Source organism: Cyrtonyx montezumae, unplaced genomic scaffold (assembly GCF_038088225.1).
Source record: "Cyrtonyx montezumae isolate F1298 unplaced genomic scaffold, pur_monq_1.0 scaffold_10, whole genome shotgun sequence".
In the NCBI taxonomy this organism is placed as follows: domain Eukaryota; kingdom Metazoa; phylum Chordata; class Aves; order Galliformes; family Odontophoridae; genus Cyrtonyx; species Cyrtonyx montezumae.
This window is the reverse complement of record NW_027071826.1, coordinates 55,950,123-56,094,301: the sequence shown is the minus strand read 5'-3', so window position 1 is coordinate 56,094,301 and position 144,179 is coordinate 55,950,123. Positions and strand designations below refer to the sequence as shown.

General features: G+C 40.5%; 1 protein-coding gene across 5 annotated transcripts; it reads left to right on the top strand.

The window, feature by feature from the left end:
- Positions 1-41,533: 41,533 nt before the first annotated feature.
- MPPED2 (metallophosphoesterase domain containing 2) lies at positions 41,534-138,473 on the top strand. Of its 5 annotated transcripts, XR_010623387.1 has the most exons (8): positions 46,210-46,340; positions 49,567-49,808; positions 75,651-75,832; positions 95,169-95,394; positions 131,094-131,209; positions 132,613-132,713; positions 133,094-133,207; positions 136,926-137,013. XR_010623387.1 is itself a non-coding variant. In XM_065755437.1 (7 exons), exons 2-7 carry the CDS (start codon positions 49,681-49,683, stop codon positions 137,042-137,044), a joined length of 885 nt encoding a protein of 294 aa, XP_065611509.1. In that variant the 5' UTR covers positions 41,534-41,591; positions 49,567-49,680; the 3' UTR covers positions 137,045-138,473. The 5 variants fall into 5 exon arrangements, 4 of the variants coding, with proteins under 4 accessions (XP_065611509.1, XP_065611510.1, XP_065611508.1 ...); XM_065755437.1 differs by lacking the exons at positions 46,210-46,340; positions 132,613-132,713 and adding an exon at positions 41,534-41,591 and having other exon boundaries at positions 136,926-138,473; XM_065755438.1 differs by lacking the exons at positions 46,210-46,340; positions 132,613-132,713 and adding an exon at positions 45,512-45,527 and having other exon boundaries at positions 136,926-138,473.
- Positions 138,474-144,179: the final 5,706 nt, after the last annotated feature.

Below are 144,179 nucleotides of genomic sequence, written 5' to 3'. Positions count from 1 at the left end.
GAAAAAAGTTCTTCCTTGCTCTTTGTTTCCCAACAGGCACATGCCAGAAATGAGCTCCTGACAAAATAAGTATGAGATTAACGTGCAGTCTTGCAGGGAAATACAGTTTGGACAGGACCCAGGACTGCAATCCGTAAAAGTGAACTCAAAGAGAATGCTGTAGTTACTGTAATTTTTGACGTCAAAGACCTTTATATATGCAAGTAATTTAAAATCAGTGATGAAAATTGTCTAGAATTGTGGGAGCTTTTTTCAGCTTGTTAAAGTTTTGCATAAACGAAAACCACACGTGCACCCCCACGAAAGGCACACACTGTGTGTGTGAGTGTGAGCTAAGCCACGTGAGTTCGCCTGCTGATTATCCCTACCATCTTGTCACTGTCTGAAAAGTGATTGAGAACACATACATGGCCTGCAACTTTTATTGCTATGAGTAAATCTTCTAAAATCAGTGATGCCACACTAAAACAAGGTTTTGTTGTTGTTTTTTTTTTCATAAATTTTACAGTAGCACGTCCATTCTTGTTGGTAGAAGAAGGAAGTGACACTTTGGTTTCAAGGGTTAGCTGGGTTCCCTTTGGTCAATGAACCTTGGCTACAGCCCTGTGCTCCAAGGGCTGCTTGCTTCTGATGTTTTTCCTGCCATGCTTTCAATTCTGCTCTGTGACTCTTTTGATTAGAAAGATTATGTATGTATGTGTGCTAATAATTTTACCTAGAAATTAATAATAGCTGTGGAGATGCTTTTGGGAGTGATGATCATTTGAAAAACGTCAATTAACCAGTCAGGCTGAGAGCACTAGCTAAAAGCATTGGACTTTACAGGCCTTTGATTTCTTACATGTATTTTTGTTCTGTGACTACATTTTTCTGCATCTCACCCTGATTAATGTTTAATGAAATTTTCTCTAATTTCTATCTCTCTGCTTTTTGAATTCTGCGGTCTTGTTTTGTTATATTAAGTAAAGGTTTTATTCCAAATACAAATGTATGCTGAAAAGATAACACAATGAAGTGAATGTGCAATGTAAAGGAATGTAATTAATACAAGAACACTTGAAACAGTGTCCTCACATGAATGGGTTTTACTGTTGAGGTGGTTTATATTTTAGTTTTTGATACTATCCTAGTTCTCCTAAGGGGAAAACATTTTTTGTTCTTAGTCCAAAATTCGTCTCAAGAATAAGCATAATGAGCATCTGAGAGTTGACTGTGGGTGAAATGACATGACATGGCAATGACATTTTCATTAAAAAATATTTTAATGAGAACAGAAAACAGAAGGGGCAGAAAAACCCTGCAGGCTCTGATGGATTGTTAGCTGCACAAAAGTACAAATATTTACTTGGGAGTGTAGCAGTTGCATTTGCATCTTATTTCTACAAGAAAGTTAGGCACCTCTTTAAAGATGAATTTGTAATGGGGTATATGTAATGCAGAGTGTAAGGGTAAAGGGAGACATGATTGAGTTTGGTGTCACGAGCTGTTCCTGTTCCTCGTTCTGCTGGAACCAGGCCCTCAGGGCTGGCCATTTTAGCCATGACCTGTGATTCATGTCAGTGCCATTCCAAGGAACTGGGAAAATGCATCTTGAGAGGCAGCACACTGCATGTGCATCACCTTTTTGTTTGGAGCAGCACTGGCTTTGTCAATGAAATTAAAATAAAATCAAAATCAAAAAGGAGCAGTCAACATTAGCCCATCCCTCCTAGGTGGGTCCCATAGCATCTACAGCAATACCTTCCATTTCAGTTATCTTTATTTTGTAAACCAAAATTTGCTTGACTAGTACGAAAACAATTCAGATTGAATACGCTGGGGAGCATTAGTGGGATAAGTAATTAGATTAAATTAAAAAAAAAATCTGGTGATGTGCCCGTTTTTGAAGTGACGTTTGGTCTTAAGATACAAACCCTGTAAAAATATGCAGGGTGTATGATGGTTTTCAAAAATTAAAATTAAATTAAAAGAAAAATCCTGAGAATAATGCCATTTTCTTGCCAGTTTTGATAAGTGTGTACCAGTGAGTGAATCCCCACATCCTTACAGTTAGATTGGAAGTGGAGTCTGCAAAATTGACTCATTGAAGGCTCCTTAAGTGAAAGAAGAGGGGCAGTTGCCCAGTGCATGAGCAGGCAGCTACCCATGGTCCTGCCAACCTGGGCTGCTGAGCCCCTGTGACGGCTGTCTGCTAGGGCTGAGGCCTTGCAGCTGCCTGCAAAAAGCGCTCATGCTTTTGGATGCTTAGATGTCTCAAGTCAGAAAAGGGAAGGAAAAGAGAAAAATGTGTGACTATTTAACCCGCTCCTGATTGTTGGCTGCTATGTGTGTGCATGGATTTTTTTGTTTAAAATTGGTTAAGATGTTCTGTGAAACTTTGCAATGTTGTGTCAGCCAATAAGAGGCTGAAAGGGTAATTTAAATCAGCGAATAATTTTGGTGTATCTCAGAACACTTATGCGTTCAGTAATTCCCTTGAAAAACATTTCTAGTTTTTTTGTCAGTGCTTATATTGGTGTGAGGCCAGCACAGAAATAACTGAAAGGCCCTTATGTATAAAACCTGTAATATGTTATAGGATTTGGAAATGAGGGAAAGGTCTGGGCTCGTGTTTCAGTGATGTCATCTCAGAGCTCGGATGCCAAGTGGATGGGGGGGTGTGAACTGGAACAAGGCCGAGGAACCAGCCCTGCTCCCCATTTCCTCTCAGCCAGTATCATGGTGGGTCAAAGCCTTTTCCCACAGGTTTGGAAAGTCCTGCTGAAATCTCCTGGTGCCCTTGTTCCAGCCCTCTAGAATAACAAAGAATGAAGTGTCTTGTGTAGGAGGCTATTTAAACCAAAGTACGCATTCATATTTGGGTCAGATTCTAGTTCAGTGGGTAAGTATGATTTTCTTCATTAATATCCCTACAGTGCCCAGTAGAGAGGGATCTTGAAGTGCTGGTATCAAAAAAAACTGTGGGATCTGCTCACAAAGTTAGCAAACCACTTACTTAAGTGAGACCTTGCGTTCCTTCAAGCACACAGTTCCATAGCAATGTCTGCTTGTTATCTCAGCTTTACTTGTCACCTTTATGCTTTTTCCCTGTCAACACCCCTCGTGCTTATGCTGTAAGGTCTCTTAAAATGGAGACTTGCAAACTATGGCAGGCAAAAATTAGGACATGAATAATTTCACCCTGGAATATTTTTTACTTGTGCCTTTGGCTGAATATTTAATAATTAAATATCGTGGAAGAATAGCCTCATAAAATCCTGAGTGAGCAGTAGTATGTTGGCTACTTGTTTCAAAAGAAAGCCCTCACTGCATTTTAACTTTGGAGAGGGACAGAGGGAGCAGAAAAGCATAGCTAATTTTTCATGTAATTAGTCTGGCATTTTGTTCCATTGGTTTCCATGTTTTTTAAACTCAGAAATTTATTGTAATAAAAATTCATTAGGTAGACCAATTTCACAGCAGAAATAATGACCTGTTTTCTTCAGTCTCTGACCTCCGAAGTGGTGCCACAGGGAGGTTTTACCTTTTTAGACAAACCAAGCATTTCTCTGTGATAAAGTATCAACAAAGGGCTGAAATTCATGACTCCTAATTGTAGCAGGAGAGTTAAAGACAACTCATCTGCATCTTCTTGATAAATCCATGCCAGACTGCAGTAAATACATGTGGTGCATGGACAGCATCCTCCTATAGAGGAAATGGCAGCTATCCTGAACCATCCCAGGCGCTGAACTTCCCTAGTTTGAAGTGAAACTCATCAAACAAGCTTTAGGACAACGTGTCACAGCAGTGCTTAACTAACAGACAGGCAAAATGTAAAGCTTATAGCTACCATGAATGCAAAGAAAGCTAAATATACAGGGAGATCTGTATATTATGTAGAGTTTGGAGAGAGTTCACAGTACTGAAGAATTAGATCTTGATCCTTTTCCAGTCCTCAGGAGTTGTGCTTATGTAAGGAAAATCAGTTCATTGTTCCAACTTTGACATTTAAGCTGGCTCAGACTTCAGAACCCAAGGGCTAAATTTCAGGCACAGTAGCTGTTCAGGAGGCTAGTTAAAAGTACCTCTGTATGGGACTGTGTTTTTAGTGATTGTCTTTTTTTTTTACTGTTGCTTTCTGAGGCTGGAGTCGGTATTGCCTGTAGACATCATTCCACAAAGTCCTTGCTGTTGAGGAAATGGGGCTTTATTGCTATTATTTATTAAATAATCTTGTTCGGTAGCTCTTTATGCATGTTGACTGATTAAATTAGGTCTTGTTTAAATTAATGTCTCTAGAATTGAAATATTTTAATGACAACAGTTCCAGTAACATGAGTCAGCTGAGCTTTCCTTTGTGGTACAGTGAGTGTAACACTGAAGGCATTGCAGTGATGAGCTGCCAGCAGACAAGCTAAGTCTTTCGCTGGAAATCAGATCACAGTTGAGCACCCGAGCTGCCACTGGTGCATGCGTGTAGAAGAGAAGATGGCTGTTGGACTGATGATGCTTTCCAGAAGAATCTTTTGGTTGTACCAAAATGTTCAAGGAAGAAAGATGTTTAAACAACAAAAACCACAACCAAACCAAAACAAAAACCCTTTGGTATTGCAACTTAGGGCTCATCTGAGAACTGCAAAAGTGCACAGATTCAGACTAAGGTCAGTGTGGTTGGCTTGGAGGCTGTCTGAATACAACTGGAATACCAATTTTAAGTAAATTGATTTAGAAACCAATTCAGGCCTGTAAACCACATCAAGCTAAATCAATTTAAGATTCTCTTAAACTCTTTTAAGAGAGACTGCACCAGGAAGTTGCACAGATTTAGCTGGATCTGTTTCTAAACAGCCTGAGTTAAATCAGTGCTCATCCAATGTATAAGCCAGCCTGGAGATGCAGAAGTTAAAGGGTCCATGCCTTATTGTTGTTTACCCAATTAATTAGATCTGTGTACACAGGTTCTCTGTAAAGAACTATTTCGTTAGCAGGGTGCAACATGGAGTGGAAGGCATAATTTTATTTTAATTGAACTAGTATTTGGAAAAGGAGAGATCTGAGATCCTTTAAAAGGATGAAAAGACGGTGGATAATAATGAAATTGTATTTTGAGCTTTTTTCCATAAAATGAAGTAGTCATTCTACTGTTTGAAGTGCTATAATTATAAAGCAATTTGCCACTCTTAAATGGGAGGACTTTTATTTCATAAAATATTAACAAAATATAATATCGGTGCAATAGGTTAGGAACAGTCTTATTTTCTCCATAAAAAGTCAATTTGTAACCACTGCAGACTGTCTTTCTTAAGATGACTATATTAGAGTAACCGATCCTTTTATAGAAGTATCAAAATATAAGCACTAAAATAATCACAACAGATATCTCACCTTCCTATTCAGTAATCAAATATTTCTAATTCTCTGCCAGTTTAGCATGGGGGCTGGTGTTGTTGCTTTCCCTTGGGCCTGACATCTGCAGAAACATTTGCTTGAAAAAGTAAAATCATTTAAGATGAAACTCCATTCAAGAGAAGATTATAATCTTGACAGATTTGACCTATCTCTTAATAAGCCTAAAAAAGCACATTTCTATTATTTCTTTTAGTCTAGCAAGTAAGGAAAAATCACATTTTTCTACAGCAAAATGAAGGGAAGGAAAGTGAAGGGAGTATGTGTAATTATGGGATTTCAGTTCTGATCTGGGCAACTGGTTCTGTATCGTGGGATGAACAAAGGGTTGGAGATGGCAGAATTAACAGAGCCCTAATGGATTCATTCTTCCTCTTTGTAACTATTTTTAATTATCCAGATTTTTTTTTCTTTTTCTTATTTCTGTTGTGAGTGCTCCAGTATTCATCTACTCAAGCAGAGCATGATCAGCTCCTAGGGAAGTTGTTAATCATACTCATTTTGATAGTGCTTCAAAATCAGATAAGAATCGGATCTCTCTAAATTGTTGAGACAGAGATCACGGAGGAAGTTACTTGAGCTGAATGATAACCATCAGTTTTTTTTCTTAAAATAAAGGAGATCCTTCTCAGCCTTTGTGCTCATATTAGTCAGGTTGGAAGGCAGAGAAGGAGGAATGACACACGAGACACAGAAAAAAGCATTATTTTAGCATAGACAGAAAATAAAATATGAACCATAAAATGCAGACCATCTCGTTCTCCAGCTTTCCAGTCTGCCTGATCAGTCTCTTAAAATTTTGAGTTCAACAAACATTACTGCAATACATAATTGCTGCAGTGGATTTGATGAGAGAGATTTGTCTGCCTCTGCTCTGTTCAGTATGAGGTCCTGTCAGGGCTCAAGCTGGTGTGTTTGGCTGAAGCTGAATGGCCAGGAAATTGCTATTTTATTTTAGCAAGTTAGGTTTGTTGGCTTCAGTGCTAAAGGTAGTATGGGTCCTCTACCTGGCAAAACAGAGGTTGGAGTTTTGTCATGTTCTCTCTTGATGAGGTATGTTAATGTTACTCTTATTTGTTTTTTTTTTTTTAATATTTCATAGTAGTAATATGAAATGAGTCCTCTGCATAATAAACTCATTTGTATGTGTACCCTGGGAGAGCATTCACCAAACTCTTTTTTCAAGTCTTTTTCCAAGTCAGCTTGGCAAACTATGTTTGTAAACTTCTGTAGGCACTCTTAAAATTTCATCTGAATGATGTTGTCTGTTTAAAAAAAAAAAATAATAATAATAATAAAGAACAGCACCACTATGATCAATCTTGTATGTGTAACTGCATAATTTTTTTTTCCAAATGGAACAAAAATAATTTAAGGAAATCTGGAAATTTCAGCTTCCTGATCAAGCCTATCATAAAAATCCTTAGTATATTAGCCACACCAGTGCCAGGAGGTCCCATCTGAGTGTTCCTAATGTCAGCAAAGCTTCTGTGGGTATTAGGGCTCTAGTGGATATTCACTGGTGTAAAAGCTGGAGGCTGGGATCCCAACAGTATTGCTCACCAATGCTTTTGGCCCTTCCAAATTCAGTTTGCAGCCCAAACTCGATGATTAGCTAGCAATTGCTGAGAGGTGAATGTTTAGTCCGCTTGTCCAGGCTGCTGATTGGAAAATCTGTATCCAGAGATGTCATTCACAGTGTAAACCCATCTTGCATCTGTAATCGACAGGGTGGAAGCAATCTTGCTTATGTCTCTATGTATGTTCACAGCTGTCTGGCGATCAGGAGTGGTGGAAAAGATGGAAGAAACATTGCCTAAACTAGTTGCTTGTGGGTTGAAAAAGCAGCATGTTGCTATTTATCCCTGTCAACAGCAGGCCCTATTAACTATTTTTAATGAATCACCAGTGCTTTTACTTTTGCCGACAGCCATGACCTTCACCATTTAGAAACACATGGTCTCTCATAAACGATAGTCTATGACATATAAACTTGAGAAGGATTCTATCACGGCTCAAGCTACAATATCTATCACTAAAACAAACTGCTCATTCCAGCTCAAGAGACACTCATATATATCAGGGAGCCAGCCTTCCATATTTTGAAATTTACTGCCCTGCATTGGTGCTTCTTTTCCCTAGCTTTTTTTTTCTTTTTTTTCTTTCTTTCTTTTTTTAGCAGAGGCCATGCAACCTTGCTCACTTAATACTTTTGATAAACTTCTACTGACAAGGAACTTGATTAATGATGGTTAAAAGAATTGAATCAAGAGTAGGAAAGACAGGGCCAAAAAAGCAGACTGCTGGGCTGATGGAAACTAACGTCTCTACAGAAATATATGATGGACCCTCCTTTTTGCCATGCCAAGTAATTACTCGCACAGGCCTGTTGTAATAATTCCTATTACAGCCAAAACGGAAAAGTCAGTAACTCACAGCCCAGGGACAAGGTGAAGGCAAGGCCAGAGTAGCGTGGATCAATATTTCATTTACTCACTGAAGTTAGCTTCTATCCCTGTATCAAATTCTTTTACAGAAAGCCATGAAAGAAATGAGGTTTGCTGAAAAACACCAGTACAGGACCCTCATTTCCTTGGGGGTGCTCATAGAGTACACGGAGCAACACAACCTTTCAGCAAAACAATATGCACTCAAGGTCACTCATTACTTGCTACCGTCGGAAAATAAAGTGCTATTAGCTTGATATGAGTAATGTACATCAATCAACTGCAGCCCAGCAAAACTATGTTTTCAACGTGGTATTGCAGCTGAAAATGAATGAACCATGTTAATGCTTTCTGAACACTTTGACAACGGTGAAGAATTTTTCCTTTGGCATTATCATTTATTTCAGAGTCTCACTGCAATACATCTCTGTGAAATCAAGCCAGAGCACTTCTGTTGTTTGCTGTGCTTTGTTACAATTTAATTAATTCTTATTAAGCAAAAGCCGTTCCTAGATGAGGGTGCTTGGATGCTTTCTAGAAAGGTCCTGAGTGTGCCTTATAGGACTCAGATTAAGGACACTTTTACAGATGTAAAATAAATGATCCATTATGTTAGCAATATTTGCTTAGAATATACAGTATTGAAGTACATACACATGCTTCTGCTTTACTGCATGCAACTCTTCTGTAAAGGATTAAGTGCTGAGGAGAAGGAGGATTTGAATATCTCGCTCAAGAATTGCATGTTGTGTTTAAGGCTAATGCTATGTCCATCTGAAGGGTAAACAGTATATATACACTCCTGAAATAGCTGAAGTACCCCGTGATGTGTTTTTTTGCTGCTTTCTTTCACAGACTTTATTTCCCCTGTACATCTGGGGCTTCCAAAGGAGTATCTTGGGGAAAATGGTAAGCACGTGTGTTCTGGAGCTATAAACAGGAGTCTTTCCGAAGCACACTCACAGTGGTGTGGATATTGTGCAAGAAACACTTTTCTTTTTCTTGGTTTCTGTTAAAACATAAGCTTTCTTTTTGGAGCTTTCTTAGCTGTAAATATTTCCATTAAAATGGGAGACAAAGCTCTTTTGGTTGTGTGTGCTGGTAGGAATACAATCTTGCTTTCACTGGTTGCTTTTTAGAAAAACCATGTGGTGAATTGCTGATATATTTGTTGCAGATCTCCTCAAAACTTTCTCTTTGTCATCTGGAGTGCTATGTGTTTTGCTCGTTAGGCTATGTCCTTTGATTTTCTGTGCTATATTTCCCTTTGACTTATGTAGGGAATTAGTCTGTTTTCCGTTATTAAAGATCAGAATTCTCTACTAAAAGTTATGCCTGTCTTAAGGGGGTATGTTCCCAATAAGTGGTCAGATGTCATCCTGTTCAAAAATGAAGGTATTACTTAGAAGTGAAATAAACTACTACAGAACTGGGAAAATGGCTATGTAACAGTCAAAATTTCTTGCTATGGAATGTTCATCTTTTCCTTTTTTCCCCTTTATGTAGCACTGTCTGCCTTCAGCACTTTCAAAATCATTTACTGAATGAAACATTAAGCTTTTATTCAAAAATCTTATCCCAGAAACTTATGGGCCATACAAAAATAGTTGAAGTGTTTAGAATTATGCACTCTTACTGTCTTTTGTGGTGGGAAATATAAAGCAGTTTCCTTTTCTAGCACTCTATCCTGAGATCAGACACCCAAAGCAAAGCACTCACATCTGTAATGAGCACTGAGATCCTTCCAGCACCTGAACTCACTTAATCCATGTTAATTCCTTGCAGTGCTGTAATGTGCAAGTAAGCAAAACCCAGAAGTGATGGACCAAAGGGAAAATGAGGGACAGAAGGTCATATGCTAAGTCAAAAATGAGTGTGCTCTTTCACGTTTGACATTTTGAAAGTTTCTGCTAAGTTTACTGCTGTTCAGTAGAGTCTAGGGACATCCAATGAATTAATTTTATCTCTTCCGCATGAACGTGTCCTCTCCATTTGTTAATTACTTGGATAGTGCTGTTAAGTTTGCTGCAGTTGTGGTGTTCCGTGTTTTCATGTGAAACTTCTGGTGGTTCAGAAAACACAATCCCAGTTCCTTGCAGATTTCCATTCCAATAAATCAATTAAATCACTGGTAAACATGAGTTTGACAGTGCTAGGGACTTTTAAAAAAAATCTTTGAAGATGACGGTAAATAGTAGTGCAGAACACCTGGTTTTGCTTCCTATTGTTCTTCCTATCTGCTGTTTCAACTATGTCATGTAAAATAACGAAGATACTCCTTCCTCCTATATTTCATTGGTGTAAAGGATGTTTGATTTGTTTGATTGTTTCCAAACTAGCAGCCCAACTTCTTTCTTTTTCCCCTAATTTTTTTATTGTGTCACAATACCCTGATGGATCTTGGTGTAATGCAGAAGGAGGAGGCATTACTTTGTGTCGCTGAGCACTCAGCAGTAGCTCTCAGGACAAGCAAGCTGCATGCAGCAGAATTACTCTTCGAACCAATGTGAACCGAGATGAGATTGCATCCGTCATCCAGCGGTCTGCTGCTGCTCACAGTAGTGAACTGTTCGGTCTGGAGGTCAGCACTTTTGGATTCACAGTGCACTTAGTTAGATCAAGGTCTGATCTGAGGTTAAAATCAATATCACAAATTGCAGATAAAATGACAAAGAATATGTTTCCATCTGTGTTATATTTTAGGTACAGTAGTCTTAATGTATAAGTAGGTCAATTTCATTAAGGTGTAATTTCATTAAGGGACAATAACTGTAACTGGAATTTGGCCACTAAAGGATTTTTTTTTTGTCCACTGTGAGTGTAGAGACATGCATCGCTCCTGGATGCTGCTCACTTGGGTCATTTTATTTGAGAGCAAAGAAACCAATAAGCATAAAGTGTACTCTGAGAGTCTGAAGGAAATAAGTAAAAAGTGAAAAACAGTGAATAGATTCTTTATTTGAACTGTCACAAGAACATCCATCAAAGAAGTATAGTAAAACATTCAAGCACTTAAAAATAAATAACTATAATTTAAATCAACAAAAAAAGAGGTGCACTTTTTGGAAACAGGTCTTTAATATACCTGTACAGGTACTCATGCAGCCAAGTTTTTAGCAGTAGAGCCTTCAGACTCTCCAGGGACGTGGGATGAAGCTTAGAAATTGAGGAAGTTTCACTTCAGTCTGTGTCACGTGGCAAATCTGAACATAGTTAACCAGAAACGCCGCTGAGGTCACAGCACACAGAGATGAAGATGCTGTGTTTGTGTGTAGAAGGCTAAGGTAGAAGGCCTGTCCCCAGACAGGATGTGTGAAGGGTGGCACACAGGGAGGAAGGGGGAAGTAGTCTCAAAATCCTGATCAGTGAGGAGGGCCGTGAGATGGCTGTGAGAAGTGTATTTCCACGTGCCTGAAGCTGATGCTGAACTTTACGGTTGGATCCTGGGGAGGCAGAGGGCAGTGAACATTTTGCTCACAGAACCTGTGCATATTTTGCACGAACTAAAAAGCTTCTTTGGGGGTTTCAGCCCCACTGCCTGTTCCCCTAGGGGCACCACACAGCAGTCCCAGGCACAATTTATTGTTTTTCCAATGGTTGTGCAGTGTGAAGGGGAAGCACAGCCAAAGCTGTCTCCAAGCAAAGAGCTCATTCTGCTGTGGGGGCCCTAGGGAGCCCCAGCTTGCAACCACGGATCTGGTGGCACGTGGAGAGAAAGGAGAGAAAGATCATAACTGGGCAACAGCTGCTCTGTATGATTTGCTTCCCTGGTAACCTGGCAGTGCTCCAATCAGACATCTGAATAGGGGTTGAAGTGCTTGAGGCGTCCATTCCCTTGGAGTCTCCAGCCTTCCTTCTCCTCCCAGCTCCTGCTGGAGCTCTGCTGAACAGCGTTGGAGGCATCTTAAGGCTGAGTGGGTTCGGCAGAGTTCCTGTTGACAGTGGAGGGGGCAGATGTGGCTGCACCTTGGCGAGGTGCCTGCTGCGAGGTGCAGGAGAGCCAGGCTGTGGGCGAGTGGCTCTGCTGGCACTGGAGAGAGCCTGATCTTAGGGGAATGGAAAGCTGCGTGGGAAAGCCTCTGTGATTGTATCAGTGTTTGGTGATTCCTGTTTACATGCAGTGCTTTTCCATGAATTTCCACTCACATGGGAGGTTTGTAGGATTGTTTGCTCCTGCCTCTGGGTTACTTGGACGTCCTTCCCCAGCCCCCCCAGGTATTCTCCATGAGCAGCAATTTCTTGGCGGCTTTTCAGGACTCTCCAAGTTAATTACTGGCTCCTCTTGAAGTTCAAAATGCTGCTCTGTTTCTAAACCCTGATGCAAAAGTGCAGTTTTGTCCCTTGGATATTTATAGAAGTGAAGTTTTAAATGCGTGGTTTTAATCTTATTATACATTTTGTAAATTGCTTTGTTTTTTGTTTTTGTTGTTTTGAAGTCCGATTTCCTTCCTGCTGCCTTTTGTAACGTTTCTGCCTTGAGTATTCAGTTACTATGAAACTTCGGTGACTCATGTATTCCAGAATATTGCAAAAAGGAAGAAATAAATTTTCTACCTGTTCTGGAATGAGCAGATGCAACTTAAGCTAGGTGCCAGCTGCTCCCTAGCGAAGAAATGCTGATGTTTATTTTGTCAAGATAGAGAATAGAACAGTATAAAAACAAGAGGAATGCAAACAGCTACTTTGTGCTTACCAGTAAGTTTTCTTTCTATGCAGGCAGTAACGACAGCAGCCCAGACAGTTTCTTAAGGCTTTTCCTGCTCTTCTGTGCCCTCTATTTGATCATCTGCCAAGGCCTGTGAATAGTGCCAAATCAAACAGCACAGCATCTCTATAAGTCTGCTCTTGGAAGCTAAGGAATTCAGCAGTTGGAGTGCAATGCCAGATATAAAAGAAGCAATTATAGTGGACTGCCAGGAGTTTAGGTTGAATAACTTTAATATTTGTATAACAGATAATTTGAGGCTGCTTTTACTGACTGGACTTTTGCTTTCTATGTGCTTTTTTTCCACCAGAATCTTAATCGATGCAAATATAATCTTACCCAGATGCAAGAGAAATGTGTTTTCTTCTCTTTTTTTTTTTTTAAGGTTCTGAAGTTTTGTAAAAACTTTTAAGTCTGCTTCCATTAGCACTGGCAACTGAAGTTCATCCGTTGAACAGAACCTCTGCAGAAGGAACTGCAGCAGTTTTGGAGTACAGAAGACCACCTTCATCTCTGTAAGTATCTCAATTTTTTTCATGCCAATGCAGAATCTTTCCCATGATTTTGTTCTCTTTAACTAGCAACAGCGAAGAAATATTTGCTATTTCACAGCTCATACAGTAAAAAGGAAGAATTATGCAATGAAATGCAAGGCTTTGCACAGTGAAGAGTTAGTGGAGTAGTTATATTGTTTATAGTGAAACTGAACTTTGATTTCTTACACTGAACTGCACTGTGGGTACATACCAGTTCTGACCAAAGTAAAATTCATCTTAATGTGATTGACCATCCAAAATCTGTTAACCATGTTTAATCTTCATGAGCATGAGAAGGAGCTTGGCTTAAAAATTAATCTAGTGCATAGTCATCCTATCCTGTAGAGCAACAGAGTCCGCTGATACCAATTCAACACAAACAGCATGCTTAAATTCCACACAAAGGGACAGGGAAAATCTAATTAAACCTGGATGTTGATTACAGCATGACAAGATTAGCAAAGAAATGGGAAAATTTCATCTAGATTTTGCTACTTGTTCCTCGTAAAGATTCCTTTTTGACTTTATGTGTAATTGCAAAATACACATAAAATGAAATTTTAAAAGATGGTTAAGTAAAGGAAATAGTTTCATAAGAATTTCTTTTCAGGAATTATTAAGCTGTCATTGGCTATTTACGGAGTTTGATTTCAGGGTCCATGTAACAACACCTTGTTTGTAAAAACAAGAGTAGCTTAGTTTTAGGATGGAGTGGAATAGGCTGTTATTTTAGGAAGGGAACGACACTCAAAAATTGAAACTGAGTGACAGAAAACATTACATGAGACGTGTGGCACTAAGTGAAGTTAGTGGAAACGAATGTCTTTCAGTAAAAAATAGGACGTATTGATCTGAAAGAGAGCAGGACTGGAACTGTGCCTGCAAAACAGTTGTGTAAATGAAAAAATTAGAAGGTAATGCTAATTGTTATGCCAGATATCTTTCCATTTCTGACTCTGTAACATGTGATATTACCTGTTTTGTTGTAAACTTGAAATATTACCAAATACTGGGGAAAGATATTGATTTCATCGCTTGTGGAAGCGGTGCTCTCTCTCCACAGTTCGAAACACGAATCAAAAAGTTCCTCAAAGAACAGTTAGTGTGCTTTGACTGCTTTACCTCTCAAGATCTGTGAATTTATTTAGTTCATCTTTGTCACGGCGTTATCCGTGACAATGACCCAAGGGAAACCGAGACGGGAGAGAGAAAAGAAAGAGGAAAAAGAAAACCTGCACCGTCAGTGGCCTCCCTGCGCGCCGAGGGGTGGGAGAGGAAACAGAGGGAATAGATGGGTCTACAAAAAACAACGGCACGATCTGAGAAGGAACGGTAACTTTACTAAAACTAATAAAATTGAACAATTGAGAGAGAGACGAAGTTTCCAAATCAGAAGCTGTGAGCTTACGTTAAGGAGGAATTGCAGGGAAAGCACACGTGCTGAAGCTCCAAGGCAGCCCTGAGAGCAAGACCTGGCATCCCGTGCGGAGCTCCGCCCCTCTGCTGCTCCCAACAGCATTAACTCCTTCACTGCTGCATGATGCTCTGATGTGGAATACCGGCATCAAAACCACAAAACCACAACAAACTTGTAAAAATTATATATGGGTTTTCAAGAATTTATTTGCATCTCTTAGCCATCAAGGTCAATAAAAGACAAACTTTTTGATATTCTTTGATATTTAATATGTTCTGGATTGTACGGGAGGATGAATAATTTTTATTCTTGTGTCCTTGGTTTTTAAGCATATCTCTTCAATTCTTAGTGATGATGTCACTAAATTTGATCTTTTAACGCAGCAAAGCCACAAATACTGGTAAATAGCCACAACAACCAGTAAGTGGATGCCCCACCCCTGGTGACATTCCAGGTCAGGTTGCACAGGGAGGACTGTGATGGAGCTGTAGATCTCCCTGCTCACTGCAGGGGAGCTGGGCTAGATGACCTTTAAAGGTCTCTTCCAACTCAAATGATTCTATGATTCTTATTTCTCATAAAGAAGCAATAGCTTATTACTACTCACATAAACCAGACCTTCCACACTGAGACTATTACATTCATGACACTGTTTTTTGGGGGTAAAATAATTTCTTAGAATAGCTTTAATGAGATAAACCCCAATTATATCCTGGAACTTTTTTGGTTATTTTTATTGCTTCAGCCATTGGTACCTTGGAATACTTGGACTATTGTGATAAAGGGAAAAATAGTTGAAGTCTTCCACTTTTATGTGAAATTTATTGAAGTGACTTTTGATGATCTTTAACAAATACAAGTGGAAAATCTTTTTTTTTTCATACTTGGATTTTTCCCCTTGTTATTTTACCATGCAGACTCAAGCATTCACTACATTAGATCGATTAAGAACTTGTTTGCATAACTTTGCAGTGATGTGGGTGCCTGGCTGTGCACATGAGTTGCTTGCACTGGAAATGCTGATGAGAAATTATATTTTTACCTGCACTAGTTGAAACCAGGGATAACTTCAGTATGTAAAAAATCAGTCATTTTTCTTCCAGGGACTTAGCCCTCGATGGTAGTTACTATAGCTCTGTTATTTGTAGTCTCTGTTAGTCAAATTAATTTCCCAATTATTTCCAACTATTCTTTCAGAAATACTTCATGTATTTTATCACTTGTGGCTTTGCTGACACATAGGCACTATTTTTCTATGTTATCTCCTCTTCATCTTTAGTGAAAGGTTCAAGCAGAAGTAATGATTATCAACCAAGCAGGCATAGGTTCGAGCATATTTAGATATGCTGGTGACTCACATCCATTCAGTGTGGAATGGTTTGTGTCATCCTTGTAAACACTGGACTGATTATGTGTACTATGCCTGGGAGTTACTTAGCACCCTTTGGGAAGGCAGTCTCTTTCAGAGACAATACCATGTAGGCTGGAGTACGAATGCATTACGCAGCACAAAAGGCTCTGTCACAGGCTTGTGAGCCTGTCCTCGGGTTTCTGGGGAGCTTTACCCAAGCAGGGGTGGAGAAAAGGAGGAAGAACAAGTGTGGTTAGCTTCTGAGATCACTTAAGTGTGCAAAACATATTTAGTGCTCAAGATGCAGCTACTTGACTTAGGACTTAGAATTGATAGAATGAATTTTAACGTTTCATCTATTAAGGCCTCTTGAAGTGTAGAGGAAAAAATAACTTTGTAAGGAATCTTTATGCTTTATGTGCAAACTTACTACATTTTTTTACTCAGTACTTAACATTAAGGATAGGATTTTTCTTTTTTTTTTTAATTTAGTGATTTTATGGTTTAAGGAAACAAGCTTCCAGCTTTGTGTTTTCCTAGAAATTTACATGCACACATACAGATGTGCTGTCCATTAGATGACATTTCCTGGTGCCTTTTCCTAGAGAAGTAGAATTCTTTGAAGCAACATGCAGAAGGAAAATGATTCTGCTTGTCTTTGGAAAGCAACCTGTTGTAACTGCCCATTACATGTCTTACAAATCCATGCACTCAATAATTATTTTACAACAACAGTGGGCTGCAAGAGGAGCCTCTGAAATCAGTACTGTGACAGACAGTACTAGCACATGCTACTTTTACATGCATGCATTTTGCAATACACTGGTGCGGGGGCAGACCTGTGATATTTTATGATCTAAAATAATCTTTACAAAATGGCAAAAAAATGTTTCATTTAGTCGCAAATGAGGTAGGAACTGTTCTAGAGGAAAAAGAAAATAAAAGGTCGGTCTTTCTCATAGCAAGCAGTTCTAAGTAGGCAGCTGCTGAGAAATGAAAGTAGGCTGTATAATCCAGCACAGCTGGTACGTGTGGTGTGGCACAGGTGCTTAGTCTGCTTCCCACGTGTTGAAGAAACTGTTGGCTTGAAGGTGATTGCTGGTAAACAGTAATGTATTTGTAATTTTGCATAGTTAGGGTTTTTGGTGTTGCTGTCTCACTGAACAGTTTGTGTCTGTTTGCCAAAACCTGAAATGCAGTCTGAGCAATGTTTGTGAGTTTGGTGTTTCTTGTGAGTAGTCCACAATAAGCCTGCTGAGTGGAAATGCTGCTAGATCTTTCTCTGATGGATTTTTTTAAATGAAATATACATTTACATAAACATGTATTATGGACAAAGAGGGAAAAAAAAAACCAGAAATATGGGCCTGATTGTATGATCTCAACTGCATCAAAGGCCACAGGATTGTGTTTTGGTGTAGTAAGAGTTAATGTTGCAGGTTCTTGCATTCACCTTGAGCAATTATATGGTTTAAAGTTTATGCAGCAAATTATTAGGTTTGGCAATGACTCCGTCGTCAAGATTAGTTTTACACCAAATTGCTTTCAGATACCAAATGACAGGTTTTGTAATGAAAGGTTGCAATTATTTCTAATTTCTTCAGTAGTAGTCACAAATCACTGATGCTGATTCTGCCATTTGTACGTGGCTTTCTAAAATAATATCCTGGTTTGTCTGCTGAAGTACTCCTTTATTCTGTTCACAAAGTCGAATAAATCAGGTAAAGTTACAAGTGTGCAGGAGGAATTTTTAGAGAAAATTACTGCTGAATGGTCAGGGTGGATGTTCTGCTTTTTGTTGGAGCATTTGGTTCATGTTTTTGATTTTCCATTCCTTGTTGATTACATTTTCTACTTTTCCTCCTTCTGAACGGTTACAGCAAATTTCAGAAAGGGTAATTAGCCGTGAGACAGCATGGCATGGATGTGATTGTTCTGCTCCGTGTTGTGCAGGTAGCATGCTCAGCTCTGCCTCGCAGGTTTTTGCATTCTGCACTGCTCAGAATAGCATAAACGCTTTCAGACTTCCCAAGATTCTGAAATTATTCAGTGCACAGAGACTTATCACGTTGCCAGGCTCATAGAATCTCCTTGCTGTGGTCAGTTTCACACAAGTAACATGATGATTTATCCTTATGCTATCCTGACCCATATTAATGTTTTCTTTCCAAATAAAACAGCTTCTAATTGCCTAAGCTGTGTGTGAGCTATTCTCCACATGGGTACTACTGCAATTGCAAGTGTATAATGGCACTGTAATACTTAGAGTATGAAAAACACCCTGTAAAAGAAACGGGTCTATTTTCTGTCACGTTTCAGCACCTTGCTTCAGCAGCACTAATGCAACTTTCTCATTAATGCTTTTGGTTCTGGTGCACATATAACTGTGTTTTACCAAGGATATGCAAGCTGACATTGCCTGTTCTCTTGAAAAAGGAAGTTTCTGGCCCCAGCATGGTCTTTCAATCTGACAAGATGTTAACTTTAGGAAAATGACTATCAAGAGACAAATAAGAATGTATTCCAGTTTTCCTTAAAAGCCTTTTACTAAAAAATGTGCCAGTATCACCCTTTAAGAGTTACTGCAATTTAATTGAGTTGAGCTCCTCTAACTTTCCAACAGTTCTCAGATGAAGAATATTCTTCTCAGATGAACAATAGATAGAAAATAAGTGAGTGAGCAATACAAACACTGACTGTCCTCAGTCTGCCTGGGTTTTTGTGTGCTCAGTTTTTATATTTGCAGATATGGCTATTAGAGAAGGAGCATATTATATTTGAAATAAATAAATTATAAGTTCTTGATTATGACAACATGAAATGGCATGTTTTTCGAGCAGTAGTTTTTAGTTCATTTTATGCATACACTGTTTTCTCAACATTTCATAGCTATTCTAGGAGTGAGGGTGGGGCAAGGAGGGGCAAGTACAAATGCTTAAGTTAGAATAGTTGTGGATTAAAACCCAAAGATAAACATGCTGTCATTTCACTGAGATGCAGTTGTTCCTGAAAGTTTTGGGATTCTCAAAGGGGAGTAGATACTCTAAGATACTCGATTGCTTAGCATATGTGACCTTATCTTATAAGCAAGACGTCTGTGCTTTACCAGAGAAATTTAGTATCTGCAGTAGGATGCTGCTACTGTGGAATAATGATGTCAGAAAATCAGTCAGTACCCTAAAAATGTCAGTGGTAGGCTGTGGCCAAAAGACTAAAGCGAAACTTTTCTGAGATATAGCAATACCAGCAATGTGTGCTAAATATGGTAGAGTAAGCAATCTTCTGGCCATCTAGTGCAATACAGTCAATGTTAGGAATGCATTATAGAACCTAACTCTGCCTGATGGAAAGATAATCTCTTATGCTGCCTGGGAAGGGGTGATAACAAAGCTGTCTAACGGAATATTCTGGGAAGGCAGCAACCTTATTTCTTCAGTATATTCTATTTGCTACAGACTTGCAGTGGCATTCTCACTCTATGGCATCTTGATGCCATACAGCTAACATGAGACTTGACATTAAATGCAAAATGAGTAGGAAGACTTGAAACTACTTGCAGATGGAACATATCTTAATGTATAATCTTACTGACTCATTATTAGCAGGGCTTTAGCTAACATATTGGTCCCTTTGATGTTTTGATTTTTTTTTCCTTTTGCCCAGTTGTTTCTGCTTCCTAATTGCATTTAGATGTACTGTGCTCTTGTGTGACTTCTGTTGATAGACAAGATCGAGCATATTTTTAACTGTAGTGAAAAATGAATAATCTGGGTATTGCCTTACGAGTAAGACTTTAAGCTGACGAATGCTTGAAGTCCAGAGCTTTATTACTTTTGCATTACTTAATTTTGGTTATGGGCATTTGCAATTTTTCCTGCAGTTTGAAAGACATCCTCTAGTAAGCTAAGCTGCAGTAAATATGAGCAGTGTGTGAAATGGCTTTTGTACGCCAAAAGCTTTCTAAATTATAAAGCAATTATCAGAGAGGGAAGTCTCTTTTACGAAAACATAAGTTAGTATTTAAAATGAACCTCTGAAAGACTGCAGAATTTTTGATTACTCTTAATTTAATTCTCTTATTTAATTACATTACTTTCCAAATGTTACCACAATTTTTGTAAGATAATCTTTTTCATATAGAGTTGGGTCAGGCAGAAATACAGAGGTGTCAGACCAGAAGGAAGCTGGCTTGGTCTTTCCCCAACATCTTCTTTTGTGCAGTTTCATACATAAGGATGAACAGCTGTCATGGGGCAGAACTGTAGATATTGCAGAATTTTCTCTCTTAAACCTAGGTGGTTTCAAACACATTATTTTGCTTGAGAAGTTCAATGGTAAGAAGACTACATCTTTGTAATGAGATTTCCTTTTAACACCTTTATTCATCTCCAGAAATTGTAGTCCCAAAAGTAGCAGACTTCTTTTTTTTTTTTTTTTTAACTTAGGGAGAAAACAGTTTCCTGAAAGACATGCAGCCTGCAATTAACTTTCCTTCTTTGCTTCTTTTTTTGTGTGTGTGTGTATGTGTGTAAGAGTCAAACTGTAATGTACCTTTGACAGCCTGAGTCGTTTGATGGGGTCCTTCAAGGTAAAAGGGTCATGAAACATCACAGAAAAATGAGACTTCTTCAAAAACCCCAGCCCTTAGCTTTTGCTGTAATGCTGCTGCTTTTACTTCCTAAGAAGAAACACTACACTTCAAAATGAAAGACTTCTATTGTGTAGTAGTAAACTAGTATCAAATACAGAGCAGATATAAAATTTCTCATCAGTTCTGCTCTTTTTACGTCTGCACTGAGAAAGATAATTAGAATGAAGTCCATAAGGAAAATGAATTATTTTTTCTATACCATATTCTCTGATCCAATCTCTTTTTTTGAAATCAATTATATGAGATACTACTAGGAACTTCTGTTTAAGTATTGTTTAAAATACCAAGAGAATTTCCAAAGATGACCTTAATAGCACAATGTGAGGATCCACCGGATGCTCATTAAGCAGCACGTGGATCTCAAACACTGAACCTTGCAATAGGTTTAATGCTTGACTATATCTATATCATGAGGAGGAATGAAATCCTGATCCCACTGCTACCACTGGGGATTGGCTTCGTTGCTGAATTCCCAGACTCTCAACTAACCCCTAGCAGCTGGATTGTCACTTGCTTTTCAAGCTTGACATTGATAATAAGAAAAGTTCTTTTTTATAGAAGAAAATTATATGAAGAAAATCTCTATGACAACTATGGCAGCTTACCTGAGTGTGTTAAGATGGATACTGAAGAACTATTGATGATCATATAAAATACTTTTGCGCTTTAAATGGAAACTAAGGAGATGAGAAGTATAGTAATCTATCATTAGAAGAAAATGAAACTTCAGAAGAATTTATGACAAAGCCTGTATCTGTAGCCTTGTTATGAGCACTAATTAGGAAAGGCATAGTGGTGGTAATAACGGCAGTCAGCTGTGCAGCAGGGTGGGTGAGTGAACTGTCTAATCTGATTAGAAAACTAGCAGGTGCTCTGAGAACATCTGAAATGTTTATGGACTGAGGACCTCGACACTAAGGTGAACAGACACACTTAGTGATGACTGGACAGCAGATACTGTAGGGATTCCAAAGGCAAGGTGGATAAGCAGTGGTGTCTGAAACACAACTGTTGAACAATATGTCTTATGTAGGAAGGACAGAAATTAAAGAGACAAGTTACTTTCTGTGATACTGATTTTGTAAAATACTGATACGTAGTAAGTACATAAGAACAAGTTGGTCGAAGAAAACTTCTTATATCCATATGCTTCTTAAAGTGCAGATAAGAATGGCCCTAGCTTGAGCAGAATACAGGGCTTCAAACCAAAAGTTAAATGAAGGCATTGAAAACAATGCAACAGAAAGCTCTGGAGATTGATATAAAAATGGGATAAAACACACACAATGAATTTAACAAAAGTAAACTATACCATATCTCTCTTTCATGTGTTATATTATCCATGTATGGGATTTTTGTTTAAGCCTGTCTTCAGTAAACCATTTCCTATGGGTCCTCTGGGAAAAATCATGAAGACTGTGGTAGAGGGAAAGAAGAGGAAAATATGTAATGTGGCTGAAGAATTCTGTGAAAACGTGCTCTAAAAGTAGAAAATTTTGACTGGAGGTAGATTGAATGGAGTTATTTTAAAGGCCAGCCTTGGAATCATTGTTATATAATAACATAGGAATAAAAAGCAGGTACAATATAATTAAATTATCGCAAAGCCCAAAATTATGAAGTCATTATTCTTAAAATAAATGGAACTACATAAAGGAAGAATTTTTTGGCTGAGGATAATGGAAGGTGGAAGGCATTGAATGCTACAAAGGATGATGATATACTTTCAAAAACTAGTAAGAATTTCTTTTACAGATCCAAGCTAATCAATTGGAAATAACAGCAAAGAGAGCTCAAACATATTAGCATGTTACAGGATTAGGATGAGATACCACTGTGACACGGGTTGAAAAAAGCAATAGTTACATGCACCTGGAGAAGTGTTCCCAAAAGGGACAGCAAACTGCTAAGGTCACGTGTGTGACAATGCTACGTGTCATTTAAATTAGTGCATGCCGTTCTTGTCTCCGTGTCAGTATAGTTCCAGCTGGAAGAGGTGTAGGAAAAGGCTCCAAGGATTAGTGATGGGATGGAGAACCTCTCTGCAGAGAGCAGAATGGAATAGCTTTGTTTGTTTTGCCTACCAAAATAAAGCAGAAAAGTAGCTTGCTTGCTCTTCACAAAGTGTGTTGAAGAAGTAAACAACAAATACAACAGCTACTTCAGAGAAAAGAAAATACTGCAACAAGAGCAAATTGGTCACCTTAATATGCATACATTTGGGCTGGAAGTCAGATGATCTCTTAAGGACTGGAAGAAGGAGATGCCAGAAGTTCTGTCTGATGGTAGAAGTGGGAGAAAAGTGCCAAGGTACTTCTAAGATGAAGTATGATTAATTTAAAAACCAGATTCTATGATGAAGCAATGATGATAGCAGGCAATTAATTCTGATTTAGAAGGTTCCTTCCTCTCCTATGCTTGGGATTCATTATGTGACCTTCTCACATGGTGAACAGGATGGCATGGCACTGAGAAAGCACCAGCAATGTTGTTTTTGTCAGTCATAAAGGCAAGGGCATATCAGCTGAGATAATTAAGGCTGTTCTCTTGATGTCTTACTTGCTAGACTAACATACATATTCCTGCCTTCTATCTCTTAGCAGTCTTGCTGTATCAACAGAGGTCAGACAATACCTGGCCAGTTCCTGACTCGTCTGTACAGCACTGAAGGAGAAGTGAAATTCCACATTTTCTCCTCTAAGAGGAGATCTGAGTTCCCTACATCTGTTGAGGTTATGGAGGTTATGTAGTGGACAGGTAATGGCTGGAAGTACTCTTGGGCTTCCCCAGTCACTGGATGTTGGGGCATCCTTTTTGGGGAACATAGCTATGCAGTTCTGTAACTCCTGAGTCACGCTGGAGCTTGGATTGATGCAACAACCAGCTCCAGAAATAAAAAGCAGTTTCCAGTTCCTTTTTGTAGTTTTCTTCTAGTGAGCTTTGTTTCTGCACTACCACTGGGTGATAGTAAGCTGGTGAATAATTAATTCACTTTGTTGTTGCACATTAATAATCGGTGGCTGCATTCCTGTTCTGAAGTTTATGTGATTGAACAATGAAAGAAATCCCATTTATACATAAACTGGAAAAAAACTTAAGTGAATATTTTTTACGCAAGCAACAACTGATTTTAATTGCATTTAGTAAATTAGGAGTGTGTGTGATGTTGGTAGAATATTAACACAGCTTCAAGAAAAAAAATACACAGAAACAAGATGATGAAGATTAATCTGACTTTCTTAAAACGGAGAGAATGATGATAGTAATGGGAATTGGATCTATAAAGGCATTTGTGAGTGAGGCTGGATAGGTGTTAGATACTACCTTCAGAAACCCATGCAGCTTGATTGTTTACCAACATATCTTTGTAAGAAATCTTTCAAATGAGGAATCTATCTACCAGAAAGTCTTTTCATGTTTCTTTCTACAAAATTGTCATGAAGCTTTGACTCTAGATAAGGGAATTATAATGAAATAAAGGAAACATTGTTTAGTTGTCAAAACGAATTTGAAGTGTGACATGTGTGGGAAGAAAGAAACCACAGAAAATTGGATATTGGCTCCTTGAAATTTACGTATGTAATGTGATGACTGTGGATGTCTAAAAGAATCTCACTCTTCATGGCTGGTAGAATCAGCTGTTCTACTGACCTTCATGATTTTATGTTTTAAAGAAAAGTGTTATTAAGGAAACATCAATACCACAGGAAAGCTGAAGTACTTATTTGTAATCAACTTAAAATTCAGTGTTTCTGCTTTTCTCCAGCTTGATTATCTTGCTTGCTGCGAGTGGAATGGTAGATTTTAAATGATTGCAATAGAATACCCATGAAAAAAAACCAAACGATTTTTGCATCAGAAACAGAGTATTGGCTTTACTAAGATGACTAAGATTCAATTTTATATAAATATCAACAATTCACTTGTCATGCATGAGAATCAAAAATCAACTCTTTTGGTGTAAGTTTGACCAATGCTATTTCTTCCAGTCACTGCTCGGCAGCCTTCAGAAGGTTGAAGTATGTAATGGTCAGGTATAAAGGCATATACAGGAATGTATTCTCTCTTTCTCTCTCCTCCCGCGTCGATAGATCTATGTATGATATACACGAGGAGAGTCAAAAGATGAACGAGCATATTTTAAAACACAGATACAAATCTAAGGCATTGTGCTGATCTTCTGATAGCCATGCATTTGCATAATCACGATCACATCGACTTCAAAAGAAATGTATCAAATCCCAAAGTCAGCTTCGACAGCTATAGCTAAGGGAGCTATAGTAGTTGTTCGTTTTGGATGTGTCTCTATTACTAGAGTGTGCAATAATAAAGCACAGATGAGCTTCCGTAAGAGAGCTAGTTCTCCCACTGATATTGTACAATTGAGTATAGACCATCAGTCATTTTCTAAGTTCCCCTCAAATTCTCTAAAGCTTCTATAAAGTGGCCCAGGAAAGTGCATATACATACACTGATACAGCTGAGAATGTAAAGCAGGCGGATGAGGGGCTGTCTGTGTTATTGCTGCGCCCCGACAGAGATGATACTGTAAAGCAGGAGATATTATCTGATGCTTGCTCTTTTGACACTTAATGCTAAATGGAAACAGTTCATGCTTTATGCAGCTCTCTGTTGGCAAACACCCTGAATTTCAGAACCTGCTACAGTGGCTGTCACCAACTGCAATGCCCCTTTCTGTAATTTCACATTAAGTTCACGAGTGAATTAATGACAGAGACTTAGATGTTTCCTTCAGCTGGCTCTGTGCCTGACCTGGGAAACTGAGGCTGCCAGGCCCTCTTCAAGTGAGCGCTTATGTGAAATGAATATTGAAACTGTGTTTTGCACAGGCGGTTCAGCAAGTCGCAACTCAGTGAAATGAGTTATACTGAAACTATAACGTTTACTGAACGTTTGATATTTTGAGACTGGAAAGGAACCCAGGACAGTGCACATTACCAGAAGAGGAAGCCTGCACCCAGCGAAGGGAGCCTGCAGCTGCAGTGGGTGTGGGGCCGTGCTTCCCAGCTCGTGCCCTGCTGCTCCAGTGTGCCACAATAGAGTGAAATACAGAGAATGCGGAGGAAATAATATTCTGGGCTTCGTGAATTTAAATGTAAACAACCCTTTGCTACTATCAGCTTGTATCAGATGCTTTTTAACATGTAAGGCACTCCTGATGCTGTTGCTGGCATCATTATACAGCATTAGGAGGAGTCATATATTTCCTTCTGGCATCCATAGGATTTAGCAGTGCTTTCATTTGGTTTGGTTTTGTTTTGTCCCTGGTAGAACATCAATAATGTGCTGTGTTCTCATTGTCTAAAGCTGTTGTGCCCTGCCGAAAGGCGTTTGAAGCAGGCGCTGTTCTGAAACAGTATTTCTCTGATGCAGGCAGTCCGCCTATCGTGCGTGCGTAAATCTTACCTATTAAATTAATGAGAATGTGAGGAGCAAGAAATATTTTTGATCAGCAGTAACCAAACTCTGAGACCAAGGAGGAAAAAAAGATGTGCAAAAAGCTTCGACATACAGACGGGCATTGTTTGCAAAACGCCTGCTGCTTCCTTTATGTCTAACTGATCCGTGCCAGAAGCCCTCTTGAATTTCTACAAGAATAGAGCTTCAGATCATCTGCATTCAGTGCCAGAGTCATGGCCCTGGAACCGATAATTGCCTCTGACAGGATTTAATTACCTTCTCCCGGACCTCTCTCGTCTGACGGGGGACCACCCCCTGCCTCCGCGCCGCGCCGCAGCCAATGGGCGCCCGGCCCCGCGCGGTGACCTTGCCGAGCCGCAGCCCATTGGCGGCCGCGGCCCCTCCGCGCCCGGCGTGGCGAGGTGCCGCCCGGTGGCGGGAGGGGCGCCCGGTCCCCCCGGGCCGCTTCGGGTGGCGGTCGTGCTCGGCGCGGTGCGGTGCGTTGCGGAGTCGGGGAGACCTCTCGGAGAGCTCCGGGGCCGACCCAGCGGTTCAACCCCCGCTGACTGCTCTGGTTGCGCAGCGGGCTCCGCAGCTGGGGAGATGCTAGAAGGCGGAGGCGTGACTTTATCTTGATTTCAGACTGCTCCGAAGGGCACGCAGCTAAGTGTGCGGGGCGCTGGTGCAGCCCGAGACGCCTCGTGGCATCTGAGCTGCAGCACAGGAGCTCCTCCATCTTCTGAAGGCGGGGAACCCTTAGAGATCAAATGTGCAGTGAACCCAAGTGCGGGTCCCTCGGGAAGAGGAAGGGAAAAATACTCAGCCGACCTCTTTAAAGTAGAAGTTCTAGAGCGGATGAAACTGCTGTGTTTCTGATTGTCTCAAATAGGAGCTGAACTAAGCTCGTGTGCTAGTGCGCTCAGGGGCAATGAGCATTTGGTTTCGTTGGTGCCAGCCCAGACACTGCTTGGCACGTGGGGCAGGATGCTGCCTGGAGGAGTGAGGGTGACAACTTTGGGAACAGCCTGCTGCTGAGCATGGGATTGCTGTGAAGCTTCATTATTACCTACCTTAAACGTTAATCTAGAACATTAAAGGTTCTCTTCCAGTGGGCAAAAAGGATTGAATGTGAGATGAGGAGAGAACCTGGACATTATTATCTCTGATTTCTGTTCAAGTAAAGCTGGACCCCTTGTGTTTATGCATTAAAAAATAGAAGTAAAGTAAAACATGGTGGCAGCCCATGAAAGAGGCAACTGAGGAGCCAGACTGTATTTTGATTTTTCTTTTTCTGAAGAATTTGGTAGAAAACAAGTGAAACACCGCTTTTAAGAAAAGGTTGATACAGTTCTAATTTTTTAGACACTTGTAGTGCATGTGTAATACAGCATCACTTTTATAATTACTGCTGCCTAATTATGAGATAAGTCACTGCTACAGTACCCTTTAGTATTTGAGCTACAGATCTTCAGACTTCAGATTTGTCTTTCCAGGTGGTGGTGATGGTGGTGGTATACTAAAGATGAACTTCATCTATTCCATGTGATGTGGGTTGTTCAACAGGAAAATGCTTTTATTGGAAGAGCTGGGTTAAGGGCCCATCTGGAACTAATTGAATTCTCTAATGGCTCAACCTTCTATTTCTAGATGGAAAGAGAGGAGAAAGCAGGGAGGAAATTCAGGATAACAGTGTAGATCTCCAATGTGAATTTAAGAACATTCCCCACTGCTCCCTCCAGCCTCTTGCTCCTGCACTCTCGCTGTAATTTGCCACATCCTCAGCTTTGCACATACAGACATTTCTCTGTCTTTCTGTAAATAAGTCCATTTGAATACCTGCTCTTAGAAGTTGTCATCAAAAAAGTATGAGGGGAGCACTCAAATAATACACATGTGGGAAAAACAAATCATGCTATGGGAGGGAAAATGAGCGTGGGTCTATGAAGACAAGGTCTCCTTGAGCTGTTCTCACTTGAGCCAGTTGTCACTAAAAGCCTATATGCCGTGGAACTAGGACTTAGTCATAGACGTTGATGCTCAACAACCCTTCTTAGATTGCTGAACTATCCCTGTGTGCCTCCCAGGACTGCGTGTGAGGGCTCTGTCAATAACTGAAGTACTATAAATGTGCAAGGCTGCATGTTGCAGCCTGATTCAAAGTCCAGTGAAGATCCCAGATGGCTTTCCTTTATTGCAAATGGCTTTGGACAGAACCTGTGTGTAATATTTCCACATCAGAGGGTAAGAATTTCACCCATCATGTGGTACAAATCAGGCTGAGCTCATTAAAAAGTAAAAAAGAAAAAAGAAGAGTTGGAATAACTCTCTGCCGTTGCAGATATGTTTTTAAAGGACTTTTTCATATTGGAAATACGAGGCAGTACTCATCTGATATGTTGTATTTATAACCCACAAATTCACTAAGCTCACCGTTTTGTAAGCCTGTTTCATATTCAGACACAGCATTAAGCGATTTCTTTCTCAAATGCAGACTGCCCGTAAGAAAGCAAATGATGTCTGCTTGTCCAGAACAAAAAGTGTTACACTCAGTATGCTAATATATACTCTGAACTTTTCTGACTGTGTTGCTGGCTTGGTTTCAAAGCCCAGTGTAAGAGTCGCTACTGATGTGTATTTGCTGATGCGTTTTTAGCAGCGTAAAATAAGGTCTCTGCCCCAACCACCTTAAACGTTGTTAGTAAGCTATGAAGAAAAATATCTCCATGGAGAAAGTAGGTTTCCTTTTAGACAGCGAGAACCGAAATAATTTTTTTGTGACTTGTGTTGTACTATTAGCTTGCATCAGGCTGGCAAAATGTAGAAAAACATTACACTGTTTGTCAGAACAGCTGTGAACGCTGACGCTGTGAATTTTGTGTAGCCTCTGTTCCACAGCACCATAACCATGGCAAAAACGTTATGAAGCAGAGTATGGCTGCAGGAAATTAATGTAAAAAGTGTTGATTATAAAATAGTGGTGCGTGTCTTTGTGTATGTGTCTGGGGAGACGATAACTGCGCAGTTTACTTGTAACCCCATCTGCTTAAGTGCACCTCACAGTTGTTTGAAAAACCTTATAAAAAAAAAAGATAAAATCCTGCATGCAGAGAGCCTAAAAATGTGTCCAAATTGAGAAAATGTCTCCAATTGATTATTCAGCTGGCAAAATGGAAATTTCAAGTTGCACAGACAGCTAATTGTGGCCTGCCTATGGAATGACAGGTCTATAATTTTTAGTTTTGTGCACATTCAAAGCCAGTCACCTTGACACTTAACAGTCCATTATCAGCCGGCCACCGACCATATGATGATATTCAAAGAGTGACAGGTCTTTTCCATTAAAGAATGATAAAATGCACTATGCTTTATTTGGATAAAGCTGTCTTCACAGACAGAACAAGCCAGGTGCTTATCTGATCCTTGCGTGCAACAATGACATTGGGACACCTTTTACTCTATAGGGCTAACCCTTCTTATTTTTTTTGTCATTGTTCTTTTGGGATTGCAATGGGGGATGCTGGTATCCCTGGCATTGTTTTCTAGAAGAGCAGGTAAGCTGGTGTTCATATCTCTGGTTTATTTCAGTATGAAATAAGATAGATTGCAGGAAGAATTGGCCCTCAGATCATGCAACTATGTGATTCATAACCCAGGAAAAAATGATTTGTTGTTGCTTTTGTTGTTTATTTTGTTGTCAGTTTTGGTGTTGTTTTTCCATAAAATAGATGGTTGTGTTTCCAGCATGAATACAGAGCAAGTTCCGAAAACAAGTCCCACAGTACTTCTGATCAAAGAATAAAAATCAGCTGCCCACCATGAAGGAGGCTGAGAGCTAGCATTTGAATCAGAGTCAACCATGGAGCTGGATATAGGGATTCAGTGAATTTGGCTGTGCCTTCCTGGGGTGTGGTGAATCTGGTCGGGGCTCTCACAAGGCTGTGGCAGGAGTGCATGACAGAAGATGCCTCTCTTTGTGGGAAGAGCCTGGCTCAAAGAGGAGATGGCTGTTAGTGCTGAGGAGCTGGTCTTTCAGGTTAGGGCATCCCTGGCTGAGCGTATCTTCAATGCACCAGAGTATTCACAGAGGAGCATAAAGTGATATTGTATATTGAAAGATCAAGCTATGATGGACAGAGATTCTCCTCCTCGGGCCTTGCTGTGAAGGGAAGGAGGGGCAGGCCTTCCATCGCTGCAGACATTGTGAGTACAGCAGCCCAACTAGGGGTGGACCCCAGGCAGAGCTTTTAAGTGCTCATTTCTGTGCTGAATGGTTCTCGGGGAATTGCATTTACTTTTTTTTTTTTTTTCCTAAATGTGAGGTTTTAGTAACAACCTCTGAATTTACATTGAGAAAAATTATTTTAAAAAATATTTCTCAAGTTTTATCAAGAGTCACTGTTGTTTTTCCCAGCAGCAGTGCAGACTCACTGATCTGTTGTGTGTGGGAGCAAGTATATACAAGCAGCCATTCGGAGCAGTGAAAGAGAAAAGTGTAGCATGCTGTGTTTTGGGACGATCTTAACACAGTAACAGTCCTGTAAATTGCAAATTTGCAAATGAACTTCTCGAGCTATTTAGCTTAGTGATAGGAACCTTTGCCTCTGGAAAACACGATTTGCAAATTTGCAAAATGATGCACTGTTGCCATTTCAGATTGAGCGTTATTCCTCTGGTCCTTATTCATTTGGTAAGGAGTGAATATAAATGTACGTTTCAGGTTTTTTTTTTCCATAAGAAATGCAGTTCATTTGCAAAGGTACAGTCTCCTATGTATGCATATATGTATGTATATAATGTGTATGTACAGTGTATTTCACGTATTTATAGCTCTGGAGAAAAGGCTAATGAGGAGAGCATACCCTGAAGTGAACAGTCACAAGGTTTCATTTGTTCCCTGCATGCTGCAGTAATACTAATAACACTACACCTTTTACTCTACAGAATGGCTTGTACTTGGGGAATTGTTTCATCCAATTTTCTTGCAAATAATGAACAAGTTCCCTCAGGTTTATTGGCACTATCTTGTGCACACTTTTTTGGTGTAAATTATTTATTCTACTAATTTAACAGCAAACAGTCCTGGATGGTGAGCTTAGTGAGGCAATTTCATACATATTGGTTGTAGGTTAATTATTTAGGGATTGAGATATCTCTGGTAATGCCAAATAAGTACAGACCTAATCAGAGAAAGCAATTGGATGTGTCTAGGTTTTCCAAATCTCAGATCGTGCAACCATTATATGATGGTCATTAAGTTTGGCATGTTATTGCAAAAGAACACAAATGTGTTTTTGAGGTAGTCCATAAGTTAACCCTTAAAGTTCCTGTCATTTCCCCAGCAATCAATTCTGCAGCCAGCTATGCAGTGTGTGCAGATCCACAGACACTGTTATGCTGGAAATGGAGACGATTAAGGATGTTACCAGATATATGTCTCAAGGGATAGCTTAACTATTTGGGGGCTGCTGAAGTATGGATACAGAAAAATCAACAGACGAATCAAATTTGGAAATTAAAATAAACATCCTCCATTTTTTTGATACGTTTGTGCAGCTGCAGAAAGGAGATAGTTCACCTGTCAGAATTTTCCCAACTTTATAAAAATAAAAAATAGTGAGATTTAGATGCTAATAGTTTGAAAAACATACCTGTCCAGTGTCACTTTAATGAAAACGTGGTTTTTTAATTTGTTGAGGAAAACATTATTCTTAATTGATCTGAGCATTTTTTCTAACTGGCATAGACAGAATTGGGCAGTTCATTTGAGAGAACTGTAACCTCTGAGCAGAACCTGGGAACACAGAGAATGAAAAGCAGTGTGAGGAGAAGCTTTAAGGTATGCTTGGTGTTAAGAAAATGTTGATATTGAGGCATTTCCAGTCTGTCACTTTTATTTCTATAATATAATTAGTGCTCTCTGCTGCGTTGCACTTGACTTCTTAAATGACATTCAAACCAGGCCTCTGGAAGGGTTGAAAACTCTGATGCCCATGTTCCATAGCATTGGGCTTGGGTGAAGGGCTGGTCTGGCTTTGAAGGTCACCAAGGGAGTAATCTGCTCTGCAAAGCATTAGTTTTCAAAGGATTTGGACACAATCTCTCTCTTGAGTGTGAATTCATTTTAATGTTAAATTTAGAGTAAGCTCCTAAACTTGGCTTATAGTTAGAGCAGGTGGTGGGGAAGATTTTGTATCATCATTTTTTTCCTGAGGCAGTTAATTCTACAGCTTTAGGTCCAACTTCATAGAAGTGCTTGCTGTCTTTTGGATGAGCTTGACCTGGCTGATTAAGGGTCTGTTTTGCTGAAGAAAGAATGTCGTTTACTGCAAAACTTTAGGATTCACAGGCTTTCTAGTGTAGAGGACATGGTGGTGAGATCATAATAATTTTCCATTACAGAAAGGATTTATTGAAGCATTCTGCACTAGTTGGATTTTCTTTAGCATGAAAGCCTTCATGCCAGATGTACTGCACTGGTAAGAGAGACAAATAACCCAAGCCAGATCATTAACAAGCACGGAAAGATGGAGTCACTTAGCAGAAGATGGAAGGAAACCTCATTTGTTGCCACATAAGGGCATTCTGCTAGTAAAGATTTCAAGAGTACAGCTAAATATGTTTCCAATTTCCTATTTGCTTGATCTGAGATGCATCCTAACAATATTTTTCCCTATTTCACTAAGTTCAAATAAATACTGTCCTCTGATGAGGATGAAAAGTACAGATGTATCACCTGTCTCTTGGTTAGGAAGACTTGCTAATCTGGAGGGTTCTCCAGTTGCCTTGGGATTTTTGCATTTGTAAGGAGAGAGCTAATAAAACTCATGATGAGTGGAAGAATGTAGGAGAGCCTTCTTTGGACAGTATTTAGTGGTAGTGTTACTTCAGGGAAGCAAGGTGGGGACCAGGAGCCAGAATCTAATGCTAGTCTGTGCCTACCTTCTGAAAAGAGGTCTGGAAGTTGGAGGTTAAATTCTACCCAAGGTTCTGATGAAGTTATGGGCTGGAATAAATAGCTTAGGGATCGTTCAGCAACTTATATTTTATTGAAATATGGAAACTAAAAATTAAAAACATGAAAGGAAGACTGCAATAGTTATGAGATGTATGAGGAATCTTGGCAAAAGTTTAAATAAAACATATTCAGCTGTGTTATGAAAAGTATTTAATCCCATTTTAAATGCCATCAGTCATTGTTTGAAAAGGCAAAAAAAAAAAACAAACCCAAAACCTCCACAAAGAAACAAACAAACAAAACCAACAAAAACCAAACCCACTATAAAACAGCGTGGTTTGGTTTTCTAGCAAAATGAAGAAGGAAAACTATGTTTTGGGTAATGGTGAACTGCATTAAATATAGGGGTATGCTGCACTTCTGCTTAGGTGCGATCCCTGTGCTCTTAAGTCTGCCAGCTTAGAACCCTGAGAGTACATGTGGAAATGGAAACACGTAACCAGAGACTTCAGAGGTACATGGGGTGAAGACAGGAAGGGCTGGGAGGGAAATGTGGAGAATTCAGAACAATTGGGGATGTGCCAGTTCCTGTTATTTTAGAATCATGTTTTATTAAGACAATCTGCCAGTGACAAGTAGGAAAGGTAATTTTTTGATATTTTCTTGAACTATATGATGTAGTAGGCTGCAGGAAAAGAAAAAGCTCTTCATATTTTGCTTCTCTGGGACTTTTCATACAATACAACTATTTTTCCTACAGAGCTGAGAACATATTGAAGAACTGAGCTATGCAGTATAATTAATTAACATTGAGGAACAGTGCGTCTAGATCTGTGATCTTAGCCTGGCCAGTGAGTGAGAGCAACAAATATAAGACACAACTTTATAAAAGGAAAAGTTTTCTCAGTGTGACAAGCCACTTGTTCATTCAGTATGGGGAGGAAACATGGATACAACATACTTAGAGTTGTGGTGGATAGGTCTTTAAAGTTAGCCCAGTTTGATGAAAAAAAAATGAAGCATTTGTTTCTCTAACCTAGATGGGAATGCTCTAGCTGGTCCCATGTTTTACACATCTTTGTGCTCTGTGAAGAGCCACCTGAAAGAGCTTTACATGTGCAAACCATGCACTGGAAATGATCTTGCTTTTAATAGCAAGGAACTCAACAAACCCTAATTTCTCCTTTTTAAGAAAATGCAGGTTTATGAATTCTCCATTTTTCTTTTCTGCTTGTACATGTTAAATCATCAGTGTAGGATGCAGTTAAGTAAACAGATGATAAAAGCATTTTTGATAGATGTGATGCCATACCCAGATGAATATTTCGTAACAAAACACTGTGTCCCACTCTGTCAGCTTCCTTGTTTCTACTTTGTTGACCTGAGCTGAGAGGCGTGCTGTAATGCAACATGAGAACCAGTGCTGTATTCCTAGCAGCACACTTGTTCATCTGCTCACAGGTGGAGTTCCTCCTTCTCTTCACAACACTGAGTAGAATTTTTGCAGAGAGAATACTATAGATTGGCACAACAGGATGGACTTTCAATCTTTTTTCCTAGAAAAATACAGTGAAAATCTTCAGAAACGTAGCATAGCTTTTCTGCTAGGCTTTATGTGGTAGTTGCTTTTTATTTCTGTGGAGCAACAGTTCTTAAACACAGAGCAAACCAGACTGTGCCAAAGGTGTGACACTTTCTGTTGTGTTGTAAGCTTGCAGGGTGAATTCCCTGAAAGAATAGTACCCACACAAAATAACGAAGGTGGATGGTATATTTTTGTATGGCTTACCCAGATGGTTTAAAGACAACTGGTAAATGAGGAAAGGCTCACCTGTCACTGATGGTCAAGCTCACCCAGAACTCCACAGGGGAGGGACGTGCACTGTTGAACTGCTGGCTGTGATTCCCTTGATGTCTGTAGGGTGAGACATTGAAACTGTTGTGTGGAGTTTAACAAATATCACATATATATTCCTGAAGCTGCATGGCTTCTGGAGCATATGGCTTAAGTTCTCCAACAAGAGATCCTTCCCCAGTGGTGTTCAGCCCTTAAATGGGGTCTGGGAGAGGTGGAGCCAGACTCCACCACTTCTGCTCACACAGGTGCATTGCCTTTACCTGTGCTCCTGTGGCTGACTCAGTGTTCTCCTCTGGTGATCAATCAGTGGTTCAGGCTGTGATTCAACAGTTCGCATGCAAAACTGCTTCCCAGTTTAATTATTGAATGGCATGAGGATACAGCTCAGCCTATCTGCCTGAAAAAGGAGCACAGTACTGCTTTGGACAGAACCAAAAAGATCAGGGAAGCTTGAAATAAGAAAACCAGACAGATTCAGTGTTTTCTGGGTGTAATATAGCCTTTAAAACCCTATTGAGATAGTTACATTTTATCTTTCGGTGACATATCTTTCAATAAGTAAGTCCTCTCATTTTCACGTTGTTCTTCAGTATGAAATGTTAAGAGGAGAAGCCACTTGCCTGATTCACAGGTAGGTCAGCATTTGATGACCAAATTAAGATTGACCTTTCCTAAGTCATCCTCTTTGCTGTCATAGTTGCTGTCCCTTTCAAATTTCCTGTATTCTAATACTCCGTTATGAAGAAATAATAGAGTCTTTGGAGGCTATTTTCAAATCATCACCCACAATGAAGTATTTTGGTTTGTTTTGGACTGTTTCTTCCCCAGAAGTTTGCAGGTAGATGTTACAGATGTGGTGCCACATGGGAAAGATGGTTTTCCATGCTAATGTGAAATTCTGTCTTTTTTCTATTATTCTGAAAAAAAATCACCAACATTTTGGGCATGAGAAAATACCTTATAGAATATATGCAGACTATTTAAGTGTGTTTGGTAATCTAATTCTCAAGCCTAACATCCAGTTCATTTTCAGTGTGGCCTAACACTTCTAGTGTGACATTACTGAAAACATTCTGATTAAAGCCAGCTCTCTTATGCATACTTTACCTCTGTGACCTATGAGTAGCTTGAAACCATTTGAACTCCATCTAAATTGGATCCCCCTGGTTGTAAGTGTTACTGTATGTCAGTTCTGTGTCAGTTGGATGGAAATCTTGCTGCAGAAGATGAAAGTTCACAGCTCTGTATTAATCTACGGGGCACACTACATCTAATGCCTTCAGTTGTCTTGAAATGCAGCTTCTGATGACCTCTGACAGCTAACATGCAATACAGGATTTTCTAATATTCATTTTTAGTGTAGGTATTTTAAAAATATCTTCTGCACCACATAAATGCTAAGAGAGACAAAATTAAGAATAGTGACAAGCAGGTTATCAGGAACAGAGACTTCTGTTAATAAAACGTGTCTGGGCCCATTACTTCATAATTGTCTCGTTCTCAAAACAGAACATGCATCTCCTGGCTTCAGCGAAGGAAGCTGTGCACTGTTGAACTGCTGGCTGCAATTCCCCTGATATCTGTAGGGTGAGACATTGAAACTGTTGTATGGAGTTTAACAGATATCACATATATATTCCTGAAGCTGCATGGCTTCTGGAGCATACGGCATAAATCATTGTATGGCAGTGGAATTTAGCTTTAGCTCACAAATACAAACTACTAATTCATCACCAACTCCCATTTAAAAGAGAATCTGTACAGGTTTCTCCAGCCTGGTTGACGCTGTTGTCAGCATCCTCCATTACACTGAACACCTTCGCTCTCTCACTGTTACAGAGTCTTAAATTGCAAGAACACTATATTTGGGTTTGCTTTTCAAGTGACCTTTTTTTGTACAGAAGATTCCAAGCTAAAACAAAGTCTAATAGGTTCCAGTCCGTAAGTTTGCAACTTGATCTCATTTCTGTTAAAACTAATGTTAAAACCTATGTCTTTTTCAGCAGGAGCAGGATTTAAGTACTGTGCAAGCATCTGAAAGGAAGCTGATCTTGCATTCCTTGCAAACCCCAGATTGTCTCTGAAAACACTGAGGTTTGGTAGGCAGAAAGACATCTGAGGTTAAGTGCTGTTTGTGATGGGAAGATTATAACACTGGGAGGGATGCTTTTAAGGTGATAGGCATGAAGCAGATACAGCTTTCTCAAAGCCCCATCCCTGGAAGTGTTTGAGGCCAGGATGGATGGGGCCTGGGCAGCCTGATCTGGTTGGTAGGTGGCAACCAGCCTATGGCAGGAGGGTTGGAAGAACGTGGGCTTTGAGGCCCCTTCCAACCTAAGTCAGTGTATGATTCTATATATACTAGCTATCAGAACACTTCTAAGAGTGGTTTGAGTGCGTTTTTCTGTTGTTTCCACTTTTAAATCCAGACTTAGAAAATTCTGAGAGCCCCTTTTTCCTGTGAATCTCCTGCAGAAATAAATCTTCGATGGCAATCCTCTAGAACCTTAGGCCTCTTCTGCCAGTGGCTCCTGGCACCCGCTGGCTGATTGGAAGGTGGTGGCCTGAGGGCCTGCAGCAGCACTGCCACATAGTTCTCTGTAAGTGCATACATTCTAATATAAATATAACAGTACAGGCACTCTTGCAACACTGCAGCAACAACAAAATTTAAGAAAATAATAGCAGCAGCTTGCAGACTGGGAAACCTGTGACTTGTGGTCTTTAAGAACCCATTTTTGCTTTGTTAATTTGGCAACATTGAATGCAGGTAACTAGTGTTCTGACCCAACAAATACGGGGAAAAGAGCACACGAGTGAAAATCCATCAGATGAGTGAATGTTTCAAAATAACGAGTATATGAAGTTATTTAGATTTGGAACTGAAAGTATTAAAGTACAGACTGATAATGACAATCTCTTTATTTACTGTTATTTGACTCACATTCTTAATTATAGTAGAGAACCCACAACCAGAAGAATAATTCAGTCATTGGAGAACTTGTACACGTCATAAATTTTAGTTTTAAGCCTTCAAGTGTGCTAAGATGAGCTAAATTTGAAGGAATTTTAAGTGTTATTAAAAGAAAAACAGCAAGGCATGAGGTGGTATGGTTTAATAATCTCACTGCATGTGAAATAGCCGACTAAAGAATCGTGTATAAAGAAGTTATATCAATAACAAATGTCTAATCTCAAATATAAGGGTCTGATTTTGAAGCAGATCAAAACCTCTTCCAATTACACCAGTTTAGCAAGAGGTAAAGCCAAGGGCTTCCGTGGAATGAAGATGATTTTGTAGCTTCTGCTCTCTGCTCCAATTACACGAAGTACAACCTCAGCCCAAAGCTTGAGCAGAATTATATACTTGCCAATGTTTATTCTAGAGTTTTCCCTTCTCAAGGTTAACAACTTGTTCTAAATAGTCATTGTCTGACTATTAGTTTATTTTGCATCTTGGCAGAGACATCAGCTAATCTCAGGAAGTCATTTGTCCAGATTTGACTTAGAAACAACAGAGTTTTGTAGGTTTGGCCCCATACTGTGTCTGCCACAGGCCTTGTGGAAAGCTGTGGACTGAATCCTTGCTTTCTCCTTTGTCTTTAGCTTTGTTATTTTTGTAATTTCAATTTTGCCTTTCTTTTCACCCCTCTTTTCCAGAGGTGACGCCTCTCAATGAATGGACCATCACAACACTGAGGGTGCTGCAGATTGACACTGTGACTGCTTCTCTCAGCCATGGAGAGAGGCTATGGTGTGTGCAGATCTGAGAGCACAGGAGGAATCAATGGGAGTCTTGGACAGACAAAGAGGTACCCTGGTTACATTCTAAGTGAGATATATCAACTGATTTTCTAAACTTTTTTCTTTTGAAAGGCGTCTTTTTATCACAGTTGTGAATTTGCAGTAATGATATCACAAAAGATAGAATTATGTCTAGTAAGTCTGAGGGATAAGATATAAACCCTGACAGAAGTCTCTTTAAGTGTCTAGACTGGGTTAACAGTAACTGTCAGTGAAAGCGACTTTTAACACACAGATTTTGAGATCACCTCATGGGAAAGGATGATATCAAAACTTATGGAAATCATGCCTAGATTACTTCATAAACTTAAATGTATTACCAGAAAATCCTCTCCAGATTCCATTTACACTTTTTCTACTAAGCCTCCTATCTGTATATCCCGTAATAGAAGGGAGCCTTCTTGGTATTTATTAGCACAACTTTCTAATTAGGCTTATTGATAATTAATCTGGATATATCCATGTGCAGAAAGATCTCATTATCATTCCTTTAAAGTATGATATAGGGCCTTCAAGAGATGCTTGCTTATGGCTCTTTTCCATTTCGTGTTTTCTGCTGTGTGCATGCCATGATGAGATTGTAGGTGCAGTTCTGTTTTCAAATCAGAATACACTTTAAAGAATATAGTGCTTGTTAGCCCCAGCTGCATTAATATTGATGTTTGCCTTTGGCACATAAGAATGTTGTTACGGCTGTAATAAATATTTTGTCACAAAAATTTTCATTTACAATAGCACACTTTCTGTTGATCGAGACCCCTGAAATATTTGTTTTTTAATTTGTATTACTTTCTAATTCTTGTCCAACTCTACAAGCACTCTGCAGAGTGGGAAGAGGAATAGTATAGAGCTTGCAGTCTATCACATACATTCCCTTAGCATTAGATGTAACACTGGCATGAAAAATCAGAATTGGAGCCTTTGCTCCAATTTTTCCAGCTGTCTCTGTCTCCCTGTGATCTTTTTGTACAAATTTTCTGGCAAGTCTTTGAATACGTGAGCTTATAGCACTTTCTTAAGCATACAACTGTTTCTGTCTCAAAACATGGGTACAACTGAATTGAATCTTTATTGTTGGTTGATGGGTTGGTTGTTTTATTTTTTCTTCTCAGTAATTCAAGTGTTTACCCATCTTGCAAGTCCTTAAAACATTTGTTTGCTTCTGGTGTCCTCTGTCTCCCTGATGTTAATTTATGTTTGTCTGATTTATTTTCATTCAGAATTGTATGAATAAAACAATATCAGGATCTTTTCTCTGTCATCTTCAGGTCTTAATTTATAGAGTACTTCTACAGTTTCTGGAATTGTTAAATTTTGGGCAATAAATGCCATCTTACTTCTGATGTTACCTTTATTTTTCTTAGCAATGTTATTGCTTTAGAACAGTAATGTGCTTTTTATTTTAGTCTTTTTCTGTTGCCCCAAGGGATTTGAGCTATTACTAGGATTTGCACTGGCCACAGTACTGTTCTTGTTCTGCACATGGTTATGGGGAGGAAGGCAAGAATGCCAGTGCCAAACATGGTATTCTGTTGGAAGAGCTTGTGCTAACATTTGGGCTTGAACAATTTGGAGGAGACATGATGTCACCATCTCCATGAAGCGAATTTAAACAGGAATGTTTTATTGTATTTTGGGTATGCATTTCAAAAATAACAAAGAAAATAACTTCTTGTATGTTTCCTTAACTTCTGCATTCAGTCTCCAGTTTCCCTACGTTTCTTATGTCCTATAAGTATTTCTGTTTCATTATTTTTCAAGCAGAGTTTGATGACACTGATTTAGCACTTTCTTACAGTTCATTGCTTCAGTTTTCATCAAATTATACTTCTAGTTATACTAGACAACTTCATCATCAGTTTCCATATGCTTCAAAGACATGCAGGAACCAGATTGCCAACACTGAATTCAAATACTAGACACTGAATGGAATAGAAGATTTCCTTTCTTAGATGAAGGGTAAATGCATTGAATGAATAGTACCCACACAGTATAACAAAGAAGGATAGTATATTTTTGTATGGCTTCTCCAGATGGTATAAAGACACACAATAAATTAGGAAGGGCTCACCTGTCACTGAAGGTCAGAGCTCACCCAGAACTCCACACAGAAGGAATCCCGAACAAGAGATTCTTCCCCACTTATGGTCAGCCCTGAAATGGGGTCTGGGAGAGGTGGAGCCAGACTCCACCCCTTCTGCTCACACAGGTGAACTGCCTTCACCTGTGCTCCCGTGGCTGACTCAGTGCTCACCTCAGGTGATCAGTCAGTGGTTCAGGCCGTGATACAACAGTTCCCATACATTAGGATATATGAGACAAAGAGTGTAGAATTCCTCAGTTCTTACAATGTGGTTTCAGCCTATATGCATTCAAGATCTAGTTAATAACTGCTATGAAATACTGATTTTACAGTGTCAAATCAAGGGATAAAGATGAATGTTAAGCAGATATTTTACCCTAATATCTGACCCTTTTCTTCCCAGAAGAACACTAGGGAACAATGTGTGTGAACCCTGCATTACTTTAATAGCTTCTTATTCACTGCCACAGCTTGCTGACCATGTGAACACCAAACATCTCCTTGTCCCATGTCTGAACCTTCAGAATTAGAGAGCAAACCTATATGTTCCTGCACTTATGTCATTGCAATAACTGCCGTGCATCAAACAATATTTGCATCTTTATGTATGGACAAAACTGAAATCCCTGCCCCACCTCCTCCCCATCAGTTTCTGTCTCTGCAGAGAAAGTTCCAATCAAATATTTAATTTATTTTAATAGGAGAAAGGCAGCAGACAATCATTATTCTGTGACAAAGTTCTGGTCCATCAAATAGAAAAAGAACGCCCAGAGGACAGCCAGTGTATTTCTTTTAGTAGCCTTGCTTGATGCTCTACCAGCATTGTAATGATGTGTTCCTCTCTGTGCAGATTCTGACAGAAGGCTTCAGTTTTACATCCTGAGGAGAACTGTCCTTCCCAAAAAGCTGGTGTACCTGTGTGGAGAGGCCACAGATTCTTCCTGAGGATAGTGTGTTGGCTGGCATGCTTGACAAGTTAGTGTATGGGCACATATTTGTGAGAGGAAGAAGTCAGATAAAAGTCTGTAACAGTGGAGGCTGCAGAAATTAAAAGCCAAGAGGTAATATATATATTTTAAATGAATTTTTTGAGGTTTAATTAGCTGCTAGTTCATGTCCTAGCTTTCTCAAGGGAAAGGCACCTAAAAAGACCAGCTCATATCTTCAAAAATGGGTTTGTTTGTTTTTAAATCTAATACTACGTTTTTCTGTTGTATGCCAATCGTTGGCTACCAATGTGGTGGAAGAGTTGGAATGTGCTATTTACTCAGTGGGGCGTAAAGCCTAAACTAACATAGTGTTCTTGGTTGTCTTTTCTTCCATTTTTACTTTAATGAGTGGAACAAGCCTGTTAAGATACACGTTTGGGCAGGATTGCAGTGGCGTATATTGGAATATGATGAGTGTAGTGACTTAGTGTAGGTCGCCACCAGCAGTTGACCCCTGGATCCAACTCTACATTTTTAATGGTAGTGTAGTCTAGGACTGCTGCACATCAGCACGACCCAACCTCTGAAAGCTGAAACTGAGTTCTCTATGCAGTGCAAATGAGAACCCTTTTTACTGTGGTCTTAAATGGGCTAAAATCCACCTCCCTGATACTGTGTCTGAACTAAAAGATAGTGTGAAACAGTGGCCTTCCTTTTCCTGAAACTGAAACATTCTCTGTGCCAACCTCGATACTGTGTTGCTAGCTGCAACTTTGGACTGGGGAAACTGAACTGCCTTAAAACCCTTCTTGCCTTTTCAGAGGGAGGCATTATTATGAACAAATCTTTTTCCTCCTGGTTTGTGCCTTTCAACAATGGTTTGTGCCCTTCAACAATGGAAGCAAGAAAAAAAAAAGTGATTGAAGAGTGGGGGAGTTGTGGGAACACTCAAAATAGCGTTGTTGGTCATGTCACTGTGAGGTATGGCCTTGTAGTCAGATGATGGAATCTTCCTGAGATACCTTACTTTGAGAACAGCTTCAGGAGTCATGGAGCACAGTCAGGCACCACAAGATGTAGTATGTACTAGCCAGATAGGATCTGTGCCAGGACAATGCTTTAATCACAGATCAATGTCATGACACGCTGTTGCAAAATTTGTTTTGTTTTTGTTTTATTTTTTTTATCCCTTCTGCGTAAAAGATGACTCAAAAGTCTGTATTACAGAAGGAATGAGGAATATGCTATAAATGATGCACTTTCTTCCATTGCTTCACAAACAGGGAAGATTTGGGGAAGAGTTTTTGCAAACATGGCATGATAGATTTTGGAAAATCTCATGAGATTGTGTTAATTTATAACTTTTAACATCCATCAGGTGCATCTGTGTGTTTGGTGATACCTTCCATGGATTTGTAAAGCTGAAAGAGCAAAATCCAGAGCAAACTCTGAGCATGACTGAGGCGTCACGTGTCGTATACACCTCTAAGATTACAAATAGGAAGTATTAAAGTAAGCAGAAGCTGCTTATTCACTCTTTTGAGTTTCATCCAACTAGAAAAATCAGTCCTGTGGCACTCACAGTGAGCAGCTCAGCTACTTTTTGATCTTACAGCTGTATCTCTGAGATCTTCTTGTCAAACGTGTATTAGTAAGTCTGCATCCCAGGCAAAATAAGGACTTTTTCTTTGTCTGTACTCGCATATTTGCATTTTGAGCTGCTCTTTTTATTTGGAAAGTAATGGCAGTGAGATAGAACTCCTTTATTCTGAAAACCTTTTGATCAATCCAAGAAAGCTTTTCCTGCTGACAGCAACTCGAGGGCCAGTGTATTTCTAGAAGTAGGCACTTTGGAAAGTGCTGTTCTCAGACAGCCAGAAGACAAGGAGTTTGCTGAGAGTTCTGTTACAAGTTATCAGGGAGCTCTTTGCGCTTTCCCTCACCTAACCAGTACTTGCTCTCTGTCCTTTCTGCCGTGCTAGAAGTAGTGCTGAGGGCTCTAGATGTTCTGTGAAGCCTGATACAAGAAAATCTTTGCTTCTGTGACTGCAAAGGAGGCACTCAGCAGGCTCTGGGTCAAACCCGCTCACGTCCCGTTTTCTTTTAGTATATATTTACACGGCAGTGGTACCGATGAAGCTTTCCTATGCTGTGTCCTCCGCTGCTCGTCCTGCTCCTCGCAGTTGTGAGGTGAATCAGAAGGGGAGAGGCTGTGCCCAGGCACTGGCTGCGTGTCTCACTGCTCGCACAGGGCTGGGTGGGTGGCTGGGGGGAGTGCTACACTGAGGATTTTACGTTGATGTCAGTCAGTCAGCTAAAAATATGTGGCAGGCTATGGCCTCAGCCTCCATTGCAGGCAAAGCTTCCTCGGAGATGTTGCTTTGATTTGCGGACCATTTTGCCTGAAGCAGGATCGTTCCTTTGGTCTGCAGTGTTCTGTTAACAAGGGAAGCAGCAGTAATAAAAGATCAGGAAGGTCTAAAGTACAATTAGGAAAAAAAACCACCCATGCAGCTCAATTCTTTTCTCAGGTTGATTTTTCTTCTTGTCCCTCTGAACAGGACAACCCATCCTAGTGGATTTCTGTCTGACAATGCCTGGACCCTTCTCGTTGTTTTCCACAACAAAGAAAATCCCCTCTAGTTGGGAGGCATAGCTGAAGGTTGGCCTGAGCCAAAATTAGGTACTGAAGGTGCATAGGACATGGCGTGCTCTTAGAAGCCTGCTAGGAGCTCTCATTTTTCTCTCTGCTGCTTCGGATTGTTTTTTTTTTGTTGTTTTTTTTTTTTTCCTTTGCACTATGGAAGTATGGCTGGAAGTCCTCATTTGTTGTCTCGAAGTGGAGGAACAAGCACGTCTGCTTTTGCTTCTTTACTTTGACACCATTGTGGCTGTTGACACGAACGCTGTGGCTTTTTCTTTTTTCTTTTTAAACAAAAAGAAAGCCAAAAAGCCACAGCAACCGCTCTGATTCAGCCTCTTTCACCTCTCTGTAGAAAAGCCTCAGTTACCCTAAGACAACGTTGAGCCTAAAATGACACGTTGAGCCTAAAATGACAAGCCCACGCTGCCGTCTCTGTTTTCCTCCTGGCTGCTGAGGTTAGCTCATCTCCGGCAGAACACACCACTGCAGTGCTCTCGAGCCAGGAAAGGTGCGCAGCCTGTGGAAACCTTCGGGGGGGGGATTGTTTTTCTTTTTGTGTGTGTTTGTGTGTGTGAGAGAGAGGGGGGGAATTTGCGGTGGTGATGTTTTCTATCTCCCCGGGAGGAAGAAAAGAGCCGCATCGTCGCGCGGTGCCGGGGCTGCGGGCAGAGCTGCGGGCAGGGGCCGCCCTGCGGGTCTCGGCCCCGGCCTCACCGCCCTGACCCCGGCACGGAGCTGCCGCTCCCGGCGGCCTCCCGTCCCCTCCCGGCTCGGCGGAGGAGGCTTTGCCGCACTTGGGAAATGCAGCAGCGAATCCTCCCTCCCTCCGTGCCCGGGGGGGCGAAGTGCGAGGCAGCGGGAGGAGCTGTGCGTGCGGGGGTGTGTGTGTATGTGTGTGTGTGTATATGTGCGTGTGCAAGCAGCGCTCCGTGGCCGCCGCGTTTCCTGGTGCCTGCTCCCTGACCCCAGTGGCAGCTCCGCTCACTGCACCGCGCCCAGGCCGCCGCCGCCGCCGCCGGGCACCGCCGCGGGGTCGGGCGCAGGCTCTGCCCCGGCCGCGCCCCCGCCGCCCCATGGCGCGGCCCCGCCGCCCGCGCTGACGGCGTCCCCGGGCCGCAGCGGGCGCCGCCGAGGGGAGGAGGTGAGCAGGGGCCGGGCCGCGAGCGGGGGGCTCCGGCGGGCGGCAGCGGAGCACAAAGCGGCGGTCGGCGGGGCCGTGCCACGGGAGAGCGCGGGGTGGGGGGGGGCGGGAGGTAGCTCAGCGGCGCGGGGCCGGGCTCCCTCGCAACAATACGGCTCCGCCACCCTCTCCCTCCCGCCGTGACCGCGCCGGGCCGGGTCGGGGCCGTGCGATGCGGTGCGATGCGGAGCCGCCCGCGGCCCCGGCGCGGTCTGCGGCGGCGGCGCCGCCGAGCGAGCGAGCGCGCCCTGCTCTGCCCTGCCCTCCTCCCCCGGCCGTGCCCCCGCCGCCTTTCCTCCGCGCCGGGGGCAGCGCGGGGCGGCCGGGTAGGCCGGGGAGCGTCGTGCCGCGGCCGGAGGGCGAGGGGCGCGCCGCCAAAGTAGCGATGGCGACAGCGGCCGGCCGCCCCCGGGGCGCCGGAGTTCCCCGCTCGGGTACAGAGAGCGGCCGCCTCTCGCGGCGCGCCGCGGATCTCCGACCTCGGAGGCCTGAGGCGCTCGGGGAGCCGACCTCCCGGGGGGCGCGGGGGCACGCGGCTCCTCCCGCAGCCCGCGCCGTGCAGCCCGGCTCGCGGCCGCGCGGCGCAGGGGGCGCGCTGCAAAGTTGGCGCTCGGCGGCCCCAGCGCCGGCAGCCGGCGCCCGGGCGGGGGCAGGGCCGGGGGAGCGGGGCCGGGCCGGGCGAGCGGGGCGTGGCCTCCGGCACGCGCCGGGCGGCCGCCGGCCGGAGCCATTGGCCGTCCGCGGCCGTCAATCAGCGCGGGGGGGAGAAGGGGGGCGAGCCCGGCGCCCCGCGGGGCCGCGGCCGGGGCGGCCCGGGAGCCGGCGGCGGGCGGAGGTGGGCGGCCGGGGTCCGGCCGCGGGCTGCCGACGGCTTCGGCCCTCCCGTGTTCGGCGCGGGACGCGGCTCGAAGGAGAGCCCGGAGTCGCTCCGCTGAAGTGTGGCGGGCGCCGAGCCGTCGCCGGTGCGAGCGGTAACGAGCGGCGGGAGACGGAGGGAGGGAGAGGGAGGCGCGGGGCCGCGGTGCGGCGAGTGCGGGGCCGGAGCTGCGGAGGGGCCGAGAAGGGTAAGCCCGGCCCGGCCCGGCCCCGCTGTGCAGCGCGGTGCCGGCCGGTGGGACGGGTTCCACAATTCAAATCGTGGAGCGTCAGTGTTTTATTTGAGGGAAGCGCGTTTTTGTGCGCGCGCGTACGCAGAGCTTGTCCTCGTAATTCTCCGTTAAATGCAACACTGTGGTTTCGGTGACTTACCCGTGCTAGTTTTCTGCTACTTCAGCGGTACGTTCATTTGAAATAAGCCGTGCGTCGCTTCGTGTCAGAGCTCCGATGCGAAAAGGCTCCCGGCGGTTCGCAGCGCGGCGGTGCCCTGCTCCGCACAATGCGCGGCCGCGGCGGTGCGCACGGCGGCCCCGGGCAGCGCCGTGCGGGGCTGCTCGGCTGCACCTGCGGCAGCCAGCCGCCTGCCAACTGCCGAGCTGAGGTGCACGGAGGAGGGAGGTAACTAGTATTTTGTCCCTATCTCCTGCCAGAGATCTTCAGAGAGCGATTGCATTTAGAGAAAAAATGCGAGGGATTCAAAATTTCCTTAAAGGAACTAAATAAACAGAAAAGAAAAAGAAAACCGGCAGTTTAGCTCCAGATAGACGTTTTAAAGTTTAAGAGCGTTCAGTTCATTGTTGGCTGTTTTTCTCAGCGAGGTCTCCCCCTTAAAGAAGGTCCCAGTTGGGCGCTGCCAGTAGGTGAGTGCTGCTTCAGCCTGACGCTGGCTGCTAGGTTTAATTTCCTAAGGATGCTCCTCGGCTTTGCGTTAATTTAAACACAGGGGTTCATTCTCAAGATTAAAGGTTAGTACATTAGGAAGCAATTGTCGTTTCTATACTGAAACTCATTTTGAAAGTCAACTTTAAAGTATTTAATGCAGCTATTTAGGCATCCCCTTATCGTTTGTTGTATCAGTTCTAATTTTTCTGTAACGTTGACAAAGAACTTTATAAAAATGCTTATTGTCTTTATGTATAATTCCTTCTCATGAACAAATTGCTTTTTTTGTTAGTGAGAAAATGATAATATGAAATGTAATGCTCCGACCTTTCTTATGCTAGATTACCGCGCATTCTGTGGATTAGTTTTTCTAAAAGTCTGATCTTACTTTTTGTTGGTTTAGCGTGTTTTGTACGGTAGCTTTTAATTGCGAAAAAATAACATTAGACATGTAATTTTCACTCGACTTAATTTATGCAAACGCTGAAGTTCTTGCTGCGAAAAGCAAAACTTGTTTTTTTTTTCCTCGGGGCCTGGATGGCGAGCCTGCTTGTTAATGACAGTCGTTTCCCCAACAGAAAGATGTTTTCATTTGTATTTACTTTTCAGTGCAGGGCAATTAAGCAGTTCTGTGTTGCTGGCACTTCGTAGTTTGTATCTCAAAAGAATTACAGTTCTTGGAACCGGACTGCAATTTGAAGCAGGTGTTTCTTTTTTACTGTTATGCAAAGTAATGCTGAAATATAATTGTAAGGGAAATTAAGGAAACGGCTGCAAACTCGGGATGGTAACCATTATATTTTGATTTGTGAGCAGTTGTTGCTTTATCTTAAAGCATAGTAAGGACATGGTCTAATAAAACTCACCTTATTGATTTTTTTTACCCCTAAAACTCTTGTGCTTACCCTTAGGAGTGGGGGTTCATGCAAAGAGCAGAGCATAACCTCCACTGCTGAGGGGTACTGTCTCACTGATGACTCGGTTTAAATGGGAACTTTATGGCTTAGTTTCATCTGGCCTTTTTTCTTTTCTTCTGAGTGATGAGGGAGATGAGGAATAGAACCCAATTACTGGAATGAAGGTTGCCGAATATCTTAACCCAGCTAACATATGGAAGCCTCCATAGGCCTGAGGTTGTAAAATAATAAAATAAATGGCCTATAGCAGGCCATCTGCCATTTGCAGGGCGTTTTTATCGTACTTCATGCCAAACTGGAAATTAGTCTTTGCATTAAAAATATATTTTGAATACAAATAAAAGATTCCAAACGTTTAACGTTACACATGGCAAGCACATTTTGGCCTGGGAGCTAGGAGAAGTCAGGAATATCTCACTAGGAAAACACTGCTTAGTTTGATGATCGAGCATCAAAACTCTCCCTTTTCTTATCTCTGTTTAGTTTGCTAATTTGTACACCGGTGTATGTGTGTAGAAACCAAAGAGTGAGTCAGCTGCTATAGGGTGTCGGCGTTTCATTGAAGCACTGCAGCTCTGGTAGCGTGCCCCAGCTGGGGCTCTCCGGCAGTGCTTTTGGAGAGCTGCTCATCTTGAAAGTATTCTTCAGATGTCCGCTGAGCAATTGCACAAAGTCCTGAAAGCAGGCAGGCAGCTGGGGCATCCCGAGCTTATTGGTTCAAGAAGCCGAGGCTCAGATTTTGTGCGAGGGGGAACTCGGCAGAGGTAGGATTTGGGAAGTTTCTGGCTTTCCACTTGTGCTTGTGTCGTAGAGTGCTTCCAGCCTTAGTGCAGAAACATATTTAAGAGCACTTTGAAGATTTGAGAGATAAGGGCACACGTAGTGAGGAAAAATGTTTCTTTCATCTTAGGCAGAAATATTTATGCATGAAATTACACTTAAATCTGTCAGATAAATCATTACTGCCTGATGATGAATCCAGACCAGTTTCAGTGCTACTGGACTGTAATGGGGATATTTTGTTAGGCTTGTCTGGATATTAGCCTTCTTCCAGGCAGATACATACATTTTTTCTAAGGAATGCAAGGGTAGTTTTTTGCATTGTAACAGTAGAACTTTCTGCCTTGTGTCTGCTTCCCTACAGTCCCTCAGCTATCACTCGTTTTGTGAAGCCACAGCAGGGCTTTGAAACAGTGTGTGTCTGTGGAAAGCCTCTTGTCCTTCAGGAAACTGGTCCACTTGTTGGTTGCAATTAGATGTCACTTAAAGGTTTTGAATATGGAGTGCTTGACTGGAGCTTTCAATGCTGTTTGTTTTCCAGAAAATAAGGCCTCATCTTTAGCATTCATCCTTTGGACATGTGTGATGATGATGGTGTTAATGTGATGAGCACAACTGTGAATAGCAATGTGCAGGGAGTTGTACCACAGAAAGATCTTTGACTGGAAATCGGGAGAGGCGGGGGTGATGTGCCCGTCTGCTTCCATCTGCCCTGAGCTGAGCGTGTGCTGTTTCCTCACAGCTCGGGGCTGCTGCCGAGGAGCTGCTTGGCCTGGGGAGCTGCCAGGAACACGATGCCCTGCCCTGCTCTCGGCCTTGGGAAGCTGTGAATTGCTCATGTCCATAAGGAGGAAGGATGGCTCATGGAATTCCTTCACAAGGCAAAGTTACCATAACGGTGGATGAGTACAGCTCCAACCCGACGCAGGCCTTCACGCACTACAACATTAACCAGAGCAGGTTCCAGCCTCCACACGTGCATATGTAAGTATCACCAGCAGAGTGTGTGTGTGTGTCTGCCCAACTGAAAGCTGCTGCTGAAGGAGTGGGATGCAAACCAGAGGAATGGTTTAGTCACATTAGCTAGTAGGCCGAGTGTCTGTCGAGTTTGTCCCGCAGTGCGTGGAGGAGCAGCAGGCCATCTGCTGCAGTAAGCCCGCTGCCCTGAGCAGGAAGCTCTGCCCCGGGCCCGGTGATGGACACCTTTCTGCAGACCTGGCCCTGTGCTGCTTGTCCTGCTACCTGCCCGAGGGACCCGTGCCTTGAAAATCGAAGCTCCCTCCACCCCCCCAGCCCTCCCGCTCCGATGCGAAATAGGCCTAATTGGGACTAATTGTTCCTCCCCCCCAGCCCCGGTCACTGTATCCTTTGTCCTCCCTGTTGTGGGGAACGTGTGCCGCAAGCCGGCTCCATGCAACGCGAGCACAAAGCGGCAGGCTGCCGAGCGGCTGCTCCCGAGAAGTCCAAATACTGCTTGAATTAAAGCGGGCACGGCCTGAGCTGCAGCCCTGCCTCGGCAACGCGGCTGCCTTCTCAACCGAGTGTTGCCTTAACTCTCAATTTCCTTCCCATTGTTCAGGCAGGTTTGATCTTTATCAGTTAGTTCTGTTAAGGTTCTTTTTCTTTTAATGCCCATAGACTGAAAAGCACTTGAAACTAAAACAAAGGGAACATCTCTTGACCTGCTCTTTGCCATTGTGAGTAAGGATTTGGAGTGATGTCACTCTATTGAATCTGATAAGGATTTTGCATAAGAGTGAAAAAGTTGTAGGCTACTCCATTGCATTTTGTTATGTAGAAGCCGCCCGGAAGAGACACAATGTAAGAGTTCAGCACCTTCTAATAGGATTTCTTGTGGTTACGATCTTCTGTAAAGCAACTTTCCCGAGGAAGGATGCTGGAGCGGCTGTTGTGCTTGTGACCGTTGAAGTTTCCGTTAATTACTTCTGAATTATTTCTGCCACGATGCTGTGACTGCTTCAGGTGTATTTCTATCACTTATTCGCTGTTCAGATCTTTTGTCAGAAAATTTCTCTTGCAAGTTTTGCACTCCAGACTGCACTTCTGACTACCACTGAGCATGAATTCACAACAAACAATGGCGATTTAGAAGGCAGTTTTAGAGAACCCTTTTTTACCGACAGCTGATTTGGATGGGAGGTGATTTTAGGACTAGTAGTGTTCAGCTTTGTTTCAAATATGCACAAATAATTCCTTAATAACTTGTGTATCTCTTAAATGGTACTGACTCGACAGTTGTCCTAAGATATTTTACTTCTTTGGAGACATCGTGAAGTTGGCAGTAATACTGAAGCAGTGAAGTACCATGTAGTGACAATATTTTAAAAACAAATAACTGATGGACTCCAGCATTCTTAAATCCATTATTTTGGTTCTGAAAAAGGGTATGTCATCTGGAAAGGGAGATCAGAATTAAAAAAAAAAAAGGGAGACGAGTCTGAAAAAGTTACAACACTGCAGTGTAAGGGATGAGTTGGGACCGTAGGTCTTGATAGCAAGTGATAGGTTTTGGAAACCCTGTTGAGAAAAAAGCAATAGGATCACAGTAAGTGCTCAGAGTTGTGGTCAGAGAAAATTAAGAAGTGGAGATATGACAAAGGCTATGGGTAATTTCTTGGGGGGAAGGGGGGATTTAGAGCATGTTGTAACGTCAGAGGGGGACCATATTTCCTTATTTGCCATCCCAGTGTTTTATAATGGGAGCACTGTGCACGTTGTTTCTGAAATGATATCTTCATGCAAGAAGTCCTGAACAGAAAATTGGTAAAAGCTCCACTAACAAAGGAGCAGTGATTAATCTTTATGCCATTGTCTTTGATAGTGCTATTTTGCTGCAGCTGCCAGGGTTGTTTGATTTGGTTTTAGAGTTCTGCTTTTCTGTTTTGCTATCTGCAGACATTGTTATTTAAAGATGTTGTTTAAGGATGTTTTTTGTTGTTGCTTTTTTTAGTGAAAAGTTTAATATTAAAAAATTGCAGGGTGCTGAGAAATTTGCAAAGCAACACAGAAACTGAGTGCTATGATGTGTGTGAATAGCTAGGCAATCTGTTGCTACAGGGCCCTTCTGCATACCATAAATCAGTGTCTGGATGCAGTTTGAGGACGTTATTCTTTCCTAGAGGAACTAGTTTTTAAGAAGTTATTTCTTTGTGCACGTGCATCTTCACGTGTGGAGAGCTGGATTCTTGGCACATATTGAGCCTTTTCTGTTTCTAGTATTCATCAGGCCAGATCCTCATCTCACACGGAGTAAATTAAGAGCCTTTGGAATTTCACCAGCACAAAGATGATGTTTAAATAAGTACTTGAATTAGACTTCCTATTCCTTGAGGCTTTATCCTTTTCCTGTTTTTTTGTGCTTTTAACGTAGGAATGTTATGTGGTTTAATCAGCACAGATACAGTTCTTTTTAATTGTCTTTGTGTATTTTTACACCAGCACTTTTTAGTGCATCCATTTAAGTGTACCATCAGGTAAATAACTGCATCAAAACTCCCTTTGCCTGGGCTGACTGATAGCAGTTCTGTCAGTTACTTAGTTGTTTGTGTAGCATGAATTTTATGACTTTGTTCAATCTTTGTATTTTATTTCTCTATTAATTAATGTTTGAGCAGGTGGATACTTTGTGGGATTGTTTTGGATTAAGGGATAGCATATTGAATTGGATGCATTGAGGCAATGCCCTCACCTGTAGGTTTCACTAATTTTCTGAAGATGCTACTGAATGTTTGCATTTGAATGTTTTGTACAGTTTAGTATTTATCTTCCCTTACTTTTAATTGAGTACACTGCCTTAGTTTCCTGTTCTAAAGGGCAGCTGCAAAATAATGATGATGTGCATACATTTGCTTCTTAATGATGATTATTCTTCTGCAAATGGTAGCACTTTCTCATTTTTTGTTAGAAATTATGACTTCCAGAGGCAATTGCTTCTTGCTTCTTTGTAGTGCTGCCCCCTGTGTTCTGCAGCACTGTTGAGGGGACTTAAGGAGGCTGATCTGCGAACTGGGAGGGTTTAAAAAGCAGGGAGGTGCTCTTCCTAGTAATTAGGTATGAAAAGAAAACAAAGGGTAAGTTTGTTTAGATCCTTGATGTGTTCCCTGTGAGGCCATGGTTGTCAGTGGTGCCAACAGTACAAGTGAGCAGTGATAGGATGCATCCTCGAGACAGGATCGGCAGGTGGACAGGAGCTGGCAGCATGGGGATGTTGCACTTTGAGCTGCAGAAACAGCAACCCTGAAGTAGAGAGGGTAGAGGAAATTTCTTCCACGGGGAGCAGACAACAGTGGAAAGTGGAAATGATACAGACTTTGAAGATAGCTGAATTTATCAGGTGTGCTTGTTGTCTTTAACTTTCTACAGCTTTCCAGCAGCTGCCATAGTGGTCTTAAAAGCCATTTTAATTTAGTAGAAATCAGTGTGGCTTGGTTTTGTGGAACCTTCCCATCCCACTTTTTTTTTTCCCCTCCAACCAGTGGGGAGGAGCTGAGTGGAAAACAGAACAAATCCAAGTGGGAAATTGTTGGCTTAAGTTCAAATAGCAGGGAAAAACCTTCCTGATAGGTCTAACAGCCTCTCGCTTTCAGAGGAAGAATGAAAGAGAGAAATAAACCTGTGTTTGGTGGAGAATGCCTGTTTTGCTCGGCCTGGCAGCTGGTCGTGTGAGTCTTGTGAAGATCAAGTAGCTGCAGCCCGAGCTACTTCAGGCTGGTCCATTTAAGGAGTTCTAATTATGTTCATTAGCTTCCCTTAGCCCTCACCAAAACAGCTTGGTAGCTGGTTTTTAGAATTCTTGGAGTATACATCAAAACTTTGGTATGTTTTAAAGGCAGTACTAGGGAAGAAAGAGAGATAAGAGGTTTCAGTACCAGAGGAAGTCTTCTAAATGAGTTTATGCACACCTGGAGTTATACTGAATGATCTGCAACTATATAATTTTACTGCCTTTTCTATACTAGAGTAATTCCCCATGTGAACATCCTTATTTTAGAATAGAATATAAACATTGAGCTTTGTATTAGTAGAACTTTATTCAACTATACATATATGTGTATGAGTGTGTGTAAAAGTGGATATCTTATAATAGTAACATAAAAATGTGGCTGTATACTCAGAAGAAAAAACTTTTAACTCTGATGAAGCCTTAAATAGTGAAGACCCAAAGATCTCATTAGTCTGCTAACTTTGACTAGCAATGTGTTGTCCCTTCTCTCAGGGAAGCTGTTCTGCACATAATGGGTTTTATAAACCCTCAGTGAGATTAGTGCAACGTTCATGCATTTGATTTGCAGCGTTCTCAAATTGAGCTTCATCGAAGGTGTATATTCAGGGAGAAGGAGAAAGACTGGCAGTCATGGAATATGAACTCATTTAGAGGATGAGAATAGCAGGGTATGTACATTGAGGAATTTTGGCTGAGAGAGTACAGAGGTTCAGAGTAAGCTATCTAGCTGTACCTCGTGCATTGTCCCCGTTCTGGGCATGGCATTTCAGAGGGTACTGATGTGCTGAAAAATCACAGCAGTGGTGCCAGTTTTTTTCTGTCAATTAAATAACATTTCTTAGAAGAGCATCCGGAGCTTGTAAGCATCTTAGTTGCTTTCACTACTTCAGTAAATAAATAAAAATACCAGTACAACGCAAATCAACTAAGCTACATTAAGTGCTGATAATGAGAACAGGAGCACCTTGAACAGCAGCAGTTAAAAGTTGAGCCCTCATTCTGTCTCACAGTGATGTTTACTGAGGGCCTTGGCTCACCTTTGTGCAGTCTCCCATCCCTCTGCTCCCTCCGTGCCAAGGGTGACTGCTGAAGTGCAGCAGTTCAGCAATGCGGTGCATTAAACAAAACGAACCTGTTCTTCTACTCCCACGAAGCAGCCAGCAGCAGCCATTCAGCAGCTGCCTCCAGAGCAGCCCAGCTGCTCATGGGAGGGGGTATTCCAGCAGAAAGGAGTGGAGGACAGCTGTAGGTGAGAATCCTTGCAGCTATCTCAAAATCAAGAGTCTCCTCTCAAGAAGAGGGCCACAAACTGATGCTTTTTCTCATTCTTGTGCAATAGAACAAAGGAAGCTGAGCTGCAAAGATGCTAACTTCAACTGTCATTAAGAAAATATTTTACTGGAGCGTGTGCACGTCTCTCTGTAGGTCTAAATAATGGCAGATTTCTATTTATTTTAATGATCTTAAATAGTCTATTTTGCAAAACCTAAGCACGAAATATATTCTCAATTTACATCTCAGATGTAAAAGGAGAAGTTTTTTTAATGGGGGTACACTTTAATTATACCTAAAGCCTTCTGAGATGCTTGAGTGGAGCATGCTAGAAGTCAAACGTTTGTACAGTGGTGATATATGGCTCAGAGATTGCAGCTTTGTAATTAAAGCTCAAATTTAGTCCCCTTATATTATGTTTATTCAGTGTAGTCATATTGTGCTAATCTCTCTTGAAGAATTGATTAAGTTCCTGACCTTTCTTTTTGTCATTGTTAAAAGGAACAATGCCAACCTACCTTTAATGATATTTAGACAGCCCTGGAAGACTGATGCTCTGTAAGTGCCAATATTTAAAAATTTAGGACAGTTTTGAAATAATGTTTTGTCACCATTGCTCTGTTGATTACTGCATTTCCCTCTTATGTTCTAAGATGGAAGCCACAGCTGGTTTAATTTGGTGATGGAGCTGTGCTGGTGGGAACAGGCTGATCCACGCCTCTCGCAGACCCCTCAGTGTGTTTATCAGACATGATGTATCATGTGTGGCCTCGTGCAGTTAGCCCTAGTGGTCAGAGTGCAAGAACACAGCCTGTATGATCAGTCACTGAGAACATACCACTTCTTATTGGGACAGTAGGGATGTTGCAGAGGCAGCAGACCCTAGATTTTCTTCCACACTTGGAAGGTGAGTGTGTGATCTGGCCTGCAGAACAACTTCTTAAAAAAAAAATAAATTTCTAGACAAGGAGTTGATGCTTTCCAGAAGTTGCAGGCTCCACACTGGGAAACCCATCTTTTTTGGACTCAAGTTTTTCTGCTAGTGGCAGAACAAGGGCAGCCCTGCCTGCCTGCCAGAGAGGATGAGAGCTTGTTCCCTGTGATGCAGGGCTATTGCAAGCGCTCAAGGAAAGGACTGTGCCTGTTACACATTTTATTTACAATCCTTGCTTGACTGTCATGCTAGATAAATAAGAAAAAGGAAAGCCTCAGAAACAGTGTGGATTTAGAGGTCTGTGTTATATGCAGAATGACTACGTGCAGCTTGCGTGCTTCTGTTTGATGTAGAACTGTTTTTGAGTGCTGCTGGTGAACATCAATTTTGTCCTGAATGTTGCACAGACACTTTGGCATTTCCATTTCTGATGCTGAGCTTCCACAATTGGCTCTAATTGTGCGATCAGTTGCCTAGCATGGGTATCTGTAGAAAAAATTAGGAACAAAGTGACAGCACATCTCCTTCCCAAAAGCACTTGATGAATGTTAAGAACTCTGAAACTTTTTGGTGTATCTTGAGTGAATAGGCATGTTTAGGTATAGCAGAAGTTCACTGGTACAGGGGGATTTTTTTAATAAGTGCATCTCTTACAGTGAGCTGTGAAGTTATTTAATTGAAGAAATAATGAGAATTGGTGTATGGCCCATCTCTTCTCTGGTAGTTCACAAGGCCAGTAGGTAGCTAGCTCACCTGCCTACTCTCTGCTGTTAGAAGAATGCTTGCCCCTAGTTTTATAACAGGCATATTTTCTTGTTATGCATCATTGTGCTGAGGGGAGAGACGTGCAGGAAAATTGCAACTCTCTCCTGTTTTTACCTAAAGATTGCTTAATGATTGTACTGTGGTATATTGTAAGAAGCATTTTTGTCACAGATATTGGATTTCGTACTCTACTCCTTGCACACTGCTTGATATAGGCCTAGAAAGATTCCAGCAGATGCTGACAAGGAAAAACAAGGACTGGAGGCTTCCTCGCAGCAGTCCCCACTTACTGCACTGGGCATTAACTTCTATCAGCACATTAGAGGTAAAAGCACAGGACCATTAAGCTAGCACTGCCTTCCCAGGAGGGAGCAGATGGAGAGAGGCTGGGGGGAGGGAAGGAGTATGATAGAGGGACTTGATCTTATGTATCTGTAAGCCAGGAGACTGGCTATTTACCACGTTTACAATTTCTCTGGTATAAGCAATTGAGTGTAGTGACTGGGAGCATCAGGGTCAGCACATTACTCCTCAGTGTTTAGCTGTTGTATCAGTTTATGGGAAGGAAAAGGTACTAGTCCAGTCTATCTTCCCTCATGCTCACTTTATATAGTGAGCACAAAGGGAAAAGTCATTACTTTTTAATTACTCTAAGCTTCTTTGTTTCTTAAAGCACATTTGCTTTTGGTTAGAATTACCAAAGGGCTCTTTTTTTCCTCCCGTGAATGGTGAAGGAGTAGTTTTCAGGAAAATGAGAATTGTTAAAATTGTAATTTCATGTGGTCCAGCACATTTAAGCCCTGATTAGTGACACTCTTATTGCTTCCAGAAGGACAGGGCTGGTTTCTTAGAGTTACCAAATGAAGTGGCTTCTTCAGTCTTAAGCTACGATTCTTCATGGAATTTCTTTCCTCTGATTGTTCAAGATGTTCATGTAAGATTATGCTAATTAAAAGATATTAAAGCAAAAGGAAATTTTGTCTTAAGATTTGCTTGGTTTGTAAACTTCAAGTCAGCCTGGCATTTTCCTTTCCTTCCTGGTAGAAAGGAGAGGATAAATTAAAGCTAAATAAGTACAAAACTATTAACATTTTATGAAGAATTCAAGTATGATCTTTGAAATTACTTGAAAGTTGTTGAAATAAATGTTTTGCTTATATTTCTCCTGACATGTTTGATTTTTCAGTCAGCTTTTGTTTGCTGAACAGTAATGCTTGCAGCTTTGGGAGGGAGGCATGTTTATTATAGCAGAATAATACCAATTCTTTTTATTCTCTACCTTGAAACTAAAACTATTTCCATTTAGGACATACATTTTTGGTTACTAAGGGAGAATCATGGCTCATGCTACATCTTTGGATCTTTTTGATGGCATTTTAATTGTTTGTGGAAATTTCTTGTACAGTTTCACTGCTAGAACTGTTGTCAGTATAATGAGGCTGCACAGATCAAATACTGCAATACAGGTTTCAGACACCCTGATAACGATAATCCTCTAGGGGTGGTGTATGGTTTTTTGTTGGTGGCTTCTTTTGTTTTTGTTTTTGCACTGTGACCTTTGACATGGTGTATTGCAAGGCTGCTTTGTGTTGCAGCTTAGTAGGAGTGCCACTGTTGGTGGAAGGATCGTGCATCCTATTTGCCTTGGAACCTGGTTCATCCCAGCTGCAAAATGAAGACCTTTAGCTCCTGAGGTTTTCATAATTTGTTGTTTATCTGTTAGCACAAATGTTACGCCTTCAAGATAAAAGAGTATTTTTAAATGGTATGTTAAGTAAGTAGAGCCCTTGTTTTCTCTGAGCTAGAGAGGAAATCTTGACATGGCTTTTGAGGAAATTAATGATTTTTGTGTAGGAGCTTTTTTTCATTCATTTTATATATCATCAACTCAAGGCATGTTTTCTTCAAGAAAACCCTTGCATTCACTCAAGATAGGCAAGAGGAGTATTAATTTAAGTTTAAAGTTAACTTTGGATCACCTGGCTTCCTTGGTAGTCTGTACATACCATCAGTTAACACTTTGATATGCGTGAATCATTATTGTGAGTGAGTAGTTCTCTTCAAAGGTTTTGGAAGCATCGTACTACAGAATGGCAAGGATACTTTGTGATTCAATTTAAGCACTGTATTGTTAAAAGCTCTAAAGTGAAACACTGAGTTGGGTAAAAGTGTTTTTGGTTTATCAGTTCAGATGAAGTCATGGTCTGTAGAAGATTGGGTACGAGAAATGGTGATTTTCTGAATATCTAGTCCAAAAGAGACAATGCAGTTTTCAGGGTCCAGACACTCATCCAATAAAATACAAGAGGGATGTACTGGGGTGAGTAATGCAGTGGTGGTATTAGGAATCAGAATAAATGAAAAATGAGAAGTAGAGCACTGAGCCCAAATACCCAGAAATAAGCAGAGGTAAGATGTTGGTATAACGTGTGCTTCCTGGCACACCTTGCACCTGCAGCCCTACCTCATTTGTTAGGATTTTACCATCTGCATATGTTTTTAAAGGCAAACTTGCTCTGGCATGAAGCCTGGAAATAACATTATTGCTACAGTGTCAGTATCAGTCTGCCTTTTGGTTCCCTGTGTTTTATTATTTTCCTAACAAAGGCTTTCTTAGTTTTGGAGCTTCTAGTCTTATGCCTTGTAGTTGTTCACAGGGGAGTCTCGCAGTACTGACCGAACGGCCGTGTGTTAACACACTGAGGCAAGGTCACTTGAACCTGTCAGTGCTGTGCCCAGGGCCTAGCAGCTTTAAAGACTTTTTATTATTATTATTCTTTACAATTTTTTTTCTGTTGGGCTTCTTGTGCCTGTGAGAAGTGACAGACAGTGCGCTGGCAACAGATTTTTCTCCACGTATATACACAGAGCTATTGTAGTTACTGTTACAGCTTCCATCATAAGCTCCCCACAAATGACTGCTGTCCTGTTCCTGCAGGGAGCTGATGTGGAGCCATGAGGTAGATGTGTTGGCATCTGATCAGACTGCAGCTGCTTCAGAGAGCACCTGTTACAGTCGTGGTCTTTGTTGTGTGAACATCTTTATAGGAGCTAAAGCAGAGACCTCTGTCAGATGAGAGATTTTCTCATTGTTTAGGGTTGGATTAGCCAATAAGCTCTAAATGAAAATCAGATATCTTGCAGTATCTGTCCCTTGAGTCACCTGATCTTAAACAGTGTACTTTATAATTGTAGTGCGTGAGCAGCACTGACAAGTGCTTTCAAAGGATGCATGGATTTTCCCATTTTCCAAGCAGAAAAAGGCAGAGAATGGGAGTTAAACGTTGACTCACTGATAGCACTACTGAAATGTTGTATTTTAGCTGCAGTGGGTGGGCTCCTTGGGGCTGCCATCCTCAGCTGTCTGAACTGAGCGTGCTCCTGAAGGCCTGTCCTGCAGGAGGAAGAGCTGAACGCATCCTGAGAACATCTCCTGAATGGTCTTGCAAATTTAGGTAAACTAACCTAAGTGAAGATCAGCTCTAGTGTACTTGAATAGTTTGACTTGAAACAGTGACAGTCCAGAGACTTGGAGTAGGGCTGGCTGTATCAGAGAAAGTAAAACTTTCAGTGTCCTTCTTTACTTTGCAAAATGTGTCTGAGAGCAGCAGCTGTACCCAGAATATTCACACATAGAAGTTGCATTAGGCAGCACTTAAACCAGCCTTTTGAAAGGCTGATCTCCTTTCTGTGCAGTCATCTCACAAATGAAAAGACCTTTAAAAACAAGTGGGTATGGTATTAAACCAATGACTAGATATGGCACACCTAAAAAAAGGTTTTCTGTTTGTGTTCCTAATGCTACTGCCTGTGTTTTTGTATTAACATGGTGACCTGGCAGTTTAACCAAGTCAGGAGTTCAACTGTACAAAGCAAATAGAAACCTCATTCACTAACCCTCACATATCTTTTGGTAATTAGTAAAGGGGGCGTGTAATCACCTTAAGACTTGAAGCTGAAGTGAGATGTATTAGTAGGTAATTCCCTCACAGTGAGAATCTTACTTTGAGATGGGATGGGGAGACACCGATCCACACGTACTATTTAAATAGGTCTGCATTCTGCATTATAAATATGCACCGGATGCAGGGGAGAAAACCAGCACATTCTCTCAGGATGCTGTTAGGGCCATGCAGAATCTCATTAGGGACAACTTCAAAGATTGGTTCCTCATGTCCATAAAAAACAAGTGTAAATTATCTTCTGTGAGCCTGCTGTTAGCAGTTGCACTGTTACATTATGCATGATTCTAGACTGCACATAGTATGAACAAGCTGCACTATGCTCCATTAGTGTTTTTCATTTTTATGCTAAGCCTTGCAGTTTTGCTATTTATTGCTGTTATTTTGCCTAATACACTATTTGACTTAAAATCTCCTCTTACGTTAGCTGTTAGTAGTGACACAATGTCTGGAAAGGCCATTAAGGTTCTGCAGTGCTTATATTTTTACAGAGGGTTGCATGCAGATGGCTCTCTATGCTGACAGCTTTACCTGCTTTCTTGTTCTGCTCTCTGCACTTGGTAAGGAAGTGACTGCTCCTGACTTGGAGTGAATCTGGAAGGAGCAGAGCTTCCTGTGATGCTGTGCTGCAGCACTTGACCTAAATGTTAATGAAAATTAAGTGATGAAAGGTAGGGCTTCATAAATGTGCACTTCCACAAAGCTGAATGTTCTGTCGTATGCGTCCAAAAGGCAGTTTTGTTCTCACTGCGGGGAAAATATTTTGAAATAGTAAAATGCAACCTCTGTGTGTGAAATTTTTGTCACTAGCTTCAGTGAGATTGAGACTGGAGTTTAAGTCTTGGTTATCTTTGCAGAAATAGTAAGATGTTGTGGAATATGCTCTTAAACTGAGCTTCATTTCTAAAAAAGGGCACAACACTTTTTAATGTCCTGCTTCTGCCTTTTTTTTGTATAGCTTAAGCACCAAAGTTCAGTACAAGCAAAACAAGGCCAGTGCCAAGTAATACTAGCTGCAGTGATGCTTCCATGCTAGGGAAGCATTTGCTTGTGTCCTCTTTGCATGCTTAGTGGGTTCAGCACTTCACTCGCGTTGAACAAGTCAGCAGCCTGACTTACAGATGGGCACATGAACAGGGGCACAGGTGTTGGAAAGGAATGCCCCCTTGGAGCTGTGGGTGCTGTGTCTGAGCCCAGCCGACAGTGTCCTACCTAACACTGAGCTGAAGGGATGGGTTAGATGGCAAATGGTCTTTGTAATCTGGAGATGGGAAGGATGTTCTTTTTCTCCTAAATGAGGATTACAGGTTTTCAAGAGCTCCTACCTGTGGCTTCCCCAGAACAGCAGGGCCCTTAGTCTGAAGAGAAGCCAGAACTATTTTAGTGAAGCCCGCTCCTATAGTTCTAATGTTAATCATGTTAACAAAGCCACCTAATCGATGACACATTGTGCTGGTAATGAAGTTTATACTGTGACAGCAAGCACTAGATGGAGAACTGTGGAAGCAAAAGCCTTGCTCTTTCCTGAGCTTAGGGTTTTAGTTTTTTGTCTCATGTGTACCAGACTTTTTACTGTGATAAAAACTTTGAGAAAATAATTTTCTCTAACTTACATCACTTTCTAGTGCAGACTTATCTAATTTTTAACAGAATCATCAAAGACCAAGTTCTTTACTCTGGATGACTCCCAGCTGCTTCAGCTGCCTTTTAAAACCTAGGAGCCAAAAAAAGCACCTCCTTTGATTTATTTTTTTTCCCCCTACCAGGTGTATCAGAAGAAAATGCAGCTCTGCTCACTTTCTGTTATTAGTAAGTCAGGAAGGAATGAAAAGCACAGTGTTTATTTGATTCTGTATGTGTGTGCATATATGTTTCCATATTGTTGATGCTGACTGTTACCCAGGACGACTGCATGCAGTAATACCTCAGTAATTTTCAGGGATCTTGCTTCCCTGTGACTTTCTTTTGACTTTGTTTTTAAAGCCTGTGAAATCCCTCCGTGGTTCATTATCTCATGAGGGAGTGATCAGTTTCATTAGGAGTTGAAGACTGTCATGGGAGGAAGTCTTCATTTAACATCATTGTTTAGGTCTGACTTGTTGTCCGACAATAGCAGACAAGTGTCTGAAATGGCGATAAGATAAGAAGTGGCAGTGATAACCATGCTGTAGGGTTACTGGAAGGGCATGAAACAGCATCTGGCCATGGGACTTGAAGGTCTGACTCTTGGTTGTAGTGGTTGATTGAAATGTTCTCGTGGAGTTGGCAGTTAATGTGGCATTCATGTCAGCGTGTCCCCCGGGACGTAGGAAAACAACAACAAAAAGCAGAGGCTGTGAAGCTGAGCAGAGCATGGTCATTTTTCATATACAGTAATGCTGCTTGTTGATTCTCAAGTTCAGATTAATACATGAGACTGAGTAAAGACAGTTTAGTTCAAAGAAGGTAAAAAGGGAGTATAAATGGTTAGAGTGGAGAAGACTGGGAGTGTAATACGTGAAGTACAGCACAGTGAAGAAACCCCAGTTGGAGTTCTTGTTATCTCAGTATATTGAAGTTAATTGCTTTTCTTTTTTCATTCATTTTGTTTGCTTTTAATTGTTCTGTTTAGGAAGTCTGTTTCTCATCCAAACCTAATACTGTCTGTAACATAATGAATTGGCTAGCATTTGAACATGCAATGCATGATTCAACTGTGTCTGGAAATAGAGAAAATTCTCATTAGATCAAGGAGTTTCCTGTTTGCTTCTTGATAGGAAGAAAAAAACAACTGATTAACACTTGAGAAAATTGTTGTCAGTTTAACGTGTTGCTTCTGCTGAGGGGACCAGCTCTCAGCCCTTGTTCCTGCTGTGTGCACTTACTGCTGACTCTTTTGCCAGCGCACTGAGCTGAATTGGCTGATGGTGGGGTCACAGCTTCCAGGGCTAGACCCTGGCAATGCTTGTATCCATTAAGGTGTCAAAGCAGGAACAGGAGAACAGCTAGGTACAGGTCCAGATATGCTGAGCTGTCCTGTGAATGGGCTGTGATTCCCAAATGTGAAGTCTTCACTTGTGATACTGGCTTCAGATGGTTGTTAGAGCTGCACTGGGAGTAGGACTGGGAAGACTATTGTGCGAAGATGTGTGTAGTTATAGGAGAGGATATGACCAGCCAGCTGCTGTGGGGTCATGACATAGGTTCTGTATTTATGGGACAGAAAAAGACCTTTTTTTTTCCCTGTGCTAGTGACATGAAAAACAGCTCACAACTCACTTTTTAGATTGACTTTTAAAGAGGGCTAAGATCTGAGCTTGTGTGTTTTAGACTTCTTGCTTCAGAATAGCCTTCTTTACTGGGTCTGTGAAAGGGATGAATGGTAAAGGCAGTAACTCAATAGGTTTCCTGGCAGAAGTTGTCACCTCCTGTGATTCAGAGCTTGGTGTGGCACAAATGAAAGAGAAGTTCATGGTCTGGGAGCCTTCAGGGAGAATCCAGGATGAGGTAACACTTCGCTCTGTTTTGCTTAGTGGTGTGAAAATCACAGTGTAGTTCGTGCAGTCAACAGCACTTTCCTGAGCTTACTTCCAAATATAGAATAGACTGTATGTTATGCTACCTTCAGTGTGCAGCTTTGACATCTTGTTAAACTTGTGGCGGGCCATACTGAATGTCCCAAGGCTGAATTCCCTTTTGTAACATGCTGCAGTTGTCCCTGCACATACAAGCGTGTAGCCATCATGCTTGGATTGGAACTGTATTTTTGCCATCAGGCTCGGAACTGCGGAGTGAGTGGCATGTGCCACTCAGGGAACTTGCTAAATTCCTGTGAGGTTGGATTCCCTTCAAATGGTTGTCCAGTCTGAGCCAAGTAGTGCTGGGCAAACCCATATGCAGGGCTGTCTTGGGCCTAAAGATTCACCTGGCAGGCTGCCCCGCTAAGAAATAGTTAAACAGCAGGCTGTTCTCTGGACATGGCTGTTTAGCAAAGGCCAAGGGCAAAGGGACTTACTGGTTCATGTTTTGTGTACGTGCACTCGAGGGTGTGCACACAGGGAATGGCTTCATCTTTGACCTGCATGGCGTGGTTGCCAGCTGCTTTCACGAGCTGGTTGACAAAGATGTGCATGAGTGTGTAATTGGAGTTGTGTTTGTGGCTCTTCTGGTGGCACACTTAAAGGGGCATACAAGCGTGGGATCATAGCACCAAGCTATTACTGCTGTGAGAAATGGTCTTTGGGAGGTTGTGATGGTTCGGACGAGAAAATGTCATTTCTGAGGACAAGGAAGGATTAACCGAGGAACTGCAGGATGCTCTATTGGTTAAAAAAAAAAGTCATATAAAAAAGTTAACAAAAAGCCACCGTGATCCTTGTTACTTTGGAAATAAGGATGATGCAGAGGGAGAAAGTACTGGAGATGATTTCCATACAAAAGCCATTGCTACTTGCATGCTTCTGAGTGTGCTACCTTTTGGTTTCTGCAGCAGCCCTCAGATGAAGCCATGCTGGAGTCTCTTGACAAGAGCCAGTCTTGCCCCCCATTAAGGATGTAGTTAGTCTGAAGTATTAACAGCCAGCAGCAGGTGGGGGAGCTCAGCACTTTGTAGGTCAGAGTAAACCGGTGGAGTAGAACTAGATTGAATAATCAATTGCAGAAGGGATTTCTGGAGCAGGCTGAAGCATCTTGCCAGTTTTGCCCTTGGGGCAGTATTTGTTGCGAGTCCGACTGTAAGTCTGTTCTTGATTGCCAAAAAGTTTGGAGGGGAAAAGGAGGAGAAGGCTTGCAGGAAATTAGTCACTTCAGTCAAAGAACTAAGAATCTAAACTGCTGATTTTGTGTAATATATGTGACTGTTAAAAGTACTGATGTGAACAGAGTAGTTTCACTTAGCTCGCATTCCTGTACCATTACAGTCACGGTGAACTTTGACTTCAGTGACTTTCAGTAAGCATGAGCCCTTAGAGCTGTCCAACTGGAAATGTCAATGACAATGCTATAATACAGAAACACAAAGAAAACTTAAGGGGAAAGAAAAGGAGAAATGAATCCAGATGTAGTAGAGAAAGTGGTTAAAAGACAGCTGTTCCCAGATTTTAACACCTTCTTTTGCTTTTGTCTCCTTGAGCAATTTAGTTACAAAAACACCCATTTTTAGGCTGTTAGGGATGATAGAAAATTTCAGTTACCTTTTACAGAGTGTTTAGTATTGTTTTATTTATTTATTTTTGCTGAAAACTCATCGACTTTTTTAATTACTAATTTTTGTTTGCCATTTCCCGTAACTTTGCAAAGCTGTCATGGAATTCTGTCGTAGCCTGCGGCTAAAGGTATTTCTTCCAGCTCCATGATGATGAGGAAGAGAGCTAGTATTTCATTTGTATGCTGAGGACGAACTACTGTGGATGGGTGGGTGGGTACAATTTTATTGTTGTTCATAGTTCAAGCAAAAATTGGTTTGATTGTGTAATAAAAAAACCACCAAACAAAAGAATTGTCATGAAATTCCTGTTAGTGTAGCTGATGGTATTTGCACCCTGATACACTTCATACACTTCAACTTTGACAACTTCTGCAATTTTACTGTGAATTTTAAGGCAGTTGGAGCTTTCCTGAAAACCTTTATTATCAAAATACATAAAAACATATATTATATATAAAGATTGAAGTTTCTTTTTTTCTTCCGTACTAAGGAGAGTAAAAAACAGGAAACAAGAGTAAGTGTGACTGTACAGGATAACTGATTCCAGTAGTTCATACTGAAAAGGCAGTTCTGCAGCTGCTGTTCTGGAATCTGTTGTGGTGTGGGCACTCACGTTCTCTAAGAAAAGAGCTCAGGCTAAATCACGAAACAGGTCTGTGCCTAATAAATAAGCTCCCTAGGGAGTCACATAGGAAAAGCTATGGTACTTTCAAGTCACACACTGTCTTACCTCAGGGATGCCTCCTCATGTTTTCTATCTTTAAGAAACCAGGAGATAAATGAAAATGGTGAAAAAGATCCTTTTGCGTTTTTGTTGAAGCTCACAGTTTGGGGGTCTTAAGATCTATAATTTCTTTCTTTGGCTTGTAAACGACAAGGTCGATGGAATTCACCTCTGTGCATGAGATCTTTTATACTGTGTGAGCTGAAATGTTCCATGATCCAATTTGTGGACATTGGCACCACAACAGCATGAATTTCACCTACTGTTATTCCCATCTGAGTGTGAAATGATGCCTCCTATTTGTTCCTCTGCAGGTTGTAGTTCTGTGCATTTCACACGGGCAATGCACTGGCTGAAACAAAGAAGTTCCCGCTTTTGTTTTAAAGCACAATCAGTGAGAATGCATCTGCATTGCTTGCAACTGAATCGCATAAGTGAAATTACCTCGCCCGCATCTCATTCTGTACCATAAAATGTTATGAGGTGAAGCCTATTTTGTTCCTTCCTGGCAGTTTTCTTTAAATTTCAAAGATACAAAATGTCTGCTTTTTGGATTGAGTGTAGAAGTCACTTTCTGCATCTGCCTCATGAACCAACGTTTGATAGTGCACTGCATGTGGATTTGGAAAGTAGTTAGATTTCCAAGTTTTCAAGGTCTTGCATTCGGTTGCATACTAAATGATTCCCAAGCAGGTTTGTTCAATTAACAACAGCCTCAGAGTCACACAGGACAACACTATCCAGCTCTTCAGGTATAGAAACAACCAAGTGAGGTGTTCTGGCTTATTTGGCTTTGGAATTGAGGGTAATACTGAATTCAGACTGACTCTGTAGTGTTTCCCTCTTTCCCCAGCATTTGTTACAGGCGTAGAGGTGAAAGTAAATTTTTAAGTTGAGTTTTCTGAAAGTATACCTAAGGTACCTTTACACCTTGACTAGAATTTCTTGATGCTTTTATTTGATTTTTTTTTGGGGGGGGGAAGGGAAGATATCACCTATGCAAGTAAATGGTTAAACTCAGAAAATAATTGCTAACTGCAGAGGTCATGAAGCATTCTGATAAATGGGTATGTCTGAACATTCTCACTGAGGGTTTTTAATTCCTTATTGTTTTATGGTATAAGTAGAAGCTGGAAAAAATTCTTCTTAAATAACCTGTAACACTGTAGTTCCCCACAAAACCTTTGCTTGTTAACCATGTTATTGATAAAGCTTCGTGGTGGTATGTGCAGCAGTACTTCTCCCAGTATTCCTTGTTTAGATGTGGTATGTGACAAATACCATAGACGAGTAACAGTGCTGGAAAAACAAAAATGCTCTGGTGGATTTTATCCATAATTTTTACTTTACATTAGAAGCCGTTTCTGCTGAGTTCAGTGGCATCTAGCATTGCTTGAGAAGTGTTTCAGCACACTGAATAGTGAGTGAGGTTTGAAAAAGAAGGGGAAGAAAGTGAGAATGAACCATGCAGTTGTGAGGAATATCTCCAGCTGAAGTTAGGTTCACGCAGTGTTCTGCTCGCACACGTGAGATTTTATTTCTCTCTCCCTCTGCTGTAACTTTTATCTACCAAGCTTTTTCTCCTCCAAACTAATGTTTGCATCTTGAAACATTCTGGGATGTATACTGTTTGACCTCTGGTTTCCTTGTCATAAGTTGTTTAATACTGGGGAGAGAGAGAGAAAGGAGTGAGAAAGCTATCTGGTATAAGCTTTTTTAGCTGGTAAAATATTTGCACAATACAAGAGAAGAACCTGCTTTTAGTATCTGCAGTATTTTTTGATTGAATCCAGTTCTGTCTGCAATTGGGTTTCATTTTAGACACTATGTCAGGAAGATGATGTTAGCTGTAATGAAGATTGCCCTAGAAAGTTAAGGATAGAGAAAAGTACAAAAATCTATCAAGTAGAATTTGCTGCCCAAAGTCTTTTTTTTATGTTTCTGTGTCTCCAGCAAAGGCATTGTGAAGTTGGAGAGCACACCTGGGAATAGAACCTCGTGCTGGCATTTTCTTCCTATATGGAAGAAAAGGTGCTAAAGAAGTAAATACAGTACTTCTGTATATCCCAAGGCTAGCTCATATCTGCCCCAAAATCTGAATCTGGAGATCAAGTTGAGACTAAGATGAGTGACTGGTGTCAGAGTTTGTAGCCATGGAATTAGTGGCAGTACAGAAACATTGGGCCAGATGTGTGAGTGTGTAACATGAAAGCTTAGGTAAACTCAAGTCAACCGTTGCGTATGTGCAGCTTTAGGCAACCAGGATGCCAAGTGGGACCTTGTCCTTTGAGGTTGTATAGCTCTTGGTAGAAGCTAGTTCTCCCCTCTCACCTTCTTAAGAAGGAAGGACTGTAGGAGAGCTGCATTGCACCCTATATCATATTGTCTTCCCTGCAAAAGAATTCTTAAGCTTTAAGAGGATCTGGAAGTTGAAATATTTGACAGGGGTTGAAGTACTTCATATGCATGGACACAAGTGGCAAAAAGCCTTTTAAGACAGCACAGCTGGAGCGAAGAGTTTTCCTTAGTAGGAATATGGTGTTAGATGCCCAGATTTAAGTGGAAGTGTTTTATTACTAAAATCATTTTTTTTCTTAAAGATTTTTGAAGCCTAGATGTAAGAGAGAAAATACATCCCAGTGGAGGCACATTTTTGTACTGGTTAAGATTCACAAATGGACTTTGTAGATAAGCGTTTGCCAATTTACTTCCTTAATATAATATCTTAGGCTGGAGGAGGATGAAGAAAATTCTTTTTATTTGAGTTAGACTTCTGCTTTGTTTGCTTACAGATTACTAACATCAGTGACAATTTTATAGGCATGTTGAAGGCACTCTATGTACTTAGTAACTTAAAAATGGGAACTAGTGATGCTTGTGTGGCATGAATTGTCCTTCTTTTGAACCTCAGTTCCATCGCCCCTGTGGAAATTGGATTATAAAGAAGAGCAGAAGAGAGATTCTCATGATTGGCATTCAATTTAGGAGAGGGCTTTTCTTGCATGGAGGTTGGATTGCATCCCAGCCCTGGAGAGGGTGGGTTCTGTCTTCAGGTCAGAAAGCAAAATGGTTGAGAAGGCTTGTGGAGTTTCTTACTTTCATGGTAAACTTGCCTTGTGGTTTCAAGGATTTCCTGAGCTGGGTGTCAGGAAAATTTCAAGTAGTTACTATACTTCAGACCAAACATTTATTGTAATAAATAAGTAAATCAGAACCAGCATCAAGTGTTTTCTGCGAACATTCTAGCTTCAGCCCTCCCAGATCTCAGCTTATGAGTTCTGTACATTCTAGGATATTCCAGATTTTTCTTAATACGAGTGACCATCAAAACCCGAGTACATATTCCAGTAATTAATCTTCTAACAGTTTTGTTTTTCTTATAGAGCTTGGTAATTATAAATGATCATGGTAGTTTTGTACATCTTCGCTCTGATCAAAATCATCTTAATTTCTGGGCAAAATGGCATTTTTGATGTCTCAAGGTCAAGCAAAACCGATTAAATTTACTCTGTTCTGGACATCTGTTTTGTTTTGGTTTTAGCATTATGTTTTGAAGAACTCTTTTCCTATTGTTGCAAGGGCTAAACCAGTCTGTGTTTTCCACCCAAGGTAAATCCACTCCATTATATGACTAATGCTATTGAAATAATTGAAGGGGTGCCACACATTCATTTAGCATCGCTTTTGCTGTGATATATAAATGTGAATCTTTCAAATCTTTGTCCTTAAATTTGCATCTAAGTTTGTATCTTTATAGAGTTTAGGATTCCAGTTTATATTTACTGATTACATTTAATGAGTTGGTGCTTTGTAGACTTATAGCAGCAGAACAAAAACTGGAGTTGGACACAGACAGCTTATTGACCTTCCTTGCTCGTACAGGTGTGGATTCATCAGCAATTGAGCTCTTGCAGGCAGAGAGGGTATAATTTATTGCAGTCCCCCAACAACAAAAGAATGTGGGGGAAAAATACTTCTTAATGACTTTTAATTGAAACCAGGCTAGCATAAAAATAGCATTTCACTGCTTTATTTAAAGCACAAACTTTGAGTGATGCCGATACTGATGCTGATACTGTTTTGAGTTTTGGTTTGATTTTCTTCCCTTTGGAAAGCCACTTATACACACATTTTAGAATGTTTCATTGACTACAAATAAATATTACCCGAAGAGGGTTCTTTAACAGGATTTTCCGAAGCACTTAAGTAATTCAGTTACTGAATTTCCATTAAATATCATAAGCACTTCAGGAAAAAAACATTGGACTACTATTTGCACCCCAAGCATACCATAGCAAATCTGAATTTTACTGCCTTCTGGTTTTATTACTCACCAGCATCTGGGGTTAACAAGTTGGACTCTTAATTTGTTGAGGTTTATATCAGGCTGAGAAGATGTATTTGTGTAACTTCCTTATGCAAGGTTTTCTTAGTTTGCCCAAATTTTGACAGTGGATAATGTAAGCCTTTTCTGTTTAATCTCATAAATCTCACTGGAAGTAAACCAGCCCCAACCTGTAATAAAAAGATCCATCATTTCCCTTCAGCTCTAATTGTTGGAAGCATTAACAGTAAGCTGCTGAATGTTGTGTTGAATCCTCATGTGGGTTTGGAAATGTAATTTTTTTCCCATATTGCACCGAGTCACAATTAATGGCATCTCTGAAAGAAATATCAGACCTCTGCTTTACAATTTCCAGAGCTCTTTAAGGTTTTGATGGGTGACACGTGTACATGGAGGTTTCCAGCAGAGGTGTAGCTTTTAAACTGGTTTGTGGCAGTCTGCTCTTAGGTTTGTGTGCTAGTACAAATAACACTTAATAACAATTAACCATGAGTATGCTGGAATGCATCTAGTTTCTTTTTAGTCAGAATACAGTTCTTCTGTTGGTGTTTGACTACACTGGAAGATGCAGTCAAGCTACCAATAGCACTCTTATATAATTTAAACAATTAATGCCTGATAGTGGCCAAGTAACATAATACTGTACTTTGTCATTCACTGTGTTTATTGAGAGGAAATAACCATTTAGCTTTGTTTCATTCAGCGTGTGTTGTATCACAAAACCAACTCTGTGTATGTATATATTGATCTGTCTGGAGATGCTAAGATGTGCACGTGGTGCTTTGAACTTTTACAGTAAAAAGTTGTGGACTGTTCACCTTTCTTGTATCGGAGGATACAGTCAGGTAATGCACCTTTCCCTACATCAGGGTTTCAAAATCAGAGGATTGGTTTTATATTCTGAGAAGTTTACTTATTCACCAAACAATGTTCTAGAATAATTACTACCACTTGAAAATATGTCTAAAGCCTGTTCTGCATACAAAGCATGCAATGTGACAAAGTCTGGGGAGGGCGTGGGCACGTACATCGCTATTTATACCACTATTTTTTCATCTATCTGGTAAGCCTGGGGAAGTGTGGAATTACATGGTCTTTTGCAGTGACCTCTCATTTGTTCACCTGTAGCAAAGCCAGCTTCGCCTGGTCAGCATGTATTGGACTGTAAGCAATAACACTGCCGGGTTGATCTGTATGTCTCTGAGGAGGGGGATTTCTGATTTCTGTGCATCTGTGAGTGCTTTATCCAGCATAGGTGCTGCATTTGTCTGAGTGATTTATTGTGATTTAGGAACTAGAAATTCTTCCTGGCTTAACGTTTTAAGGTTATTTCATCTTTGTGGATGAATTAGGTTCTTGGGAATTGTTCCATAGGAGGGATTTGGGGCCTGCATACCTCAAACCCCAAGAAAGTGGGGAAGCAAAGAGGCCGTGGGTTCAGCTCTGCGGCACAGGCCTTCCAGGGGACTGCAGAGCCAAGCCAGAGCCTGGTGGTGTTGGCTTTTGAAGTCATCCACGCAGAATTGTGCTTTGGAGTCAAAACTTGTATCTCTTTCAGATAAATGGTGCTAGTGTCTTTGCTAAGTTTTCTTTGAAAACAGGCTCCCAGCATAACTTTCCCTGTGGCGATGTCTCCTGGAGGGCTTTACTGCCCTGGCTGTCCCTTATGTACTTGCTAACACTTCTGATTTATAAAACATCATTATAAGTAACTAGCGTATGGTTGAGCCGAAATACGCAGCTAATGCATTTGTTCTATAGCTCGATGTCCTAAATCATGACCTTTCCCTTCATGCATGTGAAAGACCCAGTGTTTTCCTTCTCCGTGAGTTTTGGAACTCAGCCCTCCTGTCTTGCCTTAAAGTCTCCATAACTTCAGTGTTGCGGGTTGTTGTTTAATTGCTGAACTTCCTATCAATACCTGCTTTTAAAATGTGAAACAGTGGTAAAAGTGACTGTGTGCTGGAGGAGAGCAGCATAAACCTACAGGTGCTCTCAAAGGTGAAATGATTCTTTTGTTTCCTTCTGGATAGCACGGTTGTGAAAGCACAGTGCTGCACATACTACAGTAGGTGATCCAAAAATTCAGAGGCCGGTCCTCTCAAGATGCAGTGGTGAAGGCAAATGGTGCATTAATGTTTTGTATACTGTATCTGTGGATGAAAAGAAAGCTTGAGCCTTTAGGACTGGCAATAACATCACTTATATTAAGCTTCTTTTGAAGAACTGTTTTTAGTAAGATAAATTGATGAGCTGAACACAATAATCTTCAATATTGCACTTTCCAATGCTTAGTGGGCAAGCACTACTGAATAAGAGAAGAAATTAAGTTAAGATGTTTAAAAAAAAGGGTTACTTGGCAACATCCTAGTATATGCAAAGAAATGAAAGAAGGGTCAGGAACTTAATGAATTTCAATTATAGAATCTTGTGTTAGTAAGTCGTTGTGTGAATAGAAAAATTGTAAAGCAGATTTTGGTGTTATACTCCAGTAGGCATTGCCTAGAGCAAAAGTGGGTTTGTTTGGAAATAAACTGCAGAGAATAGCAAAGCAGAGCTGCTGTGTGTGGACAAAGTGGGCTCCCCAGAGGCAGGAGGCACTGATCGTGGCTCATGCAGAGACAGTCTGAGCAAGGTATGTGGCAGTGATGAAAGCTGGTGTTTGTATTTTGTGTGATCTGAAGCAACCATGCTGGGGAGAGTGGAAATGTCAATTCAGGGACCCTCATGTTTAACACGTGATGTATGTCTAAAATGCTTCAGATTGGCCTAGAGCAAAAGGGGGTTTGTTTGGGAATAAAGTGCTGAGAATAGCAGATCAGACCAAATACAAAAATGCTGTGGCCTATACTTATTTCTGCCCAGCTTAGTAGTGTAGTTTCAGTGGGTGAGTTTTCCTCTGCAGTAATGATCTTATTATTTTCTAACTCTTGTAAAAAAAGATGCATCCATTGATTGCTGTAGTTCAAATTTGGCAGTGAGGTGTTTCAGTGGTGGTAACTGGTTGTGACTCAGCCAATCATATGTTGCCCTTTGGGAGGAAAAGGAGGTGCAGTACCAAAAACGAAAAAAGTTGAGAAGAGTTGCTGAACTGCCTCTTCTTGTCCTGTGCAGCCTGCAGTAATTTTTTGTTTAAATGGAGACCATATAAAAGTAAACACAATCTTGTTGACCCAAATTCTACAGATACATTCAGTGATCAGCAGCAACCAAATGTGAGGCATCTATGGGAAATGCAATTTGAATGGAACTACTTATTTATGGTGCCTAGGAAAATGCAGTGCAACCAGTACCTCTCCCTGCATGCATCATTTTCTCATGTGCTCAAATTTTATGTTTGTAGGCGTTCTGCCAGATCTGAAATAGATTCAGTAAGGCCTCGTTAGGAAGTGCATTCACATGGATGTTTTTTCATGGGAGACCACAAGTACTTCTCCACTTGGAGATTTCTTGAGTACACTGTAAGCTCGTTAGCGTAGGGGGAGCTCTCTCACCTACGCATGAAGCTGGAGTTAAGGACATCAGTGGAAGTTATTGCTGAGTTTCAGTGTGTAGTAAATACTAATTTAGTGTATTGATGCTCATAAAGTCACAAAACACTTCCAAAGTTTGTGTTTTCTTGTTGTTATTTTCATGCAGTGTGGAGAGCAAAACTAATAAACTGTTAAATATCCTTATTTACTTTCAGGTTCCATTTTTTGAATGCACACTGTTGTCCCAGTTTGTCCCAGTAGGTCTATGAATGAAGTGCTTTAAAATACTTGCTGCAATGGTTAGTGATGTTTTAGCAGACCATAATAATTCCTGCAGATCTCAGAATTTCCAGCTAAAGCTTATCTCTGTCCACGATCAAAGCAGCACATCAGAGGAATGGGCTGAAATGCTGTACAGCTGGAGTGGGGTTGTTGTCCATGTTCGGCCAGGTTCTGTGCTATTCCAGCGTTGAATTACGATGTGATCTTGGAGCAATCTCAAGAGCAGTTCGGCTCCAAAACTTTATTGGTGGAGCTGCAGAGAAATAATTTGCAAGGAGGCAGCAGGTTGCCTTTTGTATTTTAAGTTATTCTAATACAGATCAGAACTTCTGACCACTAAGTATGGACAAAGCACTTGTCTCTTCCCTGTTCTTTTTCCCTGTTGTGTTTAATTTAAAAACAAAAGACCTTTGACACCCAAACTCTTATGCTGAATCATAGGTAGTTGGTAAGATGTCTTTAACAAATGTGTGGCTTGCAAGTAGTCCCTTGTTCTAAATTTTTAACATCGTGTCCTGTTGGAAAAAGACAGAAGCTTAATCCATGGTTGCTTAGTGCCCTACAACATCAATTCCTGGCTTTATAGATTTTTTGGAAGATGAGCTCAACTTTTTCTGTGAGAGCAAGAAGTTGACACCAGGCTCAATTCTACAGTTTCCAGGCTTTGTCAAAGCACTGTAGCTGAGTGTGTAAACAAATATTCCTACAGGAATTGCTAGGCATGCCTATGCCCTTGAACAAAATCATATGCTAAGCTCAGCTCAAGTGAGAGCCTGTTGCTGGCCCACCTGCAAGACTTGTGTTTTAAAACCTGTGCACCTGTTTCTTTAAAAGGCAGATGTTGGAAAAAATGGTTATAAATTAAAAGTCCCCCAAAGCATTTTTTTCCTCCAGTGTTTAATTTTGGTATCAGAAACCAAAAACTAGTCTTACCTTACATATTTTTTTCCTTCCTAACCAGGTAAGTGTTTGAGAATGTGGTCCCTCCTTGATTTCTGGCAGTCATTTCTTTCAGCGTGGTGTGTGTAGATGGGTGTGCATGCATACTGACGTATAGTTTGAATTGTGCTGAGATTTTAAAATTATAGATGTGAGGGTTTTAACCTTGTAACTATTATGAGATCTTTGTGTCTGCTTTAGGGTCGACCCTATCCCATATGATACTCCAAAACCAGCGGGCCACACGCGATTTGTCTGCATCTCAGACACACACTCCAGAACAGATGGCATCCAGATGCCTTATGGGGACATCCTTCTCCACACGGGCGATTTCACCGAGCTGGGACTGCCCTCAGAGGTTAAGAAGTTTAATGACTGGTTAGGTAAGGAATTACTGCGTTTTGGTGACCCCAATTAACCTCTCCTGTCCAAGTGTCAGTCACTGCTTCCTAATTGAATTAGACCACTTGAAAATCCCCCCCACCTTTGCTTCTCTTGTCCTCGTGTGATGTGCTGTTTCTAGCCTCAGTATGATTCTGTTAATTAAGACAAATGTAGGAACTTCACTGCATTTCTGCATTATCTTGGGGGAAAGATTCTGACATTCCCAAGCACGGACTGTGTAACCTTCTGTGTGCCCCGAGGGAGTGGTGGCACCTAATATGAATGCATTCAGCATCCACTTAGTTGACACTATGGGCTTTTATGTCCTCATCCAAAACTATTGCTTGCTCTGCCTTTCTGGCTGTTATTTCAAGCAGGGCTGAAAGCTACAACGTAATCAGAAATGGTGTTAAGTCCTTTTTCTGATGATACAGGATGTCAGAATTTGAAGGAGGAAAATTTTATTGGGGGTAATAACATGATTAGCCTTTTGAGCTAGAGTTCTGCTGTTTTAACTTGGAATGCAGATGCTCAGTGCCTTGTAGGAAGAAAGTATTTTGTATTCTGCTGTTTTCTGACAGTATCTTCCTATTGTGTTAGCTATAGATGAACTCCATTAGTTAGTTTATGACAGCAGTAGTCTGAAAGGTAGGAGAACTTGTGTGTAGTGCTTCTATTGCAAATGCAGCTGGTGGCTCACTGGGCACTGCTGTGTTACCATTTGTACTAGAAATACACAAAGGTGGAAGTGACTCAAGCCAGCTGATCTTCCAGAAATGTTAGATGAACTTAGAGCAGTGCATAAAAGCCTTTGAAAACATGACTTTGTTATCATGCTTTAACTCAGGCACTGCAGTGCTGTGTGATAGCTGCATCTCTGTGCATCCTTAATGGCATTGTTTTTTTCTATAACAGAATACTGGCTAACCATTTAAGGGATAAAAAATAAAGAATATTAGGATTTACAGAACTAATTTTAAATGGAAGAGCTTTCATAGTCTGTCTTTTTCACCTTCCTTTGTACTTTTTCCATGCTGTTCTTTCTGTCTTCCTTCTAACCTCCTCTGATTTCTCTAGACCAATTTTAAAGAATGTTTTTCTGTCATTTATGTGGTTGTGTATGCAAGGTTGGGGCTTCTTGATACTGTTATATTACTGTAATTTGCTTTTATTGTTCATTTTATTTCTAGAAAGCAGCACTAGATTTTATGTCCTCAAAACTGTTCTTTTTCTAGGAATGTACTCAAGACTAGGAATTCAGAATGGTATGAGAAGTTGGATATGTACATAAGTTGAGGGAAAACACATAATATGCATCATTTTCCTCAATTTATATGCTTTGTTGCTTATACACTTATGTACAGGGTTGTGATGACCTGTAAATGTTCAAATATTGTGAAGAAGGAAGAGAATGACAAAGCAGTGTAAGGGCTGTGGTAGAGGTGTGACCCCATTCAGTTCCAGCCTTTGTAGAGAAGGTAGGCAGTGCTGTCTACAATGTGGTTTAGTTGTCACAAGTGTATCTTGTATAGGCAGCTCCAGGAAAGGAATTGCTTTCCTGAGAGTGTTGACCTGACCCCTGAAGTCTATCCCTAGCAAAGCTCTTTGAATATCAGGTCATTACACAAGTATTATTTTGTTACAGCCAGAGCCTATGTCCAGTGCTTTTTGTTGGAAAATTCTGGCTCAGTACTTAGTGCTGAAAGCCAAAGTGAGTAAGTTGATATTGTGTTCCTGGATTTCAGCAGGGACTCTTTCAGCATAAGCAGCCACTTGGCGTTCCCCGTGTGTCTAACAGGTATTTCACAATGACGTTATTTTATTAGCATTTGCAACAGACAAATCTTAACCCTTTGAACAGATATTTTTCTAGTCTCAATAATTTATCATGGAGTTTTATTAATGTTTATATAGTTCTTATAGATGTCAGCACAGTATTTATCTGAGAAAGCAGGTTTTGCATTCCCTGTCAGTTGGTGTCACTGAAATTAGCTGGAAGCTGTGGCTGGGAGAGCACCTGCTGGTTTTGTCCTCAATCTTTTATGTTTCAGGTACAGAGAAAACCTCTTCTGGTATTTTTTAATTTCTTTTAACACGCACTGAGTCTGCTCTACATCTTCATGCACCCAACAATACTGGTTATTAGGTTTCTAGCATGGAGTGAAGCTGCAAATTGATTCTGCCATGGAATCGCATCACAGTGGTGAATGCTGGCTCCAGTGCTGCCCCTCTCCTTCTTTGGATTCAAAACACTTTGAATTCATGGATGTGTTTTTGCCCCTGTGCATGGTATCTTCACTGGCAGTTCTGTTGTGGTAAAGCAGTGATGAAGTCAAAGCATCTGTATCTCTTCTATCTTGAGGGAACAGAAAAGAGCTTGACTTCCTTCTACATCTTAGTTTGACTCCTTTTGTGGTAAAGCAACACTCATCTCCCCAAGGATTATGTAATGGAATAAGTGTAAGATGCAATGACAGTCATGTCATCTTCTTAGTTTGAGTGCCAAGGGAAAAGTTTAAAGACAATTATTCTGAATTCCTGCATCACTTTTTCTTCACTGTGCGTTACATGTGTCAGGACTGAAGGTAATTCCATCAACCTTGTGACTTGAAAATTTGTGGGTTCCGTGTGCCACTGCAAATCCTCCCAAGTATTTCACCTGAACAAGATGTTCAGCATCTTGAGTGTTACTGAGTTGTGTCGATGCTCTTATTCCTTGTCCCTGCATTTGGATCACAGAGCATGCTTTCTACATCCTCTTTTCTGATTTTTCTAGCTCTCAGCCCATCGTGCAACTTTTACTGATTCTTAGGCTTTTTTTCCCTTTGGCTGATAAATTTTCATTGTTGGTTTTGCATGAAAGTCATCTAGGCTCATACACTGAATAACCTCTGTGGTCACTTAGTGATTGCATACAATGGCTGAGTTAATTTATTCACTTTGTTTTGGTGCATATATGTCCCTGGGGTCTTGTAACTGCTGTAATCACTTGACCTCAGTGACTGTTAAATGCTTTAAACACAGTTATTTTAAATTTATAATTGTTTTCATTAAAAATCTCTTAGAGTAACTTAACTGACCTTGCAGTAAACACAACGTTTTGTGCTGAGGAAGAATGAAGATATTATTCTGTGCCCAGTATAAGTATCACTGAGTGTACTCAACATACCGTTATTAACACCGTTCGTATTTTCCCCAGCCATTCTCATTCAGTCATATGTGGGAAATGAAGTGCAGGAGTGTCTTAATTATATCTTTGTCTTCGTAATATAATACTTCCTTTCCTGTGTGATGGAAAGTGATTAAGTAATTCAAATTGAAATGAAGAGAAAGTAAAGATTCAGGCACACGTATCTTTAGTGAATGATAATGTGTACATTGTGCTCAGTTAGTACGGGCCTGATTGTGCATAGCCTTACTTGAGTGAATAATTTGCAGCTATTCTGGTCATTTTTCTCTCAAAGCTATTTTTGTTGTTGTTGTTTGGATAGTTATTTCATATGGCTTTTGTTGATTTTTTTTTTTCAGTCATTTTTTAATGTAAGATTTCTACTACCAGGCGTATTATTGGACAAACCTGGCAAAATTTTGTTGTGCTGGATATCAGAGAATCACAGAAACCACGGAACTGGAAGGGGCCTTGAAAGGCCATCCACTCTAGCTCCCTGCAGTGAGCAGGACCATCCACAGTTAGATAAAGGGCTCAGAGCCCCTCTTCAGCCTAAATACGTGTGTATATGTCCAGTAGGTGAAATTGCTGTTAGTAGAGGAAGTGCTGAGGGAAAATTAAGACACTATTCTGTGTCCAGTGCTTTTCTTACTGAATGTATTCAGGAATGGATTTTAGTAGATTTAATGGATTTAGTAGAGTGTTTTTATTCCCCTGAGTCATCCTGGAATTTAGCAGCTTGATTGTTGTTTTCAGCCTTGTCTTGTTTTTGTTTTGAGTGCATATTTTTCTGATTATTCTGGGAGATTATTAGCGTGGGAGTTGATGAATTCCGTGAATGGCTTTATGAATAAATCTTTGGTTTTTTTAAACTGCAATATATCTTTCCCTCTGGTATAAATGTTGATATGGCAAAAATAAAAACTGAGCTTTTCCTTGCAGTGTAGTTCCTCCATCATGTGACTTCAGATGAAAAGAAAATATTGATTATACTATTTCAATGCGTTATTCTTGCTACTTTATGCATATATGGATGTGGTTCTCAGAAATATTTTGTTCTTTTAAAGTTTAATTTTTGTATCAGTTGGACAGATGTAAGTGACTCCTGCTCATTCATGAGCATTTAGTTCCTGCAAATAGAAAATAGCTGCTGCAGGCTGAAATTGCTGCCTGTAACGTGGAACAAATAGCAAGTGCACTGGAAACGTGTGCAGGTATGGACAGACAGTTAATCTAGTCTACGTTTGGATTTGTGTGTTTAGCTCCTTAGAAACTGGAAATTCTATCAAAAACTGATGGCTAGACACCTGCCAAAGTAGCCTTTAGAAAATAATAGCACCTAATCTGGAAACAAACAAACAAAGAGCTGTAACAAAATGGTACACTACATTCAAGCTCTTATCACCATTTAAAAATTCACAATTGCAGTCCTTACGTGTTCCTTCTCAGTCTGGCTCGGTTGTTCCCTCGTTATCTAAGCTTGATCTCTTATCAAGAAATATTTCATTTAGGGCTGTGTTCCTTTTTCTTCTGTGCATTGAAAACAATTTTGGTATGACCAACTATTTGTCCTTCAGAACTTTTGCTCCTGACAAGTGTACTTCAGATGTAAGTTATCTCAGCATCTGACATGACAATTTTTCATCGAGACAAGATGGTAAACTGTGAATTTCTCAAAATTCAGAGGGATATTAGCCTAAAATATTCTGCACTAATTTAGATCCAAAAGGAAGCTTATGCATAATTTAGTGATGGCAATAAAAACAAATTTATTCCTATTTTTATAAAATGATTTATTTCTGGTTTGTTTTTACCATCTGGAACATATTTTGAACCCTATATTGCTCTACTTGTTTTAGCCAGAATGAGTAATTAAGTGACTAAACATAAAATACCACTTTGATGAACAAAACTCTTAACTGGTAGAAAAAAAATTGCATTCATTGCAACTGAAAGAAAATGCTGAGGTAGTTTTAATCCTGCAAGCATGAGTTTTGCACAGCTGGTCTGGGAGAAAGGGAAGCAAGTCCCTGCAAAGCCTGCTGGTGTGATTTGGAAGACTGCTGTGTCTTCTATGGGTGGCTTTCGTGAGAAGCTGTGCTAGGCTTCAGGCACTGCAATGGGAAATGTGTATTTAATAACAGGTCAGTGCTGGCACTTTGCTTTCTGTCTGCAAATTTTTCAAGCTCTGTGTGATTTGTAGGGCCAGACCATGTTGGCTTGAGAGGTTCTTATTAATTCTGCTTGGTAATACATGCAGAAGTTTTTTTTATTTATTGTTATTTTTTATTTTATTTTTTTTAGAAATCCTGGATATATTCATAGGCTGGGAAAGTAACTCACTGAGAGCTGCCCTGCAGAGAACTTGGGGGGTCCTGCTGGATAAGAAGCTGGACATGAGCCAGCAGTGTGCTTTTGCCACCCAGAAGGCCAACAGTGTCCTGGGCTGCATCAACAGAAGGGTGGCAGCAGGGAGGCAGAGGGGATTGTCCCTTTCTTCTCTGCACTTGTGAGGTCCCATCTGAGAGTGATAGAACAAGGGGAAATAGCTTCAAACTAAAAAAGGGGCATTTGGGGTAAGATATTAGGAAAAACATTTGTACTCAAATTGTGGTGAGGCACTGGAACAGGTCGCCCAGAGAGCTCTGGATGCTCTATCTCTGGAGGCATTTGAGGCCAAGTTGGATGGGCCCTGGGCAGCCTGATCTGGTGGATGACAACCAGCCAATGGCAGAGGGCTGGTTGGAGCTCTATGGTCTTTAAGCTGTTCTACGATTATGAGTATGGAGCATTGATTCTTTTCTTTTAAAAAATATTTGATGGAATTTAAAGTATTAATCAAGTCTTAGTTTTCCTGTTCTTATTTAGTTTCCTTTGATATGCATGTCAGTCCAAAATTATTTAAATTTGATTGCACTTGTCACTTCTTAAGAATATTTGTTGCCTTTTGTTCTTACCTGAATTGTTTCACGTTGCTGTTAAATTCTCATTGGTACTCAGTTTTAAATTCTCATACGTCTTGAATAAATTATCAGGTCTCAGCTTTTGTTTGCAAAAGCCTTTTTTACTATAGTAACACTACTGTATTTTTCTTAGAGGAAAACAAAATTAATTTCAACTTTTTTTACTAGGTTGATTAGTGTTTTCCTCATGTAGTTGTCTACTGTGAGAAGAATAAAAAATCCCTAAACCCTACTTTTATTTTTCCTTTGTGCAATTGTTATTTCTGTTACTCCTTATTTTTCTCCTCTGCTCTGAGTTGGATATATACTGCATACTTTGTGGAAAATACAATCCTTAAGGTATAATGTAAAAGGTAAGAGAAATCACTGTCTAGATACTCATTTCCGTACAGGATTTCCTCTGCCTGACACTTCTCATCATGTAAAATTCCACATCAGTTTATCCATATCTCATCATTTTTCATTATTCCTGGCAACTGTTCATAAAGAAATTTCACAAGAGACTTTTTATAATCTGTTAATGGTATGTAGAGAAACTCTGAGCTGTTTTTTTTCTTATGTTGTAGCCACGTACTTACTGGAGATGGTGTGTGAAATTCTCAATACAAGCTGTGTACCCCAAGCAGCCAAACCAAACCCTGAAGTGTTATTGAACAGCCACTAGAAAACAGCTCACGTCAGATATGCTATCCAAAAGAAGTATATTCTGGATTAATTAGTACTTCATGTGCCCAAATCTTGCCTGTTCCTTTGGTAATTTTCAATGAAAGAAGTGAGCCAGAGCACTGAGTATTGCACAGTTCATGGACAGGACTGTTAACAACAGTAATTGCTTGATCATTTTTTGGATTTATTTCCCTGGACTGTGTTGGGAGGGCAGGGGATGACTACGTTTTAAATAGCAAATGATCATGAAAGCAAATTTTTAAAGTAATCAAAATTATTTCTTTTACTTCCTATTTCCCACAAATCCACTGTAATAGAGAAATGAGATGTATGATAGTTGCACTGATGGGATATCAAATAAGTAACACATCCAAATAGAAAGTTTTATGGGTGTCCTCATCAGATTCTCTAGCTGTTTATCAGCTCTGGCAATGATTTCAATGGAAAGCGGAGTATGTACTCTTTGTATACCGTCATATACCATCAGTTTGTCACTAAGAAGTTAAATCTTGTCAGAATATACCAAATGTAAAAGCTTCCTTCTCTTAAGTTTTCACATCCTACACACCATTTTAACTATGTCTAATTAAAATAAGAAATCTTCTCTGTTGGAGAGCATCACGTTCCTGCTTAGAAAGAACAATGGTATCAGGGATGGAGGAGTTGCTTTGAGCAGAGAGAGGTTGGGACTGGGGGAGAAAGCATTGCAGATTTTAGTATAATGTGTAGTGTTCAAAGAAATTTTATTCCATCATAAAGATTAGCAGGCTGTGTAATTCAATTTAAAGCTGGTTGGCACTGTCCTGTCTATTACAGAGCCTTTTTTTTAATCACCACTCTATTTTAATGTTGTATGTGACTATGGAACCTAGCAGTCTGTAGGAATGGTTTCTGGATTTTCTGCTTCTCCTTTCAGTTGTGCATATTGAGGATTGTGTAGGATTACCTTAATCAGAGCTACAAAGTCATTATCTCTGTGAAATGCCATATTGCTTTTTTGTTGGTTTGTACATTATTTTTTTTTCTCCTGCATTTTCTTTTGTGGCCAGTCACTGAAGTGAAGATCTGCTAAAAACATTAGATTGAGAGGTTGACTCAAGCTTAAAACCCAAATGTTAGCATTTATTCACAGTACTGTGGGCATTACTATGCAGTAGAAAAGCAACATGCAGCTATTTATGTTAATGCAAGACTGGCAGACTTTTATCTTACAGTAATTGCCTATACTGGGGGTGTTAATAAACGTTCCAAGAATTACTGTCTTTCTTTATTAAAGAAAAAATAGGCTGTTACTTCTTACTAGCTATAACCAGCCTGTATAGCTTGTTAATTAATCCTTGTTCCAGTGGGCTGAAGCTGAGGATTCAAGCTCTGACAAATTCTGCATGGATTTTATGTATGGGGAATGCTCAAGTCCTGACACAAAAGGGCTGTGAAGGAAAATCCTGTGTGATGCTGTCTTTTTCCCTCTGCAGCCCCACCTCCCAGCATGTCTCTTAGAAGAGCTTGAAATCTGTTGACAGTGTTGAGAAATCATATTGATTTCAGAGGATGACCACTGTGTTCATGGGCAATCTGATATCTCTGTAGGGAGAGAAAGGGGAAGGTAACTCCTTCTGCCAGAGCTAAACTTTCTTTCAAGCAGGAATTTGTATTTTCTTTGTCCCATTTGTCTCCCTGATGGCACTTGTCTTTAGAGGCTGTCTCTATGGGGTGGTACCACGGGTTGTTTCTCCAGTCGGCTCCCTGGTGCATCTAGGAGCAACTGTTCTGTTGTGGTGGCCCATCAGCAGCCCGTGTCTGGGCTGGTAGTGGTGCTGGGCCTACTCGTGGCCTGCTCAGAGATGGGCCCTCTGCACGCATCTTCAGGCACTGAGCTCCAGGCCCCAGCTCCCATAGAGAGGTGCAGGCTGTGGCAGTGCCTTGCTTCCCTGAGCTGTGCCAGTCTGTTCTCTGGCATGCCAGCTGTGAGGGGATGGCTCTGAGCACCTTGCTCACTACTGATGGTGCATTTAGTAGAGAAGGAATAAAGCAGCACAACAGGGGCTAGCGCGGCAAGGAGAGTGGCAAGGAGATGCAAGATCAACCCAGAGGAGAAGAAAATAACATCAAACTGGAGGAAGGAAAATAGCAGTAAAGATTCACCTGCTTTTCCAGAGCTTGATTTCTTCCCAGTGTAATACAATTAACAAATGAGAGCTCAAGAACAATTTGTACTTTTGAATTTCCTATGACTTTTGATGAGTGAACCTTCAGGGCCCCAGGGTTACGTACATTTTCTCTAATGAACCAGTCTGTAATATTGCAGGCCAGGCATCAGGGTACAATATCTCCTTTTCTCCTGAATGCTGCCCTTTATTGTTTTGTGTAGCTGCCAGCAGAAACATGGAGAGTTTTAAAACAAAATCTGCAAATGCTAAAAAAAATTACCCATTCTTCCTTTCTCTGAACCACCCTTCCTTATGTGTTCCCTTGAATCTCTGCACTCCCTCAGCAGCATTTGCTGTTTGCGGTCCGTGCTGTGAACGCGCAGCAAAGCTGCGAGGCAGCCTTAACGTTTTCTGCCTTCTGCAGATTTCTTTTTAGTGTTGTCTGAAGGAGCTCGTCCCTGCTGGAAGTGGTGCAGGCTGCTGGGAATAAAACAGCACTGGACGTACTTGTGTTCCTGAGGAAAGGCCCCAGAAGCAGTCCCTCCCAACTTCTAGTGAAGGAATTAATGGAAGAGCACTGGGCTCTGTAGGGCTTACTCTGGGGAAGGCATTCCCCACATGCAATTGCTCAGCTGTAAATTATAGCCCTGTGGCATCGGCCAGGCACGGAGAGCAAGTGAGAATGGCTCAGGGGGTGCTGTGCTGGGCCCCTCACTGGGCGGCCCTGCTAGTCAGTGCTGGGGCACAGGGCAGGAAGAGCTGTGGCTTTGCTGACAGACAGCTCTGGTTTTATGTATGCTAAAATGTGGGCTGGCAGCAGACTGAGTTCCTAGAGAGGATGTGCGTACAGTTATAGTGGAAGCAATATAGCCATTCATAAACAAATGTTTCCGCCAAGCCAGCTGTAAAAACAATGATGGTTGCCTTTGAGGTGAAAGGGCAAAACCTTAGCAGAAAGGAGTATAAATAAGGCATAAATTGTTACCTTTGTGTAAGTGACTGAAATAGCTCTTCTTTGTGTCTTCTTCTGTGCTTTGTCTTAATGACCAGCCGTGATTAACTATGGTTACCTCTTTATTCAGTTAAGGTCTGCATGTCATGCCTTCTTATGGCATTTTTTTTTTCATTTTACAGTCGAGAAATGGGGTCAAAAATAGTTAAGTCAAGATAGACTCTATTCTGAAAAAGCTAAGTAGATGCAAAATTAGAAATGCTGCATTACCCCAGTAGATAAAGATAGCATTTAATTGCAGAGAAACATTAGTTTGCCTACTGGAATTCTTGGTGTCCTTTTTTACAGGAACGGAAACTGTAAATGCTCCATAACAGAGGTTTTGCAGCACCTCACAAAACTGTTCCTGTAAATTCAAGAGCACAGATAGAAGCAGCGTGAATCACACACACCCCTTTAACTTGCTTTGAAAGCATTTTATTACCTCAGTAGGTTGGGCACTGTTAGTTTTAATAAGGAGCAAAAATGGCTGCAGCAGAGGGCCAATGGATTTGTAGCAGCAGGTCTTACCTCAGTTCTGTTACAAAGAAAGCACGTGAGCTTACGTTGCAGAATGCAGTTACACTTTGTACAGTGTTTTCCATTCGTCTGCTTTGTGTGGATGACTAGGGGGTACTTCAGCACACTGGTTTGCCCACTAAAATCTGACAAGCAGCATGTTGGGTTTTTAGAAAGCTTGCCTAGATTTTTCTGCCATGGTGTCCTGGGACGCTATAACATAAATAGTTCAGTAATTGAAATTCTGCGAAGCCAGAGGAAGAGAGGAGGTGACAAAAATAGTCACAGAGGTGAGGTTTGGAAGTCAGAACTTGCTGGCTCCAATTTCCATGGTTATTGCTTTCAGACTTTCCTTTTCAGACATTTCCTTCTTTGTCTTTGAGTATTTGGGGTTGGTATATGTTAAGGAAAATATCAAAGACTGTGCCATTCTGCTCATGCAGCTATAGATAGCTAGAGGGGAAAAAAAACCAAAACTGTTTGTAAGAGATTCAGTTCCTTGTAATAAGATGATACAGCTGGAGTGATTTGGTTGTGTCTTTTAGTAGCTAAGAAATCTCTCTGTGGGTTGGGTTATTAAAAGGAATTTCCTTAAAGGACTCCGGAGATTCCTGGTATCCAAGTTCATCTTGAAAGACCGTAATGGAATGTTTAGGTTTATTTAGAATAATAAATTCACTCCTGGAATTCAGAAAATGGTCCTGGAGGTTCACAGAGACCTGCTTGTGTATGTTTAGTCGACTGTAATTTCTGTTTGCATTCTCCCAGTACTTTGTTTTCTATCCTCTGTAAAAATGTCAGGGAAGGACTGTGAAAGTAATTCTGAAATATGCTTCATAGTGCTGTCAGATGTGTGTTGGTCTTCTAGAAATGGAGTTTAGTTCTGGTTTTAGATTTTCTCCTCTCCTGACTTACAAGAGGAGAAGAAGCAATTCCCAGCAACATCAGCATTGCTATTCAAAAATATGCTCATAAAATACCCCCGAAAATCAGACTTTACAAGTAAATCACAATAAATGAGTGCAGGATAGAACTCAAAGCAGCTAATTGCTTTAGCACACTGGAAAATGTTATGTTCTCAGAACTGCTATAAAACTGATGTCCTGCTTTTTGGATAGTAGTCCATGCTTTTAAAACCTTTAAGATATTTAGAAAGGGTGTTATATTTTTTTTTCAACTTATTTTACTTGTGATAATTCTTGCTTCTGCTTATTAGCTTTTCCTCATTGTTATTGGAGTCTGTACACAGTAAATTAATGTTTGATAGTCAGGTCTGAGCCCCAGGATTTTTTGATTTATCAGCACTATACTCAGAAATCATTGTTTTGCAAGGAAAGATTTCAATTCCACAACAAAAACGGAGGGGGTATGTAGAAGATACCACAGTACAGACAGAAAAATAAATAGTTTATCAAATGTTTCTCTTATTTGAACAAAAGAAGACATTTGGAGGAATTCTCAAGGCTTCCCAGGCTGTAAGGCAGAGTGCCTCCGTCTGCTTTGTAAGCCACATAGACTGCACCTTTTCTTTAAGAATGAAAATACAAATAACAGGAACACATTCACAGAGGTGAGAAACAAAAACATGTTTCTTGCAATTTCTCATTTATGTCTTTATTTTAAGGTTGTTAGGTAGGCACTGGAAATACCTTGGTATAAGTCCATTTCTCAGTCCTGCCGCTCGCACAAAGCTCCCTGGTGATAAGGCAGAACAATTTGCAGCAGGATTTAGATCTGGGTCCTGTGTTCATAGTTCTCATTGATTTATGGCAAGTTTTCTTTCAGCAGTTGATGTCCAGAGCTTCTTCTTTTTAAAGTAATGATCTTATTTTGTGTAGAAAACTGTGCCTTTAGCACTCTCTAGCCTTCTTTGGTTTGAAAATACAAGTATGCGAAAATACCAAGCCGTTGTCTGTGATAATTATGATAAGCTAAATTACCTGCTGTATAATTGTTCTCAAGCTGACCTCCTTATGGATGACTTTTATTCTTTCATTTTATATATTTATAAAAATAAGACTTAATTGGCATTGTAAATTACAGAAACAAAGGGTATATCGTGAGAAGGTCCAGAACTGTTTGTGTCAAACAGAGACTGCTGTTTTTGATATTTTTAAGATTCACGGAGAAAAATCATTTAAATTGATACAATATGTGTGTGCTCAAGGTTCATAATATCAACTACCAATGTATTATTTCAGAATCTGATGAGTTTCCTTAAAGAGAATGAGGTTATATAGCGTGGGGGGACTTGGAAAAGAAAATAGAATTGTGTATTGATGCCTTCAAAAATATTATTTGATGGCAATAAAATGTTCCCCAGAATTCCCTCCTGAATGAAGAAAATGGAGTTTGTTTGCAGTAATTGCATTTTCTAGCATTTGCTTTTGCGCTTTCCAATATGAGTTAAGCCAATTGGAACTTGTGATTTCGTTTTGCTTATTGGCAAAAGTACCATGTAAATTGATCTGTGATGCGTTTATGGAGAAAGCTTTGAAACTTTTGAAATTGAGATGGTTTTTCCTTATTAGATTTAGATAGTATTAGGCTTCGCTTCTATATTTTAGCTTAATACAATAGCAATCAAAAATGTTCCTTTTCAATTTTGCCTTGATCGTGTTCAAGAAGAACGTTTCTCTGTAGCCCCGCTGGTACTGAGAAGGCAGTGTTTGGTTCTGTTCTCAGCTTTGGTACTCAGAGCTCAAGGGGAGAGCCATCTGAAACCAAACTGAGCTCGTAGCGACAGGACAAGTAGTTCTGCGAGCCCTGGTGCAGTGCTTCTTAGTGTATCCGTGTTTGTGATCACAGGAGAAACTGTCAAGATCTGTTGGATGAAATATGTATACAGCTACATACAGCATAGACCTGAAACTATGGGGAGTTGCATGCAGATTTTGTGCAAGTGTAAATATGAGGTAATTCTGTTAACAGGAACGCCATTCAACAGTACCAGTCTGAAAGAAGTTTTTGCCTGAAACCCCCATCTGTTGTCCCAGATGAACTGTTTGACTTAAAGGATCTCTTTAAAAGTGTGCACGCAGCCCCAAAGCAGTCGCACTAGTCCTTCATGTATTGCTTTGTTTATGAGAAACAGAGCAGTAGGAGGAGATACTATTTCTGCAAGGATTGTTTTTTAAAATGGAAGGGAAAAATAAGGCGTATGGTTTGCAGTGAGGATGACGCTTGCAGAATTTGCTGCATTCAGTGGGAAACTTCATAGCTGTCAGCTTTTTTGATTTTAAGTTATGTGATTTTATTTATTTATATTTTTGAAGGCTTCACCTTTTAGGTTACGTGATTACAAGCCTGAAAAAAAAGCCTTACCAGGGGCTCACAAGCAGAGAAATGTGTGCTTCTTTTGTTCCAAATTTCATATTTTTTCACTCAATTCTGATGACTTTTTACACCTACAGCTGGCAGTGCTGTGAGCTGCAGAATCCCAAGGATTTCTTTCTTTGAGCTTAGACTAAACAAATCCTCCATGTTCTACTTCAAAACAAATAATTGCTGTGTGTTAATGGATAAGACAGTAGTGAAGCCTTCTGTTTCAAGAAAAGAAGTTTCAGTGGAGTTTGAAATTACTTTGAGATTAAAAGAAACCAACAAAGACAACTATGTAATGCCACAGTTGTGCTAAGGAAGCTGTGCAGTGCTGAAGTGAAACAGAAGGTTGCTGTTTATGTGATGGTACTTCTTGTCTGTTAAAGAGAAGGATATTAATCACAAACAGTTACATTAGAATAATGTTGTGGTTGAGACATAAATACATAAAAGCAAGGAACTGTTCCCCACATCAGAGTTTGCTTCAGTCAGACCACAGCTAACTAGGTTTGGCAGTGTACGGATGGCCCCGGGTCGGGCTTTGTGCTGCACACTGCGGCCCGGTGTTGTAACAGATTCACTCCTTTTGATAGATGGGAGAGGGAATGAGTGGAAGCACTTGATATTACGTTCGCTGATTCTGCAGTATCAGACAGCTCAGAAGCAGCCACATAGGCTAAGCAGTATCCACACCTGTGGTCGCTCAGAGAGGACCTTACAGGCTGCAATATCTTGGCATTGTGCAGCTGAGTTGTAGGTGCTCAGGCAGCATTCAGTCCATCCTTCCTTGCTTTCATGGGTTTATGACTCAACCTTGACATTATTGTAACGTAGTTTTTTGTGTTTAATGTTTCTTAGACTTGGTTTTCCATTGCCAGCATGGAAGAAATCCTAATGCATGAGTTTCAGAGGAGAAGGTAGCAGTCTGAACCTGCTGTGTGGCTCGATCAGCAAGTGTGAGTATTAACGCTAGAGCTGTCAGGCCTTGTGAAAATTAATGAAGCCTGACGGTTACAGAGTGGAAGGTCAGAGGCAGAGCTTGCACTTACGTAACATTTCTGTTTTGTTGTGTCTAACAGCATTTTCAACAAAGGGGAGCTTTAATGTGCAAGCTTTAGATTTATCACAGGAACTCAAGGGTCTCAGCCTTTGCTTCTCCCTGTGCTGTGGTCTGTTTTCCTTGCAAAAAGGCAAAACAGTTAAACTTTCATTCATCGACTTGCCTTGCTGCGTTGCCTGTGTGTGTTTTGCCTTTAGTTTTTCTTCTCCAAATGTCCTTTTGGAGGGAAAAAAGAAGCATCTGAACTGATGTAATTTTTAAAAGCTGGTGTAATATTTTCATCGGTAAGATTTTGTGAGCTCTTATACTTAAGCTCTTTCTACTTCCCTAGAAGCTTGTTCTATTTTTGTGCATGTTTTATTATTTGTCTGGATTTTTTTCATTGTTTTATTTCAGTCTTTAAGCTTCTACAGACACAAAGGGAAGTTGCACTGAAATACATGGGTTAAGATTTCAATCCGTGTATCAGTTGGTGTCACTATTTCACTGAGGGCTTTCTGTTCAGGTTGTTTGATCAAAACAGCCAGAATATTTCTACAACTCATCTCATCCTAGAAAAATTGTTTGTTTTTCTTACCCAGTTTTGGATCCCTTTACCTCCGGTGAGTGGATTGTTACCCTTTATGGTGAGAGAAGTCTAGTGTTTCATGTGAGAGCTCAAGTCTGCCTTACTATACTTGTGTAGATTGCATTTGCTGCTGCTGAAGGAGAAATCTGAGCCTTTCAAATGCTCTCCCTTTTAAAATGCTGAAAGGAATCTGTGTGTGTTATGGTTGTACTGTAAATGCCGAGAAGCAAGAGTAACCATCGCTTGGAGATTCAGTGGTCTTCCCGTGAGAAACCTCTGTGAGGGGTTACGGTGCTGCCCATCAGCTCTGCTTTCTGTTAGTGGTATTTGCTGGCTGCCCTTTGGCACTCGTGCAGCTGTGTCTGGTCAACTGGTGGCAGCCTGAGCTGCTGTGGGCACTCAAAGTCCATAGGAACAGCACGGAATCGTCTCATTCCGTGTTTGTCTCTGGGTGTTTATGTGGTTGCTTCTAGGTTTTGTGGCCAGTTATGCCTTTGAAGCATGTATGATACACTGAACTGGAGGTGACTGACTTGTGCAGGCTTCTTGCTTGCAGAGATTTTCCTCCTCTTTGAAGGGACAAAGATTTGTGCTTCAAGGTTTCGCAGCCCAGTTCTTAGCATATGGCCAAAGGGTTTATGAGTCTGTGAAACGGGCACGAAAGCACTTAACCTTTCATAGAAGCATTGTGTGGTTTGAATAGCTAATGCATATTCAGAGCTTCACATCAAAAGTGTTTATATAGCAAATGCAGGTTTCTACTACTATTTAGACAATTAGTATCACATTACCTACAAAACACTGTGCTTTGTAGGTAACAGTAGTAAAATAAAAAAAATAAATGGTAATTTTCATGGAGATTCTGAGTTAACATTCACTGCCAGTCATAGTCCTTTTCATGTCTGGCATTTCAGCAGAACTTTGGTTGTGTGAGTGAGCTGGACTTGTATGAAGCATGTCATTAACACAAATGGCTGTTCAACAGATAAAGGACTCTTAGGATGAAGTATTTAAGGTGAATTAAATTTTTTTTTTTTTTGAAAAAGCAACTCTTCCTCCCCTAATTCTTGTTTATATTCAGTCTGTTTTCCATCTACCACTTTAAAGTAGTATTTGTGGTTGCTGCCCGTGGAGGAAGTCCTGTTCTGCCTTAGAAGCCTGCACAACCTCATTCCTTGTTTACTACATCAATTTTTGTCTTAATCAGTTTGTTTTGTGACGCACTGTGCTCTGCACCTCCCAAATCCTTGTGTTGGGGAAGAGGCTTAGTGGCACAGGAATGAGAACAAAGGCATAAACACATGTTAGAAGATACACACACACGTGTGTGTGTGCTGGTGTAACCCTTCTTAAGATTTCTGGTACTCCAATATAAGCGTCTGCTTTGAAGACATAGTGCTGTAATCATTTTTTTTTAGCCTTTTTATTTCTCCTGGAGAACAGGTAAGTGTTTTTAATTTAAATGTAGGTATTACTTTGGGAGTTGATAATTCAAGTTTCTGAAGAGTTTATCCCATCAGAAGCATCAACTCTTTTCGTAGCCTGAAAATTAGTACTTCATTTCTAGATTCGTGGTATAGTTTGGAATGAGATTACTGATACATGATGGAAAACATAATTGCTGGGAAAATGAAGACCAAGTGCAGCTGACAGAAATGCAGTGAAATGAAATCAGAATACCTTCCAGCTTTGTGCTGCAGTGGCTCTCTTATCAAACTGTGGAAGTAGTAATACAGAGATTAATCTAGTCAAGCTGGAAACTAAAATACCACGGAGTACGATATTTTGTGTGTGGCTGCTCATGCTCCCATATAAAGCACAAAAGGTCAGCAGATTATAGACAAAGGGCAGAACTGTCAAAGGAAAAAATGCCAAAATATTTCATAAATTGTATCAGTGAGGATGAATGTTGTGCACTGCCACTGGGGTCTTTCGGGAAGGGAAAACCTAAATGCGATGAACAAATAACTAATCCAATTGCAGGTAATTTATTACTGTGATTAGTAGTAGATAGTCTTTCCTCGGGGAAGAGGAAAGAAATGGATGAGACTTCCTCTGGCTTTTCTCTTTTGCTTGAACCTGACTTTTGGTGCGTTTATGTGCATATGAGCTGTGTTTCTCATCTCCCTCTCTCGAGCTGGCTCCAGTGGCTGCCATTCCAGAAAAGGAGAGCAAAACGGGGCTTTTATACAGTCAGGGAGCAGAGTGGGGGAGCCAGGTCAAAACTTCGTCCCCATCCTGTGGTAAATAATGATGGCAGCCATGGAGAGAAGCAGTTCTTCTCCTGTCCCTGAATGGGGACTTGGACCCATAGTGAGCACATCCCCAGCCAGCGCTGCTCGGTCTTCCAGTGCTTGTGCTCTTCACTGGATATGCACAGCAGCAGAGCTGGAGCTTACAGGCAAACACTGACACACTTTGGTCCCTGTGGGATTTCTGCTCAGAGGCCTCTTTTGCCACGTTTCTCAGGCTGTGCTGTTGATCCACTGGGTTTGTTGTTATAGCACTGTCCTGAGCAGCCTGCTTTCACCTGGCACAAGACCTGAGGCTCCTCTTCCGTTGCTGGCACTCATGAACTGACCAAGTGGGGCCACTCTCAGGAAAATGAATGGCTTTTTGGACATAAATTACAGTAATTATGGTTAAGATTTTTCCCACTGATCTCAGATGTTTATATAACACATATAATGTTACATTTGCACATTTCAGTAATCACAAGTGGTCTCTTTTCATGTCCTATGTCTTCAAAGTAAGCCCTCTTTTGCAGCATGGCAAGGTAGAAAACATTGGCTTCAAACATAATGTCCACTTTTAACTGAACATCAAATCAGGAAAACAGACAGATTTTCAAATGTCTTATCAAAATAAATTAGGCTAAGTGTAAAATCTGGACTTCTATCCAGTAAGACAAGAAGTTTTCTCTGTTAAAACTGGCAACTGTTGATAACATGGCACAAACTTGAATCTAACATATCCATCCTACTTTTCTGAGAACTTAATTGCATTTTGTGTGTTTCTGGGGGACTGGCAGCTATGATGGGTGTATCACGTGGCATGCCTATCCTGTCTTTTGTATTTCCCAAGAAGAGAAAGTAGGAATTTTGCTTCGTGCCCAGGAGTGTCAGGGAGCAGGAACTGTAGGTACTTGCCTCTTCTAGTGTTTCAATAGACCTGAATTACAGAGGTGTGTGTAGGAAGGGAAGGGAAGAGGGAAAGTAGTGCTGTATAAAACTGTAGCACAGCACTTATTGCCTCTCCCCCAGCTTTTAATCTGACGTAGAAACACAGAGTTACGAGTATATATGATTGCATTTTGTTCAGACTTGAAATCTATGACAATGTGCATTTTTCTTGCTTCAAGGGATGTATAACTATGTTATTCTATCCAGAATTAGCTGCTTCTGTGAAGTCAGTGCTTATGTTTTGCACATAATTCCTGTGTAAATACTGAAAAGCAGAGTTTTGACTAGCTCCATGTAAGCCTTGTTTAGGGGAAGTTGATCTTTACAGGTGTATAGGTGCTCACAGGTGCTGTGTAAAACTAGTTTTTAAAACCAGATAAAATGCTTTCAGAAGCTGCTTGAAACACAGTGTTTAAACTTTCAAAGCTGTGAAATAGCAAATACTCATAAATAGAACATTATTCAAGAGAAATACACAGCATCTGGTGCTGTGTTTCTTTGGGGCATGTGCTAGAAGTTATAGAACAGGAAGATATACATGTGAGTCTCTTTTATTGTAATGCTTCTTTGTGGCATTACTTTACAATTCAAAACAGTTGAATTCCATGGAGGAGAGGTGGTATTAGTAACTTCTGCTCAAGGTGGAGATGCAAGCAGATTTTGGGTATTGCATTTTGTCACTGTGCTGGTGATGGGATTGCGGGAGAATAATGCACTGACTAAGTTCTCTTTTCTTGTGATTTCAGGAAACCTGCCATATGAATATAAAATAGTGATCGCTGGGAATCATGAACTGACATTTGATAAGGAATTCATGGCAGACCTTGTTAAACAAGATTACTACCGCTTTCCTTCCGTGTCCAAATTGAAACCAGAGGACTTTGACAATGTTCAGTCACTCCTGACAAATAGTATTTACTTACAAGATTCAGAAGTAACAGTTAAAGGATTCCGGATATATGGTGCCCCGTGGTAAGTCTGAATTCAAACTTTTTTTGCTCTCGATTACTTAAACCACAACAGAAGTGATTCCTGCTGAAAATGCACGAAGCTGCTTTGTTGCTTTGCCCTGCAGAATAGTATCAAACATAGCTGTTAACCACTCTGAAGCAGTGGCTGCATTTTTTTTTGTGGATAAGTGTGCTGCCTGTGGCCATCCGTGTGAAATAAGGGGAAAAAGTTGTTGTCTCTCTCCAGTCTGCCCACTGAACACACTTAAAAAATTATGGACTCAGTATCTGGTCTATGCTTGTGGATTAACTGCAGGAGCATCTTCGTGTGTATTAGGGAAGGAAGTTCCTTTATATTGTGTGCTATTTAGATGTTTAGGCCTGCTGTTCTAATAGATTGGTGTGGTAGCATTTAACACGCATGTAGCACAAAGTAAAAGGCAGCAGGTGCTTCGAGTGCTACTTCAGTTCATTTATAGGCATTGTTCTCTTTTGCTTGTAACATTATAATAATGGATCTTGAGGCAGTTTTGAATTCATTCAATTCCTGATCAAACCGTATACACGAAGAGCTACTGTCTGTTGTTCTAAGACCTGTCTTGTTTTCTCAACATGTTATATTGGAGTGCCCGTTACCTCTCTTTGGAGCCTTAGATGATTTCAAAGCTTAGTTGTCAGTATGGTTTTCACAGAATCTTAGAGTCACCAAGGTTGGAAGAGATCTCCAAGATCATTTGGTAGCACTCCTTTTGAATTCTTACACTAACAACAACCACAGTTCTTTGAGCCTCTACTGGAAAACCGATCTGCAGTGGTGGTGATCATTATGTTACTTGGCATTCTCAATTGTCAGCTGATGTGTTTAGATGCTAATTGATGCACACCTGTAAAGAGGGTTTCTTTTAAGTTTATAACTTACATTTTTGGTGTCAGACTTGTTTTACAGGTGAGTGTAAAGGAAGAGGAAATAGGATTAAGCCAAAGAAAAGGGTAAATGTATGAGGACATGAGCAATATTCCCCTTTATTGTACTTTTTCGTATCTCTCCTGACTGTTCACTTAGCACACAGTCTTCATATGCATGCTGATGTTTCCAATGGTGCTTTGTAGACAATGTATTTACACTAATGCTGGCTGGAAAACAGCAAAGCAGCATTGTGTAAAGTTCTTCATTTAAACTAGTTTACATCAGCCTGACATAGCTTAATTTAACCCTCTAAATTCTGCAGCATCAGCTGATTGGGAAAGGTGCACTTAATTCAGTTTAGTCACCATCTTATAAAGACATTTCATAGTGTTTCTTTCCAATATAGCAACATAAAATGCATGGAAGACAGAGTCCATAAAAGCCCTACAGAGGGTAGAGGAGATACGAGATGTGCTGCAGGGAGATCAGCTGTATGAGCTGCAAGCTAAGATTAAGACTGTGTTCAGCTTATTTCATGTGTATGTATGAGACAGGGGATGGCTTGCATTCTGCAGGCATCCCGTGATTACAGTGTGTGGGCATCTTTTCAAATTTATTTGATACAGATTTACTGGAGAGCTTTCTTGTTTAAATACTTGCTGAAAGTGATCTGGATGAGAATGTAGAACTCAAGTCTTGGAAACGGTATTTTTGTGGAAGCGAGAACTTGGAATTCAGAAAAGGGGAACTGTGTGATGTGCCTTTACGTGTGTTCACGTTTATATGAACTGGCAAAACGTAGCAATGTTTTTTGCCCTGTTTTTTCCAAAATTCATGATGGCTATGTTATCCTTTCACATCCACCTGCATTTAGAAGTGTTTCATTTTGCATGTCGATTTAGAATGCTTGTTCTGAAATACTAAGGGTTGAGTCATCAGGGTTGATTTTAACCATAATGAATGAGTGACATACGTATCCTGACCTTTTTATGGCAGACGATTATTCCTCCCTATCAATTCATTGACTGATAACTTGAGTTTTTCCAATTAATGATTACTGGAGATTCAGCTGGATTGCTAGGATGACAAGTTGAGCTGTGACCAAGTCCAGCTTTTACTCTGTTAGAGCATGTTTCATCTGTGGTCAGCTATGAATAACTTCTCAAATCGTGTTCTGAAGCAACTGGTGATGGGAAATGGATTTGGGACTATCAAAGTGCAGCTTTTTGAGTCAGTGTGTATAGTCTGTGTTTAGACGATAGATTTATTTGGCTTTGTCTTGTTGTTGTGTGGGTTTGTTTTTTTTATTTCTGCTCTAGAAAGTGTGAAAATTAAGAGTTTCCTGCATTTTACTCGTTTTACTTGGTCCTTGAGACTAAGGGAAAGTCACATCAGATATTGGACAAATCTGTTTCAGATTTGTTCTGTGCCTGGAAAATGAGCCAGAATGATCAACCAAGCATATTGGCACCTAATTTTTTTCTCCTTCTCCTATGATGACATCTCACTCTACTACCTATAAATCTTTAGATTACCCCAAAGGAAGAGAATTTGTGGTGGAGTTGTATGTATTTATGGCCTCCTTACCCCAATTAGTTCTGTCACAGATGTGGAACAGCGGTCATTAACCCAGAAGATGCTCCAACCCTAAAATGAGATAAGTTGGCATGTTCAATTTATGTGCATTTTTGTATTTCCAGAGGGAAAAAAATCTCATTTGCTGATAAAGCTACTGGTTTTAATTTAAAAAGAGGGATCAACCCAAGAATAACAGCTGTGATTCTGGAGGCTTCAGCCTGTCAGAGGATTCTAAGAAGTAATTGCCAGAAGACTGGAAAAACTGGCTATAAGTCATCTATCTGTTTAGAAAATGTAAATCGCCAACTCAGTGTAACTACAGAAAAGAAATATCAGTCCATATTCATTACGTCTTATTGCTCGTGGTACATCTGAAAGCTTCCTAAAGACCTAAGAGGATTCAAGTAGTGTATCCTAACTTACGATTCAGTAGAATTTGTGTGTAGAAAATAACTTAGAATACACGGGAGCATTCATGTGTATTTGCAATTGGAATGTGCTGTGGTGCATATCAACAGCCTCTAAGGAGCAGAAAATTTGAATTTAGCCTGATGGTTCTGAGAGTATTAAATGCCATTAGCTGAAGGGAACTTGAAAACAGTGCAACAGCCCCTAGCAGAGGAAAGAGCGAGGGTAGGTGTTTTCATACCTTGGGAAGGAGATTGTTGGGTGTACCTCAAAAGGAGTAAAATGACTGAAGGTTTTCCTTTTTGTCTATAGATTATCTACTAAACATTTCTCTTCTTTCTAGTCCTTTTCTGGCTTTGCCCTAGTAGTTAGGGCATCATGCAGTCAACGCTCTTCAGGACTCCAATAGAGACATTTTATCCTACAGAAATGTGAGGTTAAGGCTAGTTACTGAATAGGGCAAAAGTACAAACAGTTATGGATAAATGAATTTTACCATCTTAAGGCTCTATGTGTCAAGTTCACATAAACATAACTCATATGCTGCCATATCTTTATAAGGGTTGGCAGAGGCAGTGTGCTTTTATGCACATTATGGTACTGAATATGTGTTAGGTGATCACGTATTTTAATTAAATTCAAATGTTACTTTAAATTACATGTGTTTAAATATTTGCAATTGTTCATCCATGTTGAGTTCTGAATTTACTCTAGTATGCTATTGACATTTGAATACAAATATTCTAGCACTATCTGGATTTGGATGAAGCTTTAAAGCACTCAAACCTCTGGAGAGCTACAGTTAACAGGAGCCAGAGTTAGCTTAAACCACACTTCAACAGAAACAATTGTTCAGGGAAAATTCTTTGTCTTGTTTTGTCCACTGCGGCTTGCTTTTTTGGTTTGCTTAAAAGACATTACAAAAAGCTGTAATGAGGAAATGCTCTGGTAAACTTGAAAACTTGTGCTCAGAAGTTTAGGGTATGTAATTTGATGAATAATTAGATTATAAGTTTATTTACGGGTTTTAAATTCTGTTCTCCATAACGTTTCATGAGAAGTGTCACAGGTCTAAAGTCTCATAAAGCAATCAATCACATTGGTTTTGTGGCTATTACAATATATTGGCAAATTCCACCCGTATCCAACTAAAAGTGAAGACCAAAGACTTTCACCATAAATGTTTGTTTAAGTTGCTGTAGAGAACAATGTTTTTGAGGAGTGGACATGTTTTGCATAAAAGCTAACTTGATATAAATCACTGCATTTTAATAGTTAATTGAATCGACTTTGTGGTGATAATGGAAAAGTGCAAACGTAAAAGATAAAAATTGATCATTTAAATAATGACTTTGGAAGCTGTGATTTGCATCATTGTGATTGAAATCACTTTGTTTTGAATGAAGCTGGGAATAAAGTTCCTGCCTCCTGTCAGAAGCAGCAGCATTGTTTGGCCGTATCCTGCACGTTTGTCAGGTTGCAGCTTGCTCTGCTCTCAAGAAGCAGAGCACAAAGCTGTCCTCCCAGTTGCTTTTAATGAATACTAGTGGGTTTTTCCTGTGTCCAAGAATTTGATCTGCAGGGTGATCCAGAGGTCAAGAACAAACGAGTCGCTATCGCTCACCTCTGCGAAGCCAAGGCTTTCATTTGCTTTTTTTAGTAACTCTAGAGGAAGTGCCTGAATTTCTTTTTCAGAAGTGAAATTTTAATTGGCATAGATAATGCAGCCTTAAGAAAACATTGAGAGAGACACTCATTCATCTGCCTTAAAAATAGCTATTTTGGGGGTTTTTCTTTTTAGGACAATGTAAATATTGTGGGTTTCATCGCAAGATTTTGCACAAGTTTAAATTTATTTCTATAAGCGTTTCTTTCTCTGCTTCATTTGCGATTATATTTTAATCCGAGCGGCTCTAAGTTGGTGCATCTTCCTTGTTCTGATCAGTGTCCTCAGGCTTTGTGTTTATCCTGTCAGAAAAGCATCAGATGTTGTTTTTTTCTTTGCAATTATAAGTTTTGTAATGCATCATGGGTTTTGCTGACAGTCTTTAAGTTCTTGAAATAGCAAGCAAATTAACAGCAGATATTGAGTGTGAGGACTGGAAAACCAATTGGCAGCTCACGTGGTAGGATTCAGATATACTGATGGGTTGGAATGGGAAAAAATGGGTCTCGTTTCTTTTATTTCATAGTCGTAGCTGACAATTAACTTGCGCCTGGAAAAAAAAGAGGAATAGAAATTGAACTACTCAGCAATAAAGTTCTTTGCTATTTGGTGGTGAGGAAGCCGTGAGGAGACGGGGGAGCAAACTTGGTGATGTCCCAGTTTTTCAGGAGCCCTAGCTGATTCAGTGGAAGTCAGCAACTGAGCAAAGTGTTGGCAGAGACTGAAGTCTTCTGTCCGTGTGTTGAACAAACGCCCCACGGCTGTAGCGTGCTTGTGCTTAAAGGTGCAGGCTTCTGTTTCGTTTTTCTTGGCATTTGTCCCTCAAGCTTCTCATTTTAAGATGGAAGAATGTGTTCCCCCAGGTCCGGATTGCAGCACTTTGTTTACATTTTTTGCCTTGTTGGGAACACTGCTGATTTTTCTGCAGTCTGCTTGATACCAGATTCACTCTGAGCTAAAAATTTTCCTTTTTACAATCAAAAAACTTCAAAAAGTATTTGTCCTTAAAGGAATATTGGAAGGTTTGTAATTTGAAATACATTATTGCATAAGTGACTTTTAATTCTGGAGTGCTAACCTTTCCTAGCTCACTTATTTTGGAAAGCTCTGCACCCCAGCACAGGGACAGATGATAAAGCCCTAAGCTTTCCTTCAAGCTCGACTTCAACATGAATAAGAGCTTTAGGGTATTCATTGCTGTTTTAACACGCAAACTGTTGATTTATGGGTGGAAGCCTAGCCAGTTCAAACAAACAGGAGTAAAATAGTGGCTCTACTAACTCTTAAATTTTCCCTAGCGTGGAAACAGGGATTTGAGCTTCTTCAGAGCAGCACCAAACTGTCTGAGGCTATCTGCCCTATGTCTCTAATTCCTGCAACTTTTTCAGTTCAGTAGGTGCTAAGCAAAAATGCAAAGGTCCAGAGTATCACCTGTGCTGTCCAGGGACCTGTGAATGCTGGTTATCTCCTGCTTGTAGATTAATTTGTTCAACAACAACATGATTGTGATGCATAAGTTGCATGTGCAAAATCTTTAAGTCATGTTCCTAGACTTGGTGGATGAATTTGTATTACTTCAGATTATGGTGATGATGAGATTCCCTCAGCGTGATGGTGATAAAAGTACAATAGAAATGGAAGATAAATCAAGTTTGAGCAAAACAGTATATGGATGCAATAAAAGTAAGTCATATAGCAAGTGACTAGATTTTGTTAGCTCCTGATGAAGGCTAAGATTTCTCATGACTATCTTGAAGATTATTTGGGTTGTATTTATCTAATACTTATTGATCGGAATGCTAACTTTAACCCGTTTAAAATGCTTATTGGAATTCACAGAAGCTATGAGATAAAGCAGAAATTGCAATAGCACTCCAAATAAGAGAACACTGATTGTGAATCTGAGCGTAGATGGAAAGGTCAGGAGTGACAACTACATTCATCAGATTTTCATGAGAATCCTTTCAGTAGAATAGATTCGGCATTTAATTTCACAAATGGTCAAGAGTCCTGGATTCAACTGAAAATCAATGAGACCACTAGGAATGTACTACCCCTAAAATGTCTAGGTGCTAGTCAATTTTTTGTTTTGTGAGCATCTCAAGTATGGGAGCTGCTGACATCCTGGGCTGTAGCAGTTAAGTTTCCTCTGTGGAGGATGTCAGTGTAGTCACAAGAATAGGTTATGGTAGCTGCTGTAACTGTGTACAAATGAGCACGCTGTGTGCGTGCACAGTACGCAGGGAGACGGTAATCAGTTTCCACCTAGTACCTCTGCTCTGCAACTTTAATATGTGTGCTTCACACATCGTGCCTAGAAACAGTGTGCCTACATCTACGTGGTCAAAGGAAATAATACTTCCTGGGAACTGAGCTGGTAGTGACTCGCTGTCATCTGCCAGGCACGACATTGTGTTCTTGGCCTTCATTTTGCAAGTAATATTTGGAGTGCTTGTGTGCTGTATCTGTACCTTGCAGCTTGTCTTGCCTCTGCTTGGGGAGCGCCTTGCATCTTGGTGTTTCAGCAGCATTTTTGGATGGGTAGCACTGACAGAAAGTTGTGTGGTCTGCTTCCTCAGAAAGGCACTTTATTTCTGCACAGGTGAATCAGTGTCTTACAGCTGGTAAGTGTAGTGCCCCATTGGGAAAGACCTGTGAGTTTGTACCCTGAGCATATATTTACAGACTGTGTATTACCTCCAACTCTACATGGGGGGGAAAGCTTTTTGTAAGAAGAAATCTTTCCATCTCCTTTTTCTGGCACAGATTTTAGTGCATCTTTTGTCCAAAACTGTGAATGTAATAAAAAGAAACCACAAGAAAAATGTTCCCTGTACCACCTCTCCCGGTGATCCATCTGGACTACTTGGGACACCTCCATATCCTGCGTAGCAGGAAGGCGTAGGAGAAAGGGGGACTGAGCACTAATGTGCTGAAAGCTGCAGTCCTACAGGGTTTCAATATGGGATGCCCAAATATCTCTGCTGGGCCTTCCTGGTTACTGCTGTACTGCAGTGGCAATGGAGCCTGAGGAACAGCTTTCGTATGCCAGCATTGTAATTGCTGAGCTGTGTCTATATAACTGAAAGGTTTATAACAACTTCTGCAAATTTTCTATTAACCTCATCTCAACAGATAAGTGATTTTTAAGGAGAAAACAGCCTTTATTTCAGAGAGAAGTTTTGGTTAGGTTTCATAAGTTTGGAGTTAAAATATAGGTTAGCCATTGTGAGAGGCATAGAAAGCTTGCCCATCTGAGCTGCTTTAGCACCGGAGAGGGGACCTTGCTGTAAGGATGTGCCTTTAGCTGGTAATTACTAGCAGTCAAGCTACCCGGAGTGTACACCTTTTCTTATTTATATTCCAATCCTGTAACCTTCCCTATTCTCATGTGTCTGTGTTCTATTAATCTACAAAACAGGGCTCGACTTGTGATTAGTCCTTAGAGGTTGTTTCTATTAATCAGGCTGCAAAACAGGTCTGCTGCAAGTGCTTAATGTGCTTTCCTCACCAGTCCATGGCACAGGGCTGCTGGGCATCTCTTAAATAGCAATGAAATCAGAGATGGCTGCTGCACTTTTTGTTTTTACATTTTGATTGCATTGCTGTGGGGTGGGGACAATGGGAAGAGGAAAATAATTGTGGTCCTGCAGAAGACTTCTCACCTTGGTGCCATCTGTGCTCAGTGTGTTGCTAGAGAGGTGAGCAGCAGCTGTGGGAAGGAGCTGGCATAGCAAAGTGCTTGCTGGGCACCCCAGCTTCTCGTGCTAGAATTGGAATCTCTGCTTTTATTGCAGAAGGCAACTGATCCCAAGTAAATAAATTAATAAAAATTAAGGCACTGGTGGAATATAAATGGAAAACCAGCTCCACAAGCTGTACTGATCTGTAACACTTCCATTATTGGAATGTATTGTAAAATTTGAACAATAAACAACATATGTCGAGAAACTAATTTAGTTTCATTATATAAGATATTACTAACTATAAAAGCTTAACGATTTACGATTCCAATTAAATATGGTATTTCCTCCTGATAGCAGGAAAGCATCTATTTTCAAAATGTATTAGAGAACAGACTCCCTAGCTTTTTTTTCCTATATTGTTCCTTTGGCTTGATTATTATTATTATTATTTTAAGTTTGTTACACTTATTACATATTTCTGTGGTAGACGAAGGCCGTTTGTCACTGACCTGAAGAACTTGGGCTGTGTGCTGGGGAGAAGCAAGCAGTGAGGCAGCAGGGTTTGTCTGAGTGCAGTGTTGCTCTCACTGTGTGCATGGCCATTTTTTTTCTTCAATTCTGCAGCACATGCCTCAGTCTCACCAGCACGCAGGTTCAACCCTTGAGAAATACACATCTGAGCTGTTGGCTGTGCAGCAGCACAGGTCTTTCATTGCCTCCACCGTGGTCTAACTGCTGACTGATGATGCTTTGTGCTTCCTCCTCCTGACACGCACTGCTCCATTGGGCTGTTTTGTCTGCTGTGACCTTTGTGACCCCTGGAGCAGAGGTAAATGTGGGTGCCATGCCTCCTTCCCTGCTCTGACACAGTGCAAATGCATTTCTAGCGTGATGCTGATGTGCAGAGCTGAGCAAGTGCCTTCTGCACACCCCAGTGACCTGTGTCATAGCAATTAGGGCAAACGGGTCCCCAAATACACCATGCTTTGCAAATCCTTTGCATCCAGACACGTTTGCTTGTGTGCCTCGAGGAGTGGCTGCAGGGATTCTAGGTTACCTTGTTCTTTCCCCGTGGCAGATTGGAGGCGTTCCAGTGCACAAATAACCCTTTGAAGGTGCCATGCAATAAAGCTGGTTTTTGCAGGTTTGCGGAGCAGCGATAACAGTCATTTAAACCAACAAATTAGGAGTACTTTATAACATGAAGAGTGTTTTTCTTTCCACTTCTAGCCAGCTCTAGGTAAGGCTCTTTAAAAGCCACCCCTGTGGAGGGTCACATATATTGTCCTTATTAGGAATTCAGCAGAAATAAACATCGTTTTCTGTAGTTCCTTTTTAGTCGTTTCATTTTCACTGTCTCTTTCTGCTGATATTTTTTCCTTATCAGTTATCAGAGAAATTACTTTTCCTGCATTGATTCATTTAGACTGGAGTCTGGAAGGCACAGAGAATCAAATTAACCAATATTTTACTTTTGCATGTGATTAATGCTAATGCTTACAAAGAAGAAAATACTTCACTGTGATTTAATTTTCATTCTCCAGTTGATTCTCAGTGATTTAATTTTGCAGAAGGTTGTCTCTCTGCTTATTGTCCCTTATGGAATCGTTGAAGTTAGAGAGAGAAAAAGACCTATTAAGTCGTTTTACTATTGCAGGGTTGTCTCCTGCACTGTATTGTGCTGCAGTTCAGTGAATGAAGAAAAGATGTTTTAGAAATTTCCCTTTAAGATTTTTCCTTAGTGTGGTAGGTGCTGTGCGTGGGAACTAACATTCTGCTTACGTTCTTCCAACATTTATTTTGTTCTCTAAAGATCCAAGTTGTATCACATCTGAGGTGCCTAAAGGCTTCTTTTCCTTCCTGATGTTTATGTTCTTGTACCTTCTAGCTCCTGTTTCAATTACACTGTGTATTCAGTCTTTGTAATCCTTACAGGTTTCTCTCTTGCTCTACCTTAATTTCTGATAAATTTCTGATTTTTTTTTAGTGTATGTATTTTTTCATTGGGTGGTTATATTCTTATTATTTTAATCTTCACAAGCAGCTGAGAACCAAACTGTGTTTTGTGTGAATGTCCCTACTAACATAATGGATGTTGAGCAGGGACTCTTGCATAGTTGGAACACTGATGTAGTATGGCAACTGTATGTGTCACTGCTTCTGCAGGAAGTCCAGTCTTACCTTGCGTTGTCTTTTTGATGTCTCCTGATACATCCGTGTTCACGTTGCAAGCTCATACATAATTTGCTGTCAGCTGCTGCCTTTAGGTCTTTTGTTTCAGCCTAACGGCTTTCAGGTTTCTCCCCCTTTCTGGTCATTTACATTATTAAACTCTCAGATCTAGATCTATCAGCCTTCATTTTTTTTTTCAGAAGGAATCCCATTTTCATACTTCTGTGTTTCTAACCTCGTTTTACGTAATATCTTTCTCCTCTGTTATGTTTATAACACCTCTCACTATACTGAAATCTGTGAATTTAATTAGCATTCTGTTTACCCATTCTTCCAGATCATTAATAAAGATGTTAAATAAAACGGATCCTAATACCAGTCCCTGTAGCATTCCACGAGCACCTCCCTTGTGCTGCAATCTATTTGTGTATAGCCCTCCAGCCACTGTTCATCTATGGGATGCTTCTAGCAGTTCCAGAGCATTTTTAAAGACTGTACTGTGTTTTGATAACACGGTGATATAATCTGCCATATTATTTTGGCCTTTTAATTTAATTTTTACAATTTCTCTGCTAGTGTTCAAGATGGAATTCTTCCTCCGACACTTAAAGTTTTGAGCTGTCTTTTGTTTCTCAGAAGGCCTTGCTGCCAGAGCTTTGTTACACTACTTAAGTATCTGCATATTTGCAAACACATGAATGAAAATTCAAAAACAACAGGAAACTCCTGACTTCGTTTCCAGTGCGTGCATCAATCCTTGTGAAATTCCTGAGATTTATGTATTTACTTAAGTCTGATGTGGACTTAAGTGCTTTCCTGCACTGCAGCTTGGGGGAATTGCTGGGTAGCCCACTGAATTCAGGTTCCATTTGAAATCAAAGATATTCTAAGTTGCAATAGCAAGAATCTTTTGCTTCATTTTTGCCTTACGTTGTGTGCGTCCATATGAATTTGAACAGCAAGTTGCATCACCAGCAGTTGGGAAAAAAACAATCTTGGGAACTGTCAGTTTCTTTTGTGTTTTAGGCTTTGTTTTACGAGCACGGTACACAAATTCATTTTTACATTATGAAGTGCAGTGTGGAGAGTTTATTTGTTGCAGCTTGTTTGGAGTGGCATGCTGTTCAAATCAGAGGTGAATCAGAATATCTGGAAGAAGAAAAGGTATTAAAATATGGGTCACAGCCCTGATTTACAGCTGTGCTAATCCAGAACTACAGTAACATAAAACCAGAGCACTTGTTGTTACGTTTGGGCTGGAGAGCAGAGCAGTCTGAGCAGAGAAACCCCCCTCACCACACGCAGTGCTCATAAATCAGAGCTGCCCCTGTGCCAGGCCTTGCTGCTCCCCCACTGAGCCAGGCGGCCTCTCCAGTGACACCAGGCAAGGAGGTGCTGTGTTAAATGACTTTAAACACAGGGATTTTGATGTCACCCTGCCAGCATTAAATGCCAGTGGAATCGGGGAAGGGGAGGAAGGCTGGGGCACAGAGATCACAGACCACAGGTCTGCAGACCGTAGCGCTGGCCGTGAGATCTGCCCTGTTACCTACTGATAGATGCAGGCTGCCCGCAGTCAGATGTACTTCTGACTCATTGTCCACAGTGCAAAACAGGGAGATCTGCTGGCTGCAGGGGAGATGGGGTTATTCATTTGGTTGCATTCAGTATTCTGAAGTGGCTGAGCTTATGCTGGGTGTATGCTGGGCTGTTTGGTGCTGTGGTGCCTTGTCTTGGGTTTTGTTTGGTGTTTTGATCTAGTTCTGATCTCTGCTGGCTATCCTGAAATAGGCTTTGCTGTCTTTTTGCACTGTGGATCTGGACAGAGTGCTGCAGTGAGATCTGCTAATAATGAATGTTGAGAGGTGGAGGGGCTGGTCTGGTGTCTGCTTGTGCTTCAAATGTTAGGCTGTTTCTTTTAAACTGAAGTGCTTTGCTCATAAAGCAGGCATTAGGAGCTGGCCATGATATATTTTTAAACAGCGTTGTTTATCTGGCCTACATTTTTAGTGGGTTGAACTCTTGAGGAGAAATCAATTAGGAAGTTACAGCACCCTCACATCAGAAATCCATGTGATTTGCTCTTATGCATGCCTGTGAAAGCCAGTTGTACACAGGTCACCTGCTGTGAAGTAATTCCAATTCAGACAGTTTTCAGAAGGGTAAGTGGGTAAGAGGGAGATGCAATAAAAGCATCGGTTTATTCAGCAGATGAACTGCTGGGTCACAGGCTCCTGGTGCAAAGGAGAGCAGGAGCTCCAGGCAGGCGTCAGTCATCAGAGCAGTTGTAGGAACATGGGTTTCCTGCAGAACTGGGATCCATAGAGCTGTCCAGGAAACAATGCGTTTGTCACTCCTTAGCAGTGTGTTGCATTTACTCAGCGCTGAGTTGCATTGCTCCCAAGGAAATCTCTTTTGGAGCTGTAACTATGAATTAACATCCCTTCCTGCAGTCAGGCCCATCTCTGCCTTTAGCTGAAGGGTGCTTTTCGGCAGCCTGGTGAAGAAGACTGTACACATTCATGTCAAAAATGCCTCTGAAATCAATAGTTAGTACAGCTACTATACAAATAAGAGAACAAGTATCTTCAAGGAGACCTGATCCTGCCGACTGCCTCTTGAGTGGTGCTGGGTTGGTATGCATTGTGCTAACGATAGGACTTTTAAAATCTTTTCTATTTGATCTATAGTAATTGTTGCAAACTTCACCAATTGGAAGAATGAATTTTTCAGGACTGTTTGTAGAGCTGCAGGCTGCCAGGCAGCTGCCACATATGCTCGCCATGCTCCCAGCTAAAGGGCTGCTTGGACGCCAGAAGGGCTGAGCATATGGGGAGGGCTCTGGCATTGCCTGGCTGCACCAGAACGAGAATGAGAAGGAACTTAGTTCTTTGTCTTCCTTTCTTCAGCTGCAAATGGAGGCTATTAATGTTTGTACACACACTTCTCTACTTGCTGCTTGGACGTGGCTTTAACACTGAAAGTACTGTGAAAACGCCAAGCATTACTTTTGCTTATTTTCAGTAAAATGATCCAGCAAGGTACTGACCAGGTGCAGAATTTCATGAATGATGTCAAAGAATCCAGTGACCCTCCTTGAAGTTTGTGTACTTGCTTAAGCACGTTGCTGGATCATGCCACTGGAATGCTAAGTAGGTGTCTATTTCTTGCAGGAAAAGGCAGATTTGAGAAGTGGAATAGATAGCTGTGGTGCTTGAAGTGGGAGCTGATAATGTGTCATTTCAGGACACTTGAAGTCCTCTTCTGACTAAAGCGGAAGGTTAATAAGAGCTGAGCATTGAGTTTGTTTCCTGAAATTCTTGTTTGGGATGATGAGCTATTATTTAGTGGTGCATTTATTGAGAAAGATTAAAAGAATACTGACCAGAGTCTTTACTGCAGTACAGTGGAGTTAGAGAAAGCCTTCTGGATTACAGCTGAAAATGGGATGTTCTCTAGCTGCTGCCTGTATGGCCCAAGGACCCTGTAATCAGTGTCTGAAGAGCAGCCCTGCAACTCTGTCAGAGGACACTGTGCTCTGGGCTTGGCTTGCCTTCCCCATGTAATAGGGAAAACCAGAATTTTGGTCCTACCTTCAGTCATGCCCCAGAGCAAGGTCTGTACCTGAACTCCTGTTAAGAACTTGTCTGAGGAGCTGATGAGCTGTCAAAAATCACAGCAGCCCTATCCCTGTGCTTCCCATCTTGCTTCCAATCCAAACCACGTGCTTTCCCCAGTGCTGCTTCATGGTGCATGCTTTTCCTTTGGGGGATCTGGACATGGTTTGCACAAAAAGGTGTGGAGCTCTTGGAACAGAACTGGAGAGGGCCACTAAAATGATCAGAGGGCTGAAGTACCTCTCCTATGAGGAAAGGTTGAGGGGAACTGGGCTTGTTCAGCTTAAAGAAGAGAAGGTTCTGGGGAAACCTCGTGGCCTTCCAGTACTTGAAGGAAATGTATAAACAGGAGGGGAAACTACTGCTTACACGAGTGGATAGTGATAAGACAAGGGGGAATGGTTTTAACCTAAGACAGGGGATATTTAGGTTAGACAATAAGAAGTTTTTCACTCAGAGGGTGGTAACACACTGGAACAGGTTGCCCAGAGAGGTTGTGGATGCCCCATCCCTGGAGGCACTCAAGGCAAGGCTGGATGTGGCTCTGGGCAGCCTGCTCTAGTGCTTGGTGATCCTGCCCAAGGCAGGGGGGATTGAAGCTAGATGATCTTTGAGGTTCTTTTCAACCTGGGCCATTCTATGGTTCTATGACTTCAGAGGGAGTTAAATTGGTACTAAGGCTTGGATCTCACATGCAGGCACCTGTGGGAAGAAACACATCTTTGTAACTTACCATAATACAAATATTCACTCCTGCCTACTAATGCTACCTCTTGCTCTTCATTTAAAATTGAACTAGAAGATTCAGTCTTTTATGAAAGGCCCTTCCCAGGTATTTGTGGAAAAAAAAGCTGCAATCCAGGCAGTGAAAACTGACACTTATTCCTACCTTCTCTCAAAAGCAGTGTTGAAATGTAGGGCCTGTTATTGTATATTTATTCAGGCATCAATCACAATCAAGCCTCCTGCTTGTTCATCTGTAAGGGAATTGTAAGCCTATTTTTATCAGTTCCTTCCTGCACAACAGCCAGTTGAAATAGCATGAAGAGGGGGCAGAAATATCTTAATGGATTCGGTTCCCAGAGATATCGGTGACCAGAGGAAGAGTTTTGCCGAAATTTCTTCCTGAGCTGATAAGGCAGACAAGCAGCAGCAGGGTGCAGGAGGAGGGCACGCTGCTGAGGAGGAGGGAGTGGGGCTGGGGAAGGACCAAGCACTGGTGGTACTGGGGAGGGCTGTGGGCAGCAGGAGGACCGGCACTGCTGCTTGCCCACCTACCTGCTTGTACAAGGCTGTTGAGTTGGTTTAGAGGGTGAGCTGGCTTGAATCGAAGTGGGCTTTGTATTAAGACTTAATCTGGTTTTACTTTGGGCCTTTTTTAAAATATGAATGGCTCTTTATTTGAAGTAGGCTTGATCTTTGCTGGCTTACCATGTTTCATTCCTGGTAACTTGAGTGTTAACTCTCTTATTTAAGCAATAGTTTATCTTGCTGTGCCTTGGCCGTTACGTTTTTATTTTACCTTCTTACACTTTAGTGAATGCATTTTGCATTTTTCTGGATATAAAATGTTAAATAGTGTTTTTTTTATTCTTTTGGGCATTAATTTAAGCAACCTTTGAGTGCAAAAGAGTTCATTTATGAATGAACACAGCACTTAAAAATTTTACTAGAAGAAAACTATCTTACGACTGCTAAATGTACAAAGTAAATACATTTCAGCATTTTTATTTATTTATCTTGCCTAATAGACAAAGTGTTATCTCTGTCTCACTGCCTGAGCTATTGTTGCTGGTCAATCTAGTCTTTCCAGATTGCAGAGGTAGTGGCCCTAGTCTTTCATTCTGATGTTTTTCATAAATTGCAGGTGGCACCTTTACTTTTCCAATTTCCAGCCTATTTTTTTTCATTTTACTTAAATATTAATATGAATTTGTGTAGGCTAATGTTAAAAAATGTATTCTCTTTGCTCCAAAAGCAGAGACTAAGCCAGTACAATCTTTCTCAGCAAACTGTGTTTCTAAGTTTGAGAACTTCTGCCAGTTCAGTGGTTTAACTTGTGTTTAGCAATGATTAAACAGCACTCACTTCTTAGAATATTAATTATTTTATATATTATTGGAAGTGTAGACTTCATATGGATTGTTACAGATTGCAGTTAAATGTCGAAAATAATTAGATATCCAAAACAGCAATAATAATGTACATAATATGGGGTAGAACTCATTATGTAAAAACTCAAAAATTAAATTAAACAAGCCAGTAATGTTATTTCATCTCTCCCCTGTCATTTAGTGTTGTCAATCTTAGCTGTTTCTTTGCCGTGTACCTGTGATACACTCGCAGCAAAGAGAAGCTGCATGTCAAACTACTTGGTAAATTTATTTTGAACTCTCTCCCCACACCCCGATCCCACCTCCTTGTGAGCTTGATGCCAGCTATATTCTGAAGACTGAATAGCATTTCACCACGTTTTTATTTTAAGTTGCTAGTTATTCTAATTGTGTATTCCAAAATATCGTTTCTCGTGAAAACCTATTAAAAATGTATTGCACAAGGAATCAAACAATCAGTGAAGTAAAAAATGTTTTTGGAGATTTAGCCTTTTGCAAGGGATAGTAGTGAAAGCATCATCGTTCTTCCATCATGAGTAGTGGAAAAAATGGTATCAATAAGAAGTCATCGCATTGACAGCTGGAACTGTAACTGGTAAGCTAAGTTTTGTTATTTCTGTACTGGAGTGGTTGGAGGCTCTGTGAAATGCTGAGTGAAGTTGATGAACTTAAGTACAGCTGCAGCTTCTGGAGAGCAGGAGTGATGAACTGGGCGTTAAAAGGCTTAGGTAATCAGAACTGTGGAGTAGCTGCCCTTACAACGTGAATAACCACATCTTACTGTTCATGGAATAAGCTTACTGCGCTGTAGTCCAGGAATAGGTTCTGTCTGGTGATGACAACCCAGGTTTTTCTTTCGTTGCTGTTTTGAGTTATCTTTTCAAGAAGTATTTAACACTTCTGGCAGCATGGCCGTAAGTTCATTAAAAGTTGGTGTGCTGCAGCAATGTTCTCTCTTTTAATGACAACGAGGTGTGACCATTGGTGTGAACGAATGATAATATCCTAGCTATGACAAATAGTGGAGATGGTGGGATTGTGTGAATTTTACATATATAGTTTTCAGGTCATGTGTTTGAACTGTAATTATGTACTGCACTTTCCTCTTGCCTCACTCTGATGGTAACATTTCAGGTGACTTCATTTTGCTTCAGCAAACAGTGACAGGAGAGGGCAAACTTGGCGAATACATTAAACCTGCTTGATTTGATATTCTGTTGCAGAAACTAAACTTTTTTTATTAGTGTGGGATATGTTAAAATGGCAGCAAGAAGTCCTCGGTTTGTGGTTTCATAGGGGTTGGAAGGGGCCTCAAAAGAGATCACTGAGTCCAACCTCCTGCTAAAGCAGGTTCCCTACAGCAGGGCACACAGGTGGGGGTCCAGACAGGTCACAAATATCTCCATAGGAGGAGACTTCACCACCTCTCTGGGCAGCCTGTTCCAGTGCTCCGTACCCTTATCATTTGTTGTCCTATCAACAGCCATTGTTTCTAGGCTTGGTTTGTTAAATAGGTGGTCAGGTTGCTCAAAGAAAGCAGAGCAGCACATCCTGCAGATTTGTGTGAGAAATTGCTTTTGCTAGAAACAGCCCCCCTGCACGTGTGCACGTGATTGTACTTAAGTGCTTGTGGAAACACAGTCTTCCTGCTGTTTTCTGCTTTTTCACTGTTTTCAGCTTTCTTACATTTTCTTTTTCTCACATGGATAGTCAGTAACATGCCTCTAATTCTTTGTGTGAGATTTTGCTAGCTGTAAAGAAGATGGCAAGGTGATATTCAGAGCTGACTTCAACTTTCCCTTGAATTCAGTGAGCATTTGGTCTCCCTTCCGATTTCACCTTCATGGGTTTCAAACATTTTTCACAGCATTACCATTCACAAATCAGCTCAGCAGTGATTAGGCCTAGTCCTTACATGCATGAACAGCAGCAGGCAAAGCATTTCATATTTGCCAGTTGTTACCTGGAATTAAATCTATGGGCAAACTTCTCGTTTCAGTGGGAGCTGTATTTGCAGTCCTTGTGTCAAACAAGAATTGTTCTCATAGAGATTTTAGCAAACATATGCATTAAGGGTAAATGTTAGCTTATTAAACACAGACAATGACAAATCATATTTATGGATATGCACGCGCAGCTCTTGTCTTGTAAGTCAGCAGGCTGACCTGAGTGGGCTTTGGACAAGGAAATTGGCTGTGGTGGCTGTGCAGTATTGATACAACAAAGAAAAGTGTGTCTGGCTGTTAACGAGGTAGCTGGAGGACGAGGTTACAGTTGTAATCAGCTAGTATTGAAGAGGGTTTTCTTGGCTATGTAATAGTACCCGATTTTGGTACCATGTTATAAAACATGGCACTTAATATAAGTAAGTTTCCTATAGTCACTACAGTGAACACTCAAATAATTATCTCTGCTAGAACTGATTGTCATAATTTCCTATCTTTACATATGATGCAAAAGTGTATCTGTTTCCATGAATAGTGTGAGTAAAAGATCTTGATAATTAAGTCATTTTCACTTTGAGAAGAATAGAATTACCATCTAAAATATTTATAGGAAATCTCAGTGATCACATCATGTATCAAGTCAAGTTTGAAATCACCATTTCCTATAGCTTGAGTTCAGCAGAAGTTAAAATATCTTTGTATAACGTGAGTAGAAGTTATAGGTGTTATTAGTCTTTATTTTATCATGAAGTTTTGTTGTCAAGAAGAAGATTCCCAACGGCACCAAAGAGAGAAAAATGATCAAAAGAGGCACCCAATTTCCAGTGAAACAAGGCATAAAGAAGATGTCAGATTAGTATGGTTTTGGATAGCAATGTAGGTAGGTGAAAGGAAAGTTCAGATAACCAGAAGATTTCATGCTGAGCTGTTCAACTGAGAATCTGTTTGTGGTTTCATAGGTTTTCAAAATCCACGCTGAAAGCACTCAGCCCTAAGTGTTTTCAGCATCTGCATTGGTTCTTTGGAAAACTTGCTAGATGCCAGCTTGCATTTTTAGGTCCTACCTAACTTTTTGACTGAGGTCCTCTGAGTCTGATCCAAAGCTTATTGAAGCCAGTAGGTTTTTTCCATTGATCTCAGTAAGCATTCAATTATGTGCTTGATCTGAAGATCTCAGTCAAGACAACAGATGAGAAAGATTTAAATGCTGCACTTGAATTTTTGCCTGGCTAAGGACTACAGATTTACCTTATGAAGTGCAGGGATCTGACTCACCCGTATCTCCATCCCAGTGCTAGCTTTGGCATCTAAATAACTTGAAGTCTATTTTCTGAATATAGCTTCTGCTTTATGCCAGCAAAAGTGTCTTATTTTAAAAACTGTTGCATCAAAAAGATATCAGTTCATTATGTAGGTGATAATGAAAGATTAGGGATGAAAGTAGCCCCCTCTAAAAATCACTATCATTGGCTCCTCACTTTTTCAAAGTCAAGATTTCATTTCAAAAATTAATTTGGAGGACAAAAACCTACCCAGTTAAAGGCATAGCCAGAACAACCAGAGGACCAAAAAAATAGAGGACCCTTACACCCCTTTTGCTTTTCAGCCATGCCTTGCATACTGGAGACAGAAATGTAACTGCTTGAAGCTATATCTGAAATTCCTCCATAGCAGTTTTCTTATAAACTACTACAACTTTTACCAAATGATTGTAATACAAGAGGAAAAAAAGACAGTTTTGAATTTTTAGATTGTGTTTGTGTTTATTATATTGTACAGTTCAATGCTAGTGTGCTTTAGAAAGGCAGATGGAAAGGGTAAAGGAAAACATCTAATCCACACAGCACCTTTATAATAACCCTGTTTGTAATGTGGGCTGAAGATGGAGAGCTTTTTAAGTTAGATTGTGTGGACCTGAAAGCACCAATGCTGAATATTTTATGCGAAGCTTGTCAAGGTCCTTTACTAAAATAGCCTGAAAGCAGTATCACAGTTGCCTTCTTATAAGCATTGCACATTTGAAAAATGAAACATGCCAAAGGGTTTTCAGTATTGCCAGAAGTTGGTGTATAAATGCATTTTTTTAGGCATCAAATGTTATATGCTGTGCGCGTGTGTATATATGTATATATATATATATATATATATATATATATATATACACAGACACACACTCTTGCAAACAAGCACCTTTCTTACCACTTTTTTGGTAGAAGTTTTGTTGCATATATTCATGATGTCCCTTAAGGTAAAGTAAGTGGGGCTGTTGAGGTGTTTTTTTTTTTTTGTTTTTGGGTTGTTTTTTTTTTCATAAAAGCTGAGAAGGTAAAACAAGCTAAGTTGCTCAGCTGACCCTTTAGTTAAAGGGGCAAGAAAACAGACCCTGCATCCTCTCCCAGTTTTTTCAAACATCAGCCTGTGGACAAGTTGAATGGCACTTGACAAGGGCTGGTGCTCTTCATTGCCTGTAAAGGAGTCCACAATCTAGCTTGGACTAAATGTGTTAGTAGATGTGCATTCACTTTACCTAACTAGCTTGTATTTAAACACTTTTCTAATACATCTGTTGGAATACAAGTTGCAGTGAAGCAATTAGACACTGCAACAGAAACCTAAATGTGACTTTTTCAAAAGAGAGTGGTATTTTCAGGCAGAAGTTGCACTGCTCTCTCATTTGAGATCGGTGAGGACTTGTATGTTTTGGTATGCAAATATTTCAAACTGCTTTAACATACAAAATCATATTCATTTTCTGTGTACTTCTATTTGATTGCAGTTGCCTAGCACATAACAGTATTTTTTGAAATATGAATGTGTGCATAGGCTTACTTGCTTTGCCTGCAGGCGATGATAAAATTCTTCCCCTAGTTTTTATTTTTATTTTTGCTTTGCTTAAGAGTATTTAATTCATATCTGCTGCTTTCTGAGGATATTTTTTAACCACAAGCATGTTAAATAAACAGAAGTCATCATCCCTAGTCTTCTGCTTCCCTTACCCTTTCCATCTCCAGCTGTAGTAAAGGGATGGTGAGTTTGGGCTGTTGATCTCCTGGGGCAGGCAATCTCCTGCATCCCTGGAAGAGGGAAGGTTTCAGATGCATCTCACTATTAAACTCTGAAAATATGCTCCTGGTATCTTGTGTATGACTCATAGAAGATTCTACTTGTCTGGGGCCAGGCCTTGCTTGTACTACACTGCTTACATAGTTGTACAGTTTTCATCTTCTGGGGAATTTATTCAAAATGTGCTGGTGGACTCTTTTTCTATTCTATCTCTACTATTCAAAAGTTCATTTCCTAATGCTTATAAGAGTTCATGCTGACCTTTGGTTTTCTTAACACTGTTTGATATTGTCATAGGCAAAATGATCTCTTGTGAGGATAAAGGCAGATGAAGGCTGAAAAACCTCTTGTGTCAGATAATGGATGACAGCAGAGTCTTATATAGAGGGTGAAAAGTGAGGTTTTAAAGTGGATGTTGCTAATAGAAATGTACCTTTTCGTATCTCCCTTGCTCTCAGAAGCAAAGCACTAGAAAAGAACAGAACAGTGAGAGACTGCTTATTGAAAAAATAGACCATCGATGCAATTTTAAGCATTGACTTCAATGAAATCAGCATTTTACACACAATGATACAGATGCTGGACATTTCTAGGAAGAGGTTACTGCATACAAATGCTCACTGCTCCTTTTATTTATGTATTACATTGCTCAAAAGGAGTGATTGCCGTGAGTGCTAAGTCATCTTACCTCACTGAGGGAAGTGGGAGGATTGTTCAAAGTGAACGTTACAGGCCTGGAAGAGAGAGCAAGCAACTTCTAGATGTTCATTGGTAGTGTTACCCCACCTCTTCTGGTGAGGGTATGTCCATGCTCTATGACAAGGACAAGCCCATAGAGAGAGGCATTCATCTCACAAACGCTTTTCTGAAGGACGCTTTCTTTGTGTTTTCCATCAGTGCTATCTGTCCGTGCCTCTGTCTATTAATCCACATAAGGTATACATTGTGGCCACGCTACTGAAGCCTCCTAGTATAGGGGGTTTATTGCTCTGTTTCTTATTAACCTTACTGAAATAACTTGTGGTAGTGAAGTAAAAACTATTTGCAAGGTGTGGCCCTGTATGCTGTTTATAATAATGTGTGTATGTATATAAATACATACAAAGCATTCTTAAATGCTGATCTTTGTTTCAGTCTGCATAAAGTTGCATTCCAAACCTCTGGTGCCGTTAACACCTGGGTGTGAACCAAGAAGCAGAGTGAAAGTAAATTTTTGCATTTGCCATGCAGAATCTGTAGGAGAAACCAGCTAGGTTGCTTTCTTGTGCTTTTGCTCATCTGTCACTGTGGCGATATGTAGTGACATTTCAAACTGCTAGCATGGAAATAAGATAAAAAGTGCTTGGGACAACTGGGAAATTTCATTTAGACAGAACGTCAGACCCTAGTCTCCAGTGTAAATGCTGTAGGTTTACCATGTCCAGCTTTGCAATATCATTTTATGTGAAATGAAATCAGAGCCCAGCCACGAACAGGAAAGCAGTTGAGCCTGTCCGGTTACAATTGGTAGCAGTTTGTAAAGTATTTGGAAACCCTTAGAAATGTCTTTTAATTCTTTGCATTACCTTTGAAAAGTTGAAGTCTCTCAAAAGCTTGTTCTGGCTTTCATTGTTCTTGTGGATCAGGCTCATGCTGGCTAACAGTTATTTTGATTTGCACAGTAACCCAACACTGATGTTTTGGGACAAATAGGCACCGGAGTGGCTCCTGAATGGGGTGAGTTGCATGTATTCATAAGCCATTCCATTCATTTCTCTGACATGGAAAAAAGGGCAGGGCTGCTTTCATCCTGCTGCCAACCCTTTTATCTCTAAAGAATCAAATTTCAGGAAACCTTTCTGCCTAGGTCAAAATTTCAAAGGGATGGGGTAATATTTAAAAAGTTTAGCTTCTGAATTCTCATAATTTTAAGGGGGGAGATTACTTTTCCCACTGAGAAGACAGAACAAAGCAATCACCTCAAACAAAACAGAAATCAATAGGGGGAAAAAAAAAGACAAGTAAAGCAAAGAACAGGTTTGGTCAGTAAGAAAGCATTTAGTGTTACTTCACTTCCTACTATTCAAGATAGCACATTGTTAAAACTGATGCAGTGTTTATACACACTGAGGTTATGAGTATAGTCGTGGCTGTTGTTGAAGGATGTTATACAGGCATTTATCATCGTATGTCAGTAAATGCATTGTAAAAACGTCCTAGTAGTTAAGAGAGGCTTAGATTTAATGAGTCTGTAAGGAAAAACCTTTTTTTTCTTTATCATACCATAAATAAGGTTCCTATAGCAATGTCACTGGGATTAACACACAGATTTTCTTTTGTTTCAAATTAACAGCAATATCTCTGTTAGACAAGCAATTTTAAGGAGTACGCTTTTACAGAGTTGTTCAAGAAACATTTTCTTGGCCATACTCGGACTATACCAGAATAGTAAAGATGTGAGACTATAAGAAAAACATAGCCATGCCCCCCCCCAGTAATAAAGTAATAGTACGATCTAGCTAATAAAATCCTAACACTAATAAAGAAGTGTGCTAATGGTAAAGTAATAAGCTGTCAATGGCAGAAAAAAACAGTACAGTGTTCTTTTTCAAGTTACTCAGTTAACACAATTCGGAGTTAGTGCTACTTTCTACTTTGCATGCTAATGCTGAAACAAATGTAATACATAAATATAATATATAAAAACAGTGCTGTCCATGAGAACTGCAAAAGTGATGCTCACAGCCATTAAGATTTTACCCAAGGTCTGTTTTTCTTGTAGCTGTGAACGCGGCCGTTTAAGTCTCCAAAAGGTAATCATTTGGAGCACATTTTATCTTTGTGTGTTTATTTTCAACCTGGCACTTTTACTGTGAAATATGGAGTTGTGCCTCAATTTGTTTAAATTAGGAAGTATGAAACTGTAAGGGGAAATTGGTGTAATTTTAACCATTTGAAAGAACTTTATCAACAATAGAATGTTAGGAAGTGTCCTAATTATTCTTCATTATTTTTCTTCTTTAGTAGGGGTGAGTTGTTATCTTGAAAGCTGTTTGATGGGATGGCTTCAAGTGAACTTTGCTACCAAAGGAGCAGTTCCTGCCCTGAATACCCAGTCCTGTGCACAATGCCACCTAAGAAAGAATTATTATACACCTTAATGCTCAGCAATTTAAAATCCAGCCAAGATCAGTAACCTTACTGCATATCTTTCTGGTCTCTGCAGAGTGAACTGTGCTAGGTTGCTTTGACAGGACAGCTGTCCTCATCACAAAGGCACAGTTTCCCTGGGCTTGTGCCTCTTTGTCAGCCTCCTGAGAACGGGGGCCTTGGAGACCGAGCCAGGAGGGGCAATGGCCGCAGAGCTCAGTTCTGTAACATTTGCTTCCAATTTTAGTATTGCTGGCTCTAAGAGGAAGATCCAGACAATGGAGTGTTCTCAGGGAAAATAAAAACAAAAAGATAACTCAGGATGAGGATATTTGGATCCATGGCAGCAACCGTAAACACAACAGCCTTCCTCTTCCACCAGGAATATTTCCCTTTAAGGGGTCACTTGTGTGTCCCATCAACATTTGAGGTTCCCCTTAGCAGCTTGTTTCCTTTCCCTGCTTACACCTTATCTGTGGCATTACCATGGGCACAGTTCTGAGTGCTTTATCCTGCAGGAGTACATTCCTGCTGAACTCTATTTAGAAGGCTATTTCATGTCAGCTCTCTCTTCATTTGGAAATAATGGCATTGGAAAAAAAAATTAAAACAGCTTGAGAAAGTAGTTAATTATAAAACTTACCATGGCCTGAAGTTTAAAATACTTGTGGACTGGGAAATGGTGTAGAGGTGCATTACTAAAATAATTAATTTATGGTTTTACATACATCACCCACACAGCAAATGCTGTGGCTGCTGCTAAAATGAGTCCAATGCCCTTCAAAAACTGTGAGCTTCTCTTCCATCTCCCACTCACTCCCTTTTAGATGTGCTTGTTTTATTCTTTAGTATAGGTGTGCATTTTTTTTCAATAACATCCATTTTGTGGGAAGGGCACGTTTATGTTAGCAGTATTGTTATGTTTGGTGGGGGGCCAGGGATTAACTCGCTGTAACAGAGTGAGAGGTGCATGGACCTACCTGCTTCCTCTGCTGCAGCCTCCTTTTAGTTCTCTCCAAGGGTTAAAGGGTGCAGCCCTGCAACTCATGGTGTGAGTGTGCTTGCCTCTTATTAACACGGGATCCCATCGAGGCAGTCCCTTAAGTTCTGCACTGCTGTACCAAGTTTAGGCCTCCCTTCTACTGGTGTGCCTGTGTTAGCTTATGTATACCAAACTGGTGTTAACAACAAAAAAAGCCTCACTTTTAAGTCCAGAAAAATAGCTGTGGGTATTTTTTTGTGTTGTTAGTTGTTTATTTTTGGTGTGTGGGGGTGAGGTTACTTCACTTTTGAAGAACTGAGAGTGCAGATTGTGGTTCTGTGATGCTATCCAACCTGCTTCTCCTCTCACCAGCTATCAATATACCAAGATTCCTGCCTCTTGTCAGTCTAATTTCTAGTTGGTGCAGGTTCTTGACATTCAGCACTTTATCAAACATAAGCTGCTTGGCACCTATTACCACTGATCTCAGCATTGCTAATAAACAGCAACATCAAGGCCATATTTTCTGGTTCCTGTCAGACCACTGCTTTCCTGGGTGAAATAAAAGTCCTATTAACATGCTCCTCCTCATTGGCTCTGACAGTTTGATTAATTAGGCCCCCTCTTTAGATGACCTCTGCACTGACACGACAAGGAGGTGAATATAAAATGAATAGTTTGCCCACATAATGGCCTACTGCAAGTTCCAGATTTTTATCAGATCCGACTGAAGTCCACGGCCTGTATTAAAATGGAGAGTACAGCAATATATGGCTGTGGGTTGTGAACCTCAGGCTTTCTGACATGGTTAAAGAATTAAACCAATCCTAGCTCTCCTGATATATTGACTTCTCCAAGAATTAATCTTTCCTTTACTCTCACGACCGTACAATACAAATGTAATTCATTTACATTATCAAATAAAATGACCTTTTGTTTTCAGCAGATTTTTTTATTGCCAGAAAATACAGTATGTTAACTTTGTGGTTATTCGTCCTCCCATAAAATACTAACGTAAAGCCATTATTCCAGTGGCTCTATTTAAATGTCAGTCTGCATTTCTATTATATACCAACAGTTCATAGGCTCGTAACTCATCACTAAAAAGCTCACTTCAGTTGGAAACTTGGAGTATGAGCTCACAGCTTTTCTTTGGAAATGTGTTTTCTAAAAAATAGGAATGTACGTGATCTAGAGGGATGAATAACAGCAGTGGAGACATCTGATATTGCCAGGGTTTTGGCCGCTGCAGAATGCCCCTGGCTAGAAGAGAGAGATCAGATCTTTCCTGTCTCTTCTTGTTCTTTTTCCCCTATTCTCTTTTTTTTTCCTCCTCCCTTGCTGCTTGTTTGCACTTATTTATGTGCCTTTAACCGTCTTTTGAGGGAAATCAGGTGCTGTGTGTTGCCTTGGAGAGATATACTGGTGAAAATCCTCTCAGTCACAATGAGAACTGGATAGAGAGCCTGAGGAGCATTTTGTTGATCAGGTGGAGTTGCTGATATTGAGGTAAAGATTCTACCTCCTTGGTTTCTAATTAAAGTTTTCAGGTTAGTTTTTTTTTTTTTCCTTCCCCAACAGTCTATTTAACCCTCATTCAGTCTGTGGTAATCTGTATCTCCCACAGACCTCTTTGAAGGGACATCATGAGGGTGGGTGAGCCAAAAATTAAATGTTGCATAAATTGATCTGCATGTAACCTGAGCTCTTTGCTTAATGATCTCAGTGATGACAAAAGCGAGTGACCCATGCTTAAACAGATCCTTTTCAATTAAAATAATGCTGCTTTTACCTCTGTGATGCTGCATGCTCTGCAGTCCTTCCAGCAGCTCCTGTTTCTTTTATGATCCTTGTATGTTCTTTTTAATCTCAGCCTCTTCTATAATTTTTTTCTTTACATTCATCTGTTGATCAAGTAACTGCATTGCTTTAATTGATTTGCTAAATTGGCTCATACATAAGACAGACCCTCCAGGTAATAACCTGAAAATGTTAGCTCATATTACTGCGCTCATGCTCGAGTGCTGTTGTAGTTGTAGTTTTCATTGACTTGGGAGTACACACTTCTGTTTCTTCAAGTTATTTGCTGGACTCCTTGTCACAGGCAGAGCAACAGGAGGTAAATATGTTTATATGCATGTATATCACACGTGCATGTATAACATTGTGCGTGTGTGTATGTATATATATATATATAGTATGCACCTGTGTAGTTACACAGTTTGTATGTAGTGTCACCCACAGAATTTTTGTATGCGCGTACAAAACAAACACCAGAGGTTGTATCTTTCCCCTGGTGACTGTTTTTGGTAGTTTCTTGGTTGGTGGGATTTGACAGACTAGTTGGCAGCGTGCTTGGATAAAGATTGGACAGAAGCTACTGACTTGTCCTTCCTGTGTACTCTTAATGCAGGATTACAGTTTTTGGTGAAACTTGAAGTAGGTCAGATGTTAATTTCCATACAAAGCAAAGGCTATAGGAAGGAAATAAAATTAAGTACTAACAGTTCTTTAGTAATCGGTGCTTTATAACACATAATCGAATGGTAAAGCAATGTTATTAGTTCAAGTCTAGTCATGATGTTTTATGTGGTACCTACATGCCAAATAAACGTGTACCGTGATCCTGGGAACTTTTTATTCTTTTGGTTGTTTTCATCAAGTTATGGAGGGTAAGTGACTTTACATCCAGCTGAAAGTAGCTGACAAACAAACAGAAAGTGCTGGTGAGATCCAGTGGTACACTAACAGGTGAATGTTTACCAGTGATCAGTAGAGATCTCACCTCTTCTCATCTCCTTCTGGTTGTCTTTGTTTCTGTTTATTTATTTATTTCCTTATTTTACCCTCTATTCTTTTTAGTTAGTTTTCTGCTGTTTTGGCGAGTTAAATTAGCTTGTGAAGAACTGCAAGAGCTAGAGCTGGGGTATGAAGTTGTGGCAGGTGTAGTGCAGAGTCCGGGACATCTCTGGCAGCAACGAGCTGCTCCCTTGGCTTAGGGGATCTTAAGGAATCCCCAGCTAACGATAATCCTTCTGGGGGATGAGTACATTTTCATAACAAACACAATCATTAAGTTACATATATTAAGAATAATAAGGAGTGCAGATGTAAAGTTACATAAAGATGCTGAAGCACTGCATGAATATATACAGACTATATCTATATCTATATCTATATATATATATATATATATATGGGGAATAACTCCAGTTTGTGGTTCCAGCACTTACTAATGAGTAAGCAATCACATTTTTTTGTGGCAAGTGGAGCCTTTTAGAGGAACTGTAGAGACACCAGTGGTGCTGAAGAATTCTGATATAAGTATCATCCAAAACCGTGAAGTTTCTGGAGACTGCTTCCTAGGGAAACAAGCCAAATTCGCCAATAGGACAGGCAGAAGTAACTTCTTTAGAGTTATGTTTGTTATAAACACATATCTGGCAATGTTTAATAGTTCACTTACAATGTAGCGTGTTTGTGTTGAAAGCTGTATTTTCCAAATGATAATTTATGTATATATTCAACAGAAACTACTTGAAGCAATTGCATAAATAGAAAATATGTAGAAATATGTATAGGTTGTGAGAAGAGGGAATTAATTCCCTTTTTTTTCACTGTATCTCTGTTTATGTTGGCAGTGCAGAAACACAGCTACTAATAAAACCCTCTAGTTTTACCTGAAGCTCTGTCCATTTACATTTCCTGCACGGACAGTAAGAGGCATGCAGAACATGAATTCAAGGTATTATATAAATAGCATGTTATGATCATGTTTCCAAGAAGAAACTGGACATCCAAGCATCATTCCAGAACGTGCACAATTGTTGGAAAAAAATCAGATCAAAATTTCAGCCAACTGCTGTTTACAGTTCTTCTTTCTTCTTCCCCCTGCTCTTCCCTTCAGAGTGGGTGTTCATTTTATGCTGTGGGGAGCTTTTGAGCCAGGCAAATCCATCTTCTGTTTCTACAAAGATCATAGAATTCTGCCATTTAAATGTTGAGAATTACAGGCTCATTTGAATATTGCAGCATCCTTTGACACCTAAGGCTATGTACCCTGCACAAAGAAGTATGGGATGAAGGGGACAGGGTGCCCGCTCTGGAAGAAGTACCAGTTCTACAAATCAGGTTGCATGGTGTTTTGTTTCCCCACTGCAATCAGGGAAATGTAGTGTCCTTTATGGGCCCAACTGAGCCTGCCCCTAACTTACAGCCAGGTGTATCCTTCAAGCCACCCTCAGTCATGTACACAATGAAGAAACATGCAGGGTCTAGTACACGCTTCTGTTAGTAGGTCTTTGTAGTCGTGTTCTTTTTAAAAGTAGAATGAAATTAGCCCTTGAGTCAAGTTTGAATTATTTTCATATTTTTGGGATATTAAAATATCTCCCAGATCTCATTAAGTAAAGGCCTAAATAAAATAATTGCAGTACAGCTAGGAGATTGGTAAGCCTCAGAAGATTTCAAGGAAATTTCCTCTTTGATAAGCAATTCAGATACTTATCCAAAATTTTTCTGAGACAAAGTTGAAAATCTCATGTATTCCCTTTCTCTCCTGTATCAGCTGCCTTGCTTTTGTTGCCCTGCTCTCTGCTTCAGTGCACATTCTTTCTTCCCATCCTCAGGAAGCCCTGTTCTCTGTGTCCTGCTGTCCTCTGTATCCTGTAATCCTACAGGACACTGTTGGCATTTTAACCTCCCATTAGCTAGCACTTTTGGCCTTATGTTTCTCAAACCCTTGCAGGTTTTTGTGTTCCTTTACATGACTTCCTTCTATGCAGCAGTAGATGATGCAAAGTTTGGGGACTAGAGTTCAAGCACCTGTCAGTAAAAGGTGGAGCAGCCTTGAGTCATCACAGGCAGAGTGTGAGACAGGGAAAGAACGGCAGGATGAAGAATGGAATTCTTTTCACGCAGCATTTTCCAATCAGACAGCTAAAGCTGTGCTTATGCCTGCATCTGTCCTTGTTTTAGGAGATAATCTGGTCCAGATCAGCACATCTGAAGGACTTGCTAAATGGCAGCAGCTGAAGACATTGTTTTAAGTTCTTACCTCAAAGATCCAAGTGCAGGTCTCCTTCTGAAAGGAGACCCAGCAAAAAAACCTCCTTTTGTTGCTGTACAATTGGAAGTAGAAATCCAGAACAGCTTGATGCAAGAAGCACACTAGTTCACACTAGCTCTGTAGTAGCAAGGTGCTTACTGCCACTTTGTGGAAAAAGGTACAGTGTTCACTGTCTTTCCAAACTTGGCTGGATTTCTGTTGGTTGTTTCTCTTAAATGTTTTATCATGTAGAGAAGCAGTGAGTGTTTAGAAATCAAATGTGAGTTGAAAAAGACAGAGAAAATGTGCTAAAATGCCAACAGCTGTTGTGACTTCAGCTTTTTGTGACATTGGAAAAATAGCAAAGCTATGTTTTAGGCATTTGCATAGGTGCCTAAAATCTGTACTTCACTAACAAGATGCATACCATTACATCATCACAGTGCTGGTAACCCACTTTCATAAGAAGTGCCCCAGGAGAGCTTCAATTGATTAAGGATGCAGGCTGATAAGCAAAATCCCAGGGATCCAGACTCTGTAATGCTTCTTTATTATATGTTAGTGTCCCCATGATCCCAGTGAGACACTGAGGCACAGTAGGTAAATGCTAGTGGCGATGAGCTGAGACAGTTTAGAACTACTAGACTTTGTCATTTTCAGATGTCTCAACATTATGAGCAAAGTCACAATGTTATAATGAGCACATATAGGAAATTATTTAGCCTTTAAGATGTTCCATTATATTTTATATATAAAAAATAAGCTTTAATATCCAGTATAAGAAAGAGTTTAATGGAAAATGCTTTTGTAGCACTGAAGGCAAGTGTCACGGTCTTTATTGCAGCTCCCACCTTAAAATGTAAAATGTGCTTATGTAGTGCACTGTGCACTCACCCTGCAGAGTCTCTTTGTTTGGCTACATGGCTGTGTGCACTCTGCAGATCCTCTTCTCCTGTTGTACACAGCAGTCACTGTGTGCATCCCACCAGGCATCTCTCCATTTAGCAGACAGCTGTGGGAAGAGGATTGAAAGGTGTTGGTTTTTTTGGTTGTCTGTTTGCAGTTTCTTCTCTGCTCATGCAGTGCCCTGCTGCACCACTGATGTATGGCTGTAACTAACGCTTTGGAGGTACGTATGTAAGTTAGTCCTGTAACTGAGCAACTGTAGGAGTGTGCATTCAGTGCCCTGTCCCATCCTTTCTTTTCTGCTGAAGGAGAGCCACCTGTCTCCCTTTTAAGCCAGCTCACTTCAAATGCGGACCAAAATAAAGAACGTTTTCAAATAATTGCATTTAAGAGTTAAAACTAGAAGTAAAAGGAAAGCCTTTATCTAGAAGTTCTCGTACCCTTATCTTCTGAGCTGTTGCTCTGAGGGTAATTAAATTCATGAGTCCCTAACCAAAGAGTGAAAGAACACAATGGGAGGTACCATCCCTTGAATACACAGGCCTTCCAGAAGGAGGCAAGCTCTCCTATAACTGGGATGAACTTGGCCATGGTCTTATGTCTCCTCTTTCCCTGTGTGATTGCAGCTTTGTGGTTTCCAAGATCTGTACACAGAGGAGTAGTTGTGATTTTGTTTTCTGAAACTTGTGTCATCAATTAATGCTTTCTCACTTTTTTTTTAAATTGTAAAATAGTAAAGACTAAAGTTTCTTGGGAAAAGGGAGATGTGATCACCTACTGAAGAATGAGCTCTCTAAGGGCAGGGATTTGCTTTTCTCATCAGACAGTTCTATCTGTGGAGGGAGGGCAAGTCTTGCCCTGAAGCTTAAGATCATCTCCTTCTTGGTTGTACAGTAGGTGAGGTGTGTGTCTCATGGCACAAGGAGCAAACACAATGTGTGCCCTGCTGCATAAGCGCTCATGAAACTGTGGAAAATATAAGTTCCCAAATGCCAAGTGGAGAGGGATCTGTGGGGATTGCTGCATGGAGATGAAGAGCTGCAGAGGGCAGTGATGGGGCAGGTGTCTGCCTTTCATTAGGATATTCCCTGTGACACATTGGGTGCCAGCAGAACTGCTATTCCTAAATGATAAGGAAACTTTGCAGGCAGGAGAGGGCTGAGCTGTCAGGTGAGCCAGGGATCAAGAATTACTGTGACAGTTTCATGGCACATGAAGGATGCTGTGAAGTGCAGCATGGCTGCAAAGAGCAGGGGCTCAATTAGGCTCTTCTGCCCATGGACTGACACAGAGTGTGAGCAGGGCCCGTGTCATGCCGTGCAGTGTGTACCAGGAAGTGTTCTGGTCCATCTAATGTAAAATGACAAAATCAATTGTAATTTTTCATTCTTAATCCCCATGGTTTTATGTCTATGCTTCTCCTGTAGCATTCCAATGGTAGATTGCTCTCTTTTCTTTGGGCTACTTAAAAATGAAGTATACAAATCTAATTATTTCTAGTAGCTAACTAAACTCTCTTACCTGAAACTTAATAGGAAAAAAATATATGCCTTAAATACATTTATAAATGCCTAATTAGCCTTTACCTAATTATCTGCACCGGTGGGTGCAGCCAAAGGACCTTGGAGCCATACTTGCTAGAGCTGAGGTGCTTTATGCCAGCACATACTCAACTCAAAAAATGTTGTAGGAGGTGTGTAACTACGTGCACATTGTCTTTCCTCTAGGTTATTTAGAAGTTGCATGCTACTATATTTAACCTCGAGTAATCAAAGAGAGGCAGTAACTGGAGTGGAATATCCAATATCTGCTGATAGGAAGCTGCCTGCCTGCAGTGCAGGTATTGTCTTTGCTCCGCATGTCCAACGCTTGCTGGGCTTGAGCAGCCGCTCCTGGACACTCCAGGGATTCACAGCACATCAACTCCATTTTGCCTGCACCACAGCACGGCGTAGTGCAAACACGAGTGACCTTCCTTGTGATCTCATCTCAAGCTGATCCTATGACGTGGAGCCGTTGTTCCTCTCGGTGCCCTCTCCTGCTGGCTCTCTTGCAAGGCCTGAACTGCCGCAGTGCCACCAGGGCCCGGCAGCTCTCTGGGTTACTCTCTGCTTACTCTTACTCTTCCAAGCATCTGTTTCAGGGAGCAGAACCTAAATGTGTAATCCAGGTGTTTTTCAGTCACACTCTCCCCGCTTTAGTAATTCATTGTGAAAATGTTTAGTGCATTGAAGAGGTATTTGACTCTTTTTTGTGCACAAGCTGCACAGCAGTGAAGTGTGAACTCGAAAGTTTTCTTACAAGTGGATTCCCACGTGGTGGCTGTTAGTCACAGCTAATTACAGAGACTGATGAAGGAAGAATATAGGGGAACTCAGATTCCCCTCCTCCTCCCTCAGTGCTTATGAGTAACATAAAGTACAAAACCTGCAGACAAATGGAGGCTTTTCTGTGGTTGCAGTCTCCAAAGAGCTCCAGAGAGATCACAGATGTGGTTTCATGTTTCAGGTTTAACTATGGTATAATAACTACAGTACTATCTGCAGAAGAAATGCAAGTGGGGAAAGAATCATTAATTGATAGTGAAAAGTTCAATCTATGAGCTGTGTGTTTGTTTTTTCAAGCAGCTGAATGTTTAGCCAAATGATACTTCAACTTTCAACTGCAGCCCTGAGGGCTACGATAATCTTGATATGTTAAATCCTGGGAACATGATAGGAAAGGAAACATTCGTACCTAATTTAGACTTGTTTCAGAAGGGTGAATCATGGAAAAGAAGGAATGCCTGTAATTTAGCTGGAGTAAAGACACATGCTTCAGTTTTATTTCAGTTGCGTGTAAAGCTAGTGTGCAGTGTGCCGGCCTGACTTCAGAGCTAAGTCCTTGTCTCAGTGTTTCACTGGGTGCACAGTAAGCCAAGGAGAGCTGGAGTTGCTTTGCTATGCATATGCATGAGGAGCCGCATAGCTTGCCTAAAGTGCTTAACTAACATTAGTTTTCCTGCCTTTGTTGCCATTCATCCAACACCCAGGAAGGCTACCAGATTGAGCAGGTTCCTGTGTGCCAGTAGCATAAGCATTAGCTCAGCAGGACCGCGTCGAAGGACTGTCTGTGACTTGTATCTGGGCACTAGTGCCCTTCCTAGGAGCACCTCTACTGCTTCTGCATGCTGTTCACCTGTACTGCTGACTTTCAGGAACTCAGAATATACTTACAACCCTGTAAACTCCTCATTGGTCAAATGAACGTCTCTGACAAACAAGCTACTTGAATTGCAAAAACTAAAAATGAAGTAGAGACTTTCTGAACAGGAAATTTCCACCTGGATGCATATTTGATATTGAACATTTGCATAATTTAGAGTGTGCAGGAGGCAGGTTACATAATGAAGTGATTTAAAACTCTCTCCTATTTGTCACGTATCCTTTCCTGCAAGGTTTATTTTTAAATTGAAAAGTTTCTTTTCACCACTACTGTCCAAAGAAAGACTACAGGAGTATCCTGAACTTTCTAGAACTTAAACAGGGCCATTCTAAGTAGAAAATGAAGCAAATTAGTCTAATACTGTTACCTAAACTCTAGGAAGTGAAACTTCCTAAGTAAAAGCTATTAAAAATATTACAGTTTTAACAGATGTACAGAATGTTGCTAGTAACAGCTGTAAACTTTATTAGCAACAATTGCACTATTGGTTTACCTGATCAGAAAGGGCTTTGTTGTACTATACTGGCATCAGAACCACTGGCTTTGCTAGTGTATGTTGAAAAAAGCACCCCTTAAAAGTAAGCTTTTTATCATTACGTGCCTGGCTCTGATGGATAAACAAATGTCCCAGAGCAATGCTGTGTTGTGATGGAGAAAACTGAGGGTCTCAGTTTTTCTTAAGAAATCCTAAATGAATTGTAAGTGATAAGATCTCCTTTAAGAAGTTACTGTGAGGCTAAACATTGATCAGGATCTCTAGGAGGCTCAGGAGTTCAAAGCCAAGTTATGTGAAATTGTTCTGACATTGAAAGTACTGGACAATGGAAGTTTGACTTTAGTGAAATATCAAAGTACTGAGTGCTTATAACCACAGCATTATATAGCCTTCCTAATGAACTCCAGTTTATCTACTAGATGTTTTTTGCTTTAATTGTCTCTTGCCTCAAAAACCTTAAAGAGATTTTGGTTTGTTTTGAGAGGTAAGATAAGGTAGGAGTTGTTACATTTAAACATCACTAAACTTAAACTTATAATTATAGCTTTGTTACTTTAATGTTTTTCATTTTCTCTCTGGTGGTGGATAATGGCCATATACCCTCAAGGTACCAAAAGAGCATAAGATAATAATGTAAATTCAATTTGTGTGTATATATATTTCAACTAGTTTGCTTCAGAGGCTTTCCCTTTGAATGGGCCGTCTGCAAGTGGTCTCTGTAGTGCAGAAGTTGTTATAATCCAGAAAAAATGGAGTTTTTTATTTTGCACTGATGCAGTTCATCTTATTTTTTCCCAAAGGACACCGTGGTTTAATGGATGGGGCTTTAACCTACCCAGAGGTCAGTCTTTGCTAGACAAGTGGAACCTTATCCCTGAGGGCATTGATATACTAATGACACATGGACCTCCCCTTGGTAAGTGAAACAAAAGCTGTGAGATTTTTTTTTTCTCCATGAGAATTTTACCTTCAAAGTAACCCAAATTATTAATACTGTAAGATTTATTGTAACTGCATGCTAACTCTAGGCTGTGAATTAAAGCCCTTTGGAAAGAAGCGTGAAGAGCTGATTAGGGTTAGCAGAAGTGTTGAGCTTCCAGGTGTTTCTCTTCAATTACATTTTATGTTTCGCTCAAACAAGGGAATATCAAGTATCTGATTGCACGGCTGTGAGAGTTTGACATTTCGTTTAAGAACATTATTCATCTTGCAGTTTCCAATCCCATATGATTTTTCAGAGATGGACTAAAACTTCTAAAATGTTTTCCCCAGTGCTATGACATGTTTCCTTAAGGTTTTAGAGTACGCAGTGAAAAGTTGAAGAGAATACAGTCACGTGTTTTCCTTGACAATTTCCTTTTAAACTCAATAACATGTTTAAAACTATCCTTTCATACTTTATTTGGCTTATAGTAAACAAGTGGAGCAGTAAAATTAGGCCCTCAGATAACTCTTCCTTACTCAAAGTGGTGTCAGATCTATGAATGCATGCTTTTTTTTCCTCTCTCTCTCTTCTTTTTTTCCATGAAATAGTTGAAGTCTTACCATTTTGTTAAACTGTCCCTGCTGGTCTCCTCTGTTAATTCAGTGATGAACTGAATTTTCAGAAACATTCTGAGGTGGTTGTTCAGCAGAGACGATGGTGTTTGGTTTGAGGTGTATCTGAAGTAATTAAAGCCTGCATTAAACAGTTTGGAATTTTTTTTCTTTTAATCTGCAACCTCACTAGATACTACTACACGTTCTTTGCTGCTTTTCTTTAAAATGCATAAGGTGAGGAGTCTAGAATCATATTTTCAATATTTCAATCAGTTTTAAAACAACTGAGCATCTGCTTTTTCTGAATGTGGCTTCTGAGGATGAGGAAGCAGCAGCCTCTTGTTTGTTACTGTTACTGCTAATAGATGGTAATTTTGTCATGACTTCAGTCAATTCCTTTGAAATCCAAGGGGTCAGGTGATCAGATGTAGTCACTCAATTTTTGACAGTAGTGGCTTTAAAGAAAGCAAAAAAAAAAACAAAAAAACAACCCACCAATAATCAGGATTGTGTAGTGTCGTTATAAGATAATATTTAAATGCTACCTAGCTGTTAAATTCTGTCTAGCTGGCTCAGTGCGATTGCAGAGTTTTACAGTGACCATGGAGTCAAGAATTAATGCATGGCTAGTGTTTCATAGGTACTATTTTATATGGGTTGCTAATCCATCTGCTCTGAATTGGTTTCGTATAGAAATACTTTGATGCTATGGACGCTAATGAATGTTTTAAATGAGTGCTCATTGCCTGTTGTTGGTGACTGGGGACTTGATAAGACTAGCACTTGCAGGCTGTGGTCCTCTGGATGTTGCTGTGAGACTGTATTTTAAATCTTTGAGGTGGGAGCAGCTATCAGGGTCTACAACAGCTGATCTTCCTCAGGTAATTTGTTCTAGAGTAGCCACATCACTGGCTTGGGAAGGTGACTGCTGTGAGAGCCAGGAGAAAGGGAAGAAAAGGCAGCAGCAGCAGTGCCGGGAATAAATGTTCCAAGATATCAAGGTGGAAGATGAATTTAAGCCTATAGTTTAAAAAAACAAATCACATCCAGAAAAATATTAATGCAGATGCAGGAGGGTGATCTTGAGAAAGACAAAGTGACAGTGAAACGCTTCTTAAAAGCCATTGTGTGCTTTAATGGAGAGGTTACGACTGCAGGTAATGTAATAAACCTTCAGTGAATTATGACTTCCTGAAAGACTGTGTAAAACCTTACTTGAATAGAGAAAATTAATAGCATTGATTGCATTTTTTGCCTTCAGGTTTTCGAGACTGGGTTCCAAAGGAGCTGCAGAGAGTTGGTTGTGTGGAACTGCTAAACACAGTGCAGAGGCGAGTAAGGCCCAAACTCCATGTCTTTGGTGGGATCCATGAAGGTAAGGAGCACTGCTACTCTGCTCTTTGATCTGAGGCTGGTTCCAAAGGAAGCACATATCAATTGTGCATTGCAAAGGATGGGTAATGGCATACTGGACTTAAAGTAGAGAGGGAACTGAGGAAAGTGATTGCACATACAGCACTTTGTAAATTTATGCCAGAATTAAAACAGGCTGTTTCAGGAATGTGTGCTACTTTTCACCACCTACATCTCTCTCTGAGCAAAGGTTGTTCTATACAGGTTATTTGAAAGCCATTTAAATTTTGACAAACTTAGAGAAACAGATGAGATTCCTCACATATGCGAGCCAAAATGAAACTCAGTCCAATTATTCCAAGTGCAAGAGCCAAGAAAGGTGCTAGAAAAAAACTGAAGACAACTTAGTGTCTCAGCTCACCTCCCTCAGCATGCAAGGAGAAGCAGAATGGAGGGCAAATATCAGGAGGAGAGGTTGCCAGAACTCACTTTGCATGCATTTCTAAAAGCATCTTGTGATACAGTTCATAATGTGTGTGTTACCTTTCAGCAATCTCATATTTAAGAAGAGATATGCTCACTGTCAGTTCCAGATCAGAAACAAAAAGCTCAGTTTGTTGGCAGTGGGAGGGAGTGAGAGATGAAGTGCATTTGGGATCTATTTAAATATTTCATCCAATTTTGTAGCTCTTATGTGCCGTGAGACAAGTAATAGGAAGTCCGCCTGAGAGAGAGAACGTAAGCCTTTGTGACACTGGAACTCAAAATGATGCATTAAATGCTTTATACTCCCTCCCATCCACAGATTTTTGCTTTGCTTCTAATTAGGTTCTCCGTCTGCTCACAGATTTGGAGAACTTCAGAAAAGTGAAAGGGAAAGAAAAAAGGACAGCTTTGTCAACTAGTACTGTTGGTTTTAGATAAGACCTTGTGACATTATGAAATGGATTTTATTCCTGGTTTGTAAGGATCTGTAAGTAGCTTTTATGGAAAATACTGACATGACTTTGAGTAGCGTGGTTGCTGTGTTATAATGCACCCAGGAAAACACTGGATATTTTGCAAAAATATCAATCCTTGCATACTGAGAATAAGTGAATCCAGCAAGACTTCCAGCTAAAACACATTAAATGATCTGCAGCTTTTGTAGGCACATTGGATACTGCAATGTTCAGTTGTAATGGGAGAAAAAGGTATTTTAAGGTACAAGATCATTATGAGAAGGCACTGAGGGACCATATGCAGCACCTTACGTTTAAATCTCATATGAAAGGTGGCAGCACATGTTGAAAGTGAACATTCAAATGCTTTCCTACAAGAATACTTAAAAAGTTAGATCCTGTTTTAGCAGTTATGCAGAAGATGTAAGAATTGGCTGTTTTGATATAGAAAGTAGCCGATTGTTAAGAGCATTATCCTGCAGTACACTTAATTCTCACCCAGCACTAGCTCAGATGAACACAGACTACATTCCATTAGAGGGAAGCTACACACATTTTGATCATGCCTCTTTTTTTTCTGGTTGATAAGTAAAAAAAGCCACAAACAATGTTTTTCCCACCATGAGATGATCTAAATCAAAATTGCTAGTCCAAATAAATAAAGTGCAGCAATTCTGAAGTGATTATTCTTTGTGATAGAAACGGTGGGTAGCTAGATTTATCTTAGCTTTCAGACAGCAGTGATCTGTACTGTATCATAATGGTTTAAAAGAAAAACATTTTTCCCCTGTGAGTCAGTGGTGGGAAGTTCTCTTCCTCTATGAACCTCTAATAAAAAAAAAGTGCATTTTGTGCCAAATTCTTCCTAGACTTGTTCTAGTTTCTTTGTAAGCTCTCTATGGATGTCAGCTGAAAACAATGGATCTTCTGCACCGATGGGACAGGAGCTCTATCTCCATGTCCTTGAGAGAAATGTCTGTAAGAAGAGACACTTCTGTGCTTTTGCAGAGTGAGAAATTCATGTTCTCACATCATAGCGTCGCACACTGGCTGGCTGAAGATTCATCCATTCATGAGACTATAGTTCCACTTCCCCGAAATTCTACGTATGTGCAGGCCTCTGTTATATCCCATCCTATTCCTGTGTGGCAAGTGGAAGAGAAGCTAGAGGCCAGAAGAAAAGCAGCATTACTTCTGGTTCCTCACATTTGTCCTAAATGAGAGCACTGCTGGCCAGGTGGTTAGGAGGCTGAGAAGTCTCCAGCCTAGCTGAAACTGAGGCCGAGGTGTTACAGTGGAGTCAAATCCTTGGCGTGCTGAATCAATAGTCACTAATTGTTGCTTTATTTGGGAACAAGTTGTCAGCATCCTTTCACAATGAAAAGCAATCATCTATTTAACTCTCACCTTAATTTTCTGCTTAAGCCAGTAGTTATTCATTGACCTCCAGCGCTCTAGTGTGCTTACAGCAAGAGGTTCCTTTCCTTAGTCATGATTTTCCCTGGTCTTTTTGTAAAGAATTTAATCTCTTTGTGTTCTTCTTGTTAAGTCTATTCTTATATCTGGATTCCCTTGCCTGTTAAGCTGCCGTAAATGCAGCCTCCTTTTGAATCAGCCTTTCAGCTCCGTGTGAAAGCCTCTTAGGAGCAAACCATACGTGTATTTTACACTGGTTAGATCCACTTAGATACCTACAGAGAGGTACTTTGCAACAGTGTTTTTGAGCGGACTGTATCATAGAACATCAGAGTAACCTGAGTTGGTAGAGACCTACAAAGACTGTCGAGCCCAAACCCTACGTCCAAATGCTCTTTGAACTCTGGCTGCTTGGGACCATGCCTAGGAAGCATTTCTTTTCTGAAAGAGTGGTCAGGCACTGGAATGGCCTGCCTAGGGAGGTGGTTGAGGCACCATCCCTAGCGCTGTTCAAGAAGCGTTTAGATGAGGTGCTTAAGGACTTAATTTAGTAGTTGGGTAGAGATAGTGATAGGAGGATGGTTGGACTAGATGATCTTATAGGTCCTTTCCAACCTTATGAACTTATGAACTTATGCCCTGGGCAGCCTGTTCCAGTGTCTGACTGCTCTCTGGTGCAAACCCTGTCCCTAACCCTGCCCTGACACAGCTCCACACTATTCCCTCAGGCCCCGCTGCTGACACAGAGAGCAGAGCTCAGTGCTGCCCTCCGTGAGGAGCTGCAGGCCTCCCTTCAGCTCCTCTGCTCTAGGCTGAGCAAACCCAGGGCCCTCAGCTGCTCATGGTAATAGATTTCCGAGGTTTTGTGAGCCAGTGTGTACACAAGCTTGACAGTCCTGCAGTGAGGACCTGTATGATAAAGGCTGTTGTGGGAAAATCTTATGAGGTTTCATTTGTTGCCCAGAGAGGGCAATGATTTTTGTAGATTAAACAGAAATGATTTCTAGATCTCTTATTCCTTACTGCTTCTTTTATTATCTGACAGGCTATACAAGCTTGCAAAGTACAACATGCTAATTAAGTATTTAGAAAAAGTGCATGTGTGGTTTTGTCTCTGGTTTTGCTGTAACAAATTTCAGCAGAGGATTTTCCATGGGAAAATGTGAGTACATAAAACAAAAGCATCAGTTCTTATTTCAAATAGTGTATGCTGTGCTTTCTCAATCAAGTCTTTGTGGCAGCTTTCAAAAGCTTATGTCATTTTGAAGGGATTAATATAATTTTATTCCAAAGCACTGATCCCACAACAAGCTTTTGGTGCAGCTGCCCATGGGCAGCGTTGTTTGTTCATATTACAGTAAGTGTGACACGTTGTCCCTACAGGTTATGGCATTATGACAGACGGTTACACAACGTACATCAATGCTTCAACGTGTACAGTCAGCTTTCAACCAACCAATCCTCCAATTATATTTGACCTTCCAACCCCTCAAGGATCATGAAGCACTGCTGCATGTTTGGAACTGGGGAAGGTCTATAAACTGCCATTTTCTAATTACAATACTTACATTCTGTTACATGTTTATTTCAGAAATCTTGTGGGGGGCATTTCTGGGGGGAGAACTGTAGGGCTTTTGTTTTGGGGTGGGTTTTTTTTTTTAGTAAATTGCTGGTGCAACGAAATGACAAAAAGTTAGAGGTTGTGCTTTTTGGAAATGCAACGTTCATTTTAAATTGAAAAAGCATTGTGAATTTGTAAAATTAAGTTTGTTTTTCAATAAACCTGCCGCTGTAAATTGTTATAGTGTTCTCAAAAGGACAGCCAAGCTTTCTTTTAAGAAGTGAGAGACCTTATTTTAATATTATATGATAAGCTAAAAAAAAAAAAAAAAGGCAGCATTTAAAAACACCCAAATTTGCACAACTTTCGTTATTGTTTTTTTTTTTAATGTCTTCTTTTTCCTGTGGTCTGAATGTTAGCTTTTCATCTCTCCATTTGTATCCTTTTCCTTACTTTTGTTTTTTTTCTATTTTTATTTTTTGTAGCAGTGTAAACAAGACTTTGGGGTCCATTTGCCTCTTGATATGTGTGCGTGTACTGAAACTTCTTTCTGTTCACAGTAAAATGCAGCAAGGGGAGAATAGACTTCTCAGTTGTTTGTCACTACCTGCTTCGTACGTTAAAGAATGGTATAGATAGCCACGGTCTGTATGTGATATCTGCCTCCTGTTGTTTGTTTTTAAATTATTTTAGCTTTAAAAAACTGAGAATGAAAGCTGCAAAGAGCAGGCGTTTCATGCAGTAAAAAAAATAATGTAAATGCGGACTCCTTTTAAATATGAATTTATATATATATGTATTTTTTGTGCATTATAACTAAGCTAGGATTTAATATTTGCCAGTATAGCATCTGCGAAGTTATGCTGTGCAGCACATCTAAATTGTGAAGGATGTGACACATTTTCCAAGTGCTCAAGGCCTTCCAGAGCCTGAGTTCAATCTTTGTTGTAGTTCAGGCATGTATAGAGTCAAATGGATACAATCAAGCCTAACTAAAATAAGGCTTAGTTGTCCTTTGTATTTAAATATTCTTCTTGTCTTTTTTATTTCCTTTTTCTTATTTTGCACTGTGTGTAAATGCAATCTTGCTAGCACAAAATACTGTTGCAGATAGTTATTTCTGTTCTACCATTGTAAATGCTATTGAGCTTTGTTCTATGTTAACTTGTTAATGGAATTTAGAAAGCAGTTGTTTCTTTAAATTTATTGTGATATATATCTAGCGGCCTTTATATGCAAATAAAATTGCAAGATTTTTAAATATGTGGTTTAAGGGAATTTTACATTTTTCTGTGGCATGAACAGTTGGGGCTGCAGCAGTAAGAAAGAACTTTTCTAATTCTCAATAAATTTTTATTGCTTACCATTCATAGGATGTCAGCTGGGTCGATAAAGCACTCAGATTTTTCCTCCCGTTTCTCTGCCATCCGTCTCTCCATTCCTTTTAGACAGAAGAGATTTGGTCTTCAGACGACATAATTCAGGGCAACCAAGTTTGCACAGTTTAGCCTTGTAGGATACTGTTCCAGATGACACGAGGAAAAATGGATTAGGTACTAACCTTTGTACTTGGTCATTAGTACTGAGCAGCAGGTGCTTTATGCTTATCCGCTGTGGGTTAAGAAATGAATAGTTGTAGATGAACCATTTCCCTCTTTATTTGGATCTGTTCTCAGTTCTGTGGCTGCAGCAGAATCCATAAATGGCAAGAGAACTTCTTGGGATTATGTTTCATTGTATGCCAACAGAATGATAAACGCAACGGAGCCTGCTGGTATTGCTGCAATACAGTTAAGTATTTAATAACAGAATCTTTAAAAATAGCATTTCCTGCTGTGAAAATATGGTTTCAAAAGAAGAAAATAAGATGTTTTCATGATTCTGCACCTGCTGTAGTGTAAAACAAGAAATGAGGAGAGAAACAGCCTTCCCATTTCTCTTAGCCCATTGATAACTCTTAGCTTCTCGTTGATATTGCAATCTTACTGTAACTGAAGATCAGTTCTTTATTTTGGATGTCAGTTCAGAATCTTTTTTCAGTCAGCAATGGGTAGACTAGAGAATTGCTTTTGGCAGCCACACCTTTCTGCTGGCAAAGAACTGTGTATCTATGAACATCTATATTTAAGATGGGTATCCTTCCTCAGATAAAGCTTTTTCTTGGATTATAAAAAAAATAATTACATACAATGGCACCCTATGTTATTCTGTCTCACTGGTATTTTGTTTGTTGTCATCATGTAAGGAGGAGGGGTCCGTTTCCTGGAATGCTCCATTGTGCCATGAGTTTGTAGAAGAGCAGTGAACAGCCATTGCACCTGGATTGCTCTCCAACCCCCTGATGGACCTGGCAGCTCCTCACTGCATGTAGCTAGGACAGGTGCAGTCTGTGATACTGGTCTACATTCACCACTGCAGGTATTTGTAGTGAAAACTGAGTTATTACTCCTAAAGATAAAATTTTAAGTCAGCAGCTTTACTCAAGGATATTTGAGCAGCTTGAAGCCTTTTGGCAACAGTCAGATAAACGAAGGCTGGCAAAAGTGCAGCCAGGAGTATGTCTTGAGTAAGGCTGGCGGTGAGGAAATACCAGGCAATTCCTTCATGATGCAAATTTACATATCAGACTCAGCAATAGACTAGTTGTGTATGTCTTAAAGGTGTTTGTTTTGGTTTCAAATATTTGCCTTGCAGCTTTTTGGCCGCGTAGTGTAGCAGACACAATCAAGTTGTTCTGTGCTGGAATAGGAGGGCCTTTATTTGTAACAGCCTGAGTCTTCTCACACTTAGATGAGCGTCAAGGACAGTCACTGCTTCATCATCAAGGGAAGTTGATGGTGAATACACATATTCATTTAGAGAAATACGTGTTATTCAGGGGGTACTTTCAAAGTGTTTTTTTCTCTTGTATTTTTTTCCTCTGACTCCATCAGCTTCACCTTACTTGCAGTGCTTTTTCATCACTCGTTCTTTTCCATGGCACGATCTCTTCAATTTTATTTTTTCCTTTTCCTTCCTGATTTTAGAAGTTGCTCTAGCTTTTCCTCCTGTCTGAGAAAGCTAACATCTTGCTTCTGAGCAGCTACAAAAAGGCCAGAAAAACATTTGTGGAGATATTTTGGTGTTTTTTTTTTCTTTCTGTACTCTATTTAGGGTCTCTGAAATGTATATGTGTCTATCTGCTCTCAGAGGCAAGTAATTTTCCTTTGCTGGATGTCAGCCTTATCTGACAATCAGTGTAAATAGGCCACAGTATGATTTGAAGAAGCATGGCTTCACAGGGATGAAAAACTGCAATGAATCTGCTTCTTTTCAAAGATTCCTCACTACTGAAAGTAGCTCAATATCTATATGCAGTATAAACCTTGGATAATAAGTCTTTCTCTGAGATCTGATCCAAGTCTGTTGAACTTGCTGGGAGTCATTCTATAGACTTAGCTGGCTTTCTATCATACACCTGGCATCTATCTGGATTGTTTCTGTCTATTATTCATCCTTCAAACAGGAGGAGATGATTCGTCCCTGGTTAACATGCAAGAACCTCTTGGCAGGAAGAGGGACCTACCTATTGTAAGTGCTGAATCTTTCCAAGTGATTGATTAATGGCAGTGTAGTCGATTAACCTTTCTTCTTCTAAGAGCAGCCTTCATCTAGTCATCTTGCTAAGGCTGAAAGCAGTCAAGGCCTTTATCAGGGGAGGGCTGTGGAACTGGATGTTCCCCTCAGGTGATTGGTTCCCAATTCTCTCTGCATAGTGAATTTAGTGAATTCAGCAGACCTTGAGGTCAAGCATTTATTAGGCTAAGAGACTGTCAAATCAATCTGGTCTACTCCAGGCAAGTTCTACCAGGAGAATGGGTTTTGCCAAGACTGTGTCTAAGAAATAGATTGATGGCTAACTCCTGGTTGAAGCTGCTTTTCTCTTTTCCATTTTCCGTGAATCAGATTATTTTTTTTTCCCCTCGCTGACACCAATATTTTCTCCCTAGACAAATTTTATTAAGGAAACTCCTGGAAATCATCCATAATTTAAGGTGGAGGGAGACATCCAAACTTTGCAGGCCTTCTGTTTGGTGTTAAATTGATGCAAGGGCAGAGACCCTGCTTTTGACCACACCTGATTGAATTACACTTCCGGAATATTCTTTTACCATCAACCTCCCTCCATTTTTTAAGTTTTTTTCTCCAGGATATTATTTAGTAGTTTAAGTCAGGTAGGGTTTCTCACTCTCCCTACCTTCTATAACTAACTTGTTATTAGAAATGCATTGTGTAAGCACGAAAGCCTGGAACAATGAGCAATGTGATTTGTCTTGCCTCTCTTGAGATATAGCTCCTAACTTCCTTACAGATTCCTCATTTGTAGTAACCAGTCTTTTATGTGCTCTTTGTTGCTAATAGACATTCACCCACTAAGCAGGTTAAATCACATTATGATCAGGTGTAGACACCTCCTTCAGCTATTTCAGCCCTCACAGGACATCCTATGCACTTCTGCAGAAAGTCCCAGCTATTTAAGTCCTGCCTACCCTCCAGAGCACAGAGAAAAGGACTCTAATAAATCATTGTGGCCTAAGTGCAACATGGAAGACTAAAGTTGGGTTTTAGCATTTTCAACTTCAGTTCCTGTCAGCCTAATCAAGAGAAAATGCAAGAGAAATCTGAGGGAGCTTTAGTGCACTAAATCGGATTTCAGTCATCCATATTGATTTATTTCTCCCCATCTAGCTATCACATTCCATGCCTTCATCTCTGGCTTGAGCCAGCCAGCTTTGTAATGATTCATTCATGATCTGGCTATAAGGATTCATCTTGTTTTGTTCTACTCTCAGTTTTGCTGAGGACGTTTTCTGCAGGCTCAATTTGCTTTCAGTTGATTATAGCGTAGAACTGGAGAAGTCCTTCATTTCTTCTAGTCAACATTTTCCTGCAATTCTTATCACAGAGTTTAGCTGCTTACTGTGTACCTAAAGTTTGTGTTCATAGGAGGGGGTCTGACAAGAACATTTACCCCAGTTTAGGATAACTGAGTGAATGTCTTCCTCAACGAGTGGTTAGTGTAGGTAAAATGGCTCAGTGGTACTGCAGGATTTGTCAGCTTATGTACTGAGGAGTTAGGACTGCAAGACTTCTAGGAGTTATGGGCTATTAAACTACAGAATATTCAAAAGTAGGCTTGAAAATGTAGACTCAAATCTCAATAAAATGTGTTCTTTTACTACTGTTACTATTACTGTGACTGAAACACGTAAGTCTATTGCCAAGGGCTTTCTGTGATGATTTTTCAGTTAGAAAAGAGCCAACACAAAATATTTTAATTTTTTTGCATACAGTGTATAAGCCTTTTCACTGTTCACTGCCATGCAAGTGTTTCAGGAAAATATTTTTACTGGCTGCAGGGGTCGGTCACTCTGCAGTTGGAAGAAGAGAGTGATTTTTCTCTTTTGTTTATTGTGAACATACGTAGTATTGCCTTGAGTCAGCATGGATCTGATTTGTAATACAAATAACTCATAATACACATAGCAAGAGATCTCCCATGCTGTAAGGCTGAATCTAAAAGGACAGTTGGCTGAAAAAATAGAAGAAATGGAATACCTTGACTTCACAAGTTGAAAACTGACTTGCCTAAGATCACACAGCAGATCTCACCATCTTAACCAAGTCTGCATCTCTCAGAGTGTTTTCATTACAGTTTTCCATTTTTTACTCTTTCCTTTGGAAATAGGTGGAGAAACCAATTCCTTTGTTTCCCCAAGAACAAAGCTGCTGCTGTGTTAGTCATCCCTGGATCCTGGAACACAGAATAACAGGGGGAGCCTTCTTTCAGCTACGCAGAAAACAAAAATCAAAGCCAATTCCTGCATTTCTAAACAAGCCAGGATACTGTGAGAATAAACGGGTAAAACCAGGCTCTTAGTAATAGAGCAAGTAATCTTTGTTAGCTGCACAGCAAAAACCTTATCAATCATCTTATAGTGCATCTTGTGTTTTTTCTTCAGCAGGCAAATAAGTGATGAATTAGCTTACTCCAAACTCTCTGAAGATCAGCGCTAGCATAGATTCTTTGAAAGATCTGAAGCAGGTACAAAATCTTTACATTACTTTAAGATAGAGACTACAGCTCTGTCAGTAAGACCACCTTGTTATTGGCTTTTTGTTATGAGGTATCTAGAGAGTTTTGAAGACACCGTATTTGAACATGGTATTGACATGTTGAGGCATCTGGCTGAAGTCCAACTCAGACTGGGGGAGAGTAGCAGTTCCTAAGAGGAGCTAAATTGTATTGATTAAGGCTTCCTAATCAGCAGAACTTCTAGTACAAAGTGCTATTGAATTTACTGGAGACTTAAAACTACAAAATACATGGACTTATTATCCATAATCAATTATACTAGACGTAAAACTTTGAAATTCAGTAGCTATAGCTGCTTAAAATGAAACTCGGTTTATTTTTGTCTTTGATTTGGGTTTCTGTTAATGAACCGAGGCCAGATTTTCAGGTGCCTTTGGATTATCAGCAGCATTTGTAATACCTTATTAGACATTGCATCTCTGTTGGCACTTAAACCTTATGATATCTAGAAATATGTAAAAAGATCTATTTTTGTGTCTGTTCCTGTGGAAAAAAAAAACCCTAATTTATTGCACCACGATTAATTTAGTAAAATTTTACTAAGTTACCAGTTAGATCTAAACACAGTGGATAGCTGCAGATGAAAATTCACCATTCTTACTACAACATGCTGCAGCAGATAGCAGATTACACAAGGACTCTCCCAGGAAAACTGTGGTTTCATCTGTGTGACAGTGGCACTCAACTGAGGCTATAACGTGCTTGATTTGGTGTTATGTGTCCAACATGAGAGTCTTTTCAGTGTGAAGCACACAGCAAGCAAGAATCAGGGCGAGCAGGAACCAGGTAACAATGCCTTTCTTACTGTTGGAGGAGCTATGGGACAAAAATTAAGCTAAAGTCGTTATGTAAGTAACCTGTGGCCAAACTGAGGATAGAGTCCTTATTTTCCGAGCATGCAGTTTGCAGCTGTTTCATTCCTGCAGCTTTTGATTTGTAA

Bases quoted from the DNA above. Each gene is read 5' to 3' on its own strand.
- MPPED2 (XM_065755437.1), top strand. From the start codon at position 49,681: ATGGCTCATGGAATTCCTTCACAAGGCAAAGTTACCATAACGGTGGAT. The intron at 75,833-95,168 runs GTAAGGAATTAC...TTGTGATTTCAG, and splicing joins GAAGTTTAATGACTGGTTAG to GAAACCTGCCATATGAATAT. The intron at 95,395-131,093 runs GTAAGTCTGAAT...TTTTTCCCAAAG, and splicing joins CGGATATATGGTGCCCCGTG to GACACCGTGGTTTAATGGAT.